We start from the raw sequence: 121896 nt of genomic DNA, 5'->3' as shown, positions 1-121896 counted from the left end.
TGTAGGGACATGTCATTCAGTCTAGTGTGTCTCTCAGTTCTTTGTACAACTTGCTAATTTGGGCAGTCCGTGCTCGCTGAGGTCAGATGTTTCAGGAATCTTAAGGAGGGCTCTTGTATTGAAGGAAACGGAAAGCCAGATGGTTGGGACAAGGGTCTCCATCCACCCCACTTCTCGAAGATCCTTACCTGTCCCCACCTATCCTGGAGGGAACTTTTCTCCTCACCAGGTATAACCTGCGGTTTCTTTTGGGGTCACTGTTATACAATTCAATGGCCCTTATCTTCCTGCGAGTCGCATTTTGAACACTCTTCTATGTAAGAGAGATGTCATGTTTAAATGTCAGGCAATAGAGAAAGAACAGAGTCCTGGCTCCTCATCTCTAAGCTGCCAGACCTCAGGGTGGTCTCTCAATCTCTTTGCATCTCTATAAGGAGTGGGGGAGATAAACACATCAAGTCCCCTGTCGAATGCCATTACAAGTATTAAAAGATCACTGGTAGTAAGGTGTCCTGTAAACCGTAAAATCTGACTTCAGTGGCGGTGTCAGAAACCCCAGGAGGGCAGAGAGCCATTCTATGTCCTTCTTACCCCAGGAGGGCAGAGAGCCATTCTATGTCCTTCTTACCCCAGGAGGGCAGAGAGCCATTCTATGTCCTTCTTACCCCAGGAGGGCAGAGAGCCATTCTATGTCCTTCTTACCCCAGGAGGGCAGAGAGCCATTCTATGTCCTTCTTACCCCAGGAGGGCAGAGAGCCATTCTATGTCCTTCTTACCCCAGGAGGGCAGAGAGCCATTCTATGTCCTTCTTACCCCAGGAGGGCAGAGAGCCATTCTATGTCCTTCTTACCCCAGGAGGGCAGAGAGCCATTCTATGTCCTTCTTACCCCAGGAGGGCAGAGAGCCATTCTATGTCCTTCTTACCCCAGGAGGGCAGAGAGCCATTCTGTGTCCTTCTTACCCCAGGAGGGCAGAGAGCCATTCTGTGTCCTTCTTACCCCAGGAGGGCAGAGAGCCATTCTATGTCCTTCTTACCCCAGGAGGGCAGAGAGCCATTCTATGTCCTTCTTACCCCAGGAGGGCAGAGAGCCATTCTATGTCCTTCTTACCCCAGGAGGGCAGAGAGCCATTCTGTGTCCTTCTTACCCCAGGAGGGCAGAGAGCCATTCTATGTCCTTCTTACCCCAGGAGGGCAGAGAGCCATTCTATGTCCTTCTTACCCCAGGAGGGCAGAGAGCCATTCTATGTCCTTCTTACCCCAGGCCCGACACCATGCCTGTCATCACAAGACACTATGTTTGATGATGCAGCAGGGGACAGACTGGGGACTTGGCTCCAAAGGATGAGGCTGGGGGAGGGAGCCGGAGAAGCAGGCCCTTAAGAGGAATCTGGGGCATTGCGCCTCCATCTGCTGGGAAGGCATCTAGCACATCCCCAGCCAGCTGGCCTCTCGGTAGCCTGGCTCTGCTCAAGCCCAGTTGCCAGGCTCAGGCCATCTCAGGCCGGAGTGACTTCTCTCAGAGCAGGTGGACCTAGGGTTTTGCTCTGCTGACCGGCCTGGAATGTCCTCCTTCTCTTACCCACTTTGAAGGCCTTAGTCCCTTAGTGATGGTAAACACAGTGGACGCAGGACCTGACACTGAGACACCCTGGATCTGAGCGGGTTGGGGCCGAGTGACCCGTCTCCCATGGTAAACAAATACACACAGAAACCACACAGGTAAATCAACACAGGCTGGTGCAAAGCCACGCCTGAGCCTGTTTCTTCCTGATCTAGTTTTGTTTGTTTATTTGGAACAGTATTCCTTGGGAAACTGTCACCGCTTCACGTGGTGGTCATGGATTCGGCAGATGAATTTAATAACAAGTTTGTTATGTAAATAGTCGTAGGGACAACTACTGTTTTGTCTCGCCACACAGCTATTATGCACTTCCTAGGCATTATCTTAATTAGTCCACAACCCTTATGAACCTTACAGGGCTCCCTCAGGCCCCCTGGGGGCCTGCTACTACTGTAGCTGTTTTTATGGATAGGAAATTGGAAGTTCAGCCACTTCCTGGGTCATAGAACTAGCGACTGGAACTCAAACCGTCCATTGTCCGCCTGCTCATTCCACAAATGGTTATTGAGTTTGTACTATGTGCCAGCTGCCAGGAGTTTGTGCAGAGTCATGTGGGCAACCCCTCTCCCGCTCTGGGCAGACAGGAGGGCAGATAAGCAAAGGGAGAGATGGAGAATGTGGTAGGAAGTGCAGTGGTGAGGGACAAAGAATGGGAGGGAGGGAGGGAGGGAGGGAGGGAGGGAGGGAGGGAGGGAGGGAGGGAGGGAGGATGTGGGGATGGTGGAAAGAGAGGATGGGCATGTGATCTTGGGTTGGAAGGAGCAGAAGGTGGCATCTGGGAAGGCTAGGTTGCTGAGCTGAGTGGATCAGAGGGCAGAACCAGCTGTGATAAACTCTCCAGGGGGCCAAGTGGTCGGTTACAACCCAATGAAGGTTTCTTTCTTTTTTTGGAAGCAGGTTTTCTCTGTGTAGCCCTGGCTGTCCTGGAGCTCACTCTGTAGACCAGGCTGGCCTTGAACTCACAGAGATCCACCTGGCTCTGCCTTCTGAGTGCTGGGATTAAAGGCGTGAGCCACCACTGCCTGGCTCCCAATGAAGATTTCTATGGATTCATCTTTTCCAGGGTTCATCTTCACTTCTTTTCTTGGGTTATCCATTTCCAGGATAGAAAATAGAGTAATGATTTAGGGAGGAAATAAAAAAATTCACTTATTCCATCTTTCTATTTGTCAACTCGTCAATCTACCAGGCTATATACATCCCTCCCATCCATCCATCCACCCATCCATCCATCCATCCATCCATCCTCCCATCCAACCACCCATCCATCTATCCATACATACATTAATCCTCCCATCCATCCATCTGTCTATCCATCCATCCATCCATCCACCCATCCATGTTTAAGGTAACCAATGAGTACTAGCCAGATCTATACCCCTGCAGAAGATACGAATAAGATGTAAGTCTGTACTTTGGTAACAACTAGCTACATGTGACTATTGAGTCTTTGAAATGTGGCGGCATGACACAATAACTTAGCACTTTATACAATGAACTAAAATTTAAGTGAAACCAACAACCAACCAAACGAACCAGAAGCAAACCTAACCTTTTTCTGTTAAACAAAATTTCATTGCTTTGATGGTGTCCTATCCCAGTGTTATACTGGTGGTTATCACTGAACATGAGCTTGCTGTGCACAATCAGCTTTAGAAGACAGCATAAAAACGGATGTGATGGTGGCGCACGCCTTTAATCCCAGCACTCAGGAGGCAGAGGCAGGTGGATCTCTGTGAGTTCGAGACCAGCCTGGTCTACAGAGCTAGTTCCAGGACAGGCTCCAAAGCCGCAGAGAAACCCTGTCTCGAAAAACCAAAAAAAAAAAACCAAAAAAAAAAAAAAACCAAAAAAAAAAACGGATGTGAACTCTTTTATCAGTGAGCCATTTTAATAAACATTTAAACAATGTTGTGACATATCTGCCAATATCAGACACATTATTAAAATGTGTCTCTTTTGTGTTTGATGTGGCGTATGGAAAAGCTGGGCTCACACTGAGTCTCTACTGGGCAGAGATTCGCTACACCTGCTCATTCCAGAGCCGGAGGCAGCTGGGGGCAGCCAGGCAAGGCACACAATGGGTCATTGGAATGCCATGAGCTAACAGCTATAATAGACCCTGGAACTGAATGCTCTGGGGACAGAGAACTAAGCCCTAGCTCTGTCCAGGGTAGGATCAGAGAGGTGACATATGCCAGGTCTCCGAGACGAGCAGGGGCTTGTCATTGAGAGGACAGGCGGGACAGGAGGCATTTCCCAGAACCGAGAGCAGCGTGTGCAAAGACCACAGGGCGTAAGCCATGGAAGAGTGAGTGTCCTAGAATGTGGGGTGGCTTGGTGGGAAGGGGTGCTGTGTCTGAAATCAGAACAGGCAGTGGCTGTCTGCCTGAGAGAATGAAATCCAAAGTGCTGATGTCATTCCACCAAGCCCCCAGGGACGCTGTCCACAGTCCCCTCTCTGGACACGACTCCCACCCTTTCCTCCCATCCAAGATCCTGCCAAGGATATTTCTGCCTGAGAGGCCTTTGCTCATACCAGTCTGTCTGCCTTTAAGGCTCTTCCCCTAGAATCTGAGCTCATTCCCTTGCTGATGTCTCTGAAGCCCTCCCTGCTCCACATCACTTTATCTACCCCCTCTTGCCCTGCCTTCCCAGGCCCCTTCAGCCTCGGTAGAACCACAGGCCTTTTTCATTGCCGCTGTCGTTTGTTTTCCTCCCACGCAGTCCAGCACATCCTTAAGCGCCTCGTCAATCTCTCTGCTTTCTGGCCGCTGCTCTTCCTAGTGTGGCATGGGTACTGTCCTCTCTGGTGTCCTCAGTGCAGGGGACTCAACACATGTCCGTTTTCCTTTCCCTGACAAGAGTGCTCTTATTTTTCAGCCTATCCCATGTGCACAAGGGACTGAGAAAAACGGCCACGTAAGGATGTCAACTCTGAAGGGATTAGGACAGTCGGAGGGTCATATGGGTCAATCTCCTGTCCCACTGACTGTCCCCAAACTCTTCCCAATGGACTCCTTGGCCTCTCCACTGCCAAGTATGGAAACAGGAAGGAAAAATGCTAATTTGAGTGTTTTTTTTTACAACCCTGGTATTACCCCAATTGTTTTGCAGACTTTGCCTCTCTCATTAGGAATGCCTGGGACCAGCATTGCACGAGCGTTGCACGTTTTTATTTTTATCTAGATTGTGGAATATTTGCATGACCCAAGCGTAGACACGACATCCATTTGTTTCATGTAGCTTTACACCTACGGCCCGACTGTGTAAACATTTAGCGCATGTGCACAGCACAGAGCGTGCCTCTGTGGGATTCTCTCCCTGGGCCGCTGTGCTAGTGTCTGTAAGGTTCCTGACTTTGGAACTTTGGATTCGGTAACCGTATCGGTACCCTCTCCCACCTCCACCTCTCAGTCCCACGTCACTTGTGTTTGCATTGTACAGAAGGGAACCCCAGTGGGAAGGCAGCAGAGCACAGCAACACGCCTGACATTTATTCATTTATTATTCATTACCTGGGTCTTAGCGGTCTCACTCCTTGCTGTTTTCTCCATCAACTCGTAGTTCCCATGAGCTGCTTTCTGCTGTAACAAATCCACGAGAGTATTAATTGAAAAGTTTATTTAGGCTCACGATTTTGGATGCTTGACTTCATTTCCATGACTGATAGGAGTGGGGCAGAGGGAGGGAGAGGCCCACACTTCCCTTCATGAGCACCCCCAGGGTGGGAAACCTCCTACTAGGCCCCGCATGGTAAAGAGGGCAATTCGGAAGGCCCACCCTGGGGACTAAGCTTTTCCATGCCTGTCTTTAGGGGACGCTTGCCAAACTATAAGAATCTTCATCAAAACTTTTAAAACGCCTCTACCTTAACGACGAGAAAACAGAAGCAAAGAGAAGACAGCCCAGGACCACACAGCTAGAAGGACTTGAACCGCTTTTGATTCTGAAACCCATGCCCCCCCCCCCCCAGTTGCTATGGTTACCAGCCGTTTAGCAAGTGGGAAGAAATTGAGCTTTCGGTATCAATTCCCGAGTAAACTTTTGCCTTTATCTATCTCATATCCAAAGAACATGAGTTCTCCCAAGCTTGGTGGCTGGAGGCCAGCTGGATGCTGTAACTGTTTGCTACTCTGGTAGCTGGAAGAAGAGGGACCATATTAGCCCCAGAGCTGGGCACACAGTAGCTGGGAAGATAGCATTAATAAAGGGACTTTTTTTTTTTGGTACCATTTCAATAAAACTGTTGAATACTTCTCTGATTAGATCCCTCATACAAGTAATGCTACATAAATAAATCCACCAATCAAATCTCACCACCTCTACTAAGAAGCAACTTAAGGGAGAATATGATTTCTCCTGGCTCAGTTTGAAAGGCGCCAGTTCACGGCCGTGGGGAAGGCATGGTGGAGTTCATGGCAGTGGGAGTATGTGGCTACTTGTTCACATCTTGGGGGAGCAGGAAGCAGAGATCACCTGGGACAGGACTGTAACACTCACCAGATTCTCCCTGCTGTGATCCACTTTGTCCTGCTGGGCCTAACCTCTAAAGCCTTCCACAGCCTCCCCAAACCAGACCACCATCTGGGAAACAAGTCCAAACTCGGGAGCCTTTAGGTGAGGGTTCAAATCACTCACACTGCACACATATACACTGTATGTATATTACATATATATGGTTTGAATGGGACACACACACACACATACACACATACACACACACGAGAAATGGTAGGTTGGTATTACTGTGTTTTCTGAACAAAGCTTTCTCAAGAAAGCAAACATACACGCGTTCTTTTAAGCTGATTTGAAAAGCTTAAAAGATTTGGACCTTGTGAGTGCAGATGTTACAACATCTGCCTAGTATCCAGTGCAGAACCAGCAGCTACCAAGTCGTGTGATCAAGCTGCCAGTAACTCCTCAGAGTTCTGGCGGGAGCCTTGCAAGACGTTGCGGTAGGCCTGACGGCGACAGCCGTCCTCTACCGAGCGCGCATCCTATCCGTTAAGGTCCACGCCAACCTTGCGTGACACACCGTTACCACTGGCGGTGACACAGCTGTCCCCATCACCGCCGACAAATCAAGAGAGGAGGAGATAACGGTTCAAGGCAGTCACCGTGAATATCAAGTTGGGACTGGGACCCGGTCAGTTGGACTCTAAAACTCAAACTCCGAACCAAGGAGCTTGGGCTGGGTAGAGGAGATGTCCTGTGTAAAAACAAACCACATCTAGATGAACAAGGGCTGAGCAGATAAAGGCTCTCTGTCATCAAGATTGATGATCAATCAGAGTTTGGTCCCTGGGGCCACGTGGTGGAAGGAGAGAGGTGACTTCTGAACGTACATGCATATATTCATATACAGGACAAATGCATGCAATTAAAAAACTCACAGTTATCAGTGTTACAGGAATTCAGGCTTGGCAGGAGCTGCCAAAGCTTGGACGTGACCGTGTGCCACGCACTGTGGTTGGGTTTCACCTCCTTCCCATTTAATGAGAGGTAGCCTGGCGGGTGCAGGGAGGGTTTATGTCTCGGTACTGCTGTCACCCAGTGCAAGCTAAGTGATATTAGGCAAAGCTTTAAACCTTTCTAATATGATCGACCCAGCTGAATACAGATTATAGGAGCTACCTTCCACAGCATGCATCGCCGTCAACCGGTTACCAGCACGTGGGAGGTTCTAACGGTTCAGCAGACAGGGCTGAAGCCCTCGCCCTTGAGAGCGATGCTGTCAGAACGGCTATGCCCACCTCGTTGGCTGAACACAGCAAATGGGTGTTTGCTCATGCTGGTTTTCCAGCTCAGCCTTCCTGGGTGGGGATGAATCTGTTCACCCTACAGTCTCAGCTTGCCTGGACTCTGCTCTGCTTGTCAAGGTGAGGAGAGGACATGACAAGTTTCTCCCCAGCCGTTAAAGGTTCCAGGCAGAAGAACCATTGCTTTTGCACTGATTCTAACAACCAATGCAAGTTATACGGGCACAGGTAACCTTGAAGGCGTGGGCAGGTATATCCTACCACATCTCAGGGACAGAAGGGACCAGGGCACTTGTCATCTTAATCACCAATACAGACACAATCTGTTCACCTGGAAACCAAGCCACAACTAAAATCAACCAGACTCACTGAGACCTATTTTAAGAGCAAACTGAAGAAAAGGTTAATCGTTTAACTAAAGTCTCCCAGCCGATTCAGTGGGGATCCAGGACTCTACCTGCATGCCACCAACTTGTCTTGCAATCTTCATGCATGTCTGCGGACTTTTTAAAAGCAGCGTGCAGCTTCAGGATGGGGGCAGGGAGTCACTGAAGGGGTTGTTGGGATGAATAGATCAGAATAAACAAGGCCTTTGAGCGTTTGTTGAGTGCTTTTAAGGGAGGGCCGGGCTGGCGGAGGGGTTTCAGGCATCCCTAAAACAAAGTTTGGAGATAAGGCTACCGAGCGCAGAACAGAGCAGAGGCATGAGGGGCGGATCTGAGTACACGGTATAATTCTGGCAGCGGTGGTGGGGTGGGGGTCTCGGGAAGGCAGGCTGTCGGAGTCCAGTGTAAGGTGATAAGTAGACAGGAGTGAAGACAGTGTGGAATGCAGAGGGCGGGAGGAACCGGAGGGGCGCAGGGCAAGCGCCAGCTCCAGGGCAACTCGCAGAACACACCAGCCTCTCGAAATTTCCTGTTCGCTCTTCCCACCCTAGTCTGGAACACTGTAATTTACATGAAATTACTTGAAAAAATTTCCTAAGGCCTCTTAAAATTTTCCCCCCTCGTGTCTTATTTTTTTTTCCCTCCCTGCAGCCCACATGCAGCTGGGAGGCCTTCCTGCCTGACCCTCACCTGGTGGGGGAGATCTGGCCTTTTTAGTCAAGGAAAATTCCCATCACCCGAGGGGGTCAGGAGGCCTGCAAGTGGCCTCTGGCTTGGGCAAGGAATTGCTCAGAAGGCCCAGGTCTTGGTCCTAGTCCATCCGAGAACCATGGTCTGTCCACCTCGGAAAGGGGCCTTCTCACTGGTCTGGGCAGCTCGGGGGACCCAGCTTCATCCAGGCCTCCACTTTCTCGCCCCTCTTCGGCTGTTGTTCCTGTCGGACTCCCAGACCTCACGGTGATCAGCGCCCCAAAGGGCCGGGTTCTTTCTTTGGGCCTCCCTTCGTTCCTGACTCCGCCTTTCTCCCTGAGAAAGCAGGGTGCGGGGTCCCGAAGCATCCCTCCCGGGGGACTTTCCAGGTACCGCGGTGGCACCAGGAGGGCTCTGCCCTGGCCAGGCCGGAGTTGGAGGCCTGCAGGGCCTCGGCAGCGGGAGGAGACCGTGACTCACCGCCGGTAACCCAACACCGCTGTGCCTCCTTTCCCCGGCCTCCCCCAGCTCTCGCGGGCCTGGTGGCCGCTGCGACACCATAACAAACGTGAAGGGTGGCCCGGAAGGGTGCAGCCCCGGGCAACAACGCGCACGCCTCGGCCACCCGGACTCTGTGCGTAGTCGCCTCTGCGGCCTCGGGGCCGGGCGAGCTTTATCCGTGGCCGATCGGCCAAAGCCAGCCACAGACAGCCCGCAGTAGCTCCGGAGGGTGAGTGCGGGAAGCCCGGGAAGGGAGACAAACGCTCTGAGGACCACCCCCCACCCCACAGGGACCGTCTGTCCCCCGCCTGGCGAGGACAAAGCGCCGTGGCCGCCGCCCGGGCCTGCGCCGCGCCGCACAAAGGGTGAACGACGACACGCACCCCGCCCCCTCCCTGCGCGGTGGCCCGACGCGGAGGTGGGGACACCCGGGCGCCCGCCCCGCGCTCCCCTCCCGCCCCGCCCCGTCTGCGCGTCCTTCTGGCGCGGGGACGGGGGGCGCGGCGCCCCACATAACACTCCTCTCTCTTCGCTCGGAGCCACCCTCTCCCCTCCTTCTCGCTAACACCACCGCCTCCCTTGACACCGCCGCCACCTCGCCGGACGCTCCGCAGATTGTCGCTGCGGCCGGCCGGGGGGCGGTGCGCCGAGCGTGCGCGCCCGGGGCGCCAGATGTGCAGTCTCCGCCGCCTCTAGTGACCCAGCGGCAAGCCAGAGCCAGGTCGGGTTGTCTCAGCAATGCTGCGGGGGAGACCTTGAACGCACCCTGGTTTCCCTCAGCGGGGACCACCCAGAACCCCTGTGCGTGCCGGGTCCTGCCCTCTTCAGCCCGGCTCGCCCCGCGCTTGGACATGGAAGAGGCGGCTGTGCCCGCGGCAGGAGATGGCCCTGCTGTGGAGCCGGGGCCGCCGGGCTCTCAGCGGGAGGCGGTGGTCGGGGCGACTGCAGCCCCAACGGAGCCCAGGAAGCCGCACGGGGTGAAGAGACATCACCACAAGCACAACTTGAAGCATCGCTATGAACTGCAGGAGACCCTGGGCAAAGGTACCTACGGCAAAGTCAAGAGAGCCACCGAGAGGTTTTCAGGCCGAGTGGTGAGTAGGGGAAATCCCTGGGTGGTACCCGCTAGCTTCGCGGTGGACCAAGTGGGGTCTGGGCACACCACACCACCGAGGCTCTCTCCACCAAGAGGGGTCTCGGCAGAAGCCCCCCAGTCACGCTCCTGACTTTTCCCTTCAGCACCCATGACTCAGGTGTATATCTCTGGAAACACTTGTTACATCCTGTCTGCACATATTTTGGGGCTTCCCCCCTTTTCCCACCAGCTAGCAAAGTGTTTTTAGGATTCGCAAATATTTTGCAGCTTTGGGAACGTGGGGTCTCCCCCGCAGACACACCTTCATGCCTTACCAGAGAGTTCCTTATTTGTACAACTCCAGAAGAAGTCATGAAGTTGGATTCTCAAGTCTGTGTCCTATAGTTGCTCGGGACCCTCACTTCTTTTCCATCTTACCACAATCCCACTTCTCTGTATATTTTCGCTGAGCTTGATCACTCTGATGCTGCTGTTGCGGCAAAAGAAGACAGATGGTTGCCTGTAAAAACCAAAAGCTCCAACCGAATGTCTGAGGTTTTTGACAGTTTGCATTCTGGCCTCTGGCAAGGCTGCCATGGCCAGGGCATGGGTGGCCATTCAGACACAGATGTGACTTGCTGCAGGCTTGCTTGCCTTCCAGATCGTGGCTACAGGGCTACTAAATTGTTCAAGAGGTCTGGCTAGCTGCCCCGGTAAAGGCTGAAGCTCTGCCAGGGTACCGAGCGGTGCTCGGAGTGCCTCAGGGGCTCAGAATTGTCCCAGCGTTGGCTTGTTGTCATTTTCCCATTTGCAGAACAGGCCCTTGGAATCCACACTGCTTGTGGCTAGAGTTGGGTCCAAAGTGTCTGACTGTTGCAGAAAGGGTTTGTGTGGTGTGTGGCAGAAATGAGCATGGTTCTCTGATTTAAAGAGTATCAGATGTATTTTAATTGATTTAGGGCCAAAGTAAGAAACCAACTATGATACCTTCTTATGTGTACTTTTAGGGGTATTTGGGGACCCACTGTTGCTTATAAACCTAACCAGTGGCTACAGGGAAGGGCAAGTGAGCTGTCAGATAGCTGTGGAAAATGATTACAGTCAGCAAGGCTTACCCTTGTAATTTTCAAGTATGTGGCCAGCTGGATAGTTCCCCCCTCTTCAGCTTCTCAGATTCACTGTCAAGGTTGGGGCTACATTATCACTTAAAAAGTCAATGAATTGGGGGATGAGAATTGTATCCTCAAAATAAAACCGCTCCGCCACATGTGAATTCTACAGCAAGTTGCAAAGCAGTTGTGCGGGTGCCCTTTGCCCTATGGGCTGAGAATTCTGAGGAGGAGATGGTTGCAAAGGTGTTCTCTGACGAAGGAAGTGCCCGGGAAGCAGGCTTCATTCATGCCGTTCTTCTGAGTTGATATTCCCCAGGCTGGGTGTTGAATAAGCAGAAAAACTAAGTGTAGCTCCTTGCTCCTGTTGCCTATAGAGCTGCTGAGGAATCGCGCTGGGAAGTTGGAAAGCAGGATAATGGAAAACAGACCCAGTCTGAGGTGCAGGTTGAAGATGGGAGAATGTGAGTGGTTGAGTAGCCAGGGTGGATCTAGGGTCTGCGGCACCTTCTTGGGAGTCAACCGAGCTGCACTGAGTCTTGGCGGAGTACACTTGCCTGCTGAGCGCCACTGTGGCTTCCAGTCAGGCGTTCTTCTGACTGTCTGAGCCCCCGGCTGAGTTAGACTTGCCCTAGTAGGCAGGCGCCTGCCTTCCTCTCTTTCAGTGGGTGTCTGGCTCTTGATTTGCACAAAACTGAACATTCTGCCAGGATTTAGCCTCATGGCCACTAGGGGGCGCCCAGAGAACGGTGGAGCCCCGTTTCTCCGTGACGAGACCAGTCCGCTGTTATTGTCTAGTTCACCCTCCCATTGTGCTATTAATTTCAGCGAAATCTCTTGTTTTATTCAAGAATTATGTAAAGATTGTGCAGCTGGCAGTAGATACACGCTCAGGAACTGACAGTTCCCAAGCTGCTCCACTTCTCCATCGGGCTGTTTTTGGCTTGATTGCTAAGTCGAGCGTTAGCCAGATCCTCCGGTGACCGGCTTGCTTTTTTAACCGGTAGGAAACTGACGTTTGGAGGGGAGAAGTCCTCCTGGGTGCAGCATCCTCCCCCACTGAGTGCACTGTTCACAGATGGCAGAAGAGCCCAAGTGAGAAACTGGAATTGTCAGGTGGAAAACCCCACGTCTGGCTGCAGAGAAAATACCACAAGCAGCAGTAACAAAAACAGAGGTCAGCATTGTGCTTGCCTGGTCAGTGCCTGGTGAGTCAGTGTCAAGAGCAGCAATAAATAAATAAATAAATAAATAAATAAAATTAAAATTATGGTATTAGCGTGACACCCACAACTTGCCTCAAAGCTTCCGTTGAGGAGGCTCAGGAGCTTGCTCCCTCTTTGGGTAGAATTACAGTTGATCCAGTCCCTTTGAGAGCAGGTCTTAGGAGGAGTGGCTATGTCCCCCTTTTCTGTTAAGATGAATCCGGTGCTGGGTGTCAGTGTGAATCAACCAGCTGGAGATGCTTGGGAAATCAGCATTCCTGCCTGAAGTGAGGGTCCTGCTCACAGAGGAGAGTCATTTCCTGTAGCTTAGAACTTCCAACCTGGAAAGAAGGGCCTTCTGAGAGAGACTCAAGCCAGAACAGCACCACCTTCTGTGCTCTGAAGAGAGTAACCGACTCAGGAGTTTGCAGCCGGCTGCTTCAGCCCGCTGCATGGTCCAGGCGCTTCCATTCTCTCAAGCCCTAATGTGGTCTCGCGGCCACAGCCTAAGCATGTCTATAAGGCAGGAACTCACAGTGACTTGAGATGATGAGCCTAAGATTTTTGGGGCAAGCTTTACAGAAAGGCTCAGAGCCCTGGCCGCCATTCAGACCCTTGACAGATCCCTTCCTGGCATTGGAGCTTTCTGGAAGCTACTTAACTGTGAAATGCCAGGTTCCTCAGCTGGAGCATCGGATGCCGACATTCCCCAACTTCTTGGGCTTTTGAGAGTTGCAGACAGTAACCTGGGTAAAGTTTCAAAGGGGAAAAGGAAACATTCTAGTGTTCCTTCCTGGTGCATTTTCTTTCTTATTCTCGTGTATGATTGCATCTGCAGTTTAAGGCTGTCCGAGAGACAGGTTGCGTTGGCCAATTAGCCTTGGATCTTGCAGAGACACAGAGGGAGAGGTTGAGGGGGCCACTTCTTTGCCAGGGTAATTAGATTAATTAGGGAGGTGCGGGCATAGAAAGGCGAGACAGTCGAGCAGATTCAGATAGGATCTGAATGTGTTTCTGCAGTGTTGAATCTGGGCCCCATTTATTACACAACCTTTGTTTGGATGAAGTTTTGGGCTGACTGTGGAATGAACTTCTGGGTCTTCCTACAGTGTGTGCTCTCTGGGAGCCAATTCCTCGGGCCTTTAGGGCACACAAAGTATTGCTAAAACAAACACCACACAACATAACAAAACAAAACAAAAAAATTGAACCCAAACGCACAGTTTTGGGGGACGCATTTGGTCAAAGTGAATCTTAAAAGGGTAAGTTTTTGCCAAAGCGATTCCCTCAGCCCAGTGATGGCAAACTGTGGCTCCGAGAGCGAGACAAACAAACTAGCTTGCTAGACTGGGTTGTGTATGGGCATAGCGTGCACAGGGCTGAGGTGCTGTGTTTGAGTTAAGGCTCCAATCCAGTTTCCAGAGAATCAGAGATCTTGGCCAATGTATCAGCCCAACCCTTCACAGACATGTTAAGTGACTGAGTTTGGGCAAAGAAACCTGATTCTTGATCAGGGATGCCTGTCCTTTGTTTGGTCCTCGCTCTTTAAGAACTCACAGTCTAGGAGCAGACGTGAAACACATCTGGAGATATCGAGTGAATTCTGTTAGATGCTGTGACAGATTTCATATCGTCTGCCATACACATTCGCCATGTTCAATATGGAGCCAGGCATGACTAAGCCAAGGAGCTTGCAGTTAGGCTAGAAGAGAGGAGAGGGAGGGGACAGAGAGGGAGGGGACAGTTCCCAGGCAGGCATCACACTTTACGGAGGTGTCGTTGTTTCAGGAGATGACCAGCGCTAGCCTTGTTCATTAAAAGTAGTTTGATCCTAAGCAAAAACACCTGTTATAAGCAGAATATTTTTTTTTGTGTGTGTGTGTGTGAGAGAGAGAGAGAGAGAGAGAGAGACAGAGACAGAGACAGAGACAGAGAGAGGAAGAGAGAGACCTGATTCTCTGTTATAAGCAGAATATTTGTGTGTGTGTGTGTGTGTGTGTGAGAGAGAGAGAGAGACAGAGACAGAGACAGAGACAGAGAGAGGAAGAGAGAGACCTGATTCTGATATTACAGCAGAAGGTTGAGATACACACACACACACACACACCTGTTCCTGCTGTTACAAGCAGATTATTGTGTGTGTGAGAAAAAAGAATATATAAGAGTGTAAGAGTGTGTGATTGTGTGTGTATGTGAGTCTGCATGTGTTTGTGAGAATATTTAAGAGCGTGTGTGAGAGACAATTTAAGAGTATGTGTCCCCGTGTACATGTGGATCTACACGTACATGTTGGTGAACGTGTGGAGACCAGAGGCAAATCCTGGATGTCATCCTTTGGTGCTGTTGGCTTTGTGGGTTGAGAGTGTCTCTCACTGGCTGGCCAGCAAGCCCCGGGGATTTTCCTGGCTCTACCTCCCCAGTGCTGGGATTACAAGAGCATGCTACCATATCCAGCATTTCTGTGTGGGTTCTGGGGCTCAGGCTCAGGTCCCCTTGCTTGTACAGGTAACGTATCAACTGAGCCACCTCCGATCCACCTCCAACTGATGTTTATGAAATCATGAAGAGTGTCATGCTGAGCCTAGAGCTTTACAGACATGTTCCCTCATTTAAAGTGTTAAATCCTAGTTGGACCCATTCTACAGATGAAGAAAATAACATATCAGTGGGTAATGAGTTGGGGGTCACAACCGGACAGTAGCTCATAGGTCTGTCTGCTTCCAGACCCATGGCTGTTAGAGGAATGTCACACAGCGGTGACTCTGCATCCACTTTGCCGGTGGCGCCAGGTTAGCTGCGGCCTGCTTCTTTCTGGAGATGGGTTCTCGCTGTAGTTTAGGAAGTGAATGCAGAGGCAGGGCCGTGCCAGCTAAGGCAACGAGGATGTCCCAGAGGCAAATTTGCAGAGCAAAGAACCATCACTGAGGGTGGAGATTATGGGTTACTCTCCATGGCCTCAGACAGCATTGGTGTTTGTTGGCACTGGTAACCAGTGAACGGAACCAGAAAATCTGCAGACAGGCAGAACCGCACAGACCGCTTTGCCGTTGTTCTGTCTCTGCCAGCCAAGACGAGGGGAGGCCGAGTAATGCTGAAGCTGCCTCTGCATCTGGGTTTCAAATGCCTGCAACCTGGTGACTTCACAGGGGCTGGTGATGTCATCATGCTGGGGTGTAGTGGGATGCAAGATTGCTAAGTAGACTGGGAGCTGTAATAGTAGCGCTTGATAGTTCCTAGTGTTGGGGGTGTGCTAGGCACATACTAATGGATTGAACTTCCCTAAACCTCTTATCCCATTTTCCAGAAGAAGGAGCTGAGGCCTCGTGAGGTTATCCAGCTTGTACAAGGTCACACAGCAGCAAGGCTGGTGTTTACACCCGGAGATCTTGACCATAACTCTTGGGAATCAGTCAAGCTGGATGCTGGTCACAGAGGGGTTCTGTGCCTGGGGGCTTGGGGTGCTGGCGTGGAACAGGGAGGGTTTCCTGAGAGCTGAGGTGTGAAAAGATTAGGTGTCGAAACCATCTTGGGAGAGAGATGGGCTGAGGATGGAGAGGGAATGACTCCCGCCAAGGACCTCTTCACCAGAACACACACCGCATTCTTTGTTCCCCAAAGAGCCTGATCCTGCATGCCTGGGGTGGGGATGGGGGTGGGGGCTTCTATGAATGAACATGTTTACCTTTTTAGCCCACAGTGAAAAAGCACCCACAGTGTGCCAGGATGTCTTGATCGCCTTCCTCTTAGGGTGTGGTAAGAGATAAACTACTCAAGCAAGGTTCCTTTTCTGTGTTACACCCTGTCTAACTGCCTTGAACCCATCTCACGCCACCCACCAGAGATGCCTTGCTGAGGGCCAAGCATGAAGTTGGCCCCCAACCAAGTCTTGCAGGATAGAGTCGAGATGAATAAATCTAGCTAGGGACTTTCGGAGAGGTGTAGCCACTGAAGCTTATCCTCCCTGACCCGAGGAACATTTACACTTGTTGGCAAGGAAACACAAGACTGGGGATGAATGGATGAGGAGAGCTCTGTCTGCAAAGGCCGGCGGACCCTTCCCTGCACACATTCCTTTGCTGTTACATTTGCTCATGCGTTTGTCAGGGAGAGACATAGCTTGTCGGGATCCTGGCTGCGGCTTCCTGTCCTCAGTGGCTCCAGAGTCAGACAGCAGAATTCTCATTCATCTTTTCCACATGAAAGTCTCAGAGCATCTGTAAGTTATGATTTGCGAAGTATCTGCTTTAAAGCAGAATGCATTTATCATTACGCCGGTCCAGACGACACTGGCAAGTGTAACGGTGAGAGAATCCCAGGATCCAGGAGAGGAGGGGCTGGGCCAGATGACCCACCCGTGACTGGAGTCTGGCTGAATTGATAAAATTCCCTGGAAACAGCCCAGGAGCAGCCAGATGTTGGCTTCATGGCGAGATTCTTCAGTAAACTTTTAACTGTATGTAAAAGCTAGGGCTGGTCAGTTTCACTCCCAGGTCTACCCAGGAGAAATATAAACACATGTCCACAAAGAATGTGTTCACAATGGGTCGAAACAGGTTAAGAGGAAGGCACACAAGTGTTCACCTCCCTATGTGTGGATGCACAAAATTTGGTGTGCTCCCTTAGAATATTCTTGTGATCTCTTGCATGGTTTTATTGATTATTTGTGGAGTGTTATTCAGCAATGAAAAGAATCAGAAGGGCTTCTTCATACATACTGCAGCACGGAGCAACCTTGAAGACATCCTGCTGAGTTATGAAAGGCTACTACGCAGCAGATGAGTCCATGTCTGTGAAATGTCCCACGACAGCCAGTCCATAGAGACAGAAAGATGGGCGGTTGTCAGGGCCGATGGTAAAGTTGGCAGCAAATGGCTGCTACCTGGTATGTTTATTTTGGGGGTCATGAACGTCTTTTACAATTGTGATGATGCTTGCACAACTTTGAGAAGAGACTAAAACCCCCTGAATGGTGTGCTGTAAAACGAGCTAAGGACGTGTGGATCACATTTCAAGAAAATTGTGATTTGAAAAATGTGGTCCTTTGGGGGTGGGGAGTTGTGATGACCGGGGAAGGCCATGTCTTGTCAGCCCTCTAAGATGTCAAACCTCCAGTCCTTCGAGACTCCCACTTTATGTAGGAAGTGGAAGGTGGCACCCTGTTTGCCATGGGACACACAGACACACACACACACAGACATACACACACACTTGTCTTGGAGATAGATGTTGTATCCACACCTCATCCCAGTTCTTGGCAGCAAGGTGACCTTGGGTAGGTTCCTATATTTTAGCTTCCGCTTCTCTCTTTCTTATCGGGAGAGCGTGGCGAATCTTATCTGGTGGCTCGTGGAGGCAATTCAGTGAGATGAAGTGGCTACAGCCTGGTATGGCAACAGCCACCCAAGCAGCTAGGGTCATCACTAGTCTCAAAGACGCCTGTTCGCTTGTCTGCCACCTGCCCATAGGGCATCACATCCTGCTAGGCAAACCCAGGTGGTCACTGTAGTTCTTCTCTTTCCAGCTGGCATGCTTCCCCGTTCTGGCTGACACGTACCTTTCTTCCCTCCCACAGAGCGGTCACCCAGAGTGTTTCATGTGTGCTGAAGATGGGGACATTTAGGGGGAGACTGGTCTCTCATGCTTTTGAGATACCTAGAGTTTAGAATATAGCAGGTACTAATAATTCATCTGAAATAACCAGGGTATAAAATTGTGTAAGAAATCCCAGCAGTGAGGTAGACAGACCCAGATCCACATCCCACTTGCCCCCCTCTCGGTAGCTGCAGGCTCCTGGGGGAGCTGCATGTTTTTGTGGTTAGCAAAACATCTCCCAGCGCCTTATTACCTAGAATCAGTATTAGGGTTTGAAGACTTCTGATGCAGATCCTGCCGCACAGTAGGACCTTAGACACATTAGCCTTGAATTTATTCCTGATAAGCTTAAGGCCTGCGCTACGGGACGGTACGCGAGCTGGGAACCAGGCTGGAGATTTAAAAACGTACACACACAGACAGACAGTGACATGGAGACATGGGTCATCCTTGTAACAAAAGTGCCAACTTTGCTGTGTTCAGGTGCAGCTTATATAGGCCTCGGGACATGCCCCCAGCTCTCGGCATCTTTCAGCTGCAGCCACCAGAACCCACTCTCCTGTCTCGCGCTCAGAGCAGCTGCAAACACAGGAAAACAAGTTGTTTTGCTCAGAGTAGCTGCAAGCAAGTTGTTCACAGGAAATTCAGGGTCTCGGGGGTCCACAGCCCCCAACGTGATAAGGCCTGGATTGAGGCTTTGTGTCAAAGGTGGGTTGGTGGTGCACAGCTCTCTCTAATCCTGAGGCTTGGGACAGTGGGATCCGGAAAGTAATAGCACGGGAGAGAGACCATTGTGGAGAACCTGAGGACCCCTGGTTCTCTCTGTTAAAACCCTTCCTTGCTTTCACAAAGGCTCCCTTTCGCACTTGCCATGGTCCTCAAGATCTGTTCCTCGTTCCTCTGTCCCAGCTCAGCGTTGGCTTCCTCCCAGTGTGTAGGTTGCATTTTTGTGTGGCCAGCCCCTCCTGTCCATCGCCCTCTAGGGAAGAAATGGGCTTCTGTCTCACTGGTGGTGTGGATGGTAGGTACTCAGGGAATGAACGAGTGGACAACCGTTGCAGGAAGAGCCTATCAGCATCCAGAGAAGGGAAAGTCGGAGAAGGCCTGAGGCGGCAGGAAGTTCCCTGGGGGCTTTGTTCCCCTCTCCTTACCACCGTGTACAAAGTGGACCAGCCAGAACTGCAGCACGGTTCTTCAGTATGCTTCTGTGTGGCTGGGGAGAGGAGGAGGCTGAACCGTCCACAGGCTGCTGCTGTGGCATCTGCTACTCACTTCTTGGGAGCTGTGCACCCTCCTTGCCTGGGTCGCTCCTGAGCTGCCAGGCTTCCTCTGGAGGCCCCAGCCCTCTGTCCCCCATCTGAGCAGCCCTCTACAGTTCTGCAGACTGTGCAGGCTCTACATTGTAGGAGTCATCTTTGAGGTTTCCAAAACACTCTCCCCAGGTTGTAAATTAAGCACTTGAGGAACTGTAAACCGGCTGGACGTTGGAGTTAGTGTGTGTCTGGAAAAAATGCCATCATGATTTGCTTTGTCGGCGTGAGAGAAGAATTCCACTCCATTTACTTTCATTAGTAACACTGAGAGTCCGATCAGGAAGGCACAGAGAGGAGGCGGCAGTGGATTTTATTAGCTCCTTTCCCAAGCTCATTGGCTCAACTTTCACCCCTTTGGATGGTAGTTTAGAAAAGAACTAAGTTCCTTCAATGGTCCCTCTTTCCCAACCTGCCCGTGCCAGGCTTTGACCAATAGTATGGCTCAAGGGCTACAGGAGCCTTTAAAAATGGCTTTTCAGGCCAGGCGGTGGTGGCACACACCTTTAATCCCAGCACTTGCTAGGCAGAGGCAGGTGGATCTTTATGAGTTGGAGGGCAGCCTGGGCTACAGAGTGCGTTCCAGGACAGACTCTAAAGCTACACAGAGAAGCCCTGTCTCAAAAAACCAAAAACCAACTAACCAAAAAAAATGTTTAATTAATTTATTACATACACAGTGTTCCGCCTGCATGTATGTCAGCATTCTAGAAGAAGGCATCAGATCTCATTACAGATGGTTGTGAACCACCATGTGACTGCTGAGAAACTGAACTCGGGACCTCTGAAAGAGCAGCCAGCCAGTGCTCTTAACCTCTGAGCCCCCAAAATGTTTTTTTTAAATACTTACTTTTTGCAATTTTATGCGTGTGGGTGTTTGCATGCATGTATGTGTGTACCACGTGTACGCAGTGCCAGAAGATGCCAGAGGAGGGCGTTGAATCAGACAATTGGAGCCTCCCTGTGGGTGATGGGAGTGAAACCTAGATCTTCAGGAAGAGTAACTGCTGAGCCGCTGCCCCAGCTCCCATAGAGGCCTTTGACTGCAGCAAGCTACATTGTATCCTTGCTGGTTGTCACTGAAGAACCAGAGGATGCTCGCATCCCAGGCTTCTCAAGATGGTGACAGGCAGACAGATGATCTCATTTGTGACTAAGAGACACTCTTTGTGACCCGCAGAGAGTTATGCCGCACTTTCTTCATCTGGGAGGTGGGAATAGCCATGAAAGCCAAGGAGATGAGTGAGCATTTTACAGACTTGAAGGAAATAAACTGCCTTCAGCTCCTGGGTAGGGGGTGAAGAGGCTAACAGCAGTTGGTTTGTCTAGGTAGTTCTGAGCCCAGCCCAGCCCAGCGCATGACTGTGCTCCTCCTAAGTGAAGCACTCACTCTGGGTGGACACAGCCCCACCTTGCAGCTTAGTAATGGGGGCCACTTCCGGGGAAGATCCAGTGGAACACTCGGGGCTGGACAGGCAAGCTGGTGGAGGGTGTTCAAGTGGACATCTCACCGAGAGTTAGCCACTGTTTTGGATGTATAGGCAGGTCCAGGGCAGAGGGAGGAATCTCAGGGACAGGAAGCCTTACTGAATGACAATCCTATGCCAGGCATGCAAACTGCCTTTCCCCTCCCTCCCTCCCTCCCTCCCTCCCTCCCTCCCTCCCTCCCTCCCTCCCTCCCTCCTTCCCTCCGTTCCTCCCTCCCTCCGTTCCTCCCTCCCTCCCTCCTTCCCTTTCTCCATCTCCTCCTTCCTTCCTCCCTTTTTTCCTTCCTCTCTCCCTCCCTTTCTCCATCTCCTTCCTCCCCCCTCCTTATTTTTCCTGAGTATGTGTGCGGCATTGGGAGGTTGCTGGGGATGGGACCCAGGCCTTGTGCCTGCTAGACCAGCTCTCTACCGCGAGCAGCACCCCCAACCCTTGATTTATTTCTTCTTGCTTTCTTGCCTTTGAACCTGTGTGGTTAGCATCGTCATCATGCAGACAAGGATGTGGAGGCTTAGAGTGAACAACCAATGACTTTCCCAAAATCAGGTCTGGAACTCTAAGTTGAGGCCATCTTGAGTTAAGGGGGGTACTGGCTGTATTTGTGGGGGGCCCGCAGGGTCAGATGCTGCCCCCAGCTACAGAGGTACAGAGATGATGAAATGGCCCAGTGAGCTTCTGCTTCCATGGAGCTTATAGTCTAGCCTTTCTCACAAGGCTGCGTGTTGTGGGACTTTTATCTTGTTCACATATTGCATCCAAGTAGCTGGGGCCAGGGTGCCCCCTGCTCCTCGTCCTCCACTGTAAGACACTCCACAGCACAGAGCCTCTTACCAGCCTCACCTTCTGCTGTGTCTGTGTGTCGTCTGTGTGGCTAAGGTATACACACGACCTGAGCGCATGAGCGATTGCAATATCTGTTTTACTAATGAAATCTCACAGCCAGGCCTGGTGGAGCTGGCCTATAATCCCAGCCCTTTGAGAGACTGAGAGGCCGGAGGATTGTAAGTTCAAGGCCTACCTGGGCAATTCGGCGAGACCTTGTCTCAAAATCAAACAGTACAAGAAAAGGCCAGGGCTGTAGCTCAGTGGTTGATCGCTAGCCTAGCACGTGTAAAGCTCAGGGTTCAGTCCTCAGCACTGGGGATTAAGTGAAAACTAAGAAGAAAAGAATTAGGCCCCCTTTAACACTAAAATACTATTTTCGAAAAATCTCAAAAATTACTTTTATACTGCTTCATCTGGTAATGCCTTTTGCAAACCACAAACAAAACAAAAACATAATTTAAAAAAAAAAACAAACCCCACAAAACCGTCTCCTCCCCCCATCTCTTTGCTTCAAGCAGAAAAAGCAATTGTTTCTTAAAACAGCTCATGAAGGAAACAAAACAAATATTTAGCATTGCTCTGGGGGCAGCTCCGTCTGGCATTCCTTTCAGCCCCGCGATGAGTTCTAATTCTATGCAATGTTTGGATCGGCCACCAGTTTTCTGGAGGAATTTAAGAGGCTTGGATTTGTGCTTATGCATCGCGTGAAGAAACCTCATAAAATCTGCCCAGCATCCTGGACCTGGTGGGATGTGCTTGCCAAGGACAAAGTGACCACCAGTAGAGTTAACAGGGAGAGAGAGAGATCTCTGTCGGCCTCGGCTGACACAGTCTCTGGGGCGTGGCTGGGCTGCCTGCCACCTCCACTGGTCACGGGGCTGTAAAACCTCCAGCTGAGCACAGTGCCTCGCACCCGACTTTGCTTGTTCCACGTTCCCCGAACCCGGGAACATTCGGCATCCGGTAATTGGGTGAGAGGCGTTGGACAGCATGTGGACCACGCTGCCTGCTCCACCCCCACCCCAACTTGTTTTTATCTCTCCTCTGCCCTAGACCAGCACTGCCAAATAGGGACACCCGTGGTTACTAAAAATTAATTACCGTGAAATCAAAGGGAAAATTTAGTTTCTTGATTGCACAAACCACCTTTTAAGTGGCCAGTAGCTCTGGATGCCTGGAGTCTACCCATGGATAGCGCATGACAGGCCAGATCCACCCACCCGGGAAGTTCTGTCTGGCAGAATGTATTGCCCTGTGTGTGCCGGGTTTAATGAGGTAGGCACGGGCTGCTCCTCCTCCCCGCAGCTCCTGGCACTGCCTTGCCAGCACCTCTTCCGCTACTTTGAGGTACCTCCCATGTCTAGATGGGAGCCTGGGAGATAGCATCTACTCAGCGAGCTTTAAGATGAATGAGAAAATGCCTGTTATCTGCATTGTTTGATGTATGCCCGAAACCTCCCAAAATATGAAATACTTCTAGAGTTGCCACTGACTGGAATGAGCTGATATTTTTGGACTATGTCCTGTGTGAGACAGCATGCAAGCCTCTGGGGATACAGGGATGAGGTTCCTCTAGTCAGGGTGCTTGTGTATCTAGTGATTTTAAATTTGGAGGAGGGGCTGGAGAGATGGCTCAGTGGTTAAGAGCACTGCTTGCTCTTCCAAAGGTCCTGAGTTCAATTCCCAGCAACCACATGGTGGCTCACAACCATCTGCAATGAGATCTGGTTCCCTCTTCTGGCCTGAAGGCATACCTTCAGACAGAATACTGAGAATACTGTATACATAATAAATAAATAAAATCTTTAAATTTGGAGGGACAAGCCAGTCTACGGGATGCAGCTGTGAGCGTTCAGAGACTGTCTTTGACACCCCTACCCGACCCCTGACTACAAGGATCTGACTAGCAGGATTGGGGTAGTGCCTGGGACACTTAGCATTTGCAAGTTAACCAGGATACGAAGGGAAGGGAGCCCACTGCAGTTGGCATTTTAAGAAACAGGTCTTGACAGTGCAGTAATGTCTGGAGACACACCACACCGGTTTATGCTGTCTGTGTTTTATAACAAGCAGAGTGCGCAGAGACCCTCGGTCCTTGTGTCAGGATAGAAGCTTGTCATCTCTTCCTGTTACCCTACCGCGATGTGATAATGGCAACTCTCTAAGAGTCATTGCGTGTCGGTGACATTCAAAACGTGTGAAATCGCGGATCTGCATTCGTCCTCACAAGCATCTTAGGGATACACACACCTGTTACTCCTCTTTTGACACCGGATGAGCGGAGAAAGAGGAAAGCGATGCTCTTTTTCACACTTACGCGGCTTGTAAGTGGATCTGAATCCTGAACCACTATGCTACCGCCACTCACAGCCTCTGACTTAGCCGGCTCTCCGGAATGTCAAACGCACACTTTCTTCCAATTGCTTAGAGACAAGTTCAGGTATATTTAGGAAGTTTATTTGGAGAAATAACTCATGTGAACATTATGATCTACAGCGTCTACCTCTAGATCGCTGTCTGTCCCCACAGGTCTGTCTCTGTCCCCAAGGAACATATTTAATTTATTCAGAGATATTCCCACAGGCCTACTGTGTGCCAGCCCTGTTTGGTGTACGAGGCATATAACTTACACACAGCCTGATAAAGACTGACTGAGCCAATATGACCCCAGGGCATTGTGCCCCGCTGGAGTGGAGAGCACCAGTTGTGTGTAGCATGGGATCCCAGAGGCTTAGAGATCTGCGTTCCTGATGATGTCCCCATTTACGCCTGGTCACATTGCTCCTAGCAGGATGAGCCTCCCCTAGCTTTGCCCCTGGTATGTTTTCTCCACAGGGACCTGGTTGTCCAAGCCGTCCCACAGGGCCTGGGCTGCAACCTTTTGCCCTGTTGCGTCATAGGCTTGCCTGTAGCTCGGCAGCTGGTTTGTTTTCTTTCTAGGCCCCAGTTGTAGTGACCTTTGCCTGTCTGTTTATTTCAGGGAAATAATTCCATCCGGTAAGTATCGATTCCCTGGGGGCTGCAGAGGCATGTCTGGAGGGACTTCTTTTAGTGGGGTGGCCTGAAATGGCCTCTCCAAAGAGGTGACAGCTGCTTCCTTTCTCTCAGCCCCTTCTCACTTTGCCCTCTGACATCTCCCTCTGAGGCTTAGCGTTTGAAGCCTGACGATAATGTGCTCAGACATATGTCTGCATAGCTCTGTGTGTTAGTAACATTGATAGGAATAACCACGGGCATGCTTGGAACGTATACAGTACCGTATGCATGCGGGACCTGGGCATTTTCCATAGCTTAGCTCATTCACTTTGCCTGTTCTTTGCAGTGATGGCGGTAAAGTCTGAAATCAGCTTTTTAGCCCCACAAGGGGCAATTATGAGTGTGCAGTGATTTCCTGGCCCTAGAGAGCACTGTGTTTCATGATACAGAGACTGCAGGGCTGGACGGTGTTGGCCTGGCTGGATGATAACCAAGCAGAAGTGAATGAGGAAAGTGGCCTCCCAGCCCCTGCACGTTCAGCCTGCCCTGAGCTGCATGCAAGCAAGGAAATGCAGGACCCGGCGAATTGGATGTTTAATGTGGAAATACTAATGTGTTATAATAGAATTCTGGATGCATGTGTGTTTTTCCAGTGGACAAAGCCCACTTGTAGATGAACCAATATCCTTCAAACCTGGAGGCGGCTGTTGAGAAAATCTGTCAGGGCAACTCCCCGGAGCCGTTTGCTTAGTGCCTGCCTTCAGCTCATTCCTAAATGTTCCTCGGTGGTGTTCAGGAATCTCCAAGTCTCCTGTTTACAGCATGCCTGTCTTCTCCATCAACTTTTGTTCCTTTTGTGTGTGTGTGTGACCAGTTTGAAAGATGCAATTATCCTTTTCCTATAACAAAAGAACTGGCCTGCTGGAATCCTGAATGTTCCTGAGACTCAGGAGTTAAAGATTGAAAGTAAAGTTAGTTGGCAGGTCCCCAAAGACTTTATGTTTATCTTTTTCTGTGTATGTGTGTGTGTGTGCACATCTGCAGGTGCATCCGTGTGTGTGTGTGTGTACTTATGCAGGTGCATTCGTGTGTGTGTATGTGTGTGTGTATATGCAGGTGCATCCGTGTGTGTGTGTGTGTGTGTACTTATGCAGGTGCATTCGTGTGTGTGTATGTGTGTGTGTATATGCAGGTGCATCTGTGTGTGTGTATTTGTGTGTGTGTATGCGCATGCACGCATCCACATATGCAGGTGCATCCGTGTGTATGTGTGTGTACATGCGCATGTGAGTGCAGGTTCCCAAGAGGCCAAGGCGACCAGTCCACTGGAGCTGGAGCTACAGATGGTTGTGGGCTCTCTGACACAGATGCTGGGATCCTCTGCAAAAGCAGTGTGTGGCCTTCAACGCTGAGTCGCCTTTCCAGCCCCCTTCCCCTTATTTTTGAGATAGTGTCTCTTGATGAACATAGGACCCATAGACTAGGCTAGGCTGCCTAATCAGCAGCCCCGGGCTTTTTCTGTCTCCACCTGCACAGTCCTGGGGTTACAGACCTAAGCCACTGTGGCCAGCTTTTTATGTGGGTGCTGGGGATTGGAACCCATGTGTTCATGTCCCCATCCCTGTGGCTGCCGTGTCCCCATCCCTGTGGCTGCCGTGTCCCCATCCCTGTGGCTGCCGTGTCCCCATCCCTGTGGCTGCCGTGTCCCCATCTCTGTAGCTGCCGTGTCCCCATCCCTGTGGCTGCCGTGTCCCCATCCCTGTGGCTGCCGTGTCCCCATCCCTGTGGCTGCCGTGTCCCCATCCCTGTGGCTGCCGTGTCCCCATCCCTGTGGCTGCCGTGTCCCCATCCCTGTGGCTGCCGTGTTCCCATCCCTGTGGCTGCCGTGTCCCCATCCCTGTAGCTGCCACGTCTTGATTCTATCATAGAGGCTGTTTCTGATTCCATGTGTCCAGTTTCTCTACATGTTTACTGTGGCTAAACTTCCTGGAATTACATTAACATGAAAACTCGGCATGCGTGTCTGCAGGGGCCCAGGGCATGGGTTCTGGGGCTTTTCTTTGAGTGACTTTTATGGGGGCTGTGCTCCATTCTTGTATCGGTTCTGAGAGCGAATCTAGTAAAGTCTGTGCTTTTGAGTCACTGGATGAACCTGCGTGTGGGGAGTAAGGTTTCTGTGGTCATCACTTGGTTCGCACGTGGCTGAGCTGGGTTGGTCTCATGCCTCGAGGTCACGTGCATTTCCTGTGTTCTGCCTGTTACTTGTGTCTTAGACCGTGGGTTAAGGGGTAAGTGGTTTGGGAATGAAGGAGTCATGCTGTTTGGAAAACTGAAACCGGAAAAACAGCCCTTCCCTTAGATCAATCATCTATGTTGCTCAGGTGACAGAATTTTGAACAGCTGTTGTCTTGAGGGGATGAGAAGCGGTGTTTGGCCTCTTCAGCAGGCCAGTCTCTGTTGGAGCGCCAGCCGTAGGTTAATTCTGAGATGGACGCAGAAGCACACTCGAAAGCAGCTTGCATTCTTATCTGCCCATAGCTTACGTTTTAGGACCTGCTTAGCGCCTAGCTCTCGGGGAGGATTGCCTTACTGACTTCTCTGTCCGTCTTCTTTGCAGATGGGGTGCTCACATCAGAGACAGGCTGGCTTCAGATGTCTGCTCCGGGGTGTTTTAGCTTAGCTGTAGGAGACTATTAAACAAATGTAAGAGTTTGAGGGGAGAAGAGAGCTGTGTCTCAGACCAAATGTTTTACATGGAGAACATCTGGGGAACATTGGGATTTGTCAGTGTGGTACACCAGAAAACAGCTTGGTGAGGCTCCGCGGGGATGGATGCCTCTGGCCCCTGGTGACCGGGTTTCACAGTTCTACTGGGAGGGCCTGTTTCTTAGGAAGGCAGTGCTCCGGGAGGAGTGTCTCTGGGGCTACACACTCTGTAGTGTTCCAGTTAGCTCAGCGTCCTGATCAGATCACCAGCACTCATGAACAGTTTGATAGCCGAGCTACCCCCTGAACCCCGGTCTCCAGAGAAGTGTTATGTCATGCCGACACATGCTTTACCAGGTGTCTCCATAGACAGGACAGAATGCGGGGGGACATGTGTGACCCAGCGGGAGCCACAGGACTGCGGCATACGAGGATCTGGGTTGGAACCGTAGTGTTGACTCATGATCTGTGGGAACGTGACGCGGTCCTTTTTAGATTGGTTTTTGTCTCCTGCAGCTTAGCTTGTCTCATGAAGGGGGGCTGTAAAATACAGTGGGGTGATGCCTGTGCACAGCACGGCCCTGTGCAGGCTGTGGCCTTAACCACAAGTACAAAAGCAGCTGATGTAGGCCGCAGAGGGGTCTGGGAAGACTGACTCCCAGACTTGTAGTTAGTGAAGCAGGTTTGAGTGGGAGATGAAGGCTTAGGATATTCAACCTGTCTGATCCATCCCAACCCAGCCACTGACAGGAAGTTCCAGCCTCTCTTGGCTTTTGGGTACGCAGGAGTCAAGACAATGGCGATTCCTGCCTTGTAGTTTGCTTGCTATGCCCAGGTATTGACCAGGAACACCCCTTCCCCTTTGTTAGAGTATATTTTGACTGTGGTTTGGGTGGCATAATGACTGGTAAATATTTGTAGGTGTGGACAAGATTTGCCAGGAGATGCAGAATCTTGCACTTCCATGCCAAGCATGTCAAAATGCTCCTTTTTGATCTTCCTTCCCCAAGGAAGCCCTACAGTAGTTTACCACGTGGTTATTATGTTCCTGAGAGCTATAGGATGAGAGGAAGTTTGAAGAATCCGGATGGTGTCATTTTGACCAGTATTGGGCAAGTGAAACTGTCATATCCCATTCCAACAGAGACTGACGGTGAGGAGAAGCCACCCGAAGGGAAGGTCTCTGCCCTGCTCTGCAGAATCAATGCTTTCTCTAGAGCCATTTCCCGACAGTTGCTTGCTGAGGGAATGAACTCATTACCACAGTTTTGTAGAAACACAGCTCCCAAGTCTCCCTCTCCGACTGTGCCTGTGTCTGTCTGCCTTCACTGAGCAGACGGACAGTGGAAAGGGCTACATACGGATGCGTAGTTTAAGATGAAAGTGGCTTAAATATGAGCTGGAGAAAGGCTTCCGAAGGTGGCTCTGTCCTTACGTTCAGAGATTCTAGCTGAGCTTACCAACTCCCTACTCCTTGCCAGGGGCTGTACCAATCCCAGGGTCGCTGGCCCCTGGGCTCTGGGAGATAGATTTCTGTATCTCTGTACCAGCAGGTCCCTATCCTCCCTCAGGCCTCATTTATGTTCACCCAGAAAGCATAATAATGTTGTTGCAAGACTTTAATGAGCGAGAGGCTGAGAGATCTAACAGAATGGTACCCGGGGCCAGGCGTCTACTAAGAGCTTGATAACTGGTAATTACCGTGATCACTGTTACAATTACTGTGAGTCACCGTGAACCTCTTCTCGGCTCCACTGGAAAGATGGGAAGTTCCCAGGCAAGCGATCTGGGAGCAGCTGGGGCTTCAGCGCCTCAGAGACAGGTAATGGAAGGCTTGGTGGCAGGTGGCTGCGGTTTGGGTTGGTGGAATGAAGTGACCTGCGGCAGTTTTAGCCCTGTCTTTTAAAGCTCTTGGCGTGCATCTTCACAGTAAATCTTTGTACAGACTCTGTGCTGGGTGCTTGCTCCATCCTGGATGCACTATGGCTTGTTTTGGATATGCTGGAGAGGTGGCTTTGCTGTGAATAGAGTTTATGAATATTGGCGAGGGGGGTGGGGTGGGAGGGCACCCAGGTGTCCAACAATAAGAGTGTCTCAAGACCGCCGCGGAATACTTGGCAAGATGGAAACGTTAGCAAATGATAGACCGTGGAAGGATCCTGGCAGAGAAAATGACAGGCGGGGACCTCCAGACACGACACACTCTCCCACCCAGGCCTTCCCTGCTGTCCCTAGGATGATCACAGGGACATGACATGCTCTCCTATACTGGGGAATATTATTTTCAGGTGTGTGACTTTTGTTTTCGCCGCATTTGTTTAACTCTGTGAAGCTGTGCTACTGAGCCTGTCTAAAACACCTGATGGTCCTAATAAAGAGATGAATGGCCGGCCAATAGGGAGGCAGGAGCAAGGGTAGGCTGGGCTGGCAGGCAGAGAGCATCAATAGAAGAGGGAGCAAGAGAACAAGGAGAGGAGGACATCAGGGCACAGCCGCTCAGCTACACAGGAAGCCACGGAGAAAGAAGCAAAGAAAGGTATACAGAAATAGAGAAAGTTAAAAGCCTAGAGGCAAAAGGCAGTCACAATAATTTAAGCAAAGCTGGCAAGAAACAAGCAAGCCAAGGCCAGGCATTCATGACTAAGAATAAGACTCTGTGTATGATTTATTTGGGAGCTGGGTGTCTGGCCCCTCAAAAAGCCAAAAGAGTAAAATATCACTCAACACTCCCACCAAGGCCATCCCTAGAGGCCCTAGGATGATCACAAGTCCCTTCCTCAATTTTCTCAGGGGTGGGAAACCAGGATGTAGTACTGGCTAAGTCTCCACTGAGATGGGGGTAGGGGGTGGTGGTTCAGGAAGTGCCAGCCCAAGAGGAGTGGGACTGTTTTGTAGCCTGAAGAGTTGTTGTTACAAGCATCCTTGGGTAGGCCTTTGGGGTGGTAATTAGGGAGCCGAGAAGCTGAAGACCTTCTGTTAGGGGTGTGGGCTGGGAGCAGCCTATTCATTACCAACAGTGAGTGCCAAGGGCTTCCCTTTGTGAGGAACAAAGGTATTGACGCTGGTAGGGTGGCTGAGGTGATAGACAGAAGCCTGTGACATCTTCACTCCCTCTGTGCTATGGCCATGCACACCAGAATTATTATTCCTAACTTCCTAATAGCAGGAATTCTGTCAGGATAAAAATAAACTTCTTTCCTTATCAGTTAGAGCATCCACGATAAAGACAAAATAAAACTCTACTGCAAGCAGTGACTTCATGTCCCTGGACGCCTTTACCTGTTGGGTCCTCCACCAGGGTCCCTCCACATTCTAGCATCTGTAAGAACTTGCTCAGCTGGTTAACGCCTCTGCATCCTTGTCAAGACACAGTTCCATGGCTTCCAAGACACAGTCCCCTGCTTCTGCCCGGTGTATTTCACCATCTTAAGACTCTAACGACTTTGCTCAGATCCCCAGCCAACGTGAACTCAGTAGACTACTTCCTTTTCTCTTTGGAAAGTGATCTTGGCCTCTTAAGTCTTTTGTGTCCTTTGCTCATTGTTTCCAAGGTCAGTGATTCACTGCCCTCTGAAGTTAATATTTAAAAGTAGCGTTTGCAGAGGATTAAGCAAGGATGGAGGATGGGACCCCCCTCTACCCCCACACACCCAGTATGCTTCATGTCTGATAGCAAACCAGGTTTGTACCCAACTAAAGTTTGCACCCAACTAAAGCAACATTGTTGCCACAGCTCTGCAGACATCACCCTGACATTGAAGGGAGGTGAAAATCGTCCTCCAGGCTATAAAACAACTCATACTGCTTAGGCAGAGCTGTCATTTTCTTTCTCAATTTATTGATAATGCAGGAGTTCTGCCATAGGAGCCCGCCTCGTGTGTAAATGTTAACAAACCTCTGTGTGCCAGTTTCTGCTCCAGGACTCCCTGCTCAGGCTTTTAGTCTTGTGTATTGTTAAGTTTGGGAGCCTGAGCTTATATTTCAACGACCTTGGGACTCTTAGGGCAGTAGGCATGGGACATCCTAACACCCTTACAGCTCCAATGTCTACTTAAGAAGCCCTGGTTACTCTTTCCATTCTCTCTGCTCCATCCTGTACACAGCCTGATATGATTCCCATACTGGCCTCCTGAGGTCAGCCCCATTGTCAGATGGGAAAACAGAGCATGTGACTTAGTTACTCTAGGACCTCCCCAGCAAGTTCTCAAAGTACTAATAGGCCTGAGTCCTGATGCTGGCTTCTCGGTGGTTCCGTCTGGAACTTTATGGGGTTCAGAAGTCCATAAATACAAGTTGTCCAGCCTTGACTTCCTGAGCCCTGCTCTGAACAGCAGCAGGGATCCTAGATTGGGGTGGAGGTCTTCCAGCTGATAGGCTCACTCGGCCTCAGGTTCTTCCCTTCTACCCCTCCTCAGGACAGCCGCCACCTGTCCTGAAAACCAGCTACACTTCATGGGCTGGGGACATGGATTAGTGGGTACGAAGGTGTTTGCTGTGCAGGCATGAGAAGCTGAGTTTGGGTCTCCAGCTCCGCTGTAAAAGACTGGGTGTGTGTGTGATGGTTCACCGGCAATCCCAGCATGCAGCACGCAGAGAGACCAGATCTTCAGAATAAGCAGACTAGACTAGCCGATGCCACCGACTCTGGATTCAAGGGAGAGACTCCGCCTCGATACATAGGATGGAGAGTGACCAAGAAAGACAATGGCAACCTCTGGCCTCCACATGTGTGAGCACACACACATCCAGGGATCCACCCATGTGCCCCGCCCCTCATAAACACACACATACACCACATACGTGCGCTAAAAATAAATCCGTTGTGCTGCAGAATTGTGCTCTGGTGTGTTTGGCTCTCAGAAATGTGCACAGCTAAGAATAAGCAGCAGTTTGGTGATTCTGGGCACGGCTCCCAGCCTTGCGTTTTGAGTGCTTTGCGTATCTGACCATGTCAGAGTTAACATCTCTGATGCCCACCAGCAGGTTTTTAATGCCTTGGGCCATGGCTAGACTGTAAAGACACCCATCCACTTTGGCTCTGGGCCTTGCGTCATCCAGAGGCTTAACTTTGAGCCCGGACAAGTGAAATGTTTCTTGGCAGCAAAGTTTCCGTTCGCTGGGGGTAAATTATCCTGGCCGCTGGCTTCCTGCAGGAAGCAGCTCACTTTTAATTGTCCTCTGTATACACGGGCAGCTCGTTACCTGTTAGCCATTGAGTGTGTAATATGAGTGTGTCATATACACGTTACAGAGAATAAGAGCCAGCAGGGCCAGGGACTCTGGTTTGAGATGACAATTCTCAATCCTCAGACAATAGTAAGTCACCTGAGATATAAAGTCTTTGGTATAGTGAATTCCAGGTCAGCCATGACCACATAATTAAACCTTGTCTCCAAAGAAACAAGGACTTTCTCCCCACCTACCCCCCCCGAACCCCCCCAAACCAAATCAAACCAAACCCCTGTGATAGCAGGTCTCCCTCCTCTCACCCGGTTGGGGCATCCGCTGCCCATCCCTTGACAGTTGCTGGTTCAGAGAACCTGCCTGCCCCTCTTGGCCAACTCATTGCTCGCTGTTGGCATGATCACCCAGCACTGCCTGTCCATGTACCCTCTGTTTATAAAACCTTGACTCAATACAAGGAGTGCAAATCTGCCCTGAGATTCCTTAGCCCTCAGTTCCCCTTCTTGCAACACGGGGCCATTCTTGGCACAGTCCTTGAAGAGGGAAAGGAGGATGGGGGCGGGCACAGGAGAGTGTGGCTTGACTGAGTCCACAATGACATCCCTGGTGATTGCTCTGAGCTGACCCAGACCACGGAGACCAAACTTTGTTATTTAAAGTCTGGAGTTAGAACACATTGTTTTTCATAGTGGAAGAAAAATGGAAATCATCCGAGCAATCATTTTGTTTCTGATGGGAGTTTTAGAAAACACAGGGTCGAGACAGGTCATTGAGGACCTTAGTTTTCCAAACTTCTTGCAGTGGTGGGCAGCCTCAGGGCACACACATGCAATCCTTGGCTTCTCCCCATTCTCCCTACCCCTTGTCTGCAAAAACACCCATGTAGGAACGTGAATAAACAGGCCAGAGAGGAAGGTGAGGAGCCACCTGCCCTGAGGCAGCGCTGGCACAGGCCCTATGGGGCCTGTTGAATCCTGGCAGCTCACTGCTCCACACACAGTGGAGGGTCACTGAATTGATTAGGGTTTGGGTTGCAACACAAGCCTTCTGGGTGGCACTATCACGATCTAGGCAAAGACTTGAATTACGGCCCTCTGGTGATCTGGGGAATCTCGGGTGTGTGTGGCCCGTGTGGAGCAAGGCTTTGCCCTGAAGTCTGTCCTTGTGTGAGAGGTCCCAGATCCTGGCTGTGCCACAAGGCTGCTGTTCCCCGGCTGTGGACCCTGGACCCTGCTTACTAGGCTGCCTCTGGTTCGGTGTCCTGCAGCTCTTTTGGTGGCACGTGGAACGGAACATGGCAGGCGTGAGATCACACCTTGTAAATGGCAGAGGGGTTGCCAACGGGTGTTGCTGGGGTTAGATGTGCCCTTGTTCTCCATATTTATGACTGGCTTCTTCCTGGGAGGCTCGCTCCTCCAGGCTTCTTCCTTCAGAAACCTCGTTCCAAGGAGACCCATCTTATCGGCCTTTGGAGATTTAGGGATTCTTTGACACTGTTATTTGCCTTGTCAACGTTCTGTTTTTGTTTTGCTGTTGTTGTTGTTGTTGGTTTCCTTTTGTTTGTTTTTGTTTCTATGTTTTGAGAGAGGATTTCACCGTGGCCCTGACTTGCCTGGAGCTAATTAACTCACTACCTAGCTCAAGCTGGCCTTGAACTCACAGAGATTCTCCTGCCTCTGCAGTGCTGGGATTAACAGCGTGCACCACCGTACCTGGTCCTTATCCGTGTTTATCCTACCTGTAGACACAACCTCAGGAGTCAACCGTTTCCAGGCTTAGTGTCTGCGTATAAAATGGACGTTGTCGCTAAGGACCAAATGAAATCAGGTCTATGGACGTCAGCTCTTGCTCTCAGTAGGAACACCTTCAGAAGTTTGGCCTGGTAGCAAAGGCCCGTATCCTAGCTACCCAGGAGGCTGAGGCAGGCACAGACCTATTTCTAGGCCAGTCTGGGAGATCCTATATCTAAATGAATAAATAAATAAAAATAGGGTGGGGCATGCAGCTCAAGTAGAGTGCTTACCTAGTATGCACAAGAGCTTGGGTTCAATCTGCAATACTGCAAAAAAAAAATTATTACTGTCAGGTATTACAAACATTTCTCTCTCAGGACCAGAGACAAACAGGCAGAGCTGGCTCCTGAACGTGTGGTCCCTTGAATAGCATGACTGCCTCACTGAGCAGTTTGCTGCAAACCCAGCATCCTCAGGTCCCACCAGATTTAGAATTTATGTTTTAACAAGATGCCCAGGCATGTCTTGTTGGAGAGGTGCTGTTTTAGGATAGTCTCAGCAAGCCAGCACTGAGCAGTGTATAAATAACTATTCGTACAACAGGACTGTGGACCAAAGAGACCTGCCTCTACCTTGGTTAGAGCGTAAAGTCTCCCTCACGCCCCCGAGCAATTTCTATGGTATGCTGGGCCTCTGTGGAAATGTATTTAAATTTCAACCTGTGTTTGCTGTAAGGATGGAGGAGGATGGGGACGTGTGGGGAGCAGCCAACGCGCAGCCTACCTTACGACTTGCTGTGGCTAAACTCCCTGAGTATGACTCAGGACTTACAACATTGTATCCTTCAGCCAGGCCTGGTTTATAAACACTGCCGTTCAGTGAACAGATGTCCAGGCTCTTTAACCCCATTGACAGGTGAGAAAGCAGAGTCATGATGTCTGGGATTGCCCAAAACCGCCCAGCCAGGAGAAAGCCTGTGCAAACTGGTCTCTGCCTTTCTTTCTCCTGCCCTGGCCTTGCTTGTCACCAGGCTTTTGGTCGGTGTGGAGAAGCCACCTTGAAAGAGGAGGTCCCACAGGCTGCATGCAGGGCAGGTGGTTTGTAGTGACTAGTCAGTGAAAGAAAATCTGCCAACCCCGAAGAGAAGACCGAGCCTGTTACATTTAACAAGAGAGGGGAATTGTCTGGGCTGAGTGCCTCTGACAGCAAGCAGTCAGCACAGGGCAGAATTCACAGCTCCATGGCCAAGCCTGCCGCTACTGCATACGGTTTCCACATTAAACTATAGGTGGCCTTATTTAAAAGTAGACTGTTTTATATGTCTCATAGTGCTGTCTAGACTGGGGGACATTTATGACCGTGGCTGCGGTAAGGCAGACACACACACCTGAGCCTCTTGCCCCGAGCTCGCCCTCTGCCTTGTGCTGGGAAGAAGTGGAGCTGGGATGGGAGGAGATGTGTGATTTAAGACATCTGGCCATGAGTCCTAAGCCCTCTGCTTCTTTCCATGATCTTTTGTAGGTGTGTGGGTTGAAAAACAGGGGAGAGGGGCATTTCCGTATAACGCCACACACGGAGGCATAGTTCTTAAACGGCTTGACCACAATAGTGGTGACATCCTTTTTCCTGTGCTTTTTTTTCTCTCTCACTGTCTGTATCTTCACTGCCCCTTGCCTTGAGGACATGGTGGATGGATATGTTCTCTTGCATGTGTATCCTAGTCAGGTACAGGTGCTCAAAAAGCCACGAATCATGAAGGCCGAGGTCATGAGCACGGACATAGCATTTCCTTGTTTAGCTGCTAGGCATTTGCAAGAAGGAAGTTGGGGTGACTCTGGGGTTGCTTTATGGGTTCAAGTTGTTTTCCTTCCTGTCTGAATCTAAGGGTGCAGGTATCAAAATGTCCTCACAATGGCTTCACCTATCTTGAGTTTACCATATGAAGGTGACATTATATTACATAACCAGGATGGTGCTGTCCAGTCCTGCCTTGACTTTGGGGGAAGCCAACGCCATCTCCACACAGAAGACCTCCATTTGCTGTGTCTTGAGAAACCAGGAGGAATTCAAGTTTGCTTTGAGGATGAAAGGAAGGGTCTACCTATGGGACACTGAGTAAAAGTGACCAACATTTCCTGAGCAGTAGCCAGCCCAAGCATATCACAAGCATCTCACATGCAGAGTTTGTGGGCCCAGGAAACAGATTCTGTTAGTTCCTCATATATGGAGAGAAAACTGGGGTATGGGGAGGTTCTACAACCTGTTCCAGTTCACACAGCTAGAGGATGGCTTCAGCCAGGCCACCAAGCCACGCTTCTAACATTTACCCCCGTAATATCTGAGGCATTTGCTCAGTTTATCCGTCACCTTCTTGAGGCAAATACCCACGAAGGGGTTGTGATTATGGGTCTCTCTCCCTTTTGCTTGTCTTGGTCCTACACAGAGAGGCCTAGTGTGCAGAAAACAAGAAAAGTAGAGGACTCAGTTGTTAAATAAAAGACGGAGTGGGATGGGTATAGATGAGCGATGTGGCCGTGCCAGTTGGAGGGGGATGGCACAAAGCAGAAGCCAGCAGGAGAGGGATGCCAAGATCCACAGCACACACAGCCCATCTTGTGTGTTAGATGCTCACTGAACACTGACTCATAGGATCGCTGGGACTGTTTTCTTGGTTTGCCGTTAACTGGCTGGCTGACTGTGGAAGGGACCATCTCCACATGGGACCCAGCATCTGCCTCGGCTGCTTTCATTGGTTTCTAGCTTTTGTTTCCCCCGACTTCCCACCACCCCATTCGACATTTTCAGTGGAAGGGGCTCTGCAGTCGCAAAGAAGCTTCGGTTGCAGGGACAGTCACCCTGGTTTTTAGCAGTGTGGAGCCCTTTGAGTTTCTGCAGCTCTGAGTAGGGCTTGATTAGAATATGGACCCTTTTCCTCCATGCCCAGCTGGAAGCCTTGCCTTGGCAGAGGCACCGTGAGACCTCTGGCCTGTCGTTGGACCCTTGCAGGGAGTAGACAGAGGGCTCATTTTCTTATGCATTAGAATGTCCTTACTTCTCTGACCCTGGAACATGTAGGAATGTACTGCAGTTGTGATTTGACAATAGAGCTTCCTTGAGGCCAAGCTCAGCTTGCTGCACAGCCAGAGGGGTAGTTTCTGTCCTTGGCCCATCTTTAGTCTTGGAAGGAATGTAGAAATTGGTCCAGCAGCCACCCACATTCTCCAGGGCCTGTGTGTATTCACTGTCTGTTTCATCCAGGAATCAGCTCCCAGGATACAAGCCTCACTCAGCCAGAGAAAGCTTCCCTATGATGGTTTTCCATCTGACGTAAGCAGAGGAGACTTTTCTCGCTGCACACTGAATGGGGCCATCAAGAGGACCTGTGCAACTCTGGGCTGGCACTGTGGTTACAAGGGGCCTTGAAGTTCGAAGGCACATTCATCTCTGTGCTGTTTTATTTAACCAGACCCACGGTCTACCCAGGATCTAAGGGGAGTGGTGCCTCCATTGGATCCCCAGCTGTGCATCTCCTGTGTTACACCTGTACCATTCTTGATTGCCCACAGAGACAGGATGTCAGAGAGACCAGAGATCATCTTTCATGTGCAAGTATAGGCAGCATCATTTAGCGTGTGTGCCCTCTTTAAAGAAAAAGTTTTGCTTGTTCATTTACTTAGTCTGTGTTTGTATGCGTGCACACACACGTGTGTGTGAGTGTGCATGTGTGTATGGGCACCTGTGTGCTGTGTGCTTGTGCACATGTGTGCATGTGTGTGTGTACGTGTGTGCCTGCACACATCATGTGCATCACAATCATGTGATGGTCAGAGACAACTTTACTTCTCCGGAGACACTTTTCACCATCCACTGTGTTCTCTAAGGCGGCTGTCTTGCTTCTCCTGCTGCACTGTGTGCTCCAGGCAAGGCGACTGTGGCCTTTCCGGCAGGTGATTCTCATTGCGTTCACTCCCCTGTCACCAGAGGTGTACTGGGCTGACAGACAGGAGCCGCAGTATTTGACTTGTGCCTCCCTCCCTTCCTCTCAAAACTTGGGTTACAGGTCTTGAATTCCTGTCCCCAGGCTTTGCTGCAAAGCACTTTTAACTGCTGGTGCTCTTCACGGGCCCCGATTTCACCACCGCTTTTTAGGCTGGGGGTCTAAACTCTCCTTTGCTTTTTCTTTCTCTCTGATATCTGCCTGGGCTGGAATGTCTGTTCAGGTCTAGCATGTGCCAAGTATGGGGGTTGAGGACTGGAGCCATGACTGTAGCCCTTGTCCACGGCTGTAGACCATATCCACGGCCGTAGCCCTTATCCATGGCCATGGCCCTTATCCATGGCTGTGTCCCTTATCCATGGCTGTGGCCTTTATCCACGGCTGTGTCCCTTATCCATGGCTGTGTCCCTTATCCATGGCTGTGAAGGTGGAGTGCTGTCAAAGTGCAGAGCCTAGAGAGGGGTTGGGTACAAGGAGAATTATCAGGGGTTGCTGTGCCATCTCAACCAGCTTTCCAGGAGGCTAGCAGAAAACAAACCCATTAGCAATGACTCCCAGTCCTTGATGAGGCTCAGGTTGAAGTGTTTTCATTAAGGAATGTTTCTATTTATAGTTGGTGGGAGCTGGGCTGGGCAGGAGTTGCTGTGGTGGGCTGGGGACCCCCCTGTGATAGTCAAGCTGCGGCTAGTTGTAGCTGCTTCTCATGTGGGCTCATTCTTTTGCACATAACACCATGCCTTGTTACCCAGTGGGATGGGCTAGCTGCCTTTTGCATGGAAGGATGTGTGCCTATGAGGAAAGGAGGCCAGGGAAAGGCACATTTGGGAACTAAGCAGGCTTATAGTGTGGCAGTGGCTTGGTTGGTAGGGTCCCTGTTTCTGACCTTTGTCAACTTGTTAGTGAACAGACAGATCCATTGGCAAAAGCATTTCTCCTTGTTAGACTCCTGTTACCGTCTGAAGTCTTTTCATATGTTTGAGCGGTCTGTGTGCTGGCCTTGGCCATTCCCTACAAATTTGGATTCACAGACACTGGCAGGGAACTTCTGGAATCCACAGGGGCTTAACAGAGAGAAGCTGCCATGCCCTTTGCTTTGTCCTGGTTCTTTTTAATCGACCCTGTCCTTGGAAGGGAGGAGGATGCTTGATCAGTCTAAGCAGATGTATGGGCACAGCCTAGGTTGCAGTCTTTGGAACGAGGGGTTGGAGGGTGAACTAGCTTTATGGGATTGACCACACGGTGAATTTTGTTTGTTTTGAAGTCCTCACTACAGCTTCACAGTGAACTGAATGCTTGGAATTTCACCTTCCATAATTATGTTTGGCCTGCAAAGTCCCTCACCTTTGGCCCTCTTTACCCCCAAAGGATCAAGAGTCCTGTAATAAATGAGCCATGCCCGGTTAAACAGCCACTGCTTGATGAAGAAGACCCAAACCCCAGGCTGTTATAAAGGAAAGGCATGGCGGGGGTCGCTCCGGAGCTCTGTGGTGTGGTTGTCGATTTGGCCAAAAACTAACATCTGTGTTTATTTTCCACCCAGCCCTCCCCGCAGCAATGGCTGGCTTGCGTCTGTTTAGCCCTCTGAGTAACATTTCATTTCCTGACTTTATAGGTTGCTATAAAATCCATCCGTAAGGACAAAATTAAGGATGAACTAGACATGGTTCACATCAGACGAGAAATTGAGATCATGTCATCTCTCAACCATCCTCATATCATCGGTATTTATGAAGGTCAGTAATTCTTTCCCCTGCTTCTGTACTACTAACCAAGACTTTGAGGTAATTGCCCTTCTGGGCAGGAGCCAAATAGTTTGGCTTCATGATATAAAAATAGCCAAGCACTATCTCTTCCTTGCTTACCTTGAATGCAGCCAGATACGTGCCGGGCAGCTCATCTGAGGCACGCACCATCTCTGGCTACTGCCTTTTTTCCTCTTCCCGGTTCCTTCGCTTTGGTTGTTGCTAAGTAACCTGTCTTATTGAAAGCCAGTATGCTTAAGAAAAAAAAAGGCTGCTTGCTTGGTGACCAGTAACAGTGGGTTCGTTGTCAACATCATTGTCATTCTGCAAACTGATGGCCACATCTGGATGAAGAGGTCCTGCAGGTCCTCCCCTGTGAGTTGGAAATGAATGCAGAGGATCGAAGAGGCACTGAGAAAGAAGGCCTCAGAGGCTGTGCCAATGGAGCTTGTCGCTGGCGTTCATAAAAGCGCAGGGCAGGGAAAAGCTTGTAAAAGGCTGAGCTTCGGTTTAGCTCTGGTCCTTTACAGGAGGAAATAGAATGTCTAAACCTCACGACCAGCAGCTCCTCTTCATAGTCTGTAAAGACATTCCACACTCAGTGACTGAAACACAGGCATCAAAGCCAGGAAGTAGTTCCCTCCTCACTCACAGTTGGACCAATAATTCCTTACTATTTTTTTTTAAAGAAAACTCATTTCTCTATATGCAGTTTTTTGTTTATTAGATTATACTGCTCAGGTTGTTCTCACTGGCTTTTATCATTTTATATCACTGTGTCCCATAAAGACATTTTACAAGGCTTTGTAATATTTCATTTAGGGGCATGCCATAATTTATTGAGTCGAATTTCTTTTGCCAAACATAATTGTTACTCCAGATTTTCTGGTTGTTATAAACAGAGCTTTATTGATTTCCATTCTGATAATTTTCTTATGGGAAATTACTTTTAAAATTATTCAGTCCAGTGTTTTTCTAATACATACATACACACATACACACATATATATACATACATACACACATACATACATACACACATGCACACATGCACACACACATACATACACACACATACACAATACACACATGCACACACATGCACACATACACACATACATACACACATACATACATGCATACATGCACACATACATACACACACATACATACACACATACATACATACATACACACATACATACATACACACATACATACACACATACATACACACACATACACACATATATGTAAATAAAGTGCATTTTATTTAAAATACATTTTAAATATATTTAATGTATATATGAATATATATAAGCATGTAGTTATGTATATTGATATTTTGAGACAGGATCTCACTATGTAGCCTTAGCTTGTCTGAAGCTCATAGAAATCCTCCTGCCTCTGCCCCTTGAAGGCTGAGATTAAAAGTATGTACTGTCGGGCTGGAGAGATGGCTCAGAGGATAAGATCATTGCCTGCTCTACCAAAGGTCCTGAGTTCAATTCCCAGCAACCACATGGTGGCTCATAACCATCTGCAATGGGGTCTGGTGCCCTCTTCCAGCCTGCAGGCATACACACAGACAGAATATTGTATACATAATAAATAAATAAATATTTTAAAAAAGTATGTACTGTCGTCACCCTGGTCTCCCCAGATTATTTTTAAATATGTGGTTAAGTCAGAAAAAATGAACTTTTTAAGAAAGTGAACTTCCTTTTCATTTTGGATCCACAAAAATGTATCAGGTAAGGGGAGCAAGGTGGCATCCCTAGATTTTTGGCTGTCCTTCATCTGTCTCCATCTTTTCTCCCCGTTACTTCTCTGCTAGAAGTTAGCATTGGGAATACATTTCTGCTTTTTCTCAATCTCAGGGTTTGTTTGTTTGTGTGTGTATTTTCTTCTTTAAGTATTTATGCAGTTAAGTAAGCAGCATATAGTGGGGACCACAGAAGCTGCAGTGTTTGAAAACTCCATGCAAATATGGGGCATCCTGGCTGAGCCTTAAAGGTTTTTTGGAGGGAAAAGTTAGAAAAAAAAAGGAAAACCACTTTTAAAAATAAATCTAAACTTGTCTGGTGAAGGAGGGGTTTATGGATGTTGGAAGTGGGTAGATACACGAATGTGGGCCAGGGTGAATTTATTTACTTTTTGAGGGGTTTGCTCTGCGTGGGTCCGTTACCATGGAAACCCAAGCGCTGCCCTGTGTGGTATGGACTAGGACGAGCCTGTGATACATGAACATGGCTGTTTCTGAGTTGCGTGGCCTGACAGTGTGATCAGAGTATGCACCCAGCGTGGGCTTCTCAGGGTTCCTATTTAGGAGGGCCACCCGCAGTAACTGACATCCGGCCCTGGAGAAACTGCCTTTGGGTCAGCATCAGGGAAGCTGGGAACCAGACAGGACCAGTGGGGGACAGGAAACCATTGTCCTCCCCAAGGGAAAGTCCAAGACGAATATTCTGCTGCCAAGGTTGCACAGGTCATGGTCTATCCCTCCTGGAAGATTCTGGAAGAATCTGCTTTATAACTTTAAAGACCCATGGGAAGTAAAGTCCTTTCAGTGACTAGGACTGATCGCTAGCATGGCTTCAGGAGGGAGCTGGGCCCCCAGCTGTACCCCACACCTGTCGGCTCACAGGGCAAGTGTTTTCTAAGCTGTGTGTCCTCAGGCCCACGAGTGCATGCTGCTGTTTAACTAGATCTGAAACTTGATTCCTTCCAAGCATGTCTTTCCAGAAGCAGACTCTGGGGTGGACTGTCCTGTTGACCCTCTGATGAAAAATGATTTCTCCTCAAATTTGTCAAGTCTGTGTGGAGAAAAACCACCACTGGCTTCTACTGCTAAGTGGATAAGAAAAGAGGCGTGGTCTTTCTAATGGAGGATGCCCGGGTAACCTAATCAGGAGCGAAGAGAAATCGCAGGCAGCATCTCAGGGTGGACCCGGCTTCCTACTCAAAGGAATTCCATTCTTTCAGCAGGGAGGCAATTGACAATATGGAAAAACAGCAGGAAAAAAAGGAAGTATAGGAGCTTTCAACTTGGTTTCCTACAATGGAAAAGATAAAAACAGATTTTGTCTGTGGTTCTGATTTCAGGGCTGAGTTCAGACATCAAAGGCAGGTTGTCTCACCCCCACTTCCCCTTTGAAAGCCCAGGAAACCCCATCCACAAGCCCTCTGGAGAGTAGCATCTTTATTGAACAGCACAAGGCTTGAGAATTCCAGTGTCCCAGCTGGCAGGAATACATTCGTATGACATTTGAAAGCAAAAAGGGAGGGGGGTCCTGGGGGAGATGCGGTCTGGGCCGTCACTTTGGTGCCCTCTGGGGTTCTGGATATCACTTTTCCTGGCCGTATCTGATTGCGTCTCTTTATCGGCTCTTTGTGTAGGGATGTGCTGGGGGTGGGTGATCCTTGCATTTCTTTTATCTTAGGTAAAGGGATTTCTGGTTTCCTGTAACACAGAGGAAGATTTATTTTGGTATTCGTTACCTATGATCAATCTCCTTCGTAAGAATGTTTACAACATTATCTTTAAACTTAAAAAAGGAAGCAATGAAGCAGACGTGCCCCTCTCTCGATCAGCACGTCAGTCTCCTGCGCTGCCTTGTGAGCCTACACCTTGAGAAGGTGTAGGAGCTTGTGTTCTCAAGTGAGCTCTGGGTTCCTACCACAAAGCACTTGGATGGAGTTGCTCTCCGTGAAAGGTTCCTCCCATCTTTCTAGAAAGCAAATTAACATAGGTTTTCATATTATTTATCACCTCCCTCTCCATTGTTGCCAGGAGATTATGGTAGACACTTAAAGCAGCTAGCTGCTCACACCCATAGTTGAGAGAAGAGAGGGAATGCAAGGTTGAACAACTGCTTGTGCTCAGCTCTCTTGCTTCCCTTATACAGTCCAGGACCCAAAGCAAAAAGAATGGCGCTGCCCATGGTGGGCAATCTGCCTGCCCATTAAAGTAATGAAGGCAAGCTCCCACCCTCAGACAGCCTGATCTCCAGAATCCTTGTTAACATTCTCTTCCCAGGTTTTTCTACCTAGTTGATGGCAAAACTGTTTCTCCATCCACACCGCCCCACCCGTGTGTGTGTGTGTGTGTGTGTGTGTGTGTGTGTGTGTGCGTGCGCGCGTGTGCGTGTATGCTGTGCATGAGTACATGCCCATGGGTATGTGCAGGTGTACCCTTTATAAGCTGTACCCCGGCTCTAATAAACGGAGGCTCTGACAAACTTAGCATGGCCTCCTTCTTCTCTCTCAGCTCATATCTTACAGATAGTGCCTCTCCGGGACCCTGGAATAACTGACTGCCAGGCGGGTTACTAACCCTAGACTGAGTAGCCCACCCCAAGGCAATCAACACAGGTGGATGCTAATTATTGATAGAGTTTCTTTCTTGATTACTTGGTTTGAGTCGTGAGCACCAGAGTGCGATAAGTACTCTGCCAAGTAGGCCATCTCCCAGCCCCAAATATGCTTCATAAAAGCTGTCTGTGCTACATAGCATTATGCTAAACCCTTCCAGAACGGGATATTTCTTTAGACCAGCCTGGTCTACAGAGTAAGTTTCAGGACAGTCAGGGCTATATAGAGAAACCTATCTCAAAAAACAAACAAACAAAAAAAAAACAAAAAAAAAAGGAAAGGAAGGAAGGAAGAAAGGAGGAAAAAAAGAAAGAAGAATCTATGTCCCACAAATCCAGTTGCTAATGGTGGAAGCACCTCGTATTTTGTGAGCTCTAGTGTGACAATCCAGGGGTCTTGAGAGGCAAGACGGGCAAGCAGGTCCTGATTTAGGAATGGGTCTTGATTTGAGCCCTCACAGAGGCAGAGATGATCCTGCACCATTCATTTGTGTAGTTACTCTTTGCTCATCAAAAATGTGTTGAGCTCTTATGTTCCAAGTACTGTGCTGGTTGGACAAGTGTGGGAGCAATGGGTGTTAGGGCTGTGTAAACCCTAGGAGGCCCAGGCTCTTTGTCTGTACAGTGGGACAATGTCTTGATACTCTGTACAGCTGTAGGATTACATGGAAAATGAATAGAACCGCTAGGTATGTGTTAATAGATGCTAAGGAGTATTGTCTTTTTATTTTATCACATGTGTAGCATGCATGCATGTGTGTATGCGTTTGCATTTGTGTAGGAGTATTGCATGAGTGTGCTAGTATTTGCACACGTATGTGCAAGTGTATATGTGTGTGAATGTATGTGTGTGTGAGGGGCCCAAGATTGATATTGGTCTTCCTTAATGTTCTCCACCTTGTATATTGAGGTGGGGTCTCTCGCTTGAACTCAACCCTCCCTGATACAGCTTGTTTCTTTAGCCGTCTTGCTCTGGGAGATCCTATTTCTGTCTCTTGTGTGCTGGGATTCCAGAAGGGACACAGCCCATTTGACTGTCACACGGTTCTGGGAATTGATGCTCTAGTCCTCTTGCTTATGTGGCAAGCGCTTTACCCAGCGTGCTGTCTCTATCCTGATTATTATGTATATGATATCTGAAGATAAGTGAGATGCCAGAGGCTTATTGGTGTGGGTGTTGGGTACCAACACAGTACCCAACATTAACCATATTAAACAGGCCCCTTGTTGGATATTAGGTACACACGGACACTCCCTCCTGTAGCATTTGTGACGCTAAATGTCTGCGCCTCGGCCCCAAGGCTTCTGATTGAGTCGGTCAGGCTGAGAAATGTGGAGTGATTCTTGCGACCAAGAGGACGATAACCTCTTGAAACCTGTTGTTGTTCTAACCATCTGTGTCAATGAGTCAGAGAGCGCATTCCGGCTACAGTCACCAAAGAGCAGTGGTTGACACCGTTAGCCTTGGGTTGACTTCATAAGCCATTTGGATGCTGTCCTCCTCAGGGGTCCCATGAAACCCTTTGTTGAACTTGGCAAAGCAGCGTGCTAGGCTTATGTTTACTCTTTCGAACTCACGGCAAATTGCTGGGTCTTTATTTAATCCACCCTCCACTGCCAGCCTCCCAAGTTCCCAGTGAAAGCCTTGCAGACTGGACCCAAGTGCACAGCCCTCCTCTGTCCCTGAGTCCCCGAGGGCTCTTCTTGTTGCTAGCTATAGGGGTGAGTGCCTCGGCTGCATGGCAGCACAACCACATTTTAAATGAGCTTCCTGTTAAATTAGCTCTTTGACCTTCAAGTGTATTATTTTCATTTGATTACACCCAAGTCATTTTTCTAGAGGCCGGAGATTAGAAATAAAACAAACAAAAAAACTAACGTTTCTCCCTGCTTGTCTTGCCTCGCCCTCCTGAATTTCCTGGAATTCAATTTTTTTTCTAGTGTTTCAAATAATGCCACTTGTACTTGAAGCTAAGTTTTTAAAGACTAAATAAAACCATATTGTGTTTAATATAGGGCCTTTTGAGATGACCCGGGGTTGCTTAATCATTTGCTTAGACCATCCACAGTGTGCATTTAGGAAGGAAGGCTCATGGGACCCCGAAGAGCGGCCTTTTATGTGGCTTCTGTCCGGGTTGGTTTGTTTGGGGACTCATATGCTTCTTCCCACCACTCCGTCAGTTCTGACACACCTCATGCAGTAACCTGTTCTCTGTGGTAGCGACCTCACTGGATGCCGATGGCTGTCCACTGAACAGCACCAGGAATGGAAACAGAGACCCTGGTTAGGATGCTCTGCTTGGCAATAGAGACATGGTTCAGTGGTTAGGAGTATTTCCCAGCCAAGGACCTGCATCAGGTAGCTCGTAGTCTGTCACTCCAACACCAGGGTATCTGTTACCCTCTTCTTACCCACACTCACAAACTCCTATCTGTACCTAGACATGCATATATCTTATAATAGAAATCTTACAGAGAGAGACAGAGGGGAGAACGAGAGAACTGGACTTAATTTTGCAGGGGTTCATAGCAGTCTGATGTCTGCACAAGTGAGTTTACTGCCTTCATCGCTGTCCTCTTACCCCCCTCCCCCACACACACACCACCACCACCACCACCACCACCACCACCACCACCACCACCACCACCAGGAGGCTGGGTCTAGTTCAGGCTGGCACCCTTGAGACCCCTCTTCTTTATCCTAGCCTTGTTCTTTGATCTCCTAGAATTTGTTATTGGGCCCTCTCACAGCATTTGTAACCCTGGCATAGGGACAAAATTCTTAGTGAGCCTTCAGCGTCTCCTCTTCCCCAGACTGTACCCATACCTTGCTTTTTTCCAGTTGTTTGACCTTTTGAGACCAGATCTCTATAACCCCTACGAGCCTCCCTCCCCAGGGTCCTGGGAGTCAGGAATATACCTGTACCCCCCCACAAGCATTACATTTTCATCTCCTTTCTTCTGGGTCCCCCGAAGTCTACCTCTGGCAGCGGGTGGCCAGCCTGGGTATGGCTTCTCTCCAGCATTCCAGCCAGCAGCCAGAATGAGCGCTGGTGTATTGTAAGACACGTGTGAACCAGAAAGCCTTCCATTGTCCAAACTGGGAAGTGCCCGCCTGTGATTCAGCTCTGACCACCCCCTTGACAATGGGAGCTATTAGTGCAGCTGAATTTTCTCACCCTCGCGGCGGGGGCTCCCAGACATCACAGGACTGTGAGCCCTTGAGGTGTTTGCAGTTTGGCTTTTGGGCATGCGCTTTTGAAGAATTAATCTTGTAATGATGACTAATTAGGTGGGAACCAGCTCCTTTAAGAAGATATTCTTTTGTTTCTGAAATTTCAAAAAAAGCAGGCTAGGGGTTTCCTTGAGAATCTTCCTTGTCTTTAATCAAAGTGAGTCCCGTGGGAGTAGAGAGTACTTCTGTCAGTTTGAGGACATCAATAAAAACAGTGTCGCTGTCTGGTGTGAGGGGTACCCTGGGCAGATAGAATCCAAACCAACCATGGAGAGAACGCTGGCCATTCCATCCTAACTAAGCCCTGTTCCTTTTCCTTAAAACCAGCAAACCAGTCTTCCTCCCTGGAGAGTCCACATGAATCAAGCTCTCCTCCATCTCCACAGGAAGACAATTTTCGTTTTCCAGAACCATCTGCCACCACTCAGAGGATCCTGTAAACTGATCCCCACTTCACTCTCCTGCTAAAAGGCCTAATATATTTGGTTCAGAAATGGCCAGTGGTTGGTTAAACATCCCAGGGTCACCTGACTTCTCGGTGTTTCTCCCGGGCCAGCATGCTGTTTTTATGTCGCACACTTGCTCAAGCTGTACAAGTTGTGTTATTAACCCTGGGGCAGCAGAAGGGAATCGTTAGAAGCCATGTGATTAATTAGCGCAGTTGTGAAAGCCAGGCAATCAGAAGTCGGAGGACATGGACTGTCAGAGTGAATGTCTGATAAAATCCAGGTTGAATATGAAGGAACAGCTGTTACTATAACAACCAGTCTGTTCCCCCCACCACACACACACCACCCCGAAATAGAAATAAACAAAAAGCAAGGAAAGTAATCCAGGTTGGTTTTTGGGAAGAAGCAAGACACGGGTAGAAGAGAGGGGAAGTGTCTGGGTAGTCGATTCCAAAACAATAGGGATAGCATCTGATCAAAGCAAACCCATCGTCCTTTGGCCTGTTGGGTTCCATGCGTATTCTTCTCTAGGAACCTTTTCAGACTCATTCAGATTTACACCACTGGTCCTTCTCTCTGGTCCTCTAGATACTAAAAGTATGAGCCATCCAGTTTGGCTCATGGATTATTTGGTAGGCGCTGTCCATTTCCAAGTAGGACACTGCTCCTCGAAGGCAAAGGCCAGGCCTTGTCCTGTTTTAGTGGCTTTAACACATAGCAGAACGCTCAGACAGCGACTTCACAGGCTGATCAAGTGTGTCCAGAAACAGCCGTGAGATGGACTCCATGAAGAGAAACTGTTGAGCGCAGCGCCTGAAGAATGGATGCATGGGGGGAGAGTCATAGTAAAACCATGTCCACCAACAGTGCATACGGATATGCATCAGAAGACGTGTGGCGTGCAGGCATGCTCCCAGTTGGGCTGGAGAGACAGCTCAATAGTTAAATGCCTTTATTCTAAAATCCACAGAAGCCATCCCTTTGCTCCCAGGCTCCTGGCCCCTTGCACTGGTTTCGCGGGATCTTTGTGACCAGTCTGTGCTGAGTGCGTGGTGTGCAGTCACTAGTGAAGAGAGAGAAACATGTTGTGTGGGAAAGCGAGGTCACTGTCTGGCAGGAAGTGAGTTTTGAACTGTCTCAAAAGTCCAGGATTCCCGAGGCTCCTCTGGCCTTCCTTTCTCTCTTTTCTGTTGTCTTGACAATGTTTACTCACCTGCTTGGCTGCCTGGGAGCTTCTCATGACACTCCCTCAATATTTCATGCATAGTCCTCTTCTTGCTCCTCGTTCCCTGGGCCCTGCTAACACCTCTGTATGCTGATTTTCTCGTGTTGTTTTCCAGCAAGCCTGTCATCTCCCTCTCTTGACATGGTAACATCTTTAATTATCCTCACTGCCATCCCCATAGTAGGTGCTTTATGCTGCTTTGTTGCCTTATTGAAACCCAGGCTGGGCACCTCAGGGTCCTGGCACAATGCTGCGGGCTGACGCAAGCTGAGCTAAGTTTCTATTCAGGGCCTGCAGTTTCCTGGTAGGCCTGGCATGCCAAGGGCCGCCGTTTTCCTTACCATTTCGGAGCTACCACGCTTCTGGGTGAAAACTGTCTGGCCAAGAGACACAGGCTTTCATTTTTCAGAAAGGAAACCCTTCCCCATGGAGGGAAAATAAGCTTTGCTTTAGTGACTAATAACATAAACACAGACAAGATTTCTGGGCTTATAAATAACCAGTTGTAAGAGTGCCCAAGGGGAATGGCGCGTTTTGTAAGAAGAATGGTCACGAGTATTCCTCCCACCTCTCCCAGAGTGACCTTCGCTGTGGGTAAAGAGTCTCAGGTCTTGGGTGCAAGAGCTGGCCGTTCCTCAGTGCCGGTTCCCAAGACCTTACCCTTAGCTGTTGTGAGAACTGGGCTGTCCTGGAAAAAAAAATAGCTGTTGCCCAAAAGATGGGCGAGAGGGTTCTTCAGGGGGGACCGAGACACGGTGCTGAGTCAGCTCTCCGATCCTGCCCCCCAAATTCTCTCAGTGTCGTTGCTTCATGAGAGTCAGGCAGAAGGACTGGTGTGTCTGGATGGTAGCAGAGGCCACGCTTGGAGCCTGCAGGCCGATTGCACCGTCCTGTCCTGGCCCCGCTTGAGTTCTCTGTAGTCATGGTGATTGTTCTGAGCCTTGCTCTACCAGGTGTTCCCCTCTGTAAACTAAGACGTTTAAAGGGCCACACCCAAATGACGTCATTCACACAAAATGCCTCTTAGCACAGGGCTGGCACACAATAGGCCTATGGTACTTGGTGTTGTAGTTAAGAAAGAACTCAAGAGCCTTCTTGACAGAGTCATTATGCTCTCCAAATGCAGAATCCTCTTTGGCATTTAGCTCATCAAATGTGCTATTTGAGCCTTGACTGTAAACGTGGTCTGCATCCCATAGCCCGGCCTAACCATGAGGGGAATCCCGTGGCCCTGCCGACTGCCTGTAACAACAAGGGGGTGGGCGGTCTCATTCAGATCCATCACACGGATCCCGTGTTTCCTGTACTTCCTCTGGATGTGAGTAGGACCACGGAGATGCCCTGGTTCACCTGCAGAACCTAAGATAAGAACCTGCTGTTCAAGGGCAGCCAAGCCCACGTCGGAGCTTTTTCCAAATGTTTCACCTGTTGAATCACCTTCCAGGGTCTGTGCTCCAGGAAGCACAGCCATACCGGTGTTCTGCTTCTCGGCCCTTTGGCAGTGGGGTGACAGAGAAGGGTTAGAAGCCAGCGAGGGTGGAATTGTGGTGTGGTGACAGAGGTGGAGGGACCCAATGTGTGTATTTTAGAGGTTATGCCATCAGGCCATGCCAGCAGGAGCTGCTTGGTGTACAATATGTCACACTGAGCTATGCTGAAGTATGCAGTTGAAAAGGGAGGGTTCAGTTCTGGGGTAGTTCTCTCTGTGGGAGATATGCCGCAGCCTGTTCTTCAGATGACAGTCCCAACCTCCTTTAGGGATGCTCCTGAGTCTGAGATGTGAGGTTCTTGTATATTTTATGTGTCAAAGCACTTAACTTTTTTCTTCCTTCTCCCTGCCTTTAAAAAAAAAAAAGGAAGCCTGCTGCTTCCTTCATCAGCTTGAAACACATACGTCGAGGCCACCTTCCCTTCTTTCCAGAATTTATGGTTAATGAAAAGTGAGTGCACTCCAGGCTGGAGTCCTGGTAGGAGCCAAAGTGGCTGGGTCCAGAGAGGCCAGCAGACAGCGGGGCAGCCAGTGTTATCTGGCTGTACCCTTTCCTCTCCCTGCTTCCTACCTCCTTCCCCTTCATTTTATCAGAGAGGGTTGGCTGGATTGGAAGGAGCCAAAAAGGAACTGGCAGGGCGGGTGACCGTCTAGCAGCCGGTGACAAGGTTTGGAAGGACAGGGAACCAAGGCTTCAGGCAGGTTCCAGTTCAACTCAGTTGCTCATTTTGTGTGTGTGTGTGTGTGTGTGTGTGTGTGTGTGTGTGTGTGTGTGTGTTGGTGCCAGGTGCTGGGGGTCCAGTAATATTAAAATAAACAATAACAGCCAATGTTATTGAGTGGTGGGCAGCAAATACTTTACCTACAGAGCTGTCTCCACAGTCCCATTAATTCTCCTCTATCCTCTCCACGGAGGACCGAGCAGGGGTGGGAGGGGATTGGGGAGAAATGATCTTGTTAATGAGAGTGAGTTCTGCTGAAAAGACCCAGGTATGTTTCTCTCAACTGTACAAAGTTTGTCCAGGGACAGAGAGAAGCGACCCTTGTCCCAAGTCCTCCTAATGTTGAATGTACGGATTTGTGGCACCCCCCAACCCCCATCTGGGTCAGTGACGTCTCCACGGGTCTCCCTTGCTCCCTCCCTGCAGTCCTGATTAATGCTCCTGGGTGACAGTGTTTGTGTGTTCACCTCCCCTTCCCCACAGTGTTTGAGAACAAAGATAAGATTGTGATCATCATGGAATACGCCAGCAAAGGAGAGCTGTACGATTACATCAGCGAGCGGAGACGGCTCAGCGAGAGGGAGACCAGACACTTCTTCAGGCAGATCGTGTCCGCTGTGCACTACTGCCACAAGGTATGGCGGGGCTCGCCGCTTGGGCTGCAGACGGCCTGCGGACACCTCACAACACGCTTAATACCATAAAGGTCTCGTTAGTTCATTGCAACATGTGTAGAGAATTTACAGAATGGGGAGAGAAAAGTCCCCCCTATTCAAATCCCGTGTGTGTGTGCATGCATGCGCGCGCACATGTGTGCAGGTGTGTTCATTTGTGCACGTGTACATAGAGGTCAGAGGTCAATGTCAGGTGTCCTCCTCAGTTACTTTCCCAGCTGAGTGTTAGAGACAGGGTCTCTCCCTTAGCGTGGAGCTTGCTGGTTCGGCTAGACTGACCTGCTAGTGAGCCCCTCAGGATCTGCCTGTCGTCTCCCCCAACCATTGGTTGACCTCTGTGGACACGAGAGACACTCGTGATCAGACGTATCCTCAAGGGACACTGGAAAGCACCACAGGCTGTACTTCCGTTATGCGAAGCGTGTGAATGTGCGGATTGTGTCTGAATGGGACTTTCTTAGACTCATTCCATCTTCTTATGTCAGCCAGGAATGTGGCCATGTGAACCAGACTTCTCTGGGTATTTCATTAAAGAGAACCAGCATCCCTGTTCTCTGTGTCTCTTCTCCAGGAGACTTGTTTTTTCAATCAATCACCTCCTCAGAGCTCAGATTAGCAAAAACAGTAGCAGGAATGCATGCTGGCTCTCCGCAGTCAGGGATTGTGGAGGTATTAGAAGCTGTCACACACACACACACACACACACACACACACACACACACACACACCCCACAGAGAACCGACAGTAGCCATGCCCTTCAGTTTGCTCAACAAGGCAGCCTTCTCTGAGGAAGCCATTGGTTGGGAGCCCATACAGCCCCAGGCATTTCTTCCAGTCCACTGCTCTCTCTGCCGCCCACCCCTGGGAGACTTACGCAGACCAAGCATGGCTGCTGGGCAGAGCCCCGCCCTCAGCCCTTTGGTGTCCTCTTCCCCTTAAACTGGCTGGCTGCTCCAAAGTTCAGCTCCCAGACTGGTCAGAGCTCGCCTGAATGAAAAGGGTACATGGTATGACAGTCCCCAGTGGCTCTGGTCTCTTTGGCGGGCAACCACCTCTTCCCTTTCATCAGTCCCGCGTCCTGCAGAGTGGCGAGAGGGACTTCCAAGTCTTTCCGGCTGGCTGCTTCGGAAGTATTCCAGACAGAGCTCGGGAGACTGGGTCAGGCCTTTCTCCAGCATGAGGGATGCAGGCAGGCAGACAGACAGACATGCAGGCAGGCTGTCCCTGGAGCCCTGTGCTCCGTGTCCCCAGCTGAGATGTCTGCTGCTCCCCCTGGATCCCATCTCAGACTGGGTCTGCATTGCCTGGGATTATATTGCTTTCGTACAGCGGAATTACATTCCCAAAAAGCATCCCCCTGCTGGTTTACAGGCTCTGGGGGAGAATGGATTCCAGTCATTTTTCCTTTAACCACACAGCAAGTGAGTAATGCGCTCCTGTCGCTGGGCGCTGTCTGGGGAGCGTCCTGACGGCGGAGGGAGCAGGCCTGAAGGATGGAGGTGGAGACCACCAAGGAGGGTCTGTCAGATTGTCCCCTCCGCCCCGCCTCCCCCTAGTTCTCCTGCTGTATGTCATCTCACCCACTCCTGTTCACCTCTCTCCTGTTTTCTTATTGCAGAATGGTGTGGTCCACCGGGACCTGAAGCTGGAGAATATACTGCTGGATGATAACTGCAATATTAAGGTAAAGCTCAGACAAGGCCCGGCTGTGGCGGGTGGGTGTGGCTTCCCCTAGGCCTGGATCTCAGGCAGCCACTCCCTCTGCTGGCAGGCAGGCTCTGGGAAAGACTCCCAGCAATTAGCTCATTCAAAGGATTTAATTCAGCCAGCAGGCATTAAGGAATCTACTACCTACCAGACTCTCTTTTCCCTGCTAGGACAGCAAGGGACACAGTCCCTGCCAGCAGGAAGTGCACAATCTGGAATTCTTATCACAAGAGTGACGTACATATTTCCTATGTAGTTCGGTAACATATGTATTTCCTATGTAGTTCAGTAACATACGTATTTCCTATATATTTCAGTGACATATGCATTTCCTATGTATGCATGTGTGTATGTGTGTATGTATCTATTTAAGTTCCCATTTACTTAAGATTCTGATAAGTCCCTCTTTCAGTCAGCTTATGAGATGGGCAGTTTTTATTTTATAACTCACATACACATTGGGAAACTGAGGCACAGACAGGTTAGAAAACATGTCCAGATAATAGTGGTTGGTGTATAAAGGTTGACAGCCCAGTTCCTTATCCCTATGCAGCTATGATATGACAAAAGGGCCCTTCCTCCCTCCACTCCCCAAGTGCTGAGGGTCAGGGCTAAGGTACAGGCAAACAGCTCACACCCGCTTTAGCAGCCTTTCCCGGCTCACGTCTCTGTGACTTCCCATCCCTCATCTTTCTCTCACTTATGAGCCAACTATGGGACTGAGAGCTGGGTACAATGGTGGTAGTATTTATTCAGAAAGAGTGACTTGAGGTCTGGAGAGATACCCCCCCATTAAGAACACTTGCTCTTCTAGAGAACCTGAGTTTAGTTTATAGCACCCACATTGGGCTGCTCCCAAACACCTGTAATCCCAGCTCCGGAGGATCATACACCCTCTTCCGGCTTCTGTGGACACGTGCATATGTCTGTATACTAGCATGTGTGCATACACATAATTAGAAATCAGTCTTCAGAAAAGAAAGGGGAAGCCGGGCGGTGGTGGCACACATCTTTAATCCCAGCACTCGGGAAGCAGAGGCAGGCGGATCTCTGTGAGTTCAAGGCTAGCCTGGTCTGCAGAGCGAGTGCCAAGACAGGCTCCAAAGCTACACAGAGAAACCCTGTTCTAAGAAAAAAAAAGGGGGGGGATGGGTGGTGGAGTTCACTTTTTTTCTGGCTGCCACTGGAGCTGGAGAAAGCTCTCCAGGGTTGAAGAGCCTCCTGGGGAGCAGTCTGGATGTCCTGCAAAATAAGCAAACATCATTTCAAAACAAACGGAGCTCGCTGTATGGGTTTCATTATGAAATGGCCTCAGCACTCCCGGCCCTGCAGGAGCCCCCTCCAGTTGGACACTTGTGACGTGAATGGCTCGGCCCTGGTCACATCTTCCTCTTCTGTTGTTGCTGCTGCTGTCTTGTTGATGGCTGTGTGACCATATCCTTGCTTGGAAGAATGGAGCTGCTTTGGAGTTTGGACTCTGTTTGTAGAACATGACAGTCACCGTCAGCCACCAGGGTCCTTTGACAGTCCTTGAAGGACACATCCCCATGACCTCCCCGCTCAACAGAATAGTTGGCTTCAGTCACAGATTTCTGTGCTGTCCATAGAGGCTGATGGAAACAATTGGTTGAAGTCTTTCCCCCTAGGAACAGGAAGTGAAATCTCAAGGTCTCTCTTTTCCTTTCCAGCAAGTTTTTGGATTATTCTAGAAGGAACACTAACTATCAAGTTAAACAATTATGGGTTGAGGCTATATTTCGGTGGTGGAGCACTTGCTGATCATGTATGAAGCCCTGGTTCAGACCCCAGTATTGAAACAGGGGGACAGCTTATGGGCTGTGGGGCTTCCTAGCTCCTTGACAATGGGAAACCACAGAACCCAGTTTCTACAGTCACAAAATAGGTGGTAGTAACAGCTGCAGCCTTGCTCCGGGGGCCTTTCCAAGGTATTCTCTCTTTATGCTAAGATTTGTTTATCTGTTTGTTTTTGTTTTTCGAGACAGGGTTTCTCTGTAGCTTTGGAGCCTGTCCTGTAAATAGCTCTTGTAGACCAGGCTGGCCTCGAACTCACAGAGATATCCATCTGCCTCCCGAGTGCTGGGATTAAAGGCGTGCGCCACCACTGTTGAAATCACTGTGTACAAATGAGTCTGTGCTCTGGAGTTGGAAAGCCTAGGTTTATGCTGCGGCTTCGCTTCTTACTGATGGCAGGATTTTGGGTAAATTTCTCACCCATTGATCTTAGTTTCCCCTGTGAAGTAGGGAGGCTAGCTCTGTCTCTAGGGTTGATTTGTTCGTTATCTCTAGTGAGTGTTCCTTAGTGTTTCTGCGGGCCAATTGTAGGCATTGGTAACAAATGTGAAGATTGTATCTAAAAATATAGGCAAATGAGACATCTCTTTTTAACTCTGTCCATCCCAAGAGCTTTGTAAATGACTGGTCCCCGGAGGAAGCATGGTAAGGAAAGCCAGCTGCTGGGACAAGTGGCTCCAGGGGAGTGGTGGCTGGGCCCTGCTGCCCGATTGGAGCCTTGCCTTCTATGGGGTTTGTACCATCCATTGATCTCAGTGAGTTTCTGCCCAGATTCTTCTTGCCACCTGTCGCCCAGAGCCCTCGGAACTAAATGTAGTCTTTACAAGGTCTGGAATGTGAGCCTCTCGCCTGGGGATTGGGTTCTGTAGTTCAGTGTGACCTCTTGGTCCCGTGGTGTAGTCCCAGAAGTGATAAGCGCATAGCTTCCTGTGGAGTCATCTAATTCCCTAATAGAGGAGAAGAATGGCTAGAATTCAGAAAGTAATTGTATAGGGGACAGAGGGGCAGCGGCCTGGAAGAAATTCCCTTTGCAAACGCCACGGAGCAGTGGCTTCACGGAGAGCTGCTCCTGGGGACCCAGGTTTTCAACCTGGGGTCCTATGCTTTTGTAGCCAAGTCGCACACACAGTACTTTTACAAAATTCAAGTTTGGTCCTGTATGTCTCTTTGCCCTTTTCCTAATAGGAATCTCTGCTCGGCGCCTGGCATTTCCCAAGCTGGGAACATACACGCATGCGCGCACGCACACACATGCACGAGTGCACGCACACGCATGCGCGCACGCACACACATGCACGAGCGCTCGAACCCCGCCCAACAAAGAAAATCTTTCCATTTAAAAACCCATTATTTACTGTTTTCTCCCTTGTTTCCAAGAATTCCACAAAGACCTGTTATTCTACTTGAAAAAACATGTTGGGGGTTGTTTTCCGACCCAGAACGTCTAAGGCATGTGCCTGAGATCGAACCACGAATCAGGAGTTTGTTGTGTCTTTGTTCTCCCAGAGCGTCCCGTGGTGCCTGGCATATGTTGGCATTTAGAACAGTTTGATTTGGGGGGCACAGGAGTTAGGGTTGGAACTCACATGTCTGACTGCCAGGCAAACCCTTTTCTTCATCTCACACCCACTTCCAAGGGTTCTTAAGAATGGGTTTCAGCTGGTGTTGATCTGTCTTCCTGACTCAGCGCTTTGCAGACGCGTGTTTAGAAAGGACACTTGCTGACAGAAGCAGTCAGACACATGGCCACAAGCTGGCCTCTGTGCGAATAAGGGGGCCATCGCTGCCTGGGCCTAGGGGGCATGGGTACAAACGTGCTACCAACCAACCCACCAGATGTGAGCAGCAAGGTCTTCATAAGAGTGGGGGGGGCGTTGTCACATTGTCGGCCTATGTCTCCTGTGTTTAAGGAAGCAGGGTAGCAGCCCAGGAAGCCCCTAAAGAGGCTTCTGGTTTAAACTTGTTAGATGTTGCTGTGATTTTGGTGTGATTGGTGTGAGTGGTGTGGCCCGCTCCTCTTCCCTTTGCCTGAGGACAGTTCACAGAGAGCACATCTGGCTGGGGAAATTATTTATCTGACCACAGCAAGAGGGTGCGGTTTCTAAAAATACTCCCGCAGCCCAGCAGCAGAAGGAATGAGCGCGATGCAGTCTTTCGGATCGCATTCCTTTCTCCGTAGAAGCGCGGCCGAAAATAGCACCCAGCCTAGCATTAATTTGCAATTAATAAAAACAGGCCAGATTCACATCCCACTCTCTGGGAGAATGGAATGCTGACAATTCCCATCGAAGGCTCCGGTAAAAGTGCCTCCCCGGAAGAGGGCCAGGCGCCTGCCCGGGTCAGCTGACCTCCTCCGAGAGGGCTGGGAATCTGCTGAGCTCAGGGTAGAGGAGCGGAGGGGAGATGATCCGCTGCCCCCTGTGACAACGAAAGCTTGGCTGCTGGGGCTCAGGAAAGAAACTTTGATTGGCAGGGACAAGATGAGATAGGAGTCTTGGCAGCTTAGCAAGATGAGGCTGGGGATGGTGGACCTCGGCTTTGGTTAGACGAGTGTGAGAACTGCGTATTGTTGCATTAACTAGTTCATTCACTCGTGTGTGCACACATGTATGCGTGCAGCATGTTTGTATTGCAGTGTCCCTCCGCGGCCTGCAGTCATTCATTTTTTCCTTCGGGAACTGAATATCTGCTATAGGCAATATTTCTTTGTTCATAAGATACTTACCAAGTCTCCGATACTTTATCTTTCGTCCTGTGCTGAGTGTTGGGGGATTTAATGCTGAGTCAGATAGCCAGGTTTCTTTTGTCTCTGAGCTCAGAGTGTGGCAGTCTTCATTGGTAGTGATAACGAGCCAACAGATGTTAAGAAGGCAAAGAAGATAAGCCGGTTCCCGGAGAGGACTGGGGATTTCAGTTGGGGCTGAGAGCAATAAACAGAGGAATGCATGATGCAGAGGTCCAGCGAGGGAAACCAGGTCAGGGTGTGGACGGAGCCTGGTGGTTCTGTTCAGAGAGGTTGTCCGGGCAGGCTCCTTTACATTGCTCTTGGACTCCTCAAATCTGTGGAGCCTTGTCTGACTTCCTGACCTTGGAACATATTGTTCCCTCTGTCCGGGATGCCCTTTCCACTCCTCTTTGTCTGTCTGTTCTTTAGGGGGTCTTCCTCCAGAAAGTTCTTATCCCTTGGTAGGCCAGATGCTTCCATGCCATCTGGACATGCTAAACAGGAAGAGGTGTGTCTGTCTAGCCAGATGGAGCAGAGGGCTTTGTGGAGGACGTGGTGACAGGTCTCAGTTCTGAAGACCGGGGAGAAGGGTCTGATGGATGGAGCTTGCAGAGAAAAGGGAACTTCACTGAACTGCTGGAGGCCAGAGACCTGGGACAGATCTTGTGAAAACCCTCTCTGGGGTGGAACTGCCTGCCTCATTTTGATGGACAGGGAGGTTCCTATAGCTAATCAGGAATGAGACTACAAACCATTGCTTACCCCACCCCAGGTTCTACTCTTTCCTGTCAACCCCAAGATTTGCCCTCTGAAGGAAGGCCACCCAAGGGTCCTTTCATTTCCTCTTATGTAGAGCGCTGTTGGCTTGCAGATAGCTGTCCCCGGGAGACGATCTCCAAGTGCCAGTGATAAGGCTGATGGCGTCACTGTAGGCAGAGCAGCCATACAGGACACTAGAGATGTGTGTACAGCCAAATGACATTGGCTGGGCGTTAGGATCCTTTGCAGTGCGACCCTTGCCACACCCTCTGTTAAGAGTTTCCCAGATTGCTCCTGGTTGGGCATTTCTGGTCTCAAGACCACGTGAGCGTAAATCTTCTGAAGACGAAAACCAGTCCACTCCCTCCTGCTCATTGTTCCTTGCAAAGGCACAGGACAGTGGCTGTCCTGGGTAAAGTCACAGTAATTAACCCTGAGGCCGGAAAGGAGCGATGGACTGTGTCTTCCTGCGTGGAATTACTATCCTCCTGGAGTCAAGGGAAGTCCATTTCCTGTGAACAATAACTCCCCTTGACACGGAGTTTAATGGTCAGGATGGCTCTGGGGAGACTCCTCAGGCAAGCCCCTTGCCTCAGTTTCTTCATCTGCCAAGAGGAAATAACCATGAGACCTTTCTCTGAGGGCTGTTCTGAGAGTTGACTGCGGAGGTTTGTGTCAGGCTCCTAGACAGTGCCTGGCTCTCAGCGATGCTCCCTCCTATTTCTTCCCCACTGACTGCCATTTTCTCAGCTCTGGTTACAGCTACTGCAGATCCGTGTCCTAGCAGAGACAGCTGAGACTCAGAGAGGAAGAAGTGTCAAAACTCCATTACCGAAAGCCTGCTATGTGGTAGACCTGGGGTTTGCGCTTGCCACATGTCTGCTAATTTGCTTTCTCAACAGCCCTTCCTGGTAGACCATGGTGTGAGCATCGGTCACCTTTTACAGATAAAGAGTCCCAGGCTCAGAGGGGATCTTGTTACAATGTAGCTTTCTACTTTCTATTCAGCAGGCCCCGGGGAAGGACCAAGATGCTGTGAGGTGATGCTGATGATGCAAGGACCAGGGAGGAGTAGCTAGACTGACTGGCCTGCCTCAGGACTGGAAAGGGACAGACTGGGCTTGGAACTAGAGTACACCAGCTTCTTCCCATCCTGCGATGTGGCCTCCCACCCTGGACAGGCCTCTCTCATACATGGGTGGAAATCTTATCTCGCGCTCTGAGTCAGTCAGTGGGTCCTAGGGCTTTCTATTATGAGTCGGCGTCCAGCTGTTAATGGAGAGGGCTGTAACTTACAGTCTCCAGTCCTTTTGTTAACAACTCTATAGGCAAGGGTTCTGAGTCCACTTTTCGGATAGACAAACTGAGTGACGTGGTGGTACTTAACCAATGATTACCTAGTAAGGACAGGGTCAAAGTTCAGCCCCTATTCCTATGACTCCTAAGCCTCTGGTCTTGAGTGCAGGGCACTTCCTCCAAGACACTGCAAGGGACTGGCAGACATTCCTAAGGAGCCTAGTCAAGAGCTTCCTTTCTTAGCACTTAAAAACCAACCAGCTGCTGCCTCCTCTCCCATCAAGTGAGCTTGTCATTCACAGTGACCTTGGGGTTCATTCTATTTTGATGGTGGCAAAATATGCGTAATGTAACTTAAAACCTACTGTACTTGAGTGTTCAGCACAGAGGCAGGAAGCACCCCAGCACCCGGCTGAGGACCACAGTCCTCCCCTGCACCTGCACCTCCCTCCACACCCATTGCGTCCTGGCTCCTTGCTTCTCTTTCCCCTAGCCCCCCCCCCCCCACGGCAATCACTACCGTTCTCCTTTCTGTTTCAATGTATTTATCGACTCTAGGGACCGGATATAAATAGAATCAGACAATGAGTATCTTTCTGTGCCTGGCTTATTTCAAACCGCTCTTGTCTACAGGGTTCATCTGCGTTGAAGTGGGGTTAATCCCGCCGCCACGTGAATGATCCCCCTAATTTATCTCTTTGACTCCAGTTTTCACTTAGCTAGGGCACACCTCTAGAGGGGATGGATAGTCACATAGGCAGTGCAAATTAAACTCCCGAGCTTTACCTTCTCTGAAGCCTTTCAGAGTGGAAGCCGAGCTGCAGAAGGTAGGATGAGATCAAAGGGTGGTTCTGATCCAGGAGGGGACAGGGCAACAGTTTAGCACCAGCAACAACAGAAACAAATACCCCCCCCCCCCCCCCGCCACACACACACAAACAGAGAGGCCTCTTTCTCCAACGCTGAACAGTTTGCCAGCAAGAGTGCTGGGTGGGGCTGCAGAGTCTGTTCTCTAAGATGCTGGGAAGCGATGTTGGCTCAAGGATCAGCTAGGAGTAGAGCCGGCCTGATTGGCATGCCTCTGTTAGTTACTGGAGGTAAGAGGTGAAGCTAATGGGTAGAAATGTCCTTTTACAGAGTTGGGTAGCCCAAGAGACCCCGTGTGTCTTGTTCCTTGTGATCCTCAGCCAATCTTCTTAGGACCCTGAACCTTCAGCAACTTCATTTCCTGCCATCCAGGCCTCCTCTAAACATGACGATCAGTTCTACAATGTGATGGGCTTTTGCGTGGCCGTGTTCTGTTTAACCCTCGGTTTTTCTTGCACCCTCGTGCATTTTGCTTTTTTTCTTAGGTCGCCGGTATTTGTATTTAGTTTGAGTTTCTTTGTAGAGTGGTATTTATTCAGAAAGGAGGCCTTAAATAATGGCTGTTGATGGGAAATGCGTACCACGGCCCAAAGAAGAGCTTAAGGAGTGGAGAAGAATAGAAACCAAAAGCAGTGTTACATTGTTGTTTGATGTTGGCCGCTGCCCCAGCTGCAAGCCCACGGCCGGTTGGTTGGTTGGTTCTCTCTGGTGAATGTGCAGATGCTTCAATAGACCCAGTGGCTCACCACCTTCCTGATGCATGTCAAAGAAGAGAAGGACTTCTTCATTTTGTGGTTCAGAGTAATTCACTCGAGGGACTGCTCACCTCCTTGACTGTCTCCTTCTTTCTTATTGACGGTCCCTAGTGTTACGGTCAATGCTGTCTCACATGTCCTGACATCAGTCACCTATCAGGACTTAAAGACAAATGAGCCGTTCCTGCTCTATACACTTGATATATGCTTTATGCCCTTTAATTGTCATGACACCCTAGGGGCAGGAAAGATCCTTACCCCCGTTTTACAGATGGGGGCAATTGAGGCTTCTGAGTGCATTCACACCTGGTGGTGTCTTCCTACTTAGCAATTGTGGCTTTAAATCCTAGCGCTGAGTGGCTCAGGGTCTGGGAATGCTGCGTGTGTGTTGATTAATACCGCGTTTCCGTGCAAGGGCCAAGAACACGGGCTAATCTAGATTTCTATTAATCTTGTGTCCACGGCAATGACAGTTTTACAGGGAGGCTGATAAGCGCCAGTCTGCAAGGATGGGAGTGGGCCCCGAAATGTAAACACACTTCCGCCAGAGCGCCTGCGTGGCATGCAGAGTCGCCCAGCCCGTGTGAAAGCCCCTGCGGTGGGCGATTGTGTGCGCGTGCAATGGGTGTTCTCACGCGCGCGTGTTTGAAAGACCCAGCGTGCCCCGGACAGCATTGGCACTGTGTTGTGGCTGAGCAGAGCTGTAGTTTTAGGCAGAGGGAAGCTGAAGCCCCAGGGCTCCTTGGAATCTTTGCAGGAGCTGAAGCTGGTTCATTCTTCTGATTGACAGGACACACTCTGTAGAGCTTCCCACCAACTTCCTGCAAGCCAGTCAGGGGCCTTGATAAGCAAGTGGAATTCGGAGCAGTGAAGTGCAATCTGAGCCCCAAGGATGCCTTTTCTAAGGGTGGCTGTGTGCAGCTGCTTTGAATGACATTCCATTCATCCAAGGATGACTTTTTTTTAAACAAAAATAGGCTTTTTTTGAGGGGCTTCATTCAAAAAAGCTTCTGTGGCATTCAGCCCCAGAAACTTTCCGGGCATGTGGCTCGTCCAGCACATTGCTAACACGCAATTGGAAATCAGGCTGGGAATAGTGGAGCACAGGAGGCGTTTGACTCGCAAGGCTGGCCGAGACTGAGGTTCCAGTCAGTTTGCAGGTGCTAGCAACGTCGCTCATGCAGATCTCCGTGGGTCTTGCTTCTCTTGGCAGATCGCTGACTTTGGCCTTTCGAACCTGTACCAGAAGGACAAGTACTTGCAGACATTTTGTGGGAGCCCGCTCTATGCATCTCCTGAGATTGTCAACGGGAGGCCTTACCGAGGGCCAGAGGTGAGCAGCCTGCCGGGGAAGGGTTGGGGGAGCTGGAAGGAGAGGGAGGCAAGAACAAGATCTCTGAAAGTTCTTAAAACCCCCAACTATGTATCTCCCGAGATTGTCAACAGGAGGCCTTGCCGAGAGCCAGAGGTGAGCAGGCTGCAGAACTTGCGTGAAAGCCTTAGAGAAGCCTACAAGAGCAGATAAAGATGCCGGTTCCACCGTAGGCAGCTGCTAAGGATTGCTTTGATTTTTTTTTTTTTTAGATTTTTCTCTTTTTAGAAATAATTGAGATCAAGTTGGTAAAGGGCACATTATGCACACTGTGACACACACACACACACATGCACACACACACACACTTGCTTTTTGTCAAGTTATAATTATTTTGTGACACCTTCCAGCTTCATTATTAACATATGATTTGTAATAACCACATAAAATCTTGCTTTGTGCATATATTATTATATATTTAATAATTTGCCTGGCTTTAGACGCTTGATTTTCCCCAGTGTATCAAAATAAATAGAACCAAGAAAACTCTCATCAGGTATATACCTCTTTTGCCCATATTTAATAGTATGTGTTTGAAGAAATAAATTTTAGTGGCATCTTCTCTTTTGTGAGAAATGTATTTTATAACATGCCTTAGAAGGGCTCTCATGGTCACTGTAAGATATGCGTCTGTCCTAGCTTGTGCTCTATTGCTGCAATTACACACGGCAGTGAAAGCAGCTTGGGGGAGGAAAGGGTTCCTTTCATCTTACAGCAGACAGTCTATCATGAAGGGAAGTCAGGGCAGGAACCCGGAGGCAAGAACCGAAGCAAAGACCGGAAGAACACTGCTTACCAGACTGTTCCTCGTGCCTTACTAGTCCGCAGCCTTGTTTAACCCAGGGCCACCTTCCCAGGGTTGGCACTGTCCCCAGTGGACGGGCCCTCCCACACCTATGATTAACCAAGAAAAATGCCCACAGACTGGTCTATATCAATTTGATGGAGGCCTTTGTCTTAGTTGAGGTTCCCTCTTCCCAGGTGAACCCCAGATTGTGTCAAACTGACAGAAACCATCAGTTAGTAGGATGGTGAGCCTCTCCTTGCGGAGGTTCACCCACCCCAACCCTTAAATAGCAGCTGCTTGGTGTGTAGAAATGTTTTCTTCCAAATATTTATCCATCTGAGAGTGTTTTGGTGGCAGGGCTGGGATAAAAGGAAGGCTGCCAAAAATCACTAATGAAGTAAAGAGAAGGTCTTCAAAAAACAAAATCTCAGGGACAAGCATAGGGTTCAGAGTGGCCTGTAAATTTATTGTCAGATGCTTCTTTGGTCATTGCTGGGCGGGGTCTAAGGTTGCGAGCGGGCACTCAGGTCTGGTCAGCAAACATACTTTATTTGGCCACATTCATCTCCCTTAAGAAAAAAATGAACCAACATTTAGTAGCTGAGAGATCCCACAGAAAAGTCGTATTTCTGACTTCTCTGTAAAAACCAAACATGGTGGCAGTTCTGAGCCTACATTTGTGCACGGTAGTATAAGCCAGGAAGAAACTGCCTGCCCACTACATTTTGTCTCTGTCCCCAGCTCTCCACATTTACACCCTAAGTTCTTTTTTGCTTTGTTTTTGTGTTTATTGCCTTTCTGGCTCTGGTAGGATTTGGAACCCTTGAGCCCTCTAAGGAGGTAAAGTGAGGAACTGATTCGTTTGTTTGTTTGCTTGTTTGTTTGTTTGAGACAGGGTTTCTCTGTAACTTTGGAGCCTGTCCTGGCACTAGCTCTTGTAGACCAGGTTGGCCTCGAACTCACAGAGATCCGCCTGCCCCCGCCTCCCGAGTGCTGGGATTAAAGGCGTGCGCCACCACTTTCTATTTTCATTTTTCTATTTTCATTTTTCGCATTGAGCTGGAAGCAGCCTAGTCTCTGCCTGCCTCATGGAATCATGAGAACCAGGCAGTTTCCTACTTCAGAGTGCTCTGAAGCAGAGTGGGCTTGCTTGTTCATTGCTGGGCTGTGGTGGTAACCTGCCTTCCAGGGGCTAAATCCAGCTCCTGGGGGTGGTGCTATGGGTTCATACACAGCAGTGCCAATGCACTGGGGTCTGCATCCTAGCTCCTATGTGTCCTGTCTCTCTGCTCCAGGTGGACAGCTGGGCCTTGGGCGTCTTGCTTTATACTCTCATTTATGGGACGATGCCCTTCGATGGCTTCGATCACAAAAACCTCATTCGACAGATCAGCAGCGGAGAATACCGGGAGCCCACACAACCCTCAGGTGTGTGTCCTGCGGAGGTCGGGGCTGGAGGGGAGAGCGCTTGGTTCATCTGCCCCAGCTCACGGAGACATCTCCTGCTATTCCCCATTCTTCTTTCCTAACAGTACCTATCTGTTTAAATGACCACCATCGACTCTTATCAGTCATTTGGGCAGGGTGGTAAGCTTCGGGCCTAACTGTGGTCTCCTTTGTACCGACTTCCAGTTATCTGGGAGTCAGGGTTGCCACTGGGACTGCACGTCTGTCTTAGTTTGGGTTTTTTATTGTTGTGAAGAGACACCAAGACCACAGCAACTCCTACAAAGAAAACATTTAATTGGAGTGGCTCGCTTACAGTTTCAGAGGTTCAGTCCATTGTGATCATGAAGGGGAGCATGGCAGTGTGCAAGCAGACATGGTGCTGGAGCTGAGAGTGCTCCATCTTGCAGGCAACAGGAAGTTGACTGACTGTCGCACTGAGGGAAGCTCCAGAAGAGGCCTCAAAGCCTGCCCCACAGTGACACACTTCTTCCAACAAGGCCACACCTCCTCATAGTGCCACTCTATTTGGGGGCCATTTTCTTTCAAAGCACCACAGTGTCCCTTACCTCTGTGCCTGTCTGTGTGGCTCTGACTCTTGAGGTGCCTCCCTGTGACTAGTCATTCCAGAGCCGAGCCTGGATCTCTTACTTAGCAGCTGACTAGGGGCTCCGATGAGGAAGAAGGTGTCAGCTATTCCTGTAAACTGTGCTCAGCGACTAGGCTCTGTTCCCCCTGGGATTTTTTTTTTCTTGGTCAGAGCAACCAAGGTCAAAAGTTCCACCTCGTCATGGGAGAGCACCAGGTGTGTGCAGGAGTGTGGACAGATGGCCGGCACAGAATGTGCTTAATATTTGTGTACATTCCATTTAATCGACACGCAGTTGTGTTTTTTAACGATTCATAGTGGTTTCATAAAATTGTTACAAACCCAGAATGAGTGACTATTGAACCGTTCCTCGTTTCTAGGGGTCTCACAGGCTTAGCTTTGAGCCCTTGAGCCTGATACATAGTTTTGTCTTTATCAATATGTAACATTTCCAGTTTGTTTACATTGAAGAACACTTCATTTAATGGACATTTTTGATCTATTAACCTTGAATTCAGTGGCCAATAGAACTTTTCCCCATGTCTGAATGTTTATCTACCGCACGTTTTCTCCTGAAGACCCTTCACGGTCTTCTTGCACCTGAGGACAACAGACAGAACGTCTGTGTGGTGTTGGGGGCGGCATTTTGGATGGCAGACTTCTGGCAGGGAGAACAGAAACCTGACAATCTATCATGAAGCAAATGGAGAAAGGGCTGCTTACTCACAGCCTGAGAGCAGCCGCCAGAGCACCAGACACGCCTGCTTCAGAGTCCTGAGACTCCACCACGCTGTGGACACGGGGCCTGCAGAAGAGTGGGGATTGACTTGGGGATTGCAAAGAAATTTAGGTAAATTTGCCAGCATAGAAAGATGAGGACTACCATGGGTGGGTAGGTAGGTAGATAGATGATAGACAGACAGATAGATAGATGATAGAGATGATAGATAGATGATAGACAGATGGACAAATAGATGGATGATAGATAGATGATAGATGATATAGAGATGATAGATAAATGAATGGATAGATGGATGGTAGACATATGGACAGATAGATGGATGATATAGATAGGTGATAGATGATAGATAGATAGATGGATGGATAGATGGATGATATGATATTGATATATGATAGATGAATGGATAGATGATAGACAGATGGACAGGCAGAACGACAGACATGACTTGTGACTTCTGTGGTCTTTTACTCACTAACTGGTACCAGTAAACTTCCTGGCACCTTGTAAGAGTTCGGGAAATTCTCACCAAGTGATTGATGACCCTGTCCCTTCTCAGGAGTGTCGATCACTCTGTCCCCATTGCTAGGCTCTGCCAGTCTCTTCTCAGCCTTCACACATGGCTGAGGGGAGGAGCCAGCCTCCCAGGGTATAACTCGGTGCCAGGTGAGGTGCAGGGCACAGCTTGATCCTGAAAGTCAGTTTACCAGCTGTGAGATTGGCTCCTGTGGCTTCCTCAGCATCCTTGGAAGCCTGGCCCCTTTATCTCTGGCAGTAGAATTTACAAAGGGACCCCCCCTTTTTTTAAAGAAAGGCCCTGGCCACCTGGGTAGCAGATAAAGATCAGCTCTGGGTTTGGTGGATACCAATAGGGCTTATGTCAGACACAGGAGGTTGAGCTCACTGGGTGTGGCTCTCAGATCCTGGCTGAGACCTCGGGAGTGGGGCCAGCCGTGGGTAAAGCTGTTCTCTCTGCCCAGGTGTGTCAGGTAAGAGCCACGCCTGGCACAGGTGAGCGGTTCTCCATCCTCCGCCTCCAGCACCTTTTCCAGGTGGCTGAGGACTGTGTGTTCACAAGTACCTACCTCTGGAAGGCTTCTGGTGAGCACCTGTGTTTTGTTCGGGTAGGAAAAGAGACTGACCAAAGAGGCAGTGAGATTGAGTTAGAATTCTTTCCCAATTACCTGGCCTGTGGTCCTCGATGCCGATCTGGGATGACAGAGAGGTTAGCAGTTCCAGGATGTTATTTACCTGTGGAAGAGCGGATCGTGGCTGCGGGGAGAGTACAGGTGATAACCGCTTGCTTTGTGGGTGTGGAAATGCTTGCGTTCGAGCCTAAGAACCTACTTCAAAACACCAGACAGGTAATGCACCATTAAGACCAGGCTGCCTTCTGGGTTATAAATGATGGATTCCTGGGGTTTGCTGGGCCAGTCAGCCAGGCCTTCTCAGGGAGGTCTAGGCCAGCGGAAGGACTGTCTTAAAAGAAAAAGGTTGCTGGTCCTGAGGCCTCCACACGGATTATATACCAACACACACATGTGCGCTTCCACACATGAAGATTATATACCAACACACACATGTGCACTTCCACACATGAAGTTGCACCACAGAAAGAAATGGAAAGCAAGGGGTCAGGATGGGACCGCTCTGTGGCTCGTAGTCTGGAGCCTTGGGTAGGGTTTTGTTGTATAGTCTAAAGGCTTTTCCTCCTGCTTCAGCAAGAGGCCAGAATGCTCCAAATGGATTTTTCCCCCCTGCAGTGTGCATGTCTCTGTAACCATTCATGGAAAAAGTCACCCCGCCAAAAGCTCCCAAGGATAGCCTGACTCTTTTTGTCTTTCACCCCTTAGATGCTCGAGGACTCATTCGGTGGATGCTGATGGTGAACCCTGACCGCCGGGCCACCATTGAGGACATCGCCAACCACTGGTGGGTGAACTGGGGCTACAAGAGCAGTGTCTGTGACTGTGATGCCCTTCCTGACTCCGAGTCTCCGCTCTTAGCACGGATTATAGATTGGCACCATCGTTCCACCGGGCTGCAGGCTGAGGCTGAAGCCAAGATGAAGGGTCTGGCCAAACCCGGAGCCTCTGAGGTGGTCCTGGAGCGGCAACGGTCGCTGAAGAAGTCTAAGAAAGAAAATGACTTTCCCCCGGCTGGCCAGGACTCGGTACCTGAAAGCCCATCCAAGCTGAGTTCCAAGAGGCCCAAGGGCATTCTGAAGAAGAGGAGCAACAGTGAACACCGCTCCCACAGTACTGGCTTCATTGAAGGCATTGTGGGCCCTACCTTACCATCCCCTTTCAAGATGGAGCAAGATTTGTGCCGGACCGGCATTCCCCTCCCCAGTTCCCCCGAGGCAGATATGTCAGGGAAGCTCAGCCTCAAACAGTCAGCCACGATGCCCAAGAAAGGTATCTTGAAAAAGACCCAGCAGAGAGAATCTGGTTACTATTCATCCCCGGAACGCAGCGAGTCTTCCGAGCTGCTGGACGGTAATGATGTCATCACCGGCAGCGGCCTCTCTTCTCCTCCCCCAGAGGCAGCCCGGGGAACCTCCCACAGCCTATCCTGCCGGAGGAAGGGCATCTTGAAACACAGCAGCAGGTACTCGGACGGTGCCGCAGACCCTGCCCTCGCCAGCCCCGAAATGCCCACACTGGAATCCTTGTCCGCGCCCGGCGTCCCCCCGGATGGTGTCTCTCGGAGTTACAGTCGTCCGTCCAGTGTCATCAGCGATGACAGTGTCCTGTCCAGCGACTCCTTTGACTTGTTAGACCTCCAGGAGAGCCGTCCAGCCCGCCAGCGCATCCGCAGCTGCGTCTCTGCAGAAGACTTCCTCCAGCTTCAGGACTTCGAGACGCCGCACAACCGGCCCCGGCCCCAGTACCTGAAGCGGTACCGGAACCGACAGGCAGACAGTAGCTTCTCCCTCCTCGCTGATATGGACGACGTGACCCAGGTGTATAAGAAAGCGCTGGAGATCTGCAGCAAGCTCAACTAGCACTGGGGGGGGGGGGGGGGGGGGCGCAGAGGATGGGATGGAACGGGTGGGTGGGTCTAAGGGAGGAGGGCAACAGAACTCAGCTTCTGGCTGGTTACCTCTTTGCTGGCTGTGGCAATGGACTGGAAAAGGACTGCTATCTGGTAAGACCTGGCCCGGCCAGTGTTCAATCTTGAGTCAGCACCTAAAAGGGATGGAAATGGTTCTTTATCATTTCTGCTGCCAGTCAGAGTGTGGGTCCTAACTGGCGTTCCCCTGTGGCATCTCACATAGGATTGGCTTTCCAAAGAAGGCGATGTTGGCCAGCACGAAGTGGGAGGGGGCATTATGGGGACGGGGGTGTCTCATTAGAAGTCACCTAGGCCTTTCTGGAGGAGGAGCAGGAAGACTGAGACCATCTGCTTAGGATGGATACTTTAGCAAGCTTGGTCTGACTTCCTAGGAGCTAGCGAGATTGCAGCACCGTTAGCTTGAGTTGGTGATCAGTTGGTGTCTGTACTGGGTGCTGATTTGAGCAGCCTAGGCATAACACAGGGTGATGTGATCGAGTACCAGTAACTGCGGTGGGATGGGGAATCGCTGTAACAGCGTGCCCAGCAGAACTAAGCCCTGGGAGTTAGTGAACAACACCCTGTCACCCTGTGGTGCCTGCTGACTCCTTCACGGCCCAGCATGGCATTTATTGGCTCCTGGACCTTGAGTGGAAGCCGGAGGGACTTGCTTAGAGAGCAAATGCTTCAAACTCTTCTAGGGACATAGTCTGTGATCAGTTTTTGACTTCCCAGGATCTACCTGGTTTGTTCCTTAACATCACCTGAAGGTGGGCAAGGAGAAATTGGGTGGTGTGAGAGCCCAGGGCATTGTGTATGACAGGAAAAAGAGCTGCTTTGCACCGTTCGCTGGAAGGTGAGGCACGCCAGCAAGGGGCGACTTATCTCTTTCTTAAATGTCTCAGTATTAACTGGAATCCGGCCTCTTGGCTTCTCACCTGCACGAATGCTTTAATTGGCTGTGATGCTGTCTGGGGCCTCCAGAGGATTCTCAGCTCAGCTGCTGGCCCCATCCATGCACAGGTGTGGAGCGCTAATGGTAGATGAGTTGCTAGTGTAGGGACCTAGGGCGTAGGTAGGCGTGTGGATGCGGAAAGTGCGGTTTGGTCGAAGGTTCTTGTCTCCTCCAACCTAAGTGTTCTGTCTCGTGGCTTTGATCTCCCTGCACGTTCCTTCCATCCGTGGAACGGGAGGTTGAAAGAGAAGAGTGTTGGGTGGGGGGACAAAAAAATTAGGGACATTTCTTCAGGAGTCCACCAGATGGCTCTGGGGGAGGCTCTCAGAAAAGAGGTGCGGCAGGATGTTTAAAAATGTTCCAGCTGATTATCTTAATCTCCCGGCGCTCAGATTACAGGTGATGTTAGCCCCACAGCGGGCATCCCATGGATACTGGGGTTGAAATGATCTTTTGGGACTGACCTCACTGGCTTGGACAGATTAGAATCCTTATTCTAAGGTGGTTGCCTCCTGATAGCCTCTCAGAGGGGGCTGGGGGAGGACGCATCTTGGGAAGTCTTAGGAAAAACACGGAACATGTCACAGCACTGAGAACAGTTGTCAGGAAGATGCTGCCCCGTGTTTCCAGAGACTGTCCTGTATCTCTGTGTGCCACCCACACCAGCGTTGAGGCCCATGTCTTCCTTTAGGTTGAGCTGAGCATTGTGGGAAGCTGCTTGGATTCTTTTCTTTCAGTACCAACTCCCTCTCAAGCTCTGGGACAGGCTAAACGGGAGAAAAATCTATAGGTAGAGAGTTGGGTTTGGGGGTGCATAGAGGGCAGCATGCAACCTCTGGTCCCCCATCTCCTTGCCTCCTTTTGTGAATAGCCCCTGCTTCTACAACGCTGGCCACCGCGCATGCCACTAGTCTCAGGTATACCAGCCATTACCGGTTGGGGGGATGTGCCTGTTTCGGATTTCCCATCATTCTGGTGACTCCATTGGTGAATCTACCGTCTCTCTTCCCAGTCACCAGTAAGCTTTCTTTTGCCAGCACACTCTAAGACAAAGGAAAAACAAGTGTCCCCCACCAATACAGAGGCTGGGTAAGCCCTCGGTTCCAGGGCAGACACGCTGAGTCAAGCCCAGGGCTGTGCTTAGATCTGGTGGTCTCGGACCCCTGCAGTGGTGGAGAGCTGCTACGTTTGGAGGTCGGAGAGGTGGGTAGGTGGTTTTCCAAGGCCAGGCTTGGTTCTGACATCTGCTTCTCAGCGAGATGGTTGACTATCCGTCCCTGCAAGGGAAAGAGTTAGAATAGAGATGAGCCCTAAAAAGCAGCTTCCCAATTAAGTCCCCTTACCTACAAGCCAATCCCCAGCCAAAGGTGTGCTGGGTTCATTTCCCTGGAGTCACTGGGGAGAGACGGGAGACTGCCAGCCCTCCCGGTCCTGATCCTTGCTTTGCTTCTGGGGCCCTTTCATCCTCTTTGTTTACACATCTGCCAAAGGGGTGGACTTGTACTTCGTTTTACAGGTAAATTTCAAGGCACAATCAGTTTTTAGGAAAATGCTTCAAGACCCCAGGCAACCTGATAATGCTAAATTCTTTCTGAATTTGTTCTCTGTTACCGGGCGCTCCTTATCAAAGGCGCGCCCTGCAGGGTGAAATTCAGGCGTGTTTTGCCCAGGCCTGCTGTCTTGAGTCCAAATGTGAATGACGGACTGACTGCTTGCTGCCAAACTGGAAATGTTCTGTGGGGATTTACTGGCATGGTATCATTCCTAGGAAGAAGAAGAAAAAAAGAAAAAGAGAAAAAAAAAAGGAATGGGAAGGAGAGCGAGAAAACTTGACTGCACATTTTTTTTAAATCCATGTTGTGACTTTTATTTAATTTCTATATTTTTTGGTAATAAAACGTTGACTTTAATTTGAATTTGTCTTTTTTTATTTATTGGTCTAAAAGGCATTTCAAAGGTATTATAATAATATATTGGTGTAATTTAATTGGTGCAGCGTGCTTTATGGCTCCAGCCAAAATTGGTTTTCACTTTTTTGACTGGTCTGAGAACAGCCGAAAGGGAAAGCAAAAGCTGGCTAATGACCCAAAGTGTTCATTTTTCATTGGAAACTGATTTTTGTCGTTTTTGTTTCTGTTTTTATTTTTTAAATTAAATAAATTGCAATGAACTGTAGCAGGGCCTTGTTGTGCTGGTTTTTCTTCCTTACTCGAGTGGCACAGTGGGTACGGGTGCCAGAAGCCCACCCATGCTGGGCTAAGCCTCCCGGGGGCATGGCCTTCACTGCGTTGGAACTAAGGCCTGCAAGGGACCTGAAGTAACAGTTATCGTGCTTCTGTCTCTGTGTGTGTGTGAGAGAGAGAGAGAGTTCTGTGTCTCTGTGAGTGTGTGTGTCTGTGTGCGAGAGAGTTGTGTCTCTGTGTGTGTGTGTGAGAGAGAGTTCTGTGTCTCTGTGAGTGTGTCTCTGTGAGTGTGTTTGAGAGAGTTCGGTGTCTCTGTGAGTGTGTGTGTCTGTGTGCGAGAGAGTTGTGTCTCTGTGAGTGTGTTTGAGAGAGTGAGAGAGTTCTGTGTCTCTGTGAGTGTGTGTATCTGTGTGAGAGAGTTCTGTGTCTCTGTGAGTGTGTGTCTGTGTGCGAGAGAGTTGTGTCTCTGTGAGTGTGTTTGAGAGAGTGAGAGAGTTCTGTGTCTCTGTGAGTGTGTGTGTCTGTGTGTGAGAGAGAGAGTTCTGTGTCTCTGAGTGTGTGTGTCTGTGTGCGAGAGAGTTGTGTCTCTGTGAGTGTGTTTGAGAGAGTGAGAGAGTTCTGTGTCTCTGTCAGTGTGTGGGGGGGAGGGAGAACAGGACAACTTCAGCTTGCTGTTCCTCAAACACTGTCTCTCTTTCCATGTTGGAGCAGGGACTCTCGCCAGCCTGGGGATTGTTACATAGCCATAGCTGACTGGACAGTGAGTCTCAGGGCTCTGCCCTTCACAGCTGTGTTGATCTGTGTTCGTCACCAGAAAAGTGACTTTGCAGAGAAATGGCTGGCGCACCCTTTTCTGATGCCACTGGGAGGAGTTTAGGTGTTGCAGCGCACGACGCCCAACTGCGCTCTACGTGCTACCACACAGTTTGTGAGCCTCGGGCAAGGGGCTGGAGGTTGAAACGCTCGAAGACACACACCTCTAGTCGCTGGTGAAGAAGCCCCTTATTCAATAGCACCACGGAGGCTTATCTACCCAACAGTCAGGTGGGCCAACAGGTGAAAACCTCATCCCCTGATCCTCAAGGCCAAGGCAGCACGCGCTCGCTCGTGAAGCAGAGCTGGTAAACTACTTTGACACAGCTTTCAGTAACTCAAATCAGAAGGAAAGTAAAGATCTCTAGCAGGGAAGAGCAGCTGGAGGTCAGGACTCCACTGGTCCCAACAAGGTGTGGCTGTCACCTTTACGTAAAGTCTCCTCCCTGATCAGGCAGCCCCTCTTGCTAGGGTCCACAAACCTCCAAGTTCTCAGCGGTAGTTGCTGGGAGACTGGTAACTGCTTCTTCCATCTAGGATAAAGGTGTCACGAAGGGCTACCATCCATGCTTGTCCCCCTCTGTGTTTCGGCTTCCCAAAATCACCCTTCCCCCATCCCAATCTCACACAAACTGATCTGGGACCAAGGTCAATAGGCTGCTGTTTTCTGATTGGGTCGGATAGACCACAGCCCTGCCTGTGGCATCTGGTGATTCCTCTTACGTCCTGATGTCTTCCCTGAACAAGCACCACCCCTGCTTCCTTACCTACAGCTCTTGGAAAGAGAGACAACTTAATAGTATTAAACTGAGGGATTCTTGGATCCTGGCTATAATATTGAATGACATTAAGTCCAGTATGGAACATCATTCCACACAAGAAGAGTCTGGCTTTACAGAGAAACAAGAACATATACTCATTCCTGACCAGGGAGAGACTTAGCTCTGGCAAACAGTACAGGATGGTGAGTTAAATTTAAACTCCAGATAATTCTTAGTGTGTGTCCCATATGATATCTGGGCAGTGTTTATGTCTTTGAAAACATGTCACCTGGATTTCACGTGTAGCTGAGCATCCTGTATTTTATTGAATAGGATGTCATTGGTTAAACTGAGTGGATGCCGGATATCGTCAAGGTGGGTGGATGCTTCCAACTGCCAGGTTTAGAACGTATGGTTGCCTCTTTCTTGCTCTTCTGTTACTGGGATGAAACACCATGACTAAGTCAGCTCACAGAAGGAAGCGTGTAGTGGAGGGCTTGTTGACAGCTTCAGAGGGTCAGTCCATGATCATGGCGGCGAGTGTGGTGGCAGGAAGCCAGGGGAAGTTGCAAGAAGACTGGGCCAGGTGTGATCATGTGAAATCTTAAAGCTCAACCCTAGAGACACGCCTCCTCCAACAGGGCCACAGCTCCTAATCCTTTCCAGACAGTTCCACAAACTGGGGACCAAGCATTCAAACATATGAGCCTGTGGGGCCATTTTCATCTAAACCACCACACCTTACAAGTCAGGCTGCAGGAGAAAGAATTCCAGTTACAGGCTGGATTTGTTAATTTCTCAACTGTTTCATGGCTTTCTTTCTTTCCCTCCCTCCCTCCCTCTTTCTTTCTTTCTTTCTTTCTTTCTTTCTTTCTTTCTTTCTTATCTTTCTTCCTTCCTTCCTTCTTTCCTTCCTTCCTTCTTTTTTCCTGTGTACTCGTAGATACGTGTGCACATGTTTGTGTGTATGTGTGAAAGCCAGAAGATCGTCTTGGTGCTTCAAGTGCCACCTCTTAGTTTTGGAGACAAAGACCTCTTGCTGGTTTTAGTTGGACTAAACTGCTGGCCAGTGAGCCCAGGGTCCTCCTGTTGCCACCTCCCCCATGCTGGGGTTACAAACATGTCGTTAACACCTGGCTTCTTTTCAATGTAGATTCTGGCATTTGAATTTAGGCCTTCCATTTGCAAGGTAAACATTGCCACCCCAGCCATCTCTCCAGCCTCTAATGGCTTTATTGATAGCATTCTCATGTATCTCTGGCAAAGACTTTATATTGAGTATGAAACGCCATGTGAACCAATGGAGCCTTCTTTATTCATCGGCTTATATTCGTCTCTTTTCATTTAAGATAATTCGATCTTGCACATACTTGAGCAACACCTAGGGCGTGATGCATTTGAAGGATGGCAATGCTTCCTAAGTTCTTGGTTAATATCAGCGGTCCTACACCCCGGCCCTTCTGTGAGTTTTAAAATAGGGCGTTTTAATGTATTTGCCCTGCTGATCCTTGGTTCTTGCTGCAGTCCCTGCCTCCATTAACAAATGTCGGACATCGCAGAGGAAGGGACTAAGTTGAAATTGGCTTAAAGGAGGACCTTTTGGAAATGCGTAAGTCTGTGCTCACGTAGACAGGGAATGACGTGTGCACGGCTTAGAGACTGGGGCAAATGTGACGTAAGCAAGCCAGTGAGGAGAAAAGGGGTGATCACTGTGAAATACCAGCTATCCTGGCTCACATAAAACCTCACAGAAGAAGAAAAAAAGAGCTAGCCACTGTAAGTGTGAACATTCATATTTGTCCCAGACAGGGGACAGTAGATGATGCAAAGACCTTGGGGTCTTCAAAAATATTCAAGGGTTGATTTCTGGCCCACTGGCCCAGGACAGTGATTGGCAAGGGGATGCAGTGTTTGTTTAAACATGTGCGTCCACATTCAAACAAGGACTGGCTGTGATCATTTATGACTTTGCATCTCCTTAATTACAAACCGCGCCCTTCAACAGGTGGTCTCCAGACTTTCAACCAGAAAATGTTTCTGCTGCAGAAATTGACTTCCACTTACTAAAACTTATGAAAAAGACGTTTTTAGTCCCCGGGATCGGGCGCAGAAATGGAACGGCCGCGGTGCGGGGTCTCCACAGCCAGCTTTTCCCGTTCCTAGGCCTTCCCCTTGCCAGCACAGCTGTCTATTTCCAACAGAAAATGATGTAAGAATTAGCCACTATTTTTGTTTTAAGATTCCAACAATTGCTTTCCTCTTGACAAGAAAGTACACTGCCGTGTATATTAACCTTCCACAGTGGTGGTCCGATCCCCGGCAGAACTATTTAAGAGGGGTTTGTCTATTTTAGCTCAGAGTTCTCCACAGTCATAGCACAGAGGGTGTTGGCCTCTGGTAGACAGGAAACAGGGAGGAGAGAAAAAGGGAGCAGGGACTGGGGATAAGAGTCAAAGGCACGCCTCCCATTGACCTACTTCCTCTTGCAAGGCCCACCTCCCAGAGTTTCTACCACCTCCCTAGATAGTTCCATCAGCTGGGGAGTAGTCATTCAACACAAGCCTGGGGCAAGCAGAGGAACCGGGAAGCGTTTAATATTCAAGTTATGCCAGCATCTCTCTCCAACAAGGAATATTCATTGTATTCTGACTAACTAGTTCCTTGGTGTATTCTCTGCTAGTTTTAGTTTCTGAATTGGTCTGGGTAAGCTATGTTATGCAACCCCTGGCGTATCAGTGGTTCAGTGTAACAAGCCCCCCCCCCCCTTGGGTGGGGCGGTGGCCCTTTCGAGCCATCTCCGTGCTAAGATCCTTGCCTCCTATGACCTTGACATCCCAGAGTTCTTTGCTCCTGACTATACAAATGAGAGAGACCGGGCGGGGTGTGTGTGTGTGTGTGTGTGTGTGTGTGTGTGTGTGTGTGTGTGTGAGAGAGAGAGAGAGAGAGAGAGAGAGAGAGAGAGAGAGAGAGAGAACCTGTGAATATCAGAATATGGATACAGTATACATTCTTTTGGCCCGCATCCCATTGGTCAGAACTCAGTCACCTGACCCCAGAGACCCCAGCCTGCCATCATGGATAGTCTTTGAGTATCTAGTAGTTTAAAAGCAGAAAGTAAAATGGGATCAAATGAATACTTGGCAACATTTCCACTATGTTTTATTTCTGCTTCCTATGAGGCGACCCCAGCACGCGGACAAAGAATTATAACTAACTAGTATTAACCAAGGGGTTGTGAAGTAGTCTGTGTTCTCATCATTCATATCTGTCATCTTTCATGCTTCTTATGCTCCCTTATCTCCATGATCACAGAGGAGGAAACTGTTTTAGAAAAAAAAAATGCAACGACTCGCGTTAAGTCAGCCAAGTGAGAAACATGAAGCTGATTCGAGTGTGGGCCTGACGGCCTAGCTTCTGAGCTGACTGTTGGCTCTGCTGTTCTCTACCTGTGACCCTTCTGAAACACGGACTCCTCACCGTTTCATTCATGAGCACAGTATTTCCCTGCAGGAGCCCAGCAGATGTCACCAGGAAGGAAGACACAGGCCAAAGTCAGAGTATTGGTCAGAGAGCCACCCTGCCAAGTTCCCCATTGATGGCAAGTTCTAGAATATTCAGTCTCAACAGATGGGACACATAGGATGATTCGTGTGTCCTAACTCATCTAGTGTGAAACGAGGCAGAGGGATTCACCTTTCTCTTCGTTGAGTTGCTCAGAACTCCAGAGTGGGAACAAGAGGCCTTAGGTGGCCAGGTGCAATTTGCAGCTGTCAACACAGGCACACTAACTGGGTTCCGTGTGCTGTTTCCTGTGTTTCTGAGCCTCAGGAAATCCCTGGAGCCTTCTAGAGGTTCCGGAGCTCACAGCAAGCTTCCCAAAGTCATATAGAAACCCAGGGCTTTGCTTCCCAGACCTGCCTGGGGTCTAGCACTGCAAAAGGAATGTCTGTCATACCGACATCAGGGCAGAGTGATGTCTTCAAAGCCGTGGGGTGGAGTTGGAGGTAGCACAGGCATTCCCTCAAGTCATATCTCACTGTCAGATGAAGCTGGGCCTGGAGGGCACTGCATTTTAGAGGCGGCAAAGAAAAGGGGTGGGGGGCTTCAAAAAATAACTACCCCAAGAATGTTCTGCACATTGGAATTTATGAATCACTGAAGCTGAAAGCGTCTGATTCAGCAGTGCCTAGGGCATTCCAGAAGCTTCTGCCATCAGGCTTTGGAGCCCAGACAGAGCGTGTGTGCAAAGCTGGGAGCCAGATGCGGACCTCGGTGCAAGCCAGCTGGTTTGCTCCGAAGAGGTCCTGATTATGGGTTCAATCCCTGTGGAATCCAGATGGCCTTTGGAAGTGGGCCAGCCTGAGCTGGCTTCTCAGACACATATGATTGTGAAGGAGGAGGGAAAGAAACTTTTTCTAGAGAAACAACCACTAAGAACACTAAGGTCCTTTGGGATTCACAATGGTGGTTCTTGTCGCCCATGAGGCTGAGTTGCCTCCCTGTAGAAAGGAGGATTCCAGAGTGAACAGATCAAAGAGCCAAGTCGTCTCCTGGGGTTCAGTGCAGTCACACACCATGGGGGCTTCACCTGAGGTCTTCCTGGCCTTGGACGTTCCATTCTGGCTGATTTCCAAGGATCTTGCTTCTTACTCGTTGCCGACTATAATGCTCACAGACAATCTCTGCAGCCTCGGTGCTCTGTTCCTTCCCACTCCCCACCTACGAGACCATTTCTGCCTTTCCTTGGCCCTGGATGGTTGCCTCGCCTTTGTTTTCAGCCTTACACTCGTTCCTTGAATGTCATCGCTATGTGACTTCCTTAGCAGGAGTTTGAAACCATCAGCATCCCCTGTTGGCACTGGACAACACTGTCTGACCCAACGCCTCATTTGAGAATTATCCTTTCAAACTCAAGTCATGGCAAGTGATCCAACACTGATGCCCATGCTGAAATAAGAGTCTCAACCCTGTTAGCGTAGGTGTGGGAGAGCTGTCCCCATTTCTCCAGGATGAGATTTTTAATTTTTTTCCCTTTAATTTCCCTCCCCCTTTTTTTTTTATTAAATTTTGCTTTAACTGAGGGAGTGTAGGGGTGTAGGGTAGATATGAAGGGACAGACAAATGAATGAGATCCAGATATATGCTATAAAAGACACGTAGAATAAAAAGCAAAAAGAGTGAAGGGCTCTCAAGTCTACTGTGTGTGACCTTAATCTTTTGTTTGCCCTTATGGACCCCGTTTCCTGATGAGCAAAGAGAGGGGCTGCACTGTAACCGTGATGTTCAAATTATAACCGTTTTTTTTTCTTTTGGCTTTTTGAGACAGGGATTCTCTGTAGCTTTGGAGCTTGTCCTGGAACTAGCTCTTGTAGACCAGGCTGGCCTCGAACTCAGAGATCCACCTGCCTCTGCCTCCCAAGTGCTGGGATTAAAGGTGTGTGCTACCAACACCTGGCAAAATTGTATCCTTTTGACATGAATCAAGAAGGAGAAGAAACCTTTGAGGGAAATCTCATTCTCTCAACAGTTCATCGATTTTATTTAATTTTTCTCAAAGAATAACGTTTTGGGTACATTTGATTTTAAATTCTGTTTTGTGATTTTTTTGTGGGGGAGGGTGATACCTGATTTCGGTCATTTTCCTCCACTTACTTTAGGTTTAATTTGCCTCAGATTTTCAGAAGTTTTAAGGTGACTTTAAATTCTGTTCTTTGTCACATATTAACAGTGAAAGTTGTGTATTTTTGGTAAATATCTTCTAACGCCACAGCTTACAGGTTTTGAAGTACTGTTTTTTATTTTCAATTGACTAGAAACCCTTCCTGTTTCTAATGTTAAACTCAGTTTTACTATAGTCAGAGAACACACACGTTTTGTTTTTCAATCCTTCTAGCTTCACAGAAACTAGTTTAACCGTATCTGGCCTAGCTTGGGGACATTCCGTGTCCCCACTTTTGTATTGATTGTTCTACTTAATATTGGTGAAGTGAAGAAGCTGAGAGCCCTGTTCAGGACCGTATCACCTTACAAATTTTGGCCTAGTCTGTCAGCACAAAGGAAACTTCTTGAAGCACCTCTTCCTGTGGACTTGCCGCCTCTCCTTTTGTTTAATTATAGTTTTCTCTGTGTATTTAGAAGCTTATTTGTTAATGCATAATTTATCATGTTCCTTTGTTGACACAAAACCTTCAACATCATAAGACATCCTTCTTCCCCTAATAATACTACTTAGGATGAAATTAAATAATATTATAGCCACTCTGGTACTTATGATTAGTGTTGCACTAAGGTTTTTATTCTTTTATTTATATTTGACCCGAGTCTTTATACTTGGAACAAGATTCTATAGATGGTACCTACTTGGGCACTGCATTGCCTTTTCTCCATCTGAAAATTTGGTCATGTGATCTGAAAATGGAGGGGATGATACTGGAGATGAAAGGGTTAAGCACGAATAAGTGCAGGAGGAAAACAGGAAGAGGAGGGGTGGGTGGGAACAGGTGAACCCAAACTAAGAACATGAAAAAAGCCCTCCGCTTTGAAAACAAATTAAAATAAATAATAAAAGAGGAGTTTTGAAAACGGGCACCCCGCCTGGGCAGGCAACGCTTCCTCCAGAAGAAATGGATTATTAATTCTCGATCTCGCCAGGCTGACAGTTGAGGCTAACAAGATGGTTATAGGCAGGACCATCTGCACCCCTGCAAACGTCATCAGCGCAAGAACGGGAAACCACGTAGGCTTCTTAGGAAATGGTGCTGAAAGGGTTGCCGAGAGGAGGAGAGTCATGCACACGAGCCGCTCAGCTGCTAAGTACACGGTCTGGATTTGAACTTGGGCCTCCCAGCTTCGTTCGGAGTTTCTGGTCCTAATTCTCTTCTGTCATCCAAGCATGCAGAGTTGCTCGCTATGACCAAATGGTTTCTGTCTTCATTTCTGCTGCCATCGATTAAGCATTCCCATTCCGCGTGTGCAACCCCTCCGCGGAGCCTCAGGGTTTGTGTCCAAGGCCATTTGGATTCTTTGTGTGTCATCCAGATGTTTGCTGCCAACTTTGAGGATGATTTCTTCCCCATTGTGGTCGGCTGATTGGAATGGGAGTCCACAAAGAAAGCAGGCCAGCTACTGCCTGGAAGACCAAGAAATGACTAACAGAGACATGGATGGAGATGGTCTCTTCAAGCTCTGCAGAGCGTCTGGGCAACCAATCTGGGAAGGGAGAAGGGGCTAAGAGTCAAGTGATGATCTGTCGTGAGGTTTATTGCTCCTGGAATGAGCAGGCCTTGAATTAGTGTTGGGTGGGTTAATGAAATCACTGCCTTTTCTGCCTTTCCATGATTTTATTTCAATGGCCGCAACTAGATAATAACTCGATAAAGCTGAAATGGCAGGAGCGTGTGGCAGGTGTATTTATTTATTTTTAATGTTTGGAACAGTGTTCTTGGCTCATGAGGGTGATTCAGTTTCAGGACAGGGATGAGTGGCGAGCAAAGGTCAGCAGCAGTATCTGCTTTTCTCTTGCGGCCTCTAGCGCCTCAGCATAGCCTATTCCTTGCGCCTTTATTTATGCGACCATAGGAGGACTTACCGACAGGTTCCGAAGCATGGGGCCTATGAGACTTAGGCCCATCGTTCCCCCATTTGAGAATGCTAAGCTTTCGCCATCTACCCACTGAGGTCTACATAATATAGAGAGGAACTGATACCTCTGCTAACGTTGCCTCTTGTCCTCTGGGTGTCAGGAAACTTAGCTCTGACCTTTGAGTATTGCTGGGATTGATGCTGATGGTCATTTCCTTGGTTAAGATCCCAAGGCCTATGGGACGCCTCCCCATGGTCCGTCGTCTGAGTGTGGATATACGAAGCCGGCAGGAGAGTAGGCTTCATACCAGCAGAGTTTTAGTCTCTGTTATAATAGTGCTTACTTGTTGGATATATATTATGTCCTCATTTAGCACTGTGTTGATGGAAACAAGATGCCTTAATTTTTAATCATTTTTTTTCGCAGTCATGTGTCATGTCCACGGCTCTATTGTTCTTCCCAATGCATCATGACTCTTGGGGTGGGAGGGACATCACCCAGTCACGTGACCTTCTCTCCCACAGCAGAGCAATCTTCACCCTCCGATCGCTTGAGTATCTCCTCCTGGATTCACACTTGGCCTAAGACTTCACTAATGCCATGATCCAAGCAGGGCTGATCAGTGGCATCTGAATGAATCAAGGGTGCCAGAGGAGAGATTTGATTGAAGTGGGGGTTCCAGGGGAGAGAGTTCCATGCTCACCATCCTTTCCTCTCACTCCCTGCTTTTCTCTCTTCTTTCTTTTCTTCTTCCATACCCCCTTCCTTTTCTCCTATTTTTCCCCTTCTAATTTCCATGAGAATGAGGTCAACCTAGAGATACTTCTGGTGGCAGAGTTTGTCTTCGGATGCCAAAAGAGATGAGTTCAATATGAGTTCCAGAGAGGATGAGCTGAGAGCAAGGCCAGAGGGCAACCTGTAGTACAACATCCTTGTGTCTCCAAGTGCCTGCCCCTAAAACAAGCACCGAAGCTTCCTGGGATAGAGGGAGATCCACTTATTTGGATTCAATTTGTTGGATTTGGTTGTCTGTTGCCTTGCAAGAGACAGGATTCTTAACCGAGATGGTTTCTGAACACAAGGTGAGGTTAAGGCAAACCCGGTGTTGATCAAGGCAAGCCTGGCTTCTGATCACTTCCTGTTCATGATCCAGCAGAGTATCACTTCACTGGCTATACCGGGCAAAGTTCTTAGCTTCAAATATTGGGAGAAAATTCTGGGCCCTTCCAACAGACACAGGAATGAGTAAGGCTCGTTGCAAACACAGAGTCTTGCAGCCGGACAAGCCATTGAGACTACAAGCATAGAACCAAAACTCAGCTATAGACCTAATCAGGTGGAGACCTCGGGGCCAGCGTCAGTGGTCACAGACTTTGTCCCATGCATTGCCAATGAGTGGCAGGGTGGTGCTGAGTTCTGACCATCAGTGACACCCATTCGTCAGGGCTGACTCTGAAAACTGGCCTTCGTAGAATAAATTTCATGTAGGGTCTGAACTCCTGCCAGGGTTAGGCAAGGGCTTCTCTGATTGGAGTAGATCTGGGCATGTGTCTGAGCTCCCATGATGGTTTCCATAGTAACTTCTTCCTTGCAGTAAGCATCCTAAGATGGGGACTTCTTCAGACACAAGAAAGGCATTCAAATGACCGCATAGGATGAAAGCCACATTGCTGAGTATTTAGGGAAGGCTGAGTTTAAGACCAGAGCATCACGAACAAGGACATGACACACAGGACACAACTTGGGCAAGGTTTATCAAGAAACCTCTGTGGCAAGTTTTCCTAGGAGATCAGACAACCAAGTGGGAGTTTATATTCAGGCTAGGTATTCAGACTTGGGTCCCTCCCCAAAGACGACTCACTGTGTTTATGAAAATACTACAAAATCTGTAAAAGTCTACAATCCAAAACGCTTCTGGTCTCAAGCACTGAAGTTGCAGCCTCATTTTTTATAGGTGAGGGAACTAGGGTTCAAAGAAGTCACGTGGCTAACTAACCCCAAAAATCACCCAATTAAGTGGCAAAGCCAAGCAGCAACTCTCTCCCCTTGACTGACACTGTACCCCCTCCCCCAACCTTGGCCAGATTTGTTAGATTCTGAAAAGATGTCTGCATGTCTGTGTGCCCAGACCAATGTCAATGTGGCTTTTATTTCATGCCAGGCATGGAATTAGGCCTTTTACTTACAACAGGGCTACTGGTATACAATTACATATTGCGTTCTGAATGTCATGAAGAATTCAGAACCCCAGAGAAGCCCAGCAATGATCCTGGGCCTATGGAATTCTGCAGCCCATGATCTTTCCGAGATATTCTAAGGCAAAGAGGCCTGAGGAGGGAGTGGAGTGTGTGCTGGTGAAGGGGAAGAAAGAGGCCATGGTGGGGTGTGTTTGGAAGAAGCAGAGAAGACTCCAGGTGGTGCTGCCCGTCTCGGGCTGGGAAGCATAAGGGATGTGGGCAGGAGTCCCAGAGTGCCATCTGGAGTCTCATAATGTCACCGAGATGCTTTATCACTGCGAAATGAGGACAGCAGGCCCGGGCAGGGCTGCAGACTCGCAAGGCTGCACCCAGCCTGTGCCGTGGAAGCTAAAGCTGGGGCGGATGATTGTGCAGCAGATGGAGCTGCGGATCACGTGCCTGGCACGGAGGCAGCCAGCCTCTGACAGTAGGGGCGCTCCTCCTTACATTTGCTTTCCACTCTCTGTCTTCCTCCTCCTCTCTCCTTTGCTTTCCCTTTTAACTTACACTTTCATTTTCTCAGATCTCCTTTGTCCCTTTACTGGGCACGGGGATCTTCAAGGATCTCCAGGTATCCCAAGTTCAATGTATTGAAATCAACATCACTCTCTTTCCAACCAAGGAACCTATTTCTCCTTGGTCTTTTTTTATGTTCACTTACAGCCATTGCTGGGAATGGACACCCAGGAGGAAACAGCCTTACTTCTGGCCTCACTTCCTTTTCCTCCCCCCATCTCCAGCCATCTTCCCCAAGGCTCTCAGCACCTCCTCTGCTTCCCACACTACCTGTCACTTTCCAAGATCAAAGACTTTCCAAGTTGAGTTCCCTCTGTGTTGTGTCTCTCCTAGCCTGGACTTTAAGAGCATCTTCTAGGCAATACCATCAGACTGAGCAAGAGGAGAAAACGGGAAATCTAATCATTTTGGAGTATCTCTGGGAAGGGAAGTGGTGGTCCATCAAAATTACCAGCCTGCTTAGCCTGTCATGGCTGACTGTCAACTTGACTCTGTTAAGAATCTCCTCAGAGATGTTATACTGTCAACCCGAATCCATTTGGAATCCCCTTGGAGATGTAACATTGTCAACCCGACTCCATTAGGAACCATTTAGGAGACATTATCTTGTCAACCTAATTACATCAGGAATCACCTAGGAGACATTGATTGCATTGTCAACCAGACTCTATTTGGAATCACCTAGGAGATATCACATTGTCAACAGACACCAGCGTACATCAGTCTCTTCTGGAAACACAGCCATAATCATACACACGTGTGCTTCAGTCCTAGGCATCTCTAGCGCAGTCAAGTTGACAACTCGCACCAACCATCCCAGGGGCCAACGGTCAGGGAAATGGGGGCTTCTAGTCACGCAGCCTCAAGGAAAATGAACTCTGTCGATACTCACTGAGCTCAGGAGTGAGTTCTGCCCCAGAGTCTCCAGAAGTGAAGGGAGCTGCGTGCTGGTTAGTTTATTGCTTTTCATCTTGGCATGGCTAGAATCATCTGGGAAGAGGAAATGTCAGTTGAGAAATGAATTGCCTTCATCAGATTGGCCTATGGGCAAGTCTGTGGGGCATTTCCTTGCTTGAGATGAACATAAGGGTGTCTAGTTCATTGACCAGGTGGTCCCGGAGCGTATAAAAAAGGCAGCTGAGCGAGCTATGAGCAGCAAGCAAGGCAGTAAGCATTACTCCTCCATGGCCCCTGCTTCTGTCCTCTTCTCCTGGTTCTCAGCCTGAGGTCCCTCCCTTCATGGTTCTTCATGATGGACTGCAAGTCCTAAGATGAAATAAACCCCTTCCTTCCACGTTGCTTTAGGTCATGATGTTTATCACAGCAGGAGACAGCAAATTAGAGTAAGAGGTCACCACATCTTGACTTTGGCCATAAGAGATGCTGAGCAGAGGATTTAGTCCTATTGGGTTATATTTGTGAACTACAGAACTGTGAGTGTGTGTGTGTGTGTGTGTGTGTGTGTGTGTGTGTGTGTGTGTACCATGGCACTCATGTAGAGGTGAGAGAGCTGCTTTGAGAATTAGTTATCTCCTTTCACTGTATGGTCTGGTCTTGAACTCATTCATCAGGTTCACACAGCAAGCCTGCTTACTGCTGGGCAATTTCACTGGCTCAACTGAGTCGTACTTCAAAGCCTGGGAGTGTGTAGCATTCTGTTCTGGCAGCTTTTTTTATACACATAGAAGACAATAGGGAGGGCTGTTAGCATGCACTGGCAACTGTTGCTGCCCAGACACTAAGTGTCCTTCAGACTGCTCTGCAGTGTGGCCCTCAGCAAGCAACCTGAAGCAGTTTTTAGTGACTTAAGCAGCAAAGAAATGCAAGAGAAATGAGATGTGTCTTGCCTGGCCAGGATTTTATTTGGGTACACGAGACACCACAGCTGGTACACTTGGTTCTTGTGCCTCATTTAGCATCCCTGACCCACCTACCTCCCTTCTTATAATATCACATCTCTCCCCAGCTTTGAGCCAGGCAAGAAAGAAAGAGCAAAATGTGCCCCAGTTTGGAACTTCTTCCTGAATCAGACTTTCAGAGACAATCTGATGTGGAGGCTCCCAATTTCTGCCATTATGAGTCATAATTAATAATGACTGAGGTAGAATGGATGAATGGTAGCATATCAGCTGGGCCTCACCTTTATCCAATCCACTTCCTATATTTTAGGATTTGAATGCAACATCTGTAGAGGCTCGGGTTAGTTAAGGTTCGGTGGTTGTAAGCCCATAGGCTTCTGGGAAGCCGTTAGACGGTAAGGATTCTGAAGTAGTCCACAGATTAACATCCCTTGATGAATCCATCAATATTACAAGGTGATGGAAAGCAGGAGATGAGGGCTAAACAAATATTATTGTGGGTTATGTATCTTTGGTGGTCATATCTTCCCCTATCTCTCATCTATCTCTGTCTCTCTGTCTCTTCTCTCTATCATGCTTCTGTGTCTCTCTCTGTCTCTGTCTCTCTCTTTGCCATGAGGTGAATACCTTCTGAGATAATCTTTTTACCTTCATGGTACACTGACTAACCATGGACCTAGAAGCACGGGCCCAGGTGGCCACAGACTGAAATATCTTAAACAGCGAGGTGAATGAACACCCCCCCCCCCCTTTAAGTTGCCTTTCTCAGGTTCCTTGTTTGCTAGGATGATAAAACTGACTAGCACGCTGCATGTTTTAAGACACATTCAACCCAAGACAAGATGTTTTGTTTACACCACTCATCTGATCCTAACAACGGCTCTAAGAGATGGGGGCTGTTGTTATCCTCCTGTTACCATGGGAGAAGCAGATACATAGTTAAGAGACCAAGCAAGTTCAAGGTCATATGGCTGGAAATTTGCGTGCTCGCTGACAGTTAGACTCCAGACTTGGCCCTGCTTTCTGTCTCTAATTAAAGCTTGGGGAAAATGCTCTTAAAGGAAGAAGGACAAATGCTTCTTTCTTCCTTTGGTTTTTTTCATATTTCATTCTCTATGTAGCTTAGGCTAGACTAGAACCGAGACTCTTCCTGCCCCAGCCTTCCCAGGGCTAGGACTGCAGACACACATCACCACGCCCACCACTAGACTTTTCTGTTTGTTGTTTTATTTTCTTCTTGTTGAGAAAAGTCAATTTAGTGTTGTTAGTAACAATGAGATGCAGTTAATAGCTGATATACCTTTATTTATAGCACCAGTTATAGAAACAGCTATTGTACTGTGTTCTGGAAATAGAAGAAGCCCAGCCTATGGTCTTCTCAAACTTCATTCAAACTCAAGAGTTAGGTGAAACCTTAGCAATTACTCAAATCTATTCAATTTATCATCTGTCTGACTTCTTTCTCAACCTGGGAGACAATGTGAATCCTCCCTCCTCTAAGTTGTTCCTGTCAGAGCCGGAGAAGAAGCCCACGTTGGGGTTGTGTTATTTGCACGCTAGGCATGGATGAGATGTGTGTTTAGGGTTCTGTCATTTGCACACTCAGCAAGGATGAGATGGTGTTTAGGGTTGTGTCCTTTGCACACTCAGGATGGATGAGATAATGTTTAGGGTTCTGTCCTTTGCACACTCAGGATGGATGAGATAATGTTTAGGGTTGTGTCCTTTGCACACTCAGCATGGATGAGATGGTGTTTAGGGTTGTGTCCTTTGCACACTCAGTGTGGATGAGATAATGTTTAGGGTTGTGTCCTTTGCACACTCAGCATGGATGAGATAATGTTTAGGGTTGTGTCCTTTGCACACTCAGCATGGATGAGATAATGTTTAGGGTTGTGTCCTTTGCACACTCAGCATGGATGAGATAATGTTTAGGGTTGTGTCCTTTGCACACTCAGCATGGATGAGATGGTGTTTAGGGTTGTGTCATGTGCACACTCAGTGTGGATGAGATAATGTTTAGGGTTGTGTCCTTTGCACACTCAGCGTGGATGAGATAATGTTTAGGGTTGTGTCCTTTGCACACTCAGCGTGGATGAGATAATGTTTAGGGTTGTGTCCTTTGCACACTCAGCATGGATGAGATGGTGTTTAGGGTTGTGTCATGTGCACACTCAGTGTGGATGAGATAATGTTTAGGGTTGTGTCCTTTGCACACTCAGCGTGGATGAGATAATGTTTAGGGTTGTGTCCTTTGCACACTCAGCGTGGATGAGATAATGTTTAGGGTTGTGTCCTTTGCACACTCAGCATGGATGAGATAATGTTTAGGGTTGTGTCCTTTGCACACTCAGCGTGGATGAGATAATGTTTAGGGTTCTGTCCTTTGCACACTCAGGATGGATGAGATAATGTTTAGGGTTGTGTCCTTTGCACACTCAGCATGGATGAGATGTGTGTTTAGGGTTGTGTCCTTTGCACACTCAGCGTGGATGAGATAATGTTTAGGGTTGTGTCATTTGCACACTCAGCATGGATGAGATGGTGTTTAGGGTTGTGTCCTTTGCACACTCAGCGTGGATGAGATAATGTTTAGGGTTGTGTCATTTGCACACTCAGCATGGATGAGATGTGTGTTTAGGGTTCTGTCATTTGCACGCTCTCAGCGTGGATGAGATAATGTTTAGGGTTCTGTCATTTGCACGCTAGGCGTGGATGAGATGGTGTTTAGGGTTGTGTCCTTTGCACACTCAGCGTGGATGAGATGGTGTTTAGGGTTCTGTCATTTGCACGCTAGGCGTGGATGAGATGGTGTTTAGGGTTGTGTCCTTTGCACACTCAGGATGGATGAGATGGTGTTTAGGGTTCTGTCCTTTGCACACTCAGCATGGATGAGATGTGTGTTTAGGGTTCTGTCATTTGCACACTCAGGATGGATGAGATGGTGTTTAGGGTTGTGTCCTTTGCACGCTCTCAGCGTGGATGAGATGTTTAGGGTTGTGTCCTTTGCACACTCAGCATGGATGAGATGGTGTTTAGGGTTGTGTCATGTGCACGCTCTCAGCGTGGATGAGATAATGTTTAGGGTTCTGTCCTTTGCACACTCAGGATGGATGAGATAATGTTTAGGGTTGTGTCCTTTGCACACTCAGTGTGGATGAGATAATGTTTAGGGTTGTGTCCTTTGCACACTCAGCGTGGATGAGATGTGTGTTTAGGGTTCTGTCATTTGCATGTTCAGTGTGGATGAGATGTGTGTTTATCCATGTCTGCCAATAAAGGGAGGAAAAACTGTCATATTTTCAGCAATCTGGCAGGCAAGCATAGGTAACTTGGGGTAGATTTCACTGGTGATTTTATTAGGAATACTTATTTGTTTTGCATTGCATGCTGCGCCTTTAAATTCTACTCTTAGGGCTCTGTGCACGCCTAGTTTGCCCCTTCCTTTCGCTGTGATGCAGTGACTGCACCTGCTGGGTTTAACTCGGTTACTTCTCTAGTGTTTTCCCATCACCGTAGGTCATTACCGTCCATAGACCGCATTACCATGAGCCACGGGGAGAGAGAGTTTCTCTGGCACATCCAGGAGGACGTACGCAAATTTGATTCACAGACAGATTTCTTGAATTGCCTGCAATTGTCCTTCCACTAACATGGAATAAGATTTCCGGCTTTGAATTTACTTATTTTTATAGCTAAAGGGATGAGAACTTTGATGGGGTCCCACCGTGAGGGGATGATAACGGAGATTCAAAACCTGGTCATTCAAGTCCGTCTTTATCGCTCTATAATTAATAATTTGAGTGTATAAAGCATATCAAGTCAATCTTTACTCAAAGTTGTGCTCATTGCACAACAAGAAGGTTGGGGGGGGGCGTGGGGAGGCAACGAAGAGGTCACAGTGTGAAACGTGAAGCTGAGAACCTCAGTACATACAACAGTCATGTCTGCCCTTTGCTCCCGTTTCCACATGTCACGGAGGCCGTGTGTGCTCTGGCCGATCGCCCTTCCCTCTGTGCCCAGCTCTGAGCAGGAGGAAGTGAGCCACTGGCTTGCTCGTTAGCTATCTGCAGCTTCCCCTCCTGGCCACAAGCTCACTGTGATGGTTCTTGGTGGGAGTGTTTCTAAATCTGAAAATGTCAGGCAACCATCTGTTCGGCTAAGCTGCTCTCTGTAAGGCTAGTCCACGCAGAGTCAGTAAAAATCAACACATCTCCCTCTGATGTTGTCCTCGGGGCTCTTTCTGATGAGTCTGGAGGGAAACGGACCTCTTCCTTTTATAGCTCTGTCCAGCTTGTCTCCCACGCTTGTCCGCCTTTATTGATAGCAACGAGGTCGGTGGGGCTGGAGCAAGGCCACACACTCTCAGTCTATGTACTTATTCTCCATCCATCGTCTTTAGAACAAAGGATTTGCTAAGCAACAATTTTCTTTTCATACTTAGTGTGGTTCTGATCTGTAAATGTTTTTACATAACAGAGTCATATTTTAGGGATTTTTATGGTGGCTCTGATAGCCAACTAGACACTCTAGTCAGCACGTGGCGTAAACAGGGTGGAATAGCTGGTACTTAGGACCAGCACCGTAGACTTTACCAATATTGAAACCTTTCTCAGAACCCACATTTAGGATTCTCTATGTATACTCCTTTTGGAACCAGTACGCCCCGGAGATACCCAGATCTGTGGATGGTCAGGTCTTACACGTATGAAATGGCTTGGTATGGGCTGGGGAGATGGCTTAGCTGATAAAGGGCTTATTGCATAGCCTTGCGACCTGAGTTAGCTCCCCAGAACACAAGTCAAAAATGACAGGCATGACGGCAGGCACTTGTGATCCAGTGCCGGGGAGAAGGGGTGGAAACTCCTCCTTCAGGGCTCGCTGGTCAACGGCTCTACCGTACTTTTGCATACCGGCCCAGTGAAAGACCATGTCTTAAAAACAAGCTGGGCGGCACCTGAGGTGCAACACCAAAAGTTGTCCTCCGTGTGCACACACACAACGTGTCCTTGCATATCTGCACACACACGTATCCTCATGAGCATACACAGACATAAGATAAAAATGTAAATACGTATACTCGTGTGTGACTTGTAGGCGTGTTTTCAGGACTGACCGCTTAGCATTGACTAACCAGTTGGTGTGCTCTTCCCCGGGGAAGGCTCTCCACCAATCTCAGCATCCTTAGTTGCCTGTAGTTCTCTGTGGAGGGCCTGGTACCTTGCAGATACTTGACATCTCCCAAAGGAGGGTGATGATGGTGGCGACAGTGGAGCTGGAGGTGACGAGAACTCATCGATCATCTCCTCTGCAGGCTTCAGGGTTCTCTTCTTTTCTAGCTCGCCTCAGCTCCGGAGTTCTCCCTTCCCAGGTCACACACCAGTTTGAAAACTAACAAGTTGGGAGGTTGCAAAGGACCCAGCCATGGGCTTGTCGAGAGAGAGCCTGCTCCGTCTCCTGGCAGACAGGGCCTGTGGGAGATGATGACAGGCAGGAGCGGAGTGACAAGGTCATGGAATGCTGTGAAGCCGGGATCTTTTGTAATCTCTTTTTACCAAGTTTGCCAAGAGCTCCACAAATTCCATCAGTAACCTGGCAGGATTGCACCTGCGTCAGAAAAGGGGAACGCTTGCAGTTTGTGGGGTGGAAATGCTTTGCAAGCTCGCATGTCCGGCTCTGTCTGCTTTGCCCGGTGTATAAACACCAAAGAACAAAATGTCAGCGCAACCTTGGCCCTTCCCGCAGACTGGGAGAGGACAGGGTTGGATGAGGGGCATATGTTCTTCACATCAACCCAGCAGGCTTGGAGCTCTTGAGGACAGATGCCGGCTATGGTTCTCCCCAGAGTGTTCTTACTTAAACAGCTGGTCCTATCACTGGACACAGCACAGATGTAGCCAGTAACTTTGTATTATGCTAAAAGCTTCTTGACAAGGTCTGTGCAGCATTTATGCTGTTCCAAGTCATCTAGAGGTGACTGGAAGTTATGGGCAAGCTTTGAACCACTATGTGAGGGGCTTGACACCTTCACGTGTCAGGGACGAGCTGACCTTTTGTTCTCTGATATTTGTAACATCCCGTGAAGGAAACGAAGCAATGCATCTGGGAACAGATAGTATTCAGTCTTACAAAATGAGGACGTTCTTATGGTTTTTTTCTTTTAACTTTATTTTTATTTACTCTTTGAAAATTTTATGTATGAATAGAATGTATTTTTTAAGATACTTTTATTGTTTTTATTTATGTTTATGTATGTGTCTGTGTGAGTGAATGCCACATGTGTATGGATGCTCACGGAGGCCAAAAGAGGACTTCCAATACCTTGTAGCTGGAGTTATGAGCAGCTGCGAGCTGCCCAGTGTGGGTGTTGGAAACTGGATTTTGGTCCTCTGCAATAGCAGCAAACATTATCAGCTGTGAGTCGTTTTCCAGTTCTTACAACATATCTTGAACATAACTACCCCTCACTTGTTGGTGAAATTATATTTTTGCCACGTTACTAGTATATATATATTTGCCACGTTACCCATCTCCCCACACATGCTGATGCAGAACTGTATTTAATACATTTTAAAATGAACACATCAGTGTAGAGGTTCTAAGCGAATGAATCACTGAGACCTTGGTTGGACACGGGTCACAGAGCAGCGATAACCATGGCTCAGCCCTGCCACTGGCGGGGGCTAGCTCTTTCTCTGCATAAACCTCAAAAATGCAAACTTGCAGGTGTCAGCAGCCTGCAAATCTGAACCCAAGCCCTGGAATGAGAATGCTCTTTTGTTAGCTAGCTGCCAATCAGTTCCTTGTAGACCACTGTGTTACAAGACAGTTGTAAGGATGTCAAAAGATGCAGTATTTCTAACATAACAGCATTTAAAAGCTTATCAGGCAAGTAACACAAGGCCTTCATGTCATAGCTCATAAATATAAACAAAGGAAAAAGATAAAAAGCCATTTGCCATCCTACTACCCAGAATGAATCATGGCTGGCTTTCTAGGACTTTTGAATTTACACACACACACACACACACACACACAATGCATGACACTTATATACATACAATACACATCCATATATAGTAACAACCACGGTATCAAGTTAACACTGCTAAATTGCGGTATTTACAGGGCCTTCCCATGCACACATTACTCTAATGCTTTTATACGTTGTAGCTCACTTACGCTTCATCATAACCCTAGGAGGCTTGGAAATGAGGGTTACTTATGAGGCAGGAATTACTGTTATTACCGCCCAATGCAGAGTGGAAGACTCTGAGTCTCAGAGAGGCACAATTAGGTGACATGCAGAAATAGAAGGAGTGCTTGAACCTAGTCAGTTTGACTCCAATTTTTTTCTTTTAAAAAAAAATAGACAAGAAAATCTTGTTTTATTTTTCATTAATGGAACCCACCAGGTTTCCATTGCAAGACAGTTTGCAGAGTTCAAATCAAGCAGAATTAATCATAAACAAAGTAGATGACCTCAATGGATTAGTGCCTGCCGCAGCCGCTGCATTTAAAGCTGAGCATCTTTGTGAAGACTGCCTCACTCTAAGGGGGTTGCTCTCAATAGAAAAGACACAAGTCACTTCAACAGAAAGTTCTAATGGCAGGAAAGACACAACTCAGTGCATAGCCATTCATAATCAACACTGGGACAACATTTGCTCAAATGATTTATTTTTTATCTATCTCGATAGAAGTTTTTATTTTTGTGTTTGCAGCCTACTGTGCAAACAAGCAAATGATATGCATAAAAGGCTTCCAAAACTGGTTAATATTTCAGAAAGATACATGCAGTGAAATAAAGGTGTTCTTTTGTTTTATTTCATTTGTTTTGTTTTGAGACAGGGTTTCTCTGTGTAACCCTGGTTGCCCTGGAACTCGCTCTGTAGCCCAGGTTGGCCTTGAACTCAGAGATTGGCCTGCCTCTGCCTCCCGAGTGCTGGGGTTAAAGGCGTGCGCCACCACCTGTTTTTAATTAAAGTATACTTTCACCATTTCTCTCCCGTCTTGTTCTTTCTTCCAACTCCTCCCATGTTACCCATTTAAATTTTAGCCTCCTCTTCTCTGTAATTGTTTTACACACACACACACACACACACACACACACACACACACACACACACACCCCAGACCTGCTGAGTTTGATTGGTACTAATTGCAGGCCTATGATATCAGGGCTGACTGCTTGGTATTGGATAACCAGATAAGGGGCTCCTTCCTGGGAAAGGATTGCTTCTCCTGCTCTGAGAATCCCCTAGTTGTCTATAGTTTTTTGCCTAGGGGAGGAGCGGCATGAGAAATCCTCCTTCCACGGTAACATGTCTGTTGGTGATCTTCTTATTCAGGTCTTGTTTAGGCAGCCATACTGCTGAGGTGTCATGGGGGAAGCTTCCCTGTCATTTCTAGGAGACACGCTTACAACAGCCTTAATGGCACTCTGGGTTCTTATAAGCTTTATAATCGTTCTGTCCCATCATTTGAAGATTCCCTGAGCCTTGGGTGTAGGAACTGTGTTGTAGATCTATCATTTGGGGTTGGGTATCCAATGATCAATTGTTTTCTGTATTTTGACCAGTTGTGGTTTTCTGTCATTGTCTCTTTCTGTTGCAAAGAGAAGTTTCTTTGTTGAGGGGCGAGAGCTGCACTATGGGTAAAAGCTTAGAACCCAGCTCCACCCTTTGGGAAGCAACCAAGGACAACAGCGATTAGTCTATGTTTTTTTTTAAGATTTGTTTATTTATTATGTATACAGTGTTCTAGGGCACCAGATCTCATTGCAGATGGGTGTGAGCCATTATGTGGTTGCTGGGAACTGAACTCAGGACCTCTGGAAGAGCAGTCAGTGCTCTTAACCTCTGAGCTGTCTCTCCAGCCCCACCTATGTTTTTCCTAGGGTCTCTTTGGCTTGCCTGACCAACAATTCAAATGGGGCTTTCTCACACTTGGCATTGAGTTTTTTGTTACATAGTCTATGGCTCTTAAGAGGCACATGGTTGGTCCAAGGGATTTAACTTCATTTAAATTTTTTATGTATACATATATGTAATTTAGAGTAAACAAAAACCAATATTCCCTATTTTCAAGGAATATTGAAAATAAGCCTTTTTTTCCCCCAAACATCCTTAGTGTTATTTTTCCTTCCTTCCACCCTCTCCTTCTGCACTGACCGCCCTTGGCCATTCTCAATTGAAGTTCCCCTTATCGTTCCCGTTTTTCCCCTTTATATCCTATATATCCTGCCATGTCCTCCTCTGGTTCCCTGCTTTCACAGTCCCATGCTTCCCCTGTAGTTCATTGTCTGCAGTGGGGTGGGGGCTTTACAGTACAAGCTCCTCTCTGGTAGCTCACAGGTTTTTGTTGTTGTTCTTCTTATTTTTTAAGTCATTCTACATTTTCACTCTTATGAAAAATAGCCGCTATTATCTATTTCACAGGCAGCTGGAGATGGAAGCGTCCAGGCTTTGCCCATGAGCAGTTGACTGCGACCCTGATTCAGCAAGTCCCGGCCCCCATTCTACAAGGTCAAGGTTGGGACTGTGTTGGAGACGGAATCAGGTTTGTTCTGGGGGCGACATAGGCCTGGGGGAAGCATCAGTGCTCTTACACAACAGAGGAGCTCGTGGCCGATGGCTCTGTTATGAGGGTAGAGGAGATCCAGGCTGTGGGCCATCTCTGTTTGCAACAGCTCGCGACCTGGTGCTAGTTACCCCACCTCTCTGGATCCCGGTCTCTTTATTCACAAAACGTGACCTTATGCAAGACAGTTACCTTATTAGGTTGTTCCTAAAAACGTGACCTTATGCAAGACAGTTACCTTATTAGGTTGTTCCTAATGCCAGTGTGATGACGTCTGTGAAGGTAATCATGTGTTTTCAAGGCCCGGTTATACTGTGGGCGCTTATCAGTCATTACAGCCCACTTGATTCCGCCCTGTTGTTTAGATCCAGGCAGGTGTTGTTGTCCTCGTGTGTGTGCGTGTGTGTGTGTGTGTGTGTGGTGTGTACTTGTTCATCTGTGAGGGTCCCCATATACCACAGAGAGCCTTTGGGGGTCAGAGGACAAACCCGTGCGTCTGTCCTCACCTCTCACCTTAAGGCAGAGCTTTCCTTGTTTGCCTTTACATTATGTGCTCCAGGCTAGTCAACCCGCAAGCTTCCAGAAGATTCTGCTATCTCTGCCTCTCATCTCATTATAAAAGAATGGGGAGGTAGACAAGTGTCACCATGTTTTCATGGATCCAGACTCCGGTCGTGAGACTTGTGCGGCAAGTTCCTCTGCCCATCGAGCACACCCCTGTCCCCATCGTGCATTTGAGGCTTGCTCTCTCAATGACTTGAGACTCGCCAATAGGTTGTATCTGGTCAACAAGCTCTGGAGATCTACCTGCCTCCTTCTCCGGGCTGGTGACACAGGATCATAGCATCAAGCATAGCTTTTTTGAAATGTGTGTCCTGGGGCTTGAACTCAAGTCCTCATGGTTGCAAGGTAGCATTTTGTCCCCCAAGTCATCGTCCCATCCCTACCGTCCTATGTAGGACACTGTAGCCCAACTGTCTGCTCATGAAACGTTATGTAATCAAGACGATTAATGGCATCCCTCCTGGAAAACACTGGGGACATTTGCAGCGTCTCACCATGTCACTCCTTGAGTTAGTTTTAACTGGACAGGATTTTAAATGCAGATGTCGCTGTTTGTCAACCTTCCTTCCTCTGGCTCCTGAGTTTTGTGGCTTGCAGGGGAAAGCCTTCTTTCTCAAGACACTTTAACCTAGCCCCAAAAAATCCCACCATACTTCTAGAGGTGAAGCCCAGAACAGGCACCATCAGTTCCTATGGGGATGTTACCAGTGCAAAGGGCCACCACCAACCACTGTTACCACTGCTAAGGGGCAGGGCTACCATTACCCACTGTTACCACTGCTAAGGAGCAGGGCCACAATTACCCACTGTTACCACGGCCAAGGGGCAGAGTCACCATCACCCACTGTTACCATGGCCAAGGGGCAGAGTCATTGACACTTCACCTGCGTGTGTATTTGTGTGAGGGTAGAGCCCCACAACCTGAATACCGCCCACTGAGCTCCACTGCCTGACACTGTAGTTCTTGGTTTATATTTGGGTTATGGAACATACTCAAACCACAGCCCTGACAGGTGATTTCTATATGGACAATGCTTTGCTTTTTTTCAAAGCGGGAGCCCCAAACTGCAGGGGACCTCTCTCCTTACTGATTCAACAACAGGAGACCTTCTTTCTAAGCAACCGAGCATCTGTGAACAAGCAGTAAGGCAAAGGTCACAATAGTCCTACCTTCACGTCACCCTAGGGATTCTTCTTGACTCTAAACACAGAGCCAGCAGCCTGGAGTGACAGCCTGACCTGGGTGCCTCTCAGGAATGAGTTTGGTATCCATTAACAAGCCTGGCTGTTTTATGGATCAATTAACCAGGGAAGCCATGGAGGGGAAATTCTGACATTGTAAAAGTCTGCCTCTCTCTGTCCACATCTCTTTCCTCCCTGCTATACCCTGGGACCCTGCCACTGTTTAGCACATAAGCCAACTTGGCTCTCCCAGCATCTGCAGTTTGATCATTTAACTATTGCCTGGCCTTTGGTCAAACCACAGGTGAGCCCACTGGCCAGTGATTAAATCTGGGCCGTGATTATAATGGTTTTATGTGAGTGGGGCCTCTGTTTATGGCCCTGCTGCTATGAGAGAGCTGTGTTACCGTAATGAGGTAGAAGCCCTCATAGACATACTCAGGAGGAGCAAGCAGGCGGGTACATGCTAGTCTGGTGGGGTTACCGCGCGTCTTTCCTTGATCATTGATGACGTGAAGAGAGGTGAGGGACTGGGCTACTGCTGAGCAGGACCTAGGTATGTCTTCCTGTTAGGCACTGCATTTTGAAGCAACCTGAAAGCCAGTATTGTTAGAACACCTCAGAGAATGAAGGAAATGGCCCTTGGTCACAAAGAACACCATGACTGTGGTGTCTTCTGGAGAGACATTCAGTGGTGGTGGTGGTGGTGGGTGGTAGCAGGGAGGGTGGTGATATTTAGATGACTTCTAGATCCTGTGGGGCTTTTCGTTCTGTTCTTGACCCCAGAGTCCCACTGTGGGAACTGTTCCTAGGTGGCTCTCCTTGAGAGGAGAAAGTTCTAGAAGATGAAGTATCAGGCGACATCCTTTCTTTGAAAGAAGAATCATTAAGATTGTTTTCAGGGAGGGAGAGGCGATGGCTCAGTTGGTGAAGTGCTCTCTGCACTAGCATAAGGGGCTGAGTTTGAACCCCTAGGAACCACATAAAACTGGGTGCAGGGCTGTGTGTCCATAGCAATGGAGGGAGTAGACAGGTGGAATCCCAGGAACTTCTTGGTCAGCCAGCCTAGCCAACTGGTGAGCGTTGGGTTTGGTGAAAAATTCTGTCTCAAAAATAGGTAGATGGTAATAGAGGGAGACACTCAGTATCAACTGCTGGTGAGCACACACACACACACACACACACACACACTCACACACACTTAAATATAATTCTGCATACACACATCTATATGTTCACACATACAAAGGTGTTGTCTGAGGAAGAAGTAAATACATTTGTGATTATCTTTGCCGTTTTCTGTTGCTGTCCCAGAGAACTGGAGACTGGGTGTTTTTGTGAAAGAAGTCCACTGGACTCTGGAATGGGAGGCTGGGAAGTCCAGGAGCACACGGAGTTTCTGTCAGCCTCTGCTGAGGTTCTCACGACAGTTCCGCCCATGGCAGCGAGGGGGCGTTGTTAGCGAGTGTGAACGAGGGAAAGTACTAGGGATGGGCTGGTGGTGTAACAGCCCGCTCTCCTAGAACCTGGTCCAGTTCACGCAGACGGAGAGCTCACTCTGAGGAGGTAGAGCCCTCACAACCCAGATAGTCCCTCCTGATACTAGAGCCATACATGGGGATTGGAGGGTCATACTCAAACCACAGCAGGGACAGCCATGACTTGGTTCTTTTGCAACATTGTGAGCACAGTGCAGCTTTCTGAGGTGGCTAAATCTGCTCTCCTGAGGGCAAGATTCAGTTCTGGGCATGCATCCACTTCTCCACCTGTTGGGGAATGTTATTTTCAGGTGTGTGATTTTTGTTTATGTCGTATTTGTTTAACTCTGTGAAGCCGTGTTACTGTTACTGTGCCTGTCTAAAACACCTAATGGTCCTAACAAAGAGATGAATGACCAATAGCGAGGCAAGAGCAAGGATAGGCGGGGCTGGCGGGCAGAGAGAATAAATAGAAGGAGAAAAAAATGGAAAGAATGAGGAGCAAGAAAACAAGGAGAGGAGGACATCAGGGGCCAACCCCTTAGCCATCCAGCCAATCGTGGAGTAAGAAGGACAGGAAGGTATATAGAAATAGAGGAAGATAAAAGCCCAGAGGCAAAAGGTAGACTGGATAATTTAAGAAAAGCTGGCTAGAAACAAGCCAAGGTAAGGCTGGGCATTTATAACTAAGAATAAGCCTCCGTGTGTGTGATTTATCTAGGAATTGGGTGGCAGGCCCCACAAAAAGCCAAGAGTAAAACCTCACACAACATCCACCTGCGACTTTTAGCCATGGCCTTGCCTCTCTCTGTCTGCTCAACTTCTTCCTAGCCTTTCATCGCTTGCTGCTTGCTGCCTTCCTTATCCCGAGCCTTTTGGAATGCAAGTTGCTTAATTGGGAACAGAAATGAAAAAGAAAAGAACATGAGACAAGGAGGGAAGAAGCCAAGAAAGAGTGTGTCAGTATAATGGTCCATGAACAACTAGAGTTGGGTGCTATTCTGGGCTCTGGCATCCAATGCGGCATACCCTCCAGGGTTATGCTGTCCTGGGGCAGAGTGGCCTTCTTCCTGAGTATTTGGTGAAAATAGGCAAAGGGTTCTAAGTCTGAAAGTTGCACGTCTGGTGCCCAAGATGACATGGGACTGTCGCTGTGAGAATGTAGTATTAATCCGGTCTCTAATCCTGCTTCCTCTCACACACATCAACAGGACCCTACTGAGATGTTGTCTCTGAGTCCTAACTAACGGACATGTTGGTGCCAGGATTTCTCACCTGAGAAGTATCCTTGCTTTCTCCAAGACCTTTATCATGAAGGGATGTTTTATTTTGTCAAAAGCTTTTTCAGCATCTAATGAGATGACCTGTGGTTTTTATTTTTCAGTTTGTTTATATGGTAGATTATGTTGACAGATTTTGGTACGTTGAACCATCCCTGCATCTCTGCGATGAAGCCGACTTGATCATGGTGGATGGTGATTCTGATGTGTTCTTAGATTCGATTTGCCAGTATTTTATTTAGTATTTTTGCATCAATGTTCATGAGTGAGATTGATCAAGAGTGCAACTTGTAAGAGTAGCTGGATTCCAGTCAGCTTCTAACAACTGAACTTCAGTCAATGACAGGCAGTTGAGTGACACCCCAAAGGCGAAGGCTTTGCTGTAGCCAGTCTGGTCATCTGTGCTTTCAATTTCTGTCAGCTGACTGCCTATGCTTTGAAGCAGAGTTCTTTTTTTTTTTTTTTATCTTAGCAGAGTTCTTTTATTCCTTGGTTCTGAATGCTTCCCCCTTCATGAATCAGTCTTGGCTCAGATAAAATCTGTAAAATGTATTTGACCCGACAAGGCTTAGTATTGCATTAAAAAAGCACACAATGATTTCCTGGCTTAAAACAGGGGTTGAATTATCTCTTCCCATGTCTTTGGATGGAGAATTTGGGAAGGGCTATGTCGGTGAGCTCTGGCTTGAGTTGAAAGGCTGGAGTTGGCGGTGAGGACTGTATGGGCATCTCTCTCGCGCTCTCTGCCGTTATACGGTCATTCATGTGGGCCTCTGGGTAGCAACTAGCCTCAGATTTCTTCCAGCAAGATGGCTTAGGGAAGGGGACGACTTGCACTGTGGCTTAGAGCAGCAGAGTGAGCATCCCAGGAAGGGAGGTGGGTTTTGAACTCAGAAACCAGGTGCTTTTACTTCTTCATGCTTCACTAGTTGAAAGAGTCAGGAATGTGAATGTATATTTAGGAAAGGGGGAAAAATTCCCATGGCTTGAGGGCCTGGCAACATTCCTGACAAGCACTTGAGATGGGACATAATCGTAGCCATTTTTTTTTTTTCTTTTTTGGTGGTTGAATCTCCCTCCTATTGCTGGGTAGCTTATGAAGGATAGACAACGGAAGCAGAAAGTGTTGATGCTAAGCTCTTCCTGTTGAAAAGTGCGGTGGGTTTCACTTTAACAACAGAAAGGAGGCGAGAGTCTGATGTAGGTCAGAGTTCAAGCAGGAAGATAAAAAGTTTAAGGACAGGTCAGACGTCGGGGTGGCGCACGCCTTTAATCCCAGCTCTCAGAAGGCAGAGGCAGGCGGATCTCTGTGAGTTCAAGGCCAGCCTGGTCTACAGAGTGAGTTCCAGGACCGGCATGAACTATTATACAGAGAAACCCTGTCTTGAATGTCTCCCCTGCCCTGACCAAAGAGTTTAAGGACAGCCTGGGCTACATAGTGGTTTCAAGAGTAGCCTGGGCTCTAGAGTTAGACTCCATATCAGAAACAAAAACAAAACACAAACAAGCAAGAACTCATTGGTAAATGATTATGAGTAAATAAAGAATCGAGAAAAAAAGTAGAGTAGTATGTTTCAGAGCTCCCTGGCTGGGGCGTTTGATGGATGGTGGACTAGAGAGGGTAGGAAGGGTCAAGAATCAAAGGGTGTGGAGGAGTCTGTTTGTGGGTTTGGAGTTGGGTTCCTATTGTTGATCTCATCAATATTCTCCAAGAGTAGGATGGAATCACAGCGGAGGGACTGGGAAGCAGCTACATCCAGCTGTGCAGAACATCTGCGTGGGAATGCTCTATATAAGACGCTCTGAGTCCTAGCACAGGCACAGAAGGGCCAGGTTATAGAGCAGAGTAATAGTCACCGAATAGAGAGGCTGGCCCAGGGTGGTCTGCCCAGCTTGCCCGCGTCTCCCAACGGCGGCCTGGGGCACTTGTCAGGATCCGCGCTAAGCTGTCTGCGTTAGCCTTTTCAAAGGCGGTGGGGGGACACTCTATTAAATGAATGTGTCAGGTGTATGATTGGCTAAGGCTGGGAAGAGCGGGGGTGTGATGGCAGGACCGTGCCTTGCCCAACACTAAAGCCTCATTCACTTGCCCAGGGAGAGAAGCCCTGACATTGTGAACGGAAGTGGAACTGTCACCCGGCTTAAGAGCTCGGACTCTGCAGGTAAGCGACCTGCGTGTGGATTTGGACTTTACTAATCTCTACTGGGTGGCCTTGGGAATGCTCCACTTTTGTCAATCTAGGTTCTCATCTGTAAAATGGGAATAGTGGTTTCTTATAAAGACACCGCTCTGCACGTATGAACACGTTTTAGAGCCTGTGTCCCCACAATCGATGTCACATTTGACACTGTAATGGTTTACCACCAATCTCTCTCCCCAGGGGTTCATGTCTTCCGGAGGCCACGGAACCTGTAGGAGATGGAGGCTGGCTGGCAGAGGGAGACCACTAGGGGTGGGCCTTGGAGGGTTACCGCCCACCCCCTAGTTCTAGCGTCCCCTCTGTTTCCCAGTCTGCCACCATGTACACAATTGCAACTCACACTGCTGTCACCGTGGACCGGGTCACTTAAACCGTGAATCTTTCCTCCCTGGTGTTGCCTCTGTTGGTCACAGAGACACAAAGGCAACTATTACAGAACACGGGTACCAGAGATGTGATTGGTCGCTGAGATCAAACCTGGCCATGTGGTTCGTAAGCCTTTGGAACCGGTTTGTAGGAGGAATGCAGAAGGGCTTGGAGATAAGGGCTGGAGAAACCCCTGAGTGTTGTAAACTCCACTTAATGGTGACTCTGGTGAGCATACGGGAGACCAGAATGCTGAAAGAAATGTGGGCAATGGATGTCTGGCTCACAAGGTTTCAGAAGGGAACTCTCTAGGGAATGGGGCATGCTATGTTCCATCACAGAATTTACTGTATTTTGTTATGTTCTGAACATTTGAGTGAGGCTGGATTAAAAAGAAGATAATTGTTGTAAGCGATGGGGCATTTCACATCAGCGTAGCACCCGGCCTGTAGCACGGCTGTTGTGTAAGCGATGGGGCATTTCACATCAGCGCAGCACCCGGCCTGTAGCACGGCTGTTGTGTAAGCGATGGGGCATTTCACATCAGCGTAGCACCCGGAGATAATTGTTGTAAGCGATGGGGCATTTCACATCAGCGCAGCCCCCGGCCTGTAGCACGGCTGTTGCTGGCTCTTGCTTGCCAGGTTTACAGTGAGAAGCCAGAGCTAAGAGCAGAACAGAGAGATCTGAGAACTGTGCAGTCTGGGAGTGTGAGCGAATTTAAACCTGTGCACAAAGAGAGTGCAGACACAGCAGCCTCCACTGTTGAGGGGACAAACAGCATCAAAAGGAATCAAACCACTTTGCACTGGGGCGGCAGGAGAGGTGCCCGGAGGGCAAGCTCCAGGGAGCTACAGTGCAATCTTATGGGAAAGACATTCATTTAAAAAAAATCGCAGGGATGCTTTGTGTGAATAGGGATGCTCAGGGAACTGCTTCCCAGGTTCAATCCCACAGGCATTCAGAGACTGCCATGGTCCAAGGGGGCCTGGCTGCTTTCCAAACAGGCAGCAAAACGTGATGCCATTCACGTGGTGCTGATTTTTCAGGCATGCAGTCATGGATCTTACCATCAAGAGTTCGATTTAAAATAAAGGTTTGTGAGGTCAGGCAGTGTGTAGCAGGGTTGGGTTGCGGGGAGAGAGTCCCCAGACAGGATCTATGTGAAACTGGGTGTGTAACCTGCGTTGCCATGGAACGCCAGGCATATGGGATATCCGCAAGAGAAAGCTTTAGACCCCAAGTAGAACCAGTGTGCAAGAGAGACCATGTGTGCTGCAGGTGGCTGGGCTGTCGCGTGGGGCTGCTCAAGCCTGTTAAAGCTCACATCATGACACTGTGTGCCCCAGATGCTGGACACGGAACCACAGAATCTGATAGTTTTCCCTCCTGAGATTTAGCCTTGCTTTGGTCCAATCTTTCCATGTGATTCTCCTTTTTTCGAATGTGCCATTGTACATTGGACTGACATTCCAATTGCATATTGGATTTTTTTTTTTTTTTACTGGGGCTCACAGTTGAGAGTTTGAGTCTCAAGAGATACTTTGAACTTTGGGTCCTCGAGACGACGAGAGTTCTTCAAGTTTGACTGGACACATTTTGCATTATGAAACACTGATGAGCCTCTAGAGAATGGAATGTTTTGGTTTTAATAATTCCCCAAAGGCTCATGTTTCGAATGCTTATCTTCCAATTGGTGGTGCTGTTTGCGGGTGCTCTAGAACCTTTTGGAGGTCTGGCCTGGCTTAAAATAGGGATGCTAGGGACAGATGTTTGAAGGTTTTAGCCAAGCACCACGTTCTGGAGTGGGTCTGTTTCCTGGGTCAGTCCCATGTGAGCCGCAGCCCCCGTGTTTCCCCTACTGCATCGTTCCCTCTGGGATGAACTAGAATCCTTTCAGACTGCGAGCCAAGCAAATCTGTCCTCTCTTATTTATCTTTTCCACTCTGGTATTGTGGCCACGGACAGGTGAACGAGACTAAGAGAGACGGCAGCTATAAATGCTCGGAGTCAGGTCCCAGTGAGAGGGGGACATCCTCGGTGGGACTGTCCTTGGTAGCTACAGCCAGGGTCACCACAGCCCTTGCTCTTCTGTTCAGCTTTGGTGCCAATGCGTTGGCTCTCACCACTGCCGCTCCTCTGGGCTTGGCAATTAGCCGGCGTGCTGCACAGCACTCAGAAAACGCTGCCCTTTTATTAGTGGCTGTTTTATCATTATTATGCGTGAAAATATAATATAATAAATACAGTGTGAGAGAGGTCTGGAGGGCTCCCGAGCACAGAAACATCTGCCTGTGGAGTCGGGGCATCTTAAGTCCCGCCAGCTGCACTGTTAGAGTTTCTGCTGAGTTATCATGGCAGAGGCATGATGGATTAACTCACTGGCCTGTGATTGGGTCCAGCTTCCATGCCCCTGCCCTGTCCTCAGATTGAGAGCGAAGGTGGCAAAGATCCAACCTTCTATTGACTTGGCAAGTTTTGGGTTTTCTGGTGCCAAGCTCTAGATATAGAACAGGGATGGAAACTGTCTGGAGCCCCCTCCTTGGCATCACAAAGACAGTCATCACTCAGAAAATTCCACGACGTTTAACATGCCAGGAGCTGGGTATAATGGTTCTTATGTGCACGTATATTATTTTTCATTATACCACAGACATGTTGCTTGCCACATGCAAGTTCAGATCCAGCCAGTGACGTAATGCCGGTGAAAGGTACGAGCCTGGCACGCTGGAGGTGGAGACAGAGTGTCTCTGGAACGGGCTGGATAGCCAGACTACCGGAGGAGGTTAGCTCTGGGTTCAGCGAGAGACCCTGCCTCACTCTACAGTGTGGAGAGTGACTGGGGAAGAACCAATGTCAGTGTGTACCAGAACATACATGTGTGCCTGCACACATGAGAACACACAAGCACACACATGCATACACATCACAACAGCAAAGAGAGATGAACTGGAATATTCCCTTTCTCTGTCCTATGTACTGCACAGGGGCACATGTATTCGAGCAGCTACCATGGGGGCAGGAAGGAAGGCAGGCAGTACAATGAGGGGCAAAGCCCAGGAAAAGGGTTCCTGAAGACGCCTGGATAATTCTTCCTGGTGGTCACTTCTACAGGAACCTCCTAATGCGATGTTAACACAGACTCTCTGATGAACCATTTTCTGTTCTTGGCTAAGGTCCTTTGTTTCAGGCACCTCCCACCTCTCTACCCCAACCCCCCTTTCAAAGAAGTCATAGACGGAGTTTCTCAGCTTTGTCCCTCTTGGTGCTTCAGACTCAGTGACTGCTTATTATGAAGAACAGTCACCTTAGTCTACCTTGGTTGCTATAACAGGGCACGACAGGCTGGCATCTTCTGAAGAGAAGAAATAAAATATATTGCTCCAAGTTCCGGAGACTCATACGTCCAATGCTGAAGATCTAGCACCTTGAGAGGGGCCGTTAGCCACACTGTTCTGTGGAAGGGCAAAGGGGGGAAAGGGACAAGAAACCGCGGGGCAAACCCCCCTCCAAAGAGAATAAGCTCACGTCCAAGACAGCCACACTCACCCATTAACCTCGGCGGAGCCAGCCCTCGTGGCCTTCACCTCCCTCCACGCTGACCTCAAGGCTGTTGTGTCAGGGACTGAGTTCCCAGAATGTGAGCTTGGGGATGAGCAGCAAAGCCACAGCAGCAGTGCTGTGTGTTGTGGGATATGTAGCAATAACCTTGCCCTCCACCCACCTCCATCTCCCGCTGTGGCAACCAGAATTGTCTCCCGACATTGCCCAATGTCCCTAGGAGGGGAGAGAGAGGCAACAATACGCCTGATTGGGGACTGTTCTGTGAAGGTCATCCTAAGCCACCCTTTGTCCCCTTCCTGGGGCTAAGATGAAGAGAATCGTTCACAGAAGCAAATACGATGTCTCAGCAGCCATGCATGCCACACCGTGCAAGCTTGTCAGCTGCAGCCCTTCAGCAGTCTGGCTCTGAGCATACGTGGAACATACGTGTGGGGTGCTCAGGTGTTTTAGGAACTCCAAGGGTTGTTTTTAGACTCTGGCCCGGGGAAGCATAAAGACGGGCAGCTGGCTGGAAAGGCGTGATAGGACTACAGAGTAAGGGCTGCCGTGGCAGAGATGGGAGATTGATGCCAGGTTATCCTGGGATGAGCCTCCTTTTCTATGGAACCTTGGAGAACAGGGAGGGAATGTGTGTGTGTGGGGGGGGGGTAGCAATCAGTCAGCTGCAGGGGGATCGCCTTTGCCACAGCAAAGTATCCACAGCAGCTTCTCCATCCATCAATACTAAGTACAATGGCGCCAAATGGATACAAACTCTCTCTGCCCCCCCACCCTGGAGAAACCAAAAACAAACTGAAAAGTAACAGACACTGGGGCAAAGGGCGGGAAGGTAGCCTGTGACCCTCTGCACTGGAGCTGTTGGGCCTGAGTGAGGCTGGACTGGCGTGGAGGAAGGGCGTGGAGGAGGGAAGGGGCCCGGGGACCAGGAAGGAGCTATGTTATACTCACCGCCCTGTCACTGGGAAGAGACACCATGACCAAGGCAACTCTTAGAGAGGAAGGCATGTAACTAAGGGTTACACCTGGGTAGCGTCTGCCTTTCGCTACAGTGAGTCATGCTGCTGTGGACATGGGTGTGACAGCCTCTCCAAGAGCTGTTCTGTTCTCTCACCGCTATCCAGGGTGGATCCGCTGGGTCCTATGGCCGTTCTAGTCCTAGTTTCTAAAGAATATCCACGCTGTCTCCGTAGCTGTCGAGCCCTTCTGCAATCCCACCAACAGTGCTGTTTTGCTGTTTCTTTCAAAAGAAAACAAGGGTGTTTATTTTAATGAGCGAGAAGAATTCTTTCTTCTCCTTCTCGGACTTCCTGTGACCTAAACAACAGTGAGGACGTCATCTAGGTTAAGGTTTTTCTTGACCCCAAAGAGTAAACAGTTTCCCATGACTTGTCCCCCACTGCCGCCGTCACAATTCCCAGGCTTTGTGGGCATCTCCTGCCTGTCTTCCCCGGTGCACTGGGAGGGAGGAGCTGCATTGGGCTCTTTGCTGGTTCTCTGGTCCTGCTGGCTGGTGCATAGTAGGTGCTAGCTAAGTGCATTCTTGCTGATGAGAGGCTGCTGGACTCCCCCACCTCCACCGCCACCCCCAGCCATTTCCATTCCGTTCCCCCCTCTCCATTCATGCTGTGCAGCAGCCTATTGGGAAAAAGGGCACAGATGATGGAAACATAGAAGGGAAAGGACGTGAAGATTTTTGTTGCCAATGAACCACATTCAGAAACGGCAAATTCACCACATTCCTTGGGCGCCTGTGAAAATCCGGCAGACAAAAAGGAGCCTGCAAGCGGGTGAGGATGACGAGCAGAACGTTTGTTTTCAGGAGAGGGGAAAGAGGTGAGGGCTGGCTGTGTCTGCTCGGACAAGAGGGGAGTCTTCTGAGCGGAAGTACTTCTCTTTTCCTATAAAAGGCTTAATTGATGGGTTGGGAGAATTTTCTCTTTTGGAAAAGAAAATTCCACTGTGTTGGCATGAGCAACAGAGTTGTCTGTGAAAGGAAGCTGAGATATGTAGCTAAAATTCTCGGTGGTGGTGGGAAGGGCGGGCGGGGGGGAGGGGGGTTCAAGCTTTAAGTACTTCATACCCTCAGAGAGTTCCTGGACAGCAGGAAGGCTGAGTCTTTTGTTTACCCTCTTCAAGGACATGCTGATTTTGAAGTTGTAGATCTCTAGGAATGATGTCACCGATGTCACTGAATGCCAAGATTTCCCGAGCATTCTTCACCTACTGTCCCAAAGGTGCTGTGCCCACGCCACTTACCTTCCTCTGCATCCACCATCATGAGAAGACGCACGTCCCATTACCGCTTAACACTTCGGTGCAGAGACGGCGGATGCGCTCAGCTGGTAAAGTGCTTACCTTCAAAGCCTAAACACCTGAGCGAGACCCCAGAATCCAGGAAAAGAGTTGGGTATGGTGGTGTGAGCTTGCCACTCCAGCCCTGGCGAGGCAGAAACAATTGGATCTCTAGAGCATTCAGGCTGGCTTGCCTAACCCAACCAGGGCACTTCCGGTCCCAGTGAGAGAGAGCCCACTCGTCCCCAGAAAGGGTGGGCAGCACCCGAGGAACATGATCGAATGTTGACCTCTGGTCTCCATTGGCACATGAATGAACATACACTCACATACGTGTTACACACTAATGGATACCTCAGTATACATTTCCCCAAGAACTGTGCATCGTCTTACAATGATCAAAATTCGGTGATTTTTGCCAGTATAAATTCTAGCTGACAGATATCAGTCAATATTTGACAGAGATTTTAACAAACACAAGCAGGAAAGCTTCCTCTGGGTTCTGGATGTGTCCAGGATCCCATGTTGGACTTTCTGTGACATCTCTCTAGTTTCTTCCCATGTGGAACTGTCCCCAGACTTTGTGGTCATGGCCTTGACATCTTTCCAGAGAATGTGACAGTGTTATTTTTTTATTATTATTTTTTTCAGAATAGATTCCAATTTGAGCTTACCCAGTGTTTTCTTAAACAGTGCGTGTCCCTTAGTGACACATATTTTGGGGTTTGGTTGTTGTTTGTTGATGGGTTTGATGAATGGTTGGTGTCTCTGTATGAAAGTCATGTGATAAATGACACAAATTGAGGTGGTGATGTTTTCTAGAAACCTAGGCTGTGGACTGAAGCCTATTTGCAGTTCCGCTTGTTTTTGTTCTTTTAAACGTGTTTTGTCAAAAGCAAAGACAGGGGTGGGGAGACAGCTCAGGACTTGCCACTGAGGTGTGAGGACCTGGGTTTGAACTCCTAGAAGTCACACAAAGTTGGATACAGTAGCATGCATCTGTGATCCCTGTGCTCCTACAGCAAGCAGGAGAATCCAGGCAGGCTCAGAGGCTGGCTGGCCTGGCACACACAGTGGTGAACAAGAAAGAGACCCTGTCTCAAACAAGACAGAAGGTGAGGGTCACACCAAAGGCTGTGCATACATCCCATGACACACATATGCCTGCCTCACATCGACGTAAGTACACCTCTCTCTCTATCTCTTACACACACATGCACACATACACATGTACACACACACATGCACACACACACACCAACACACCCATACACATCAGCCTAGGCCTACAGGGTCTGGATAGTCAGTCATACTGTTCTTCTCCCACATCTTGTCCCACTGGAAGCCTTCAGGGGCATCACACACATGGAGCTGTTTCCTCCCACAAAAACAAAAACAAAAAACCCCTAAAAACTAAAACAAACAAACAAACAAACACTAAAAGATTATATGATGTGTCATTCCCCTCTGTATGCTATGAGTATGTTTTATTACCATTGGTTAATAAAGAAGATGCTTTGGCCTATGACAAAACAGAATATAGCAAGTTGGAAAATCCAAGCAGAGATAGAGGAAGAGAGAAGGCAGAGTCAGAGAGATACCATGTAGCTCCCAAAGGAGATAGATGACAGAACATTACCTGTAAGCCACAGACTCTTGACAATACTTAGATTAATAGAAATGGGTTGATTTAAGATGTAAGAGCTAGCTAGGGATACGCCTGAGCCATTGGACAGTGTTGTAATTAATATAGTTTCTGTGTGGTTATTTGGGTCTGGGTACCAGGAAACAAAAAAAAAAAGCAGTCTCCAGTTACAATTATCTCATTCAATCAGTTAATAGTTGAATAGAATAACTAGACATTTTTCAAATGACAATGTGGAGCTGGGGCAGGGGAGATGTCTCAGCAGGTAGAGAGGTTTGCCGAGCAAGCCTAGCGGCCTGAGTTTAATCCTCAGAATCTCTGTGGTGGTGGAAAGACAGACCCAACTGTCCTCTGCCTTCCACGTGTACACTGTAGCACGCATGCCCACATGTAATAAAATTTAAAGTTCAAAGGAGTTCATGTGGCCTATACATACATGAAAAACTATGCAAAATCTTTAGCCACCAGGGACATGCAAATCAAAACTACACAGAAATTCCATCTTGCCCAATTGGAATGGTTATCATGAAGAAATCAAAGCAAAAACACATGGCTGAGTCTAGTGAGTGCACAGTGAGAAGGTGAGAAACACCGGGGCAGCCACGCTGGAAATCGGAGCCCAGCCTTCTCGATAAAACAGGGAACCTCCCTCGTGGTTGCTGGGGTGTAGACTCGGGCAGCCACGCTGGAAATCTTAGCCAAGACTTCTCGATAAAACAGGGAACCTCCCTCATGATTGTGGGGACTTAAGCTGGGGCAGCCACGCTAGAAATCAGAGCCGAAGCTTCTCGATAAAACAGGGAACCACCACATGACCCCGCTGTGCCGCCCCTGAGTCCACAGCTGAAGGAACCAGTCAGCGTACAGTCGGGATGCCGTCACACCAGTGTTTACCACTGCACAACAGCCAATGTAGAGTCAGTCAGTCTGGGTTTTCACCCCTGGAGAAGCGATCCAGCGGGAGGGAGGCAGTAGAAGATCTCATCACACTTTCCGGCAGTTTCTCTCTGTGTTAGAGAAGCTCTCTTATTGCAGGTCTCCCTTGCGCCTCTCCTCCCTCACAGGTGAGGAAGGGTCCATTTTTGACTGACTTTGGGGGAAAGAATTGGTTACAAGATTATTAACCCTTCGCTTTCCTCTGGTATTGGATCCAGTTTCTAAGAAACATTCTGCATGGCGTCTGCACAGACTGAGTCAACCCCCAGTGTGGAGCCAGTGGGGGGTCTAATGCTCTCTGCAGTGACCAGGTGGGTTTAGGAGGAAGAGACCCGAAGTCACCTTGTCCAACATCGGCTTCTCTCCAAATTTCACCTCTCAGTTGGTTCAGAGGAAAAGGACACCGTGAACTGAAAGTTCTCGAACATAAGTAAGGCTGAGCACACCTAAGATAATCTAAAGTCTGAAATGCTCCAAAATCTATAACATAACACGAAAAGTGGAAATTCCCATACATTACCTCATGTCATTATCAAAATACAGGCACGCTACAAATAGCATATAAAATAACCTTCAGTCCACATATATAGGGTATGGATAAAATGTCAGTGTGTTATGTGTTTACGTTTGGGTTCTGTCCCTTGAAACATTTTATTATACATATAAAAGCATTCCAAAATTCAAAAAATCCAAAATTGAATCACCTCGGGTTCTAATCATTTTGGACAAAGTAACATAACCTGTGGTAGTAGAGGTTCCTTTGGCCTAGGGAGATGGCTCAGCCAGTGGACTCAGGTTTAGTTCCCAGAACCGACATGGTGACTCACAATCCTCTCTAGCGCCAGTTTCAGGAGATCTGATGCCCTCTCCTGAATTCTGCATACACCAGGCATGCAGGCAAAACTCCCACACTTATGAAATTAAAACAAATCTTACAAAAGTTGTGGTCATAAGTGAGTGGACCTTCTTGGTTTTTTTTTTCAGGGGGGAGTGCTTTCTCAAAGCGTTTCATCATCCTCATCACCCCCCTGGAAAAGCCCCTTTAGGCGCACCGCTCTAACTGCGCAGCCTGTGCTTTGCACAAAGGTGCTAGGCCTCTGGGGAGTGTGAAGGAGACCCAGAACACAGACAGGGCTTCACTGGTCTTTGCTTGGGATTGCATCAGCTCAGAGGAGCTTGTAATTTGCACGGCAGATTCTTGTGTGCAAGCCGCGCCTTGTATCCTTATGTCTGATGAGTCAAAAGCTGCTTGCTCTTTAGGTGGTCAGCTCTGTGACATCATACAGACGGAGGAAGCACAGCCACCTAGCCACCTTTTCTTTCGTGCTTTCTAAAATATCGGTAGTTAAAACATGAGCTCTAGCCTAGGCGGGGCTGTGGAGGGGAGGGGAGGGCAGGCATCTCCTCAGTTCCCATTATTACCGTTGTGGTCTGAGACCCACTAGATTGGATTCATAAAACCTAGAATCTGAAACCTTTTTTTCTTATCTGTCACTGTGGCATCCTGCGACTCTGCATGAGTTGCGGCAAGAATATTTATAGCCCAAGTACCGCACCGCACAAACCCCTGCAGATGGCAGAGGTCACCATCATTCCCGATTGCTCAAATTCTCCCCGGAGCATTTGCCAGCTCAGTTACTGTTTAAGCCCTACACCGACAACGTCGATGCTAATAATAGTAGCGACACGTGACTATTTCTGGAAAACACCTAGAGCCATCTCTTTGAATTATTCATTTCCTGACTGTGTTTTCTAAGTTTTGAAGCAGAACTCCACGGGGATCTAAACTGGTATGCCCGAGGATGTTCAGCATCCGCTTCTCTCTGTGTGTTTGCCTGTCTTTCTGTTGCATGGTGGTTGTTTTGATGATTTCAGAGTTTGATTGATAAGGCCACCCTTTTCTTTAATAAGAGGCTGCCCGCTCCCTCAGCCTTGCTAACTCAGTATATTCTAGGAAAGCAGCAGATCCTGGCAGTGTCTTTCTTGAAGTCCCCATGGGGTTACTTCCTGATACTTCTGTGGAAAAAGGCAGAAAGCTGGGGCTACCCTCCCCACATCGTTCCTTCCAAGACATCAACCTGTATTTTCCTAATAATCTTCCTGACTGTAGTTCTTTTGGCTTTTATAGAAGACTCCAGTGGAAGAGCAAAGCTGAAACAGGGTTATGCGTTTGTAGGGCAATGCAGAGGACTTGAGGCAGAGAGTGCAGAACCCGTGGAAAGCCAGACATGATACAGTGTGACTCTGGAGCCTCAGCACTCTACAGTGGGATGAGAGGTGGAGACAGGAATCCCTGGGAGCTCACGGGCCTGCCTGCCTTGTGACCAGGGTGGTGGACAACAAAGAGACCCTGTCTCAAATAAAGTGGAGGGGAAGTTGTCCTCTGACCTCCACATACGCGCTGTGGCGTACACATGCCTGCACTCGCACATGTGAACACATACGTACATGCATGCATATTGTACACACGTATTTACAAAATGAGGTGGAGAGCAACTCAGGAAGACACCTGAAATTTACCTGTGGCCTACACACACACACACACACACACACACACACACACACACACCATACACACACCATACACATCATACACACACACACACACACACACCCATACACACGTACAAACACATAAGAATAAAACAGAAAACTTTTTCTAAAGCAAAGTTTATTGATTAAGAATTAGAGTCCAAGGAACAGCAGATATAAAATTACCGTTTCTGGAGGTGTCTAACTGTTGGGAATGGCCAGATCTGGGTTCAAATCCCAACTCTGCCTTGGCTTTTTTGCATTAGCCTCTTACTTAGCAGTTCCTACTCCCTTGCACTGACAAAAGGTTCAAATAAAGAGGATGATGTGGGCCAAACTGTAGGTACCCAACTATGATCTCTATGATCCTAATTATTAGGTGGACACTGGAGTCTTAGCGGATACGCTCAGTGGATACTGAAGATGTAATTGAGGCAGTCACGGTGATGAGTTAGGAAACCAGCTAGCTTTAGCTCAAAGCCCAGTTCTGTCAAATTACCACTGCGTGAATGTCATCAAGACTCAAGTTTCTTCCTACATAAGGTGAGAGCAAAATAAATCTCTGTTCTTTGAAAGAACCCGACGTTTATAACGAGAGAACAAAGCTTGGGTTTTGGCCTCTCTGGGTCAAGAGTCTTCAAGCCTTCCATGTTCCCATGCGCTCCCCTGAATTGTCCCTGGGATCTCTGGATCACTGGGGGAGTTTAGAAGATGGAAATGCCACCTATAGCTCTACCTTGCACCAGAAGTCCTTTCCGGGAAGACAGTTCCCGGCATGCAAGGACTTCCGGGACCATTGGTGCTGCCAAAAGTGCAGCCAAGCTGGCCTGGCAGAATCCAACATGGTGGGGAAAGCTTTGGAGCTGGACAGCAGCTCCTACCCCCCACGACTTAGTCACCTAAACGTGGCCTTTCAGTCTGTGAATGCATGCAGCTGCGGATGCTTGTGGAGTTAAAGTGGCTTTGAATGAGATAATAACCACCAAATCCTTACAGCCCAGTAAAATAAACAGAAGCCGTTTTCACTAGACTGCCCAGAGCCACAAGGTTCTGTGTCTGCTGAGGAGTTGAGTGTATGTCTGATACTGCACCTGGAATTCTGGCCAGGGACGGCGGCGTAGTCTGTGGTGCTTGACAGTTCTGTGGTGGAAATTACACTAGGTGCTTATCCATCCCAAGGGCCCAAGTCTAGATAAGTCACCACAGTTCATTTCTTGTGGTAGAACTGAATATTGGTGTAGGCAGTTTAAGGAGGGGTTGAGCTCGCAGTCCTGGACACTGGGAAATCTAGAGTGGAGCCAACGTCTGGCCAGTGCCATTAAAAATATTTCCTTTAGCTTTGGGGATTATAATGGAATTGTATAATTTCCCCCTTCCCTTTCCTCTCTTAAAACCTTTCCATACACCTCTCCTTGCTCTTTTTCCAGTTCACTGCTTAGGGCCTTTGTCCTGCCTTGTTCACGAAGAAAGAGGAAGTGGGTAAGGAGGATGGAGGGGGTGCACACTCGGGACTCAGTCTTCTTACTGGAAACCCCAATAGCAAGCTGTCCCCTCCAACAACAGAGCCCCGTGGTCTGCCCATATCTCAAAGGGTTCACCTCCTCATAGCGCCATAGTAACAAGGAAATGTCAACATAAATTTTAAAGAGGACATTTTAACCATAGCAACATCTATCTCGTGATTCTTTAACATTCAAGGAGACCCCAAATTATGAACCTGTTTTTAAAAAGATTTATTTATTTAGTATTATGTGTCTATGTATACACATGCATGTGTGTATATGTATGTGTCTTGTGCATGTGTGTATTATGTGAGTGCCACACAGATGCCAGAAGAGGGTGTTGGATCCCCTGGAGCTGGAGTCATCCAGGATAGGTGCTGGGAACTGAACTGGAGTCGTCTGGAAGAGCAGCAAGCACTCTTAGCCAGTGTGCCATTTTTCCAACCCCTCCTCTATAAGGTCTTGACTCATGCAGCATTCATGATGCAGAGAACCTTGTGAATAATTGAAGCTATGAGGAACAATAGGACCGTCCCTATGAAAGGGCGATGCGGAGCCAGGCAGATCCACTCTGCCATCTCCGTTTGAATTGCCTTTCTCTGACATCGCCTGTCATTGTGCTTTCTGTGATTGTATTAGCCAGCTGTTGTTTGTTACTCTGTGAGTGTATCAGCTAGTCTGCCGTTGGGAGTTACATGCGTTTGCTGCATAGGTGCCCTGTGTCACTCACAGCTCTATACTGTGCTTGGGGTATGAGAAGGAAACAACACAGTTCCTAAGATCAGGACATTCTATTGTAGTGACAGCAAACAGACAGTTAAGAGAAGCCAACTAATATGACATTTTGCGGAATAGTTGTGGAAATGGACCGTCAATGTTCAGAAGCTCTCAGGGGCTTTGCAGACAGACGGCTCTGGTCTCAGGTCCTGGTTCCCTTCTTAACCAACGTGTGACTTTGCCAAGTTACGTAATGAGTGGAAGTTCTGTGTGGAACCAGACATGGTGGGTATTGACCAAGATCTCACTTATAAAGGGAGTCATGGCTGGAAGCCATTAGGATCAATGTTAATATTGTTATCCACATACACACACGTGTGCACACACACGCACACACTCAGAGTGCCCTTGGTGTGTGTGTGCACGCGTGCGTGCGTGCATCTGTTTCTGTTCTTTGTGTTCATGCCGCTGGACATTTCACTTGCCATTCTCTGTTCTGATGTGATCAGAGGTAACCATTAGACCTCCCATCCGTTATATACATTTTCACTAGATGTCCTGGCCACTGCCGTACAGTGATGAGCGATGAGCCTCAAAATTAAGATCTTTTCTCTCCTGCGTCTAGAGAGATAAATAGCAACATGCTTTATAACGCCAGGCCACGCTAAAGAGATGCATCATGGAAAGAAGGGACCAATATTTTGTCTCTTGATGTGACACAGATTATTTGATTCCTGGATTTAGCCCCACTGCTCTGAACAGAGCAGCGATGAAGCAGTTTGCTCAAGTCAAGGCTGTCTTTGTTTGGTTGCTTTTTTCTACTTATTTTAATGTGAATCAAAGGGGCATACCTATGAAGACATTTTAGTTATTGGCACCAGTTCCCCCAGAAGCATAGGCGCCGGCGTTGGCTAAAACATGAGAAACTGGGACAAGAAAAACCAAAGCGGAGGTGGTAGACTCTGTCGTGGTGTTGGGATGGGGATGCATGCTCATCTGGCCTGCAGATTGGTCAAATGCATGGCCTCTGTTGCTAGGACACCTTGGCTGCCCCAGACTCACAGGGTTAGGTCGGACCAATCCAGACACCCAGCAGGGCTGGAAGCTGGAAGTTAAGGCAGATATTCCGGAGTCCAGCTGCATAGGCTATGGTGGGTCCCTTCGGTTAGAGCAGGAACATGTCTAATTAGGCTGATTTATTGAACTACTCAGCATCCACCAGGTAATCTTTATTTTACCATTATTTATGGCTTGCTGAGTCCTGGCAGGGAGCTCTGCCTGGAATAAGGTACAGCCTGGGGCTGAGGAGGGTCCAAGGTGAAGCAGGGAAAATCTCAACGCTCCCTCAGGTGGTTCAGGGTGGATGGCCCACGAAGGGGAGTGGTGTGGTGAGATTTCTAAGGCGCGTTTAGCCGGTTGTCAGCATTCTTTCCACACCTGAGCCCCGCTCTCTTTTTAGTTTCCTTCCTGGTTTCTCTCTGAGGATCCTTTCCCCAGCTGACAGGCATTTCCTTTTGTCCTACAAAGCCTGTCCATCCTCCTCTGGGTATTAGTTTATAGACCCTGGCACGCCATCTTTATACAGTCAGAGGAAAGAGACTGTAGACAGGGAGGCCTGACGAAATGGGAAGACCTTTAAGTCTCAGGAGGAGGACTGGAAGTTTCTTGTAGTCTACTTTCTCTGGCTGGGGGTATAGCTGAGAAACAAGGGTTTCATGGCGGCTGCACCAAAGCGCGGGTCTGAACAGAGCCCGAGGGGCCCCAGTTGTTCCCTCTTCAAGGTCAGACACTTAAGATCCCTGAGGTCCACGTTGTTTACATTCCTTTCCAGAGGTCTGAGCGGGGAGAAGCTCTTGGGAGGCCACAGTGCTTTGTCCTGGATCTAGAACCCCTTGGCTGCCCCAGATTCTTGGGTTTTGGGTGGACCAGCACAGACAGATGGCAGTACTGGGGGCAGGGAAGTTTATTAGCTAGTCGGGAGCCATCTTTGACATATAGGATGTCACAGATTGAGCATAGAGTCACTATTACTCCCTATCACTCCCCATCCCCCTGAAGCTCTGGTTTTGCCGGGAGTATCCAAGGGCTTCCTGGAGCGAAAGATTTCCTCTTTTTCTTGCTGGGTGGCTTTAAGGTGTGGAAGCAGTGGGGTTTCTGGGAAAGCTGTGGGTGGGCTGAAGGCCAAGGATAATGAAGGTATCATTGGGTCAGCATTTTGCTTGAGTGTCTACCCTGGCTCCTCCTTCACGCAGCCCCCAGATCCCACTGTCCTCGAGCCAGGAGGGCTGGCTTGTATACCATCATTTATGCTTACAGGAGGAGCAGAAGGCCAAGCCACCGCGTCCTCCACAGCTCTTCAGGGACTCACGGATGTGGTGGGCAACAGGACAGACTTGCTGGTCTAATCGGAGAGTTGGGTCTTCCAGCTCAGGGCTTAGCATCTTAGCAGAAGGCTGCAGGAAACAGCTGGATCCTATAATGGGAAAAGAAGGAATGGGAAACTCAGTGTTGGATGCTTAGGGAGAAGGGAAACTGACCTCCCACAGTGTAATGGGCCAGGCGTAGCTCCCAGATCCAGACCGACTGGACATCGTTCAATAGCTTGACCCAGATGCTGCAGTTTTTCATGAGTGGGAAAGGGTGCAAAGGGAACTGTTGTTGGCTTTTAGGATCTCGACCTAGTAGCTGGGAGTCTGAGAATTTGCTTAGTTTACTAGGCGGGGTCTGCTGTCCCTGGTCAGCCTATAGATATGAATGCCTGTCACGGCTGTCTGGGGATCTGCATTCATTCATTCACAGAAAGGCCATGTGAGAGGCAGGGTGTAGCAGTTACTTTTCCTGTTGCTATTATAAAACATCTGACAATTGCAACTTAAAGAAGGAAGGGTTTACTCTGGCTTACAGTTCAAGAGAGATTTTTCCAGTGTGGCAGAGAAGGCATAGAGGCAGGTCTTGATTCAGTGGATTGTGTGGCACCAACAGGAAGGAAGGAGAGACGGAACAGGAAGTGGGCTGAGGCAGCTACACATCTTCGAAGGACACCAGGCTACTCATGCAGCAAGGACCTACCTCCTAAAGGGTCCACGGTTGCTCTAAACAGTGCCACTAGCTGGGGACCAAGCATTCAAACACAGCACAGGGCAGGGTCACGGTCAATCGTTGCTAAAGCATCTCCGGGGGCAGGCTATGGAGAAGAGGTGGTGCTGAGGACAGAGGGTAGCAGCTTCCCATCCATTGTCTGTGTCTGCACTCAATATCAGTCCATTCTGTTTCTGTCTCGCTCTGCTCTGCATTGACAGGTTTACTAATGGATGGGAGAGGACCAGAAAAGGAGAGGAAGGTTCAAGAAGCATTTTTTTTTAAATTTTAATGTGGCATATACTTCTGACACCTCTTAAAACCCAGCCATCAAATCAAACCCAAGGGGGCTACCACGGTAACATCATGGCCACTTCAATTTACTTTCTCTCATATAATCAATTCCCATGAAGTAGAAGTCAGTAACATGACTCTGGGTATGGCCCATCTCGGGGCTATGTTTTTAAGTTTTTTTTTTTTACTACTATCCCTACATTCATATAAAGGTGAAAGGTGAAACAAGCCTTTGACAAAGCTATGCTTGCCCGTACTGTCTACAATGAATTATGACACACTCTATTTTGTCAAATTTTATATTACTTTTAAAAGCCCTGCTTGACCGAAAGAGTCTGCTTAGAAGTCACAGTGGCCTCAGCAACTTCCTGTAGAATGGCTTCACTTTCAGTGTAGCAGAAACCAGTCACAGCCTGGTCTTCATGGTTGTCCACCCAACATTGACCAAGAGGACCATGGGAGCAAGAGTTCAAAACCAGATTACTACTGAAAAAAAAATACGGCATAACGAGGCTCCCTGGAGGATGGTCTAAAGAGCAAGAATGATGACATTAACTACACTCATCCTACCTCCTCTTCGTGTTGTTCCTGTTTCCGGAAATGCCTTGCCAGCTCCTCCATCCCCAAACTGCCCATGTCCAAGGCTTGTTTCCTCCCACAATCCTTCCCTGACTATCCTTGCCTGTTCATGACTTTGAAACAACATTAGGCTCTTAGACCTACTTGGCATGCCGTTGTGCCTGGCCAGCCAAACTTGAATCCCTGAATGTTCTGTATTTCCTGTAGTTGATCTCCTTTACAGAGACTGTCTAGCTTCACATGCTATATAGACCATGTTTGTGAAAGGGGTCTTCTGGTCCCTGGCAACTGAACAACTCTTGGGTAATCAAAGTCTTTCTTATTCTTAGTTCCAAAATGATCTGAAGTTTGCCTATACGCTCACTGTTGGTTCCAGTGATATTCTCACTGTTGGGTCCAGCGACACACAGTCTTTACAATATATGCCTGGATTGGCCTGATGCCTAGTTTTCTATCCAGTCTTGATTTATGGCTCTGTGCAAATGTATCCATTCACTAGAAACTCTCCCTGGCTCTGATGAGCCTCAGCCTGCATTATCTAGTGTTAGTTTTTGTTTCTCTTAGTATCGCACGCCTATCTGATACAGCACACGAAGGAATCTCATGCGCACCAGCTTTTCTTCTTCAAATTGACTATTCTATCACTAATATCAGCTGTGTGCCATCAGCAGCTCCCTGCCATCTAAGCCAGGCCTGGGAGTTGGCCAGGCTCTTTCTCCTTCCTTCATGAACCCATTTAACAATTTCTTAAGTAATCTATTTGCCTACCAATGACTGAACAGTGCACTAATTGCTGGATGGAGCAGAGACAAAAAGCCTTGCTTTCCTTGAAATTACATTGCAGCACAGTAAACACCCACACATACAGTTGCGGATTGAGAAGAGGATGATAAACAAAATGAACCAGCTTCTCTGCCTGTGGGTGTAGGGCAGTTCCATTTTACCCCAGGAAGGCCTCTCCGAGGAGCGCATTTGAAGTTTGGAGCCGAAGGGTCCAAAGAAGTCACCGAATGGAAGGATTTCAGCAGCAAACATGGAAGGGAGTCTGTTGACATTTTGGGATGATCATTCTGGACAGCAAGTGGGCAGTGGGTTGTTAGGGGCAAAACATGGACATAGGGGGAACCTACTGAGAGGCTCTTAGTAGTGTACAGACAATTGTTGATGGTAGTTTCCGTAAAAAATGGACAGACTACATTGGCAGCAAAAGTCAACAGGG

General features: G+C 48.7%; 1 protein-coding gene across 1 annotated transcript; it reads left to right on the top strand.

Moving 5' to 3' along the window:
• The first annotated feature begins 9302 nt into the window (after positions 1 to 9302).
• Nuak1 (NUAK family kinase 1) lies at positions 9303 to 73109 on the top strand. Its single transcript, XM_075954897.1, has 7 exons — positions 9303 to 10055; positions 39771 to 39891; positions 51877 to 52028; positions 53687 to 53752; positions 63203 to 63322; positions 65444 to 65576; positions 68776 to 73109. The coding sequence occupies exons 1-7, from the start codon at positions 9813 to 9815 to the stop codon at positions 69927 to 69929; spliced, it is 1989 nt and encodes a 662-aa protein (XP_075811012.1). The 5' UTR covers positions 9303 to 9812; the 3' UTR covers positions 69930 to 73109.
• The last annotated feature ends 48787 nt before the right edge of the window (positions 73110 to 121896 follow it).

The sequence above is a fragment of the Microtus pennsylvanicus genome, chromosome 20 (genome assembly GCF_037038515.1).
Source record: "Microtus pennsylvanicus isolate mMicPen1 chromosome 20, mMicPen1.hap1, whole genome shotgun sequence".
Classification (NCBI taxonomy): Eukaryota; Metazoa; Chordata; class Mammalia; order Rodentia; family Cricetidae; genus Microtus; species Microtus pennsylvanicus.
Note: the sequence above shows the minus strand (reverse complement) of the source record. Positions and strands in the feature narration are given on the sequence as shown.

What these genes read in the sequence shown, in the direction of transcription:
- Nuak1 (XM_075954897.1), top strand. Translation starts at nt 9,813, where the DNA reads ATGGAAGAGGCGGCTGTGCCCGCGGCAGGAGATGGCCCTGCTGTGGAG. An exon ending in TATCATCGGTATTTATGAAG is followed by an intron (nt 39,892 to 51,876) that starts GTCAGTAATTCT and finishes CCTTCCCCACAG; the next exon opens with TGTTTGAGAACAAAGATAAG. An exon ending in ATGATAACTGCAATATTAAG is followed by an intron (nt 53,753 to 63,202) that starts GTAAAGCTCAGA and finishes TTCTCTTGGCAG; the next exon opens with ATCGCTGACTTTGGCCTTTC.